The sequence below is a fragment of the Sciurus carolinensis genome, chromosome 12 (assembly GCF_902686445.1).
Source record: "Sciurus carolinensis chromosome 12, mSciCar1.2, whole genome shotgun sequence".
NCBI lineage: Eukaryota > Metazoa > Chordata > Mammalia > Rodentia > Sciuridae > Sciurus > Sciurus carolinensis.
In genome coordinates, this window is record NC_062224.1 from 61,611,021 (window position 1) to 61,736,287 (window position 125,267).

Genomic DNA, 125,267 nt, shown 5'->3' on the forward strand with positions numbered 1-125,267 from the left:
ACCAAGTCTGATTTTCTGGCATTGTTGGTGATTTTAGGAGTTCTCCAATATCTTTATATTAATTTATCCTGTGCTTCTAGAAGCAAGACTCAATTTCTGTTGCTGCCATCAAGAACCCTGACTACTACAGGGTTCTGCTCTTGACCCTCCACAGCAACAAACTTAGCATCCACAGCAGGCCAGCCAAGAAGTAAGAAGCAGCTGCTGAGATAGGAGAGGCCACTGAACGAGCCTCAGATGGGCCTTCCTCACCTCTCACACTCTGCCTCACCTCGATGTGAGCACTCACTGAGTCTCACCATTTGAAGTCATTCATCTTTGTGCTTTTCACAGTATCTTTGGAAAAGATGTCTAATCTTGAAGTGGCAAATGGGCATTCAGATTTCCTTCATGTGGATTTCCATCCTAAGTGTGATCTGAACATCTCAGATAGCAGTGTCACCAGAGGGAGACAGAATGTGGATGAGCCTAGCATAGTGCCTGACAGTGCTACTCTATTAAAGGAAGACCCTAGAGATGGAGACCCATAAGGACAACCCACCACTGTGCTCTCGTTGGTACTTTAAAAGCTATAATATCATATATCACACTGAATGGTAATTATTTTAAAACTTAACTCTCCTTCTTGTCTGTGAGTTCTCTGAAAACAAGTGCAACCCCTCTTCATCTCCTTCCCTCCTCCACCCTTCTGCCTGGAAACCCCAGCAATGGTTTGATGAGTAAATGAAGAACATTAAAACAAAGGACCCATGAAATAAACAACAGCTGAATAGACTGCATTCGTGGATGTGCAGGATAAACCTTAGACACCTGAAATGTCAACTGAGGGTAGTTTACAAGCAATAGAGATATGATCTCTTGTTGCTCTTCCTTCATTGTGAAGGAAAGGAGAAATGGGAGGCATGAGAAACTTCCCCTTTCTGCTGGAGATAGCTGTCTATTTTGTTAGAATATAGCACAGTGACATTTTCTGAGCCTCTGTCTGTTAAGACCCAGGATGTAAACTTAACACTCCCTTCTGGAGTGTTAAGATGGAACTGATGAAACTGAAGGACTCAAGTCCCTCTCCTTCTCTCCTGGCCTTCCTGAGACACTTCAAATACAGAAGCCACTGTAAGAACCCCAAAAAAGAATGATACATGTAAATGTCATGTAATTTACATATCCTTGATGTTTGTTCTTACCACTTATTTTTGTCTTTGAGAGTCCAGGGATGTCACACAAATCCAGTTATCCAGAGAAGGGTGCTGAGGCTCCTTCTTACACCTTCACCATTTAAGACTTAAAACAAGTACGGGCTCGATGTGCAGTTCAGAGGTAGAACACTTGCCTAGTACGCACAAGTCCCTGGGTTCTTCAATCCCCAGCACTTTAAACCGACAGCGAATGATTTGGGTTCAATTAAAATGAAGTCTTGATGCCATATTTCAACATGCAGGTTTGAGTCAACTAAGTGCACATTCAGATATGAAAAGCAGGGTCACATCTTTGCAATCTATCTCTTATCAGCTCATGGTTATTTCCAGACAATGATATTTTTATAAAACCACTGGCTCAGATAATGACTGTCACCCAACTTTTGGGTCTCCATGCCCAAGTCAGATTTGCAATAAGTCAATCCAACTGTGCAATTCAGATAGTTGAAAAAGTCCTTCAGCATCCACGTGGTAAATGGATTATATCTTAAGTACCTTCTTCTTCACTTTAGGAATATTTGCATTTGGCCTGGTTTTTCCCTTTCCATCACCACCACAAAACACCCTCTTGACTAAGAGGTAGAAAATTCTGCTGTTATCCTTGCCTCAGTTGGAAACATTGATCATTCAACAAACATTCATCAGGTACTCTCTGTGTAGCAGACATTGAAATGCGAATGGAATGAGGAGACAAAAGGTAGCAGATTATTAAAGTGGTCATGAGGGGAGTGTTTAATAAATGTTGATGAATGAATGAAAGAAAAGCTGTCATAATACAGGGTGTGCTCAGGAAGTTATCTAACTGGGACAGGGACCGGGGTTGGGGAGAAGTCAAAATGAACTTTCTCTTCTTTATATCAATGTAGAATCATACATAACATTTGCTCCCCCAGATTCTGTCACCTGTTAGTAATGGCAGAGGGTAGCAAGACTGTGTGTGCACACACGTGGGTACATTTAAGCCTGTCTTTAAGAAAATGTGTTTTTTAAAGATTAAGAAACTGATCATGGATAAATATATATAAAGTAAGGTATTAGGTGATGCAGGCAGGGCGGGCTTATTTATTAGAAATGTCACAGCTGCTTTTTTCCCTTCAAGAATCTTATGGGGAGAGTGAGCAAGCTCACTAGCAGTGCAGATGGAAGGGAGGATACCTAATGGTGCTGATGTACCAGGAGCAGGAGGTCACTGAGGCTGGGCCATTCAAGAAGGGTTCTCATGAGGAACACATTGTGTAACCGAAGATGGTGGGTGGGAAAAGAAGTTCAAGAGAAGAGAGTGAGCAAAGACACAGAAATCAAGACATGTAAGGAAGGCAGAGTGGCTAGGGAGAAGGATCCCGAAGCTGGAGATTTAAGTTGGGTATACAAGGTTATACAGGCCCTTAAATGCCAACCCAAATATTCTATGGGAAAAGCGATGAGGGGTGGCCAAAGTTTCATAGAGAAGAAAAGTTAGAGAATAAGGAATTTGTCTGTTTTGTGTGTCTCTCATATCACACAGAGGAGAGGACTAGTCCCAAATCTCAAACCTGAATCCTGCCAGAGCGGGAAAAGGGTATTAATAAAATAACAGGGTAGCTTCCTGTGGAAACAAAAAATTGAGTTCCCAGTGCAGGTGACTGGACCATTCCAAATGGTTGAACTATTCTGTCTTCTCAGCCCCTCTGGGATTTCCCTGGCCTGAGGTGGTCTCTCAGAATCCAAGTTAATGGGGGAAACTGAGAAGCCAGACCCATACTAAGCCTGGGGCATGTATCTCTTCAGTCTGTATCTCTTCAGCAACTATGGCCTTCCTAGCCCAACATCCCAAAGTATAAAATTCACCCTTTTTGAAGTGTCTGGTTAGCTTCCCCCTGAAAGGTGAGCTCAAACCACATAATAAATCATCTGCTTCTCTGAATGGGGAAATTGCTAAGGGCCTAGACAGTCAGTCCTGAAGATGGATCTTCCTCATCGTGAAGGCACTTTGGGTTTCAGGAACAGAATTTTTCTTAGGTAGCATGAGTGGATGCAAGTTTGTTGTAGGGAAGCCCTGCAGAATCTCATGTAACCTGAGGACAGACACAAACCACTGCCAGGCCTCATGGGGATGGGATCTGGAAGCCACCAGCAAATGAGGTGACTCCCTGCCTTTCCCTGTGGCATGCGCCAGGCACAGTAGTTTCTTTTGTCTTGACAAATCTGTTCTGTGTCCCCCTCTACTCACCCAGACATCCTTCGCTTCTTCCTGGTTTCTCTCTTAGAACTCTTACACATGTCTCAGAGGACCCACATTTACCTCGAAAATTTTCTGCTCAGTTCTTTCTTATTGCAGGGGCAGTACCAGGGATTGAATTCAGGGGCACTCGATCACTGAGCCACATCCCCAGCCCTATTTTGTATTTTATTTAGAGACAGGGTCTCACTGAGTTGCTTAGTGCCTCACTTTTGCTGAGGTGGGATTTGAACTTGTGATCCACCAGTCTCAGCCTCCTGAGCTGCTGGGATTACAGTGTGCGCCACCATGCCCAGCTTCAGCTCAGTTCTTGTAACAAGGATTCCAAAGTCCCACTAGAGAAATCCAACTATTTCATAGTCATGCTAGAACACTAGCTAGACAGTGGATTAGTTGTCTTTGGGTCCCTTGCCCTTCCTGGTCTGGTTAGCTGTGGACTCAGAATGGTCTTTGGTACCTAGCATTTCCATTCAGGGACGAAGGCAGACAGATTCTCTTGGAAGGGCATTGTGGGCTGCCAACTGCATCTCTCATGTAGGTTTATGTGCCTGAATATGGGCATAGCTGTTCAGAGGTTATTAGAAGATAGAACAGAGAGAAATGACTTGGCAGGACTACAGACAGTACCCCACCCCAGGCCCCACCCAGTATTCCTGGTACTGTCTACCAGGAGATCAGGACAGCTGCAGCATAGGAAGCAGGGATCTCTGGATATTGAATAAGCTTTTTCTAGAAGCAGCTATGTATTGAGTGCTTTCTATGTGTAAGGCAGAATCTGTGCTAGCAGCACTACATCTTGGATCTTTTTTTTTTTTTTTTTTTGGTACGAGATGTTAGGGAGTTGAACACCTAACTTTTAAAAAGAGCATATTTGCAACTTAGTGAGACCCTTTCTCAAAATGAAAAAAAAAAAAAAAAAAAGAAAGAAAAAGAAAAAAAGGTGGAGGAGCTGGGGATGTGGCTCAGTGGTAAAAAGTACATATCTTTTGGAGTACTTAATGTGCTCATTGTTTCATAGGTGCTCATGAGAATGCTGTGGAAGTGTGCATCATAATGCCTGCCACTTTACAGATCTCAAAGCTGAGGTCCAGAGTTACTTGCCTAATGACACTGAGCTAAGGTAAGTGGAAGAGTCTAATCGTGAATCAGTCTAGGCCATACCTCCCTCTCATCCTCCCCAGAAGCAGCTGAGAGGCTGGCACAGTATATTCTGGATATAGTCGTGAGTCCCCCTAGACTGGAGGCAGGGATTGTGTCTCCATCACCTCACTGGCCTGACACAGTTCATACTCAACAGTGAATTTCCTAACACATGAATGAACGAATGCTTTATTACACTGTATGTCAAGGGAAAGGTCAAAAAAATGAGTGACAAAGGGCCTGGGGGCAGGGTTTAGATGAAGGTCAGTGCAAAGCTGCTTCCTTATTTGTGGCCTTGGCCTGGTGACCTCAATCATGCCTTTGGTCAATGGTATTTGGGGAACTTTAGAGCTAAGATTTCCAGAAAGGGGCACAGGGAAAAGGAGGACTGACGTTTACCCTGGTCAAACCTGGCAGTGAGAAGTATTTCCTCCTCTCTGGGAAGCAGGAGGCAGCAGTTCTCCCAATGTGCTGATTTCTTGGTTCTTTTGTATCATATTTGATGAACTGCTTGATTCATGTCTCCCTATAATTCAATAAACATGTATAGATCTCTTCATGTGGAACTTAGGCTAAGAAGATAACTAAATCAGGATCCTGGCCCTTGAAAAGCTCACTATCTAGTAAAGAACAAAGAAAGACAGGAAAATTAGAGATTACTATATAGTGCAGCAAATAATTTAAGAGCTATATATGAAGGGCAAAGGGGACATGGAGTTATTCCATGAAATACATGAGTGAATTAAATGAATGAATGATTCAACATTTTATTCAGAATGATATTGTATATCAGGCACTGTTTTTGTCATCAAGGACACAATAATATCCTCATCAAAGGCTGTAATTATCCACAGCTATGTTTTTAAAAAATATCTTTAGGACTGGTGGTATAACCCCATGGCAGAGCCCTTTTGCTGGGTTTGATCCTCAGCACCACAAAAAGAAAATAATTAAAAATGTCTTTATTAAGTTATTGTTGATATAGTAAATTGTACATATTTAACATTTTACAATTTGATAAGTTTTCACATATGTATACATGCATGAATTCATCCTTACAATCAAGATAGTGAACATATCCAGTACCTCCAATAGTATTCTTGTGCCTCTTTGTTTTCCCTATTTTCTGTCCCTCCCCAAGGCACCCCCTTAATCTGGCTAGCCACCAGATTGCTTTCTGTTACTGTGGATTAGTTTGTATTTTCTAGAATCACTTATTAATGAAATCATACAGAAGACAGTTTCTCTTTGGTGTGGTTTCTTTCAGCTTAATTTCTTTCACTCAGCTTAATTATTTTGCATTTCAGTCATGTTGTAGATATATCGTAGTAGTTTTCTTTTTATTTATGAGTAAATAGTGCCATAGTATAGATACTACCACAAATTGTTTATCCATTCACCTTTTGATGGGCAGTTTTTGACTAATAATTTTATCCCAGTCTGTGGCCTGTCTTTTCATTCTCTCTCTCTCTCTCTCTCTCTCTCTCTCTCTCTCTCTCTCTCTGTCTTCAGTGCAGGGAGCTGAACAGAACCTCATGCATGCTGTACAAATACCCTACCACTGAGCTATATACCCACAGCCCATTTTCATTCTTTTCAGTATCTTTTTTTAATTTGTAAGACAAGATTGATGTTAAATTTTTAAAAACTTTTTATTTGTTTTAATTAAAATGCACTTTGACACATCATATATAATGGAGTATAATTTCTCATTTTTCTGGCTATACATGATGAAGAATCCCACCAGTCTTATATATGTTCATAGGGTAATAATGTCTAATTCATTCTCCTATCCTCCCTGTCCCCATCCCCCCGCTTCACTCACCTCTACCTAATCTAAAGCAACTCTATCCTTCCCTAGCCACCTCCCCACTCCATTGTGAATTAGCATCCACATATCAGAGAAAACATTTGGCTTTTGGTTTTTTGGGATTGGCTTATTTCACTTAGCATGATATTCAGTATCTTTTAAGGAGCAAATTTAAAAATTTTTTATGTAGTACAATTCATTTTGATGTTCTAAGAAATATTTGTCTAACCCAAGTTTCCAGAGATTTTTCTCTCATTTTCTTATAAAAGTTTTATGGTTTTACATTTAGATTGATGAGCCATTTTGAGTTAGTTTTTATATGTGATACAAAATATGCAAAAGTTCTTTTATATTTTCTTTGGTTTTTTTTTCTTAGATATGAACATATAATTGCTCTACAGTACCATTTGTTAAAAGACTTCTTTCTCCATTTTCTGTACCTATGTAAAAAAAGCAATTTTCCATATGTATGTCTATTTCTGGACTCTCTATATTCTGTCCCATTGATCTACTTTATGCCAATATGACATTGTCTTGATTATTATAGCTTTATAATAAGTCTTAACATTAGGTAGTGTTAGTCCTTCCACTTTTTTCTTTTTCAAAGTTGTTTTAGTTACTCTAGATCCTTTGCATTTCCCTATGAAGGTCATAAAATAAAATCAAATAAAAAAACCTATTGAGATGTTGTGATTATGCTAAATCTGTATGTAGATTTCAAAGTTTTCATGTTATTGTAAATGTATTTTTATTTTTAAATATTGATTTTTAACTCTTCATGGTTGGTCAGAGAATTAATTTTGATATATTGCTCTTGTGTTCTGCAAACTTGTTGTTATGGGCTGTTGTTGTCCTAACGCTCAGCACCTCAGAATGTGACTGTATTTGGAAATATCTTCTTTAAAATAGCAATTAAGATTAAATGAGATCATCAGGGTAGACTCTAATCCAATATGACCAGATCCTAAAAGAAGAGATTATGACATAAATATGTACAGAGGCAAGGACATAAGAAGATACAGAGAGGAAATGGTCATTTAAAAGCCAAGGAGAGAGACTGCAAAATATATGCACCTTAGCAACACCTTAATCCTGTACTTTCTGTCTCTGGAACCGTGAGAAAATAAATCTTGTTGTTTAAGTCAACCGTGTGTGTTATTTTCTTAAGGCAGCCCTAGAAAAACAATTAATTTGCTAAACTTACTCATTCTAGTAGCTCTTCTTAAGATTTCATGGGATTTTCTATATAGGCAATCATATCATCAAAGGAAGACAGTTTTACTTCTTCCTTTCCAGTTTGAATTTCTTGTATTTCTTTCCCCTGTCTGATCACACTGGCCAGGACTTCAAGTACAATGTTGAATAAAAGAGGCAAGAGCAGATTTCTAACCTTGTTCCTGATCTTAGAGATCAGTGTTTAGTCCTTCATTTTTAAGTATTATGTTAGCTGTAGGTTTTTCATAGATGCTCTTTATCAAGTTAAGTATGCATTGTCAATTTCATAGCTTTGTTATATAAAATGCCAATCCAAAAAATGGGCACATGGAGAACCTAAAAAGTTAGCAAAAACTTTCCTACAGTTGGAGATAACTAGTATAGGGAGAAGTAGAGACAAGCAAGGATTCTGGACACAGACTGCACAGCTCAAGTCCTGGTTTTGCCACTTACCAAAGCTTCAGGATTTGGGAGGCAAATGACTCACCTCTTTATGCTTTTATTTATTCCTCTGTAAAATGAGGTTTGTAATAATATTTGCCTGATAGTTTTTAAGAGAATAAAAATGTGCAAATATTGATAATGTGCCTAGAACAGTGTCTGGCAAATAATGAGCAGTATATAAAAATGTTTATGTTCATTTTAAATTATGGAAGACAACTAGATTCTGTTGCAGGATGCAAGATCACCCTGCTGGTTTCCAAACATGGGTTTTGCTCTATCTTTCCCCCATCCCTTGCTGCTCTTGGAGGCACAATTAGAATCTTAGATTGGTAGAATTACCATCTAGCCCTACTCCCATTCAAGGCAGAAATCCTGTCACACCTGACAGCTGCTGGTTGTGTTCTGACCAAAAATTCTTCATGCTGAGTGTACATTCAGGAAGCCTGAGTTTTTCAAGTAGAAAAGTTTGATGATGTCTCACTGCAAGGTGACAATAATTGGGAAATTTAACTTTCCAGGGGTTGGGAAGCAAAGTTTCTGTGTTTCTTGTATGTGTTGCTAGGTCCTTCAGTTGCTTCCACCATGACCCCTGACATGGGTGTTAGCATCTCCTAGGATGACAGTCCCTAAGACTGAACTCCCATAAGTGGGTCTCCTGAAATCTGACACCTCCTCTTGGTTATGGTTAGGGAGCAAAATTAGGAACAAACAATAGGGTAGGCACTTCCCAGATCTTAAGTTAACACCCAAATTAACTCAGGGCTCTTTCTTTAGCCCCACTGAGGATGGGAGGGGATTTTTAAAAATTAGGAAGGATTCAACAGTCTGATTTCCCAAGAATTTTTGGCTGGAAGATTTCATGGTTTCAGCATTGCCGTGAATCTTTTCCTGATTGAGCGGCAGGTTGTTTTCTCACTTAAACAGCATTGTTACATAAACAAGTAGGAGATCTGTTTGCTACAAGCAAAGTCAAAATTTCCATCTGAATTTTAGTTAATCAGGATATAAGGACCAATTCAGGCTTTGGATTTTTAAATCTCCTTGCAGCTGTGTTTCCCTGTTTCTACTAAATGCTGTAGTTTAAGATTTAGGGAATTATGCAAAACACACTTGCAGTACCAGGGTCTAATGGGGTAGGATCCCCTGCCCAGTAATGTTGGCTGGCAGTTCCTTCCCCTCCTTTTGCTGACAGTGGGGGAGAAATCTCTTGAAAATAATTCAGTCCTATAAGAGACCCGACAAGGGCTTTCAGACATTGCTTAGGCCTTCTTAATTCCAGGACTATGCTTTTTCTTAAAATAACTTTGAGACTTAAGCTGCAAAAATATGTGAATATCCCATTTACTGTGTGCATCTATAGATAAATATGCAACATAAAGGCATGTTTACACAGCTAACAATTGTGCTGCAAAGCCTTCACAGTTCATAGCCCAACCAATCTTCCAAAATACTACTGTGGTGCACTCAAAATCTGCAACTTTGCAAGGAGGTGCCCACAAAGTACCTTCTTTGCATTTGCATATTTGTGTACAAGAACACAAACCGTTTCTACAAGATTTTAGCCCAATTTTAAATGCCAAGAAGTCCTCAGGAGCTGCTTTGTTTAGAATACACACCCAAAACTTTATTAAAAACATTTTTCAAAAGTAGTTTCATAAAGCTAGACATCAGCAAGCCTTGATAGAGGGGTGGAAAATGAATCGTATATCTTTAACTTGCAGAAGTTAAAAGACTCTTTTTTTTTTTTTTTTTTTTTTGGTTAGCTAACAATGGAAACTTTTTTTTTTTTTTTAAGTGTTTCCCTCCCTCGGTCTTGCCAAGCAATAGAAAAAAAAAAAAAAAGAAAGAAAAGAAAAACTTGTTCCGCTGAGTTCAACCCCAGACGGGCTCACAACTTCCTTCCTGCTTTCCTCCCCCTAGCCCCCGCCTTTCTGCCTCCTCCCCCCACCCCCGCCACCAACTTTTTTTTTTTTTTTTAATCTTACATTGAACAAACACTGAAGTAGCCCGGAGCAGACTCTGACAGGGGTAGTATCTCCACTGCGGAGAAGGGCGTGCAGGGCCGGCCTGGCGTCTCCACCGCCGGGATAGCCTGGCCCTTGCGTGGCGGACCTCCCCCGACCCCTCTTTCGCACTCTTCTCGCTCTCTTTTTGTCTTCCATAGATTGTCGAGGAAATCATTTTTGAGCATTTTTACTTTAAAGCGATCTCGACCCTACTTGATCTGAATCTCTGGGCATGTAGTCCACACAGGACCAAAGAATCTGAGAAATTGCAGGTAAGCTTGGCGGCTCTTAATGGCCCTGGCCTCTGAGCCCTCTTTCCCCTCACTCTGCTCTGGAGCGGGTCTGCCATTCCGGCTTCTGAAACTGCGAAAAAGGGTGCGTTAGGGAGACGGTAACAAGGTTTTGATTTCTGGAGGGTGGCGTTGGAGTGGGACCTGGGGCCGAGGAGGGAGAGGCGAATTTTCGGCGTTTCTTCAGCCCGCCTTCCGGGCTGCTGTCTCCGCGCCGCCTCCCCTGGCTCGCTGCAGGAGTACCGGGCTGGGGCCGCCGGGAGGCTCCGCTGGCGGCGGGCGAGGCTGCCCGGGATGAGGAGAGGCCCGGCCCTCGGGCGCGCGGCTCCCGGCCTCGATGAGGTTTGGAGATTCTCAGGGTTTGCGCACCTGGACGGTCACCCGGCTGCAGCCACGCTAACCCAGGAGTTCCTCGGAGGGGCGCGGGTCCTGAAGCTCACAGTCACAGCGTGCCCTAGGTAATAGGGTGTGCGGAGGGTTGAGTAGCTGTGCGCGCGCGCGCGCGCACACACACACACACACACACACACACACACACACACACACACAATACTCAGCACCGCGGGGGGCGGCAACAAGAGGGGCGGTGAGTATTGGTTCCGGTACACGATACTGCAGAGTCTCCGTCCCGGGCGTGCGCAGGCGCGCCCACACGCAAAAAACACTTGTTTAGGAGCAGGCGACAAGGCCAGTGCTGAAAATGCTTCGGCTGCAGCCCGGCCGCTCTCCCAGGCCTCAGTAGGCCGAGAGACACAGCCCCAAGTGCAGGGTCAGGAAGGTAAACGGCGGGTACGCAGGCGCCCTACTGATCCGGGCGCTGGCGGCGATTTAGGGGAGGCAGGTCTAGCTCAGGTTCCTCCTGACTCGGTCTCTAATGTTCTGGGAGGGTGGAGCAGGGCTGCGCCGTTACCCTTGAGAGCCAGTGGTTGCTCTGGCCGAGCGAGCCGGGCCAGCGGCGCTCCGCACAGAGCACCCTTAGGGACCAAGTAGTTGCATATCCTCCCTCGCCCATCCTCGTGGTTCCAAGACGAATCTTAGCATTTAGAATTTGAGAGGACTTCCAAGCCGATCCAAACCCGAGGGTAGGGGGCGGGTGGAGCACACTTGGGACACTCGTACCCATAACCGCGTTGACACTGAGGGAGCCGGGCATGGGTCCCCGCCGAGCCTCATAGTCCCTGTAGGTGAAATATCCTGTGGCACCCTGTCCTGGACAGACTGGGGTCCTAAGGTTTCCTCTCGGCTCTGCCGGCGGGCTCTCCCCACCTTCTCCTCCGCGCCCTCTGGGGTCCTGACTTTTCTCGTTGTGTCTCCACAGAGGCGCGGTGTTTATGGAGCTTTGGGCGGGGGCCGAGCCCGCAGTTGTTGCCCCCGCCCGCCACCGAGGCCATGCAGCCCCATCGGCGAGAGGAGCTGCTGCCGCCCGGCCTCCGGGGCTGAGCCAGGAGCCGCGGGAGGAGGAGGCGCCGGCGGCGGAGCTGGAACCGGAGTCGCGGAGGCAAGCAGCGCGGTGGACCCAGTACTATGGCTGTGTACTGCTATGCACTCAATAGCCTGGTGATCATGAATAGCGCCGACGAGATGAAGAGCGGCGGCGGCCCGGGACCCAACGGCAGCGAGACGCCCCTGCCCTCTGGGAGGGCCGTGCTTAGCCCGGGCAGTGTTTTCAGCCCCGGGAGAGGGGCCTCTTTCCTCTTCCCCCCCGCCGAGTCGCTGTCGCCTGAGGAGCCCCGGAGCCCCGGGGGCTGGCGGAGCGGCCGGCGCAGGCTGAATAGTAGCAGTGGCAGCGGCGGCGGCGGCAGCAGCAGCAGCAGCAGCAGCAGCGTGGGCAGCCCTAGTTGGGCGGGCCGCCTGCGAGGTGACGGGCAGCAGGTGGCGGCCGCCGGTACCCTTTCTCCTCCGGGACCGGAGGAGGCCCAAAGGAAGCTGCGAATTCTGCAGCGCGAATTGCAGAATGTGCAGGTGAACCAAAAAGTGGGCATTTTTGAGGCGCACATCCAGGCGCAGAGCTGTGCCATTCAGGCGCCCCGCAGCCCACGTTTGGGCAGGGCTCGCTCGCCCTCCCCGTGCCCCTTCCGCAGCAGTAGCCAGCCCCCTGGAAGGGTCCTGGCTCAGTGCGCCCCGAGTGAGGAACGAAGGACAAAATCATGGGGGGAGCAATGTTCAGAGGCTTCAGACACCCATTCTGTGAGGAGAAGAGGGCTCAGTCTATGCCCCTCAAAGGATAAGGAGGGAGTGGCACCTGGCCCGGCCGCCACAACGGGATCAGGGGAGAGTGCAAAGGATTCTGTGAGGATGGAGAAAAGAACCCCTGCCAGTACCCCTTGTGACTCATTCTTGGCTATGGAAACTAACAAGAGGGTCGCTCCTCCTTCGGGAACTCGGAGCTGCCAAACTCCCCCAGTGGAGCTGGCGGGGACAAGCTTAGTGATGGCCACAGCAGTGACTGTCACAGCCGCATCCACTGGACCACACCGTCCACACGATCCTGCCCTCTTTGAGCAGGCCTGTGAGCTTGGGGGCCCTCACCCCTGTGAGGCCCCAGTTGAGAGGCAGGGGCAGTTTCTGGGCAGTGAGACAAGCCCAGCCCCAGAGTGGGGCGGGTCCCGCCGTGGAGAGCCCCTTGGGAAGGTGGGGAAAGGAAATCTGCCCTGTGGCATGCCGGGCTCCCGGGCGCCTGAAGTCAATGAAAGGCCAGAGGATACGACTGTGAATGCGCAAAGCTCAGAGTCATCAGAGTCCCTGAGCTGGTCCAGGCCCCCTGAAGACCTGGGCTCTCTAGTTCCTGCCGAGACCCGAAGTGAGGTCTCAGTGATCCATGTACCCCGACAGCTCTCTGGCAGAGTGGGGAAAGGGTCTTCAACGTTGGGTTTGCTTGGTGTCAGCTGCTCAGCGCAGCCAGAGACTGGAGAAGTGGAGGCGGGAATTTCTTCTGGCAGAATGCTGGAGCCTTTGCCCTGTTGGGAAATGGCAAAAGATCTGAAGGAACCGCAGTGCCTTCCTGGGGATAGGGTCGGTGTACAGCCTGCGAGCTCCAGAGCTTGGCTGGGCCCCATGGAAGAAGCTGGTCTGGCCTGGACGTGTGGGACAGGGATACAACTGGAGGGGACTTGGGAAAGCCAGTCGCAGGACAGAGATGCTCACCCCAACAGGGAGTGGCTACCCCAGAATCAGAAGGACAAGCCTTCTTTGGGACAGACCTGCAGTGCCAGCAACATACCTGCTATACCTGCAGTCATCATTACAGATGTGGGTGCCCAGGAAGACAGGGGCCTGGAGGAGGTGCAGGGAAGCCCTAGGGGCAACCTGCCTCTGAGGAAACTGTCCTCTTCCTCTGCCTCCTCCACGGGCTTCTCTTCTTCCTATGAGGACTCAGAAGAGGACATCTCCAGTGACCCTGAGCGCACCTTGGACCCCAACTCAGCTTTCCTGCATACTCTGGACCAGCAGAAGCCCAAAGTGGTAAGTCTTGCCTTGAGATTTTTCTAGAACTCATGCTGCTCTCAGCAGACCTTTGAAACCCTATGTGTACCCAGTTTTCTTACTTTCTACTGACTAATGACTCTTACCAGGGCCCTGTGTCAGTGACAACTAATATTTCTCTTCAAGTGTGTTTGTTGGGGAATACAGAGGCAAGGACCACCAATGTGAGTCACTCCTGTTATTTCCATGGACATCTTAAGAAACAAGTTTTTGAGGTACTTCCCATAGATCACTACTCCTCTTGGGAACATAATAGTCATGTCATCCAAAACTTCCTGATTAATCCCAAAAGATGGGGAATAGAGCTGCTGAGTGTAGCTGTTGTCTGAACAAGAGACACACTTAATTCTGTGATTCATTCAAGGATGCATCAAAGTAACTCAGCCCCCAATACTAGGCCAGGAAATGAGTGATGTGATTCTATGACAGGGCTCTGAAACCTGTAGATGTGATTGTGGCCCTTTTATTGCATGAGCAACCTCTGAGCCTTAGTTAGGACAGGACATTGCAATATTAGTGTGGTCAGTGTAACTAAAGTGCAGTTTGATGTATGAATTAAGATGAAAACCATACTTCGAGCCAAGCAGTTTTTTTTTCTAATATTGTTTTAGTTGTCATTTAAATATTCTTTTAGTTGTTATGTGGTGCTGAGGATCAAATCTAGTGCATCACACATGCTAGGCAAGTGCTCTACCACTGAGCCACAACCCCAGCCCCAGACAGTTACTTTTGTAACAGAATTTTATGTTAGATTGAGTTGCCTGAGATAGGCACCTGGGTGGTATCTCCAAAGGTGTATAGGGTGGGACAGGTTCATTTCAGGTATGTCTTTGTGTGCATTTCTTTGGAGTCATCATACTGACATCTTGTTCTGGCTATGGCAGTAGACAGGAGTTTATTTCTAGTACATGGTTAATCTCAGCTGTAGGCTGTTTTTACTCTTCAGAGGATCAGAATATCTTTCAGAAGACATACGCATTGAAGCTGCACTTCTGAAAAGATCTGGCCTTTCTCTTAGCTTTTCCAGAGAGTATGGGAAATTTCCTAGCTCAGGGTGAGAGGGGTTGTAATGCTACCTTGGGGGAAAGGATGCATGATAGGTGTACTTCTGATTTCATCTTGAATGCCAAATGCTATTCATTGTACCTCAGTAACTTTAATCACCATAACTGGGTGTTTTATATTTCAACTCAGCATCCTTTACTGAGGGATTTTGAACTACAAAGCATGTTTTTCTCTGACTCCCACTTCAGAAATCGCAGTCTGAATTTTTGAAGACCAGAAATTTTTCTTCCTGAAACTCTGCTTTCTGCGGATGATCCAGAGGCAAATGTGTATGCAAACCTGATCCCAATCAGCCTGGAATTTGGTGGCCAGGACAGGGCCCCAGGCTTCTTGCACCTGCTGTCAGGTGTGGGCATACTGCCTTTCTAGGGGTGGGGGGAAAGGTCCATCTGGAGGGGATGATGCTAAACTGCAGGTGGAATGCTTCCCTTTGAGGGCGTGACCCAGATTGCTCTGCCCTCTTGCCCAGAAGTCAGGGGCCTAGGGAATAACAGATGGTTCTCTACCCACTCCTCCCTTTTGCTTTTGAAATCCTGAAGCATGGCCAGCACACCCAAAGTTGCTTTAACTTATTCTCCAAGTTTCCATTTGCCCTTACTAGTGGTGGATTAGCCGCTCTTGTTGGCTGGTTATCAAAACATTTTCTGTGTCCTGATGTGTGAAAAGAGGTCTTGTCTGGAAATAAGTTAAAGAGGAGACAAATAATGACAGGCGATAATTTTTTCCCCCTTTGCCAGAGGGATGCCAACTGAGAAACCAGAAGGATAAAGTGGTGCTTTCAAGTTAGCTAACAGGTCCAGGGGGAAATGAGGTGACCTGTTGTCCATGTTGCCTCCCACTTTTAGAAAGGTTTTCAGATATCCAGAGTAGAACCAGGGGAAAATTCCCTACCATCTCTGCTCTCTGAATCATTTGAGGTTAATGGGAACAAAGAGAGGGAGGGAGAGAGAGAATACAACGCTGCGCGCGCGTGCACATGTGTGTGTGTATGTGCGTGCACATGTGTGTGTGTATGTGTGTGTGTGTGTATTGGGGGAGAGGATGCATAACAAAGTGGAAGTTATGGGATCCTAGGGACTTTTGAACTTTGGCTGAGTTTTGTAGGATAAGCAAAATTTTCTTCTTGTTCAGATTGTGACACTGTAACCTTATCTTTGACACCAAAACATCTGCTCATTGGGTCAAAAAGTTACTTGATTACCTGAGATTGATATTTTGTCTATGGAAGTCCAGACATCTTGACTGACTAGGCCTGTTGGCTAGGCTCCTCAGTGTTGGGTAGATAACACCTGATCCTGCTCCTCTACTTTAATCCACATGAATTTTTTTTCTACACTTGGCTGTCTGTCTACACTGCTGTATACACGATAGCTGGACACACTCTCACGCTTGCTCAGGCAGGCTCACCTTTGCTCTAACACATGCCTAAATGTGTTTGCATTCATCCATACCCACACTCATATTCACACTCGCTCCTGTACACACTCACTTGTACATGCAAGTTTGAGATGACATGTTCAGTGTCTCAGTCACATACCCAATCCCTGGCCCTTACACCTACATTAGACCCTGATAATTTTTCATCTACCTACCTAAAAAGTTACTCCTCTCCTGCATGCCTCCTGCAGCACATTTTTGTTCCTGTTGAAGAATGGTCCTGTGCAAGGTGGTATGCAGGCTGGGTGTGACAGCATACCTGCTTCAAAAGGATCAGACACTTGAAATTTGCTTGAAAGTCATATTGCACACCTAGTCTGCAGTGGCTTAGATTTAGGCACAGTCACACTGTTTTGAGCAGAACCTGATTGCACTGAGCAAGGATGGTTTCTCTCCTTTTGAACAACTAAATCTAATCTTCAGTTCTTTATTTTCTTTTATCACTCCCTGTAAGAGTATCTGGGCCATTGAGACACAAGGTGAAAAGTACTATATTAAAATATGGATATTAATATGAAAAATAGGCTTTATTGATTTGTTCCAAAATTCTTCCATCAATGATATGTAAAAACAGCAACAACAAAAAAAGTGGAGATACGTATTAGGAAGTATACTACTACCAACCTTCTGACTTCTTGGAATGTCAAACTTTTTTTTTTTTTAATATTTTTGTTTTAGATGGACACAATACCTTTGTTTTATTTATTTATGGTGCTGAGGATGGAACCCAGCGCCTCACACGTGCTAGGCAAGTGCTCTACCACTGAGCTATAACCCCAGCCCACCAGGCACTTAACACTTTTTAAGGGTCATTGGGATTTTTTTTTTTTTAATTGGTTAGTTTTGCTTTTTTTATACTTAAAATTTTTAATTTAATACTTAAAAATTAACTCTTACACAGAGTAAAAATATCCAAGTAGTTTAAAATGGTTGTATGTGGTTTTGAAAAGTGTATACAAATTTTATTTTTGGTTAAACCAAACTAAACTTTAAGGAACACTTAAAAAGATGCATCTAGTGGTGAGTACTTTTAAGTGGAAAATTCTTTTCTGGATGAGAATGTTGAAGGCCCAGATTTGTGGGGTTATGAATTCAGGCAGCACAATGCTGTTTTCTGAAGGTGGGGTAGCTCTCTCTCTGGAAAGGATTCTTCTGGCAAAGCCTCAGCAGCTTCCAGATCTGGGAGGACCCAAGTCATTTATGTGAGTTTCCAGGTGTTACTGGTTAGGGATGAAGAAACCAAGACCCAGGAGGCAGCAGCACCCCAGGACACTCATGGACTCTTCCTCTTTGGCTGAATTTCCTCCTTTTATAATGTGCATATTGCAGGAGTAAGATCTCCTGGGGTCCATCTCGTTCTAGCTCTTTATTTAATTGTAGACATTCTATTTGAAACCTAATGTACATGAAGTATGCCTCAGGGCAATAAGAAGTGTGACAAGACTCATCTGGCCCTTGGCCCTTGTGACAAGGCAGAAACTGGGCACTTTATATTTTGTGCTTTTACTTGAGACCAATTTATTGATCTACTTGTCTTCTATTTCTTTACCAGAGAATGGTTCTTTGTAATTTCATATTTAAAAAAACATCATCAAAAGAAATCATCAGCATAATATCTAAGACTTTCAATAGTAATCATACAGATCTTAGAGACTGCTGGTAGGATGCCCAAACATTAACCTAAAATGTGCATTCAGTTTACAAAAAAAGGCGGGGGGGAATCTTTGACCCCCTCCAATGTTTAAGTTTGGAAACTGAAGCTTTGCTAACAGTCAAAATATCACCTCGAAGACCACAATTTATCAAAGATGAATGTATTTAGACGGCTTAAAATCTTTTCAAATAAATAAGGAGAAAAAGGAAAGTTGATTCTTAGCATTTTCATGCAAATTACAGCTCAAGACTTACCTAGACTTTAGGTTTTATAAGAAAACATAGTAAAGCTGCTGCTTTTAGAGAAATAGATTTCAGGTGTTGCATAAATCATCTTCAGAACTTTAGTTTATAAATGTTGAATTGCTGCTGAGTCATTTTTCTAATTTTGTTGGCACATTCCTATTATATGTATGATTAGATATATTAGTTCTATGTAGTTTATTTATATTCCTTGGAGTATCAATAACATAGTTTAGGCTTATTTTATTTTCTCAGGATTCAACTTATTTACCTAAAGTTAGAATTTTAAAGTATTTAATAGAAAGGATTTTATATCTTGGTAGGAAAAAAACCCTGTAGGCTTCAGATAGTTAGCAGGTGATTCAGAATCAACTCAGGAACTCTTCTAAATTATACTGTGGGCACACTATCCATGTGGCTGGGTCTGCAGATTTTGATAGGAGAGGAGACCTTGCCATGGGAGGTTATGTACATTGTGCTGTCAATTCCATGAGAAGTGTGCCTGGTAGTGATTTTTTTTTCCTGACTAGGTAAAATTGACATTGGGAATGACATATTTTTTTTTGTGAATCATTGTTCATTGCTTTAAAAAAATCACACCAAACCCAATTGTGACCTCTTTGGTCATATGCAAAGTCCTTTAAGTGCTAGCTGCCTGTTTGGGATTTTTCACAATCAGTTCTTATGAGTGTCCTGTGGCGGTATACTGTTAACTTACTGAACCAAGTAATGACGGTGATGCAGGTGGTTTCAATATACAGAACAGAAACACCCAGAATTTCCATCAGAACCACGGGGCCAGACTATGGAGGGCCACCTTGGAAGGCTGGAATAATCTGCCAACCTGGTCTCCTGACTCTACAGACAAACTTAACTTGCTGTTGTACTGCCATCAACCTCAAATCTCACCACAGTCCCTCCAGACCCCTTGTTATCTGATCACTAGTCCCCCTTCCTTCACCCCATCTTCCTAGTGGAGACAGCAGCCCTGATCCATTTTTCTAGGAGTGAACTCTTAAAGACAGTTCAAGTCTCTTCGACTGAAAGACATCATAAATATATGTGATCTCAATAGGAAGTAGACCTTTGTGCTTGCAAAGAAAAAAACAACAAAATCTTTTCTAGAGCTTCCATAATAAACATTATCTAGATCTGGATCTGGGAGAATCTTTAGAGCTCATTTTCTCCAATATTCACATTTTAGAGACAAAGAAAGCAAGGCCATAAAGCATTCAGTACAGTTACAGGACCCGTGTTTCCATTCTTTTCACTTAAGAAACTTCTTTAGTGGACAAGCTCCTTACTTACCTTTGAAGATCCACTTTGGCTTTAAACACAGTATGTGCTCTTGAAACATTTGTTAGAGGAATGAGTGAATGAATGAATGAATGAGAGACAGTATGTCACATTACCTACCCACTAAAGGAACACTGAACCATCTAAAAGATGAACAAAGAAAAGGAAAAGAAAAAGTCCAGTCAAGGCAAGTACATTGCTAATTCCTGTAACTTTGCTGCTACAGTAAGGATACTGGATTTGGGTTTAGGAGAACCAGATTGAAAACCTAGCCTACACCTGGCCTGTAAACCCTCTAAAAAGGTGGCGTGAGTGGGCATGACCTCATGGGGTGTTGAGAGTTCAGTGACCTAATGTTTATGAAAGTGCCTAGCATAGCATCTGGCTCATAGTAGAGGCTCAATAAATGTTAGTGGACATGGAGTTGGGAGACATGGTGAGTACTGGTGAGGCAATGTCTGGAAAATTCATTGGGCCCCTTGGAAGAAATGCTCTGTAGTAACATTAGGATTTTGTTTTAAGTTCCATTTTCATCCTAATACAATCCTGGAAAATGATTCTGCCTCAGCCAGAGAGACTGGAGGGAAATTTCATTTCTCAAAGACTGGTATTCACAAGCTGTTGCAGGATCATAGCTGTTTTCCTGAAATGCAATTTTACTGACTGAATAAGAATAAGGCTGGTCTTACCATAAAGTTTCTGTTTCCTCGTGTCGTTTCCTTTTGTTTAGTTGCAGGGTTGAGAATTACTTTAAGACTTGGACTCGAAGATATGGGGGTGAAGAGCTTGGTCAGCAGAAGTGCCCACTACTGTATACAGGCCTCAAGGTCAAGTTCAATCATGCTACATTTTTGCAGAGTGTTTGTGTAGGGCAGACCACCCTGCTAGTTCCTACTTAGAGACAGGGGGCTTCCAGGCTTTGGGCAAGGACAATTGATTTAGGATAATCATTTCACTGGAAAACCAACACTCCAGCTTATGACTAACTTGTCTGGGGTGTTTCTTGACAATGCCATGAAGAATTCACTGTTAGAGGCCTGGGATTGTAGATCAGTGGTAAAGCGCTTACCTAGCACGTGTGGAGGCACTGGGTTTGAGTCTCAGCACCGTGTATAAATAAAATAAAGGTCTATTTACAACTAAAAAATTTTTTTCGAAAAAGAATTCACTCTTAGAAATCTGATTTTCTCATTTTATTGAGCTTTACTTGGGCATTTTATTGACTTGTTATCATGTCATGGCAACCCATTCAACAAAAGTTGCCCTCTTTTGGGCCACTAGCCAAAACTGCGTTTAAAAAATGCCTTGCAATTTTTATTTCTCTTGTTTTCAACCAGCCATTAAATTTTATAAGTAACCAGGGCTAGGAGTGTTACTCAGTGGTAGAGCCTTGCCTAACATTCACGAACCTCTGGGTTCAGTCCCCAGCATGGCAAAAAAAAAAAAAAAAAAAAAAAATGTTACTAGTAACAAAAAAGTAGGCGCTATAGATGATAAGGAAACAGAATGAACCTCTGCAAGTCATACTTGTGTATGATTCTTTCAGGACGGGGGAGGATACATTTTTTATTTCCCCATCTCTGAAAAGTAGAAAAATGGCTTAGTCAGTTTGGGGTGGAGATGGTTAATTTTCAACTACAGAGGATCCTTCCTTGTGAAGCTCGGTTATCCTGTTAATCTAGCATTTAACTTTTGTGGTAAGATTCTGGGTGGAAAGGGAAAATGAAATGATGCATTGAGATTATTTCCATTGACCTGGTGGCTAAGATTAACCCAGAGATGATGATATGTGTTCATGTGAAGGCCAGACCTTAGCCAAGACCTCCCCGGAAAGGGTGATCTATTTGGTTACTTTATAAAGTTGTTCTCAGTGCATCCCAGGAGGGCATGAATGAGGTGTGTGCCCTTGGCTTTGGGGAATGGGCAAATTTTTCTTTCATTACCTCTCTTAAAAAATTTCTATGCTTTTGGTCCCCTCCCTCTCCCATCCATTTAATCAGAATGAATAAACTGATTGTACTGTTTTCCAAGAAGAAGTTGTAATAAATTTTACATTACCAGCACTTAATAGTTTTGTACACTGCAGGGAGTGTTCTGCCTACTGTGGGAGGGAGGAATTTGGTTCCCTGGTGACTGGCCATGCACCCAGCTCTGATCTGCAATCTCTCTTGGTATGCTGTGAGCTGGTGGGACCTGGGCAATTACAAGGGAGGTCACTGCACCCCCAGGCAGTTCCCAGCAAGTGTTTTTCCAATTTCACTGACATTCTTTCCAGGCTCAGCTCAATTTGTTTTCCTCTTCTCTATGGCAATTGGTGACTGGGTGGTAAAACGTATAATTCAGCAGAAGTTTCTCAGAGTGCTTCTTTTGCAGTTGGATAGGAGCTGGTGTCTGTCCGATCCCCTGCTTAGGCATGGATGTGTAATATTTTCTGCCTACAGGTTAGCTATCTAAATACTAGATTTTAAAAAAACAAGCCTCATAACTATATGGGGAAAGGATGCCAGCTGGTGTGGAGAGGAACTTGGGAGTATCACTTCTGTAATCCTTATCTAACCTGCGTCTATTAGCAGGAAACTGAAAAGGCCTGTGTATGACAATGAGATAAACAGTTTAATCTCTTAACAATGTCAAGTGGAAAATCCACCTGCCTGCCCATAACTTAAGAAATGGCTAGGAGATTTTGTTAGGGATGAATAATCCTGAGACTCCGATTGCTGAGCTAAAACAAGGGAAAATTGGTTGCTTCAGTTAAGACTGGGAGGTAAGGAGGACACTGTTAGGGTGTGGAGACTACTAAGAAATTCTTACAGATTCAAAATGTGCTAGTGTAGGGGATATTTTGCATGTGTTAGAATTGATTTTTCATTCTGTATGAGGCCACTGAAACCTTTTCCTCTTTTCTCCCCATTTTCTTAACCTTTCTCATTCATCACTGTAGTCATCACACCATTAAGCACTTACTAGAACAGTCTTGCTAATTCCAAGTAACTTGGGAGACTCAGGGCCTTCCTCTAAGAACTTTCTGGATGTACCCTAGGTGTGCATTGTGCTGGAAGGACTAGTGACTTACCACTGGACCTCTTTGGGCCTCTTTGGGCTTTGGTATCCTCATCTGTGAAATGGGTATATTGGTAGTCTTCTTACCTCATGTGGTCTTTGTGAGTCTGGAATGAATTAGTGTTCATAAAGACATTTTGGAAGAGTGCATTTTGCCTCCCTAAATTAGTTTCAATTATGAATACTGTGTTATTGCTTTTAAAATTTCCTGAAAAGAGGAAGGACCAGGGTGAGCACCACACTAGTATGAGGTAGTCTTACCTCTGTGTGCTGACAGGGAAATTACGAAGGACTATATCCAAAATGACCTTTCGACCAGCAGCAGAGCCAGTTTTGAAGGGTACGTAGGAGTCGGGTAGGGGAACAGGAAGAACAGACATTCTAAATAATACCCTGGTTCCTCTTCAGCTGAGATATAGTCTCCTCTTGCCTGAGTGGCCATTCCAGCCATTGCAGACCATGCATGCAGCCTTCTCTGGCTGTGGTTTGCTCACTGTCAGTGGGGAAGGGCATGAGGGAAGGCTGTAGCAGGTGAGGAGGGAGCCACAAAGTAGAGTTCCAATCTTCCGAGAACAGGGCTGTCAGCTCCTGAATAATTGAGGAGAGACTGCACTCTGCACTCTGAGTTTGTGGATACTTCATAGAGTGTTGATTTTTCTAGTACCTTGCTTATCTGTGTCCTGGAATGTGAAAGAGGGATTCAGCAAAGTCTTGAGTATTTTAAAGCAAATACTACATTCAGCAAATTCTATGCTGGCCTGACCCTGGGCTAGATCTAGAAACTTCTGTCTCTTTTCTCATGGAGTCTGGTCTTCCTTCTGGGGGCTGCTCATGTTGAGAAGCGCACATTGCACCCTAGCAGCTGCCCAAACAGTAGGCATCGATGTAACGTTCCTGTCTGCAGGTACCTGTGCTGAAGAGAATGTCTTAATTGATGCTGTCCTTGTCCTTGGGTATCTGCCCTCGAAGGCAAAGCTGATGCCAGCAGGCATACTTGAGATTTGCAAAACTCAAGAACAAGTTGTATCGCCATTGAACAAGCATATTCATTAAATATGAGTTAATAAATAATGAATCGGTGTGGGCATGTGAAATGCAGAAAGCTTTGGTGTGTGTTGTGGAACAAGGAGCAGAGGAATTGCATTTGGCAACAGTCGTTGAGGAAGAATTCTGGGGAAAAGGCCTTGGGGAATTTGCTACCTCTATTAGAAGTGGTCAAGCAAAGACATTATTTTGGATTCAGTGGTTCTGGGAAGTTGGCATGGAAGAATGGTCCATCCCCACCCAGGCCTCGATGCACAAATGGATGCTCAGCTGATGGTAGATGGAGTGTGTGGGCAGCTGCTCTGTTCCTTGTAAGGCTAAAATGGACCTGAGATTGCCCTTATCCCCATTGTGCTGATCAGAGGGACGTAGTCTGGAAAGCCTGGAGTGCAGGGGCATCTGCTCAGTGTTACTGAGTCTATGGAAGAGCACTGAGGGAAGAGGGAGTGGGAGCGGCATAATGCTGGGTAGAGAGTCTGGTCGTGGAACCAGGGCAGTCCTGGAGTTGAGTTTCGACTCTGTCACTTCCTGACTGTGTGACCCTAGAGAAGTGTCTTACCTTTCTGTCCTCAAGTTCATCATCTGTAAAATGGGACTGATAATACCAGACTTAAGGTTTTGTGGCTTAAATAAGATAATGCATGAGGTCATAGTACAGTACTTGATCATACTAAATGCTCAATAAACGGTAACTGTGTGAACCTTACAGGCAGCTTCCATGTCCTTCCTCAGCCTTCTATGCTGGCCTTGCCATCTCCACTATTCTTTCCATTTGAAAGTGAAGTAGGCTACTAAGGGAGTGTTCTGACTTATTTACTTCTTCTCCTCCAAGAAATAACAGGGTCTGAGAGCTCTGATGTTGTGGGTTTTAGGAGGTATGTGTTGAACTAGGTTTGCTCTGCCAAGCAGAGAAGCAAGATGATCTTGCAGGAGAGAGTGCAGCTGGAGCCAGACAGACCTGAATTCACACCCTGCTCTGTTTCAGACCTTGCAGAGACTTCTTGGAACATAAGGATAATGTTCTTCTCTCCTGGCCTATTGTGGAGATAATAATGAGATAATGTGACTCAAGTATCACCTGGGAATAGAGGGAGTCTGGTTCTTCTGTTCTTTTCTTTCAGCTGTGAAAAGTGCTTTCAAGTGGGTCCTTAACTTGCCTTCACCCAGTAGCCTGAGTCACTGCATGTCATCCCAAGTCCAGGATGATGACAAAATAGGCAACAGGAATTGTTTTTCCAAGGAGGTCCCTCAGTTGCAGGAGAGCCTCACTTTGTTACCAGGCTCCGAACTTGAAGTTTAAAAACAATCCACGGTATTCAGCTGCTGGCAAGGGGTTTCAGGTTACATACCCTGGGACCAGCCTCTTTTCTTTGTTTTGGAGGTGGAGACTGATCAGGTCATCACAGATTCAGTTATGGAAGGCTCCATCCCTACTTTCCCTCCCTTAGTTCCTCTGTTTTCCTCACGTCTTTTACAGTCACCATGGCTTGTATGAAAGCAAGTGACTGAGTTTGAAATGTGTGTGTGTGTTTTAAGTGGCTTCCTCTTCTCCCCGTGTCCAGTCTGGTGCCTGGGTGGGCACATGCCCTTATGAGGTTGGAGACTTTATTTTCTGCAGAGCAGCAAGGCCCCAACACAGGGACTCAGGACTCAGGACTCAGGCAGCTCTTGGGTCTTTGAAACTCACTTTACACAAGAGAGTCTGCCCAGCATTCCCCAAGTCCCAAGACCGAGCTTTGCCATTGTCCTCAGGGCCAGGTGGTAGAGTAGAGGCAAAACCCCAGGAAACTGGGGTGAGCCCACAAACCCTGAGCTCACCAGCTCACTTCGGAGTCCCAGCAAGGCCTATAGGAATGCATGTGGACACTACAGGAGTTGGCACTGTGTGGTGACAAGTTCCGTTGAAGCAGCACAAACTGACGTCACTGCAGTCCTGGGCACTCCTGCCTGCCAAACACAGGTGTCTTCTACGCATAGATGTGTGATGTGGAAATCCCTCTTCCATTTGGCCATAGTATGGGGCAAAAATCCTGGGGTGTTAACCCTTGGGGTTCTCCTCTTTCCTGCCCACAGGTGGTCCACTCAAGAGAGCCTGCTCCAAAGCCCTGTTGGGCAGAGCTTCCAGACACTCAACTCACTGGGGGCTGGAGTCTCTTCTGGAGAGAATGACTCAGGCCTGGTTACATGCATATCTCCTAACCCCAAGGCTCTTCTGCCCTTTGCAGGCTGGAGGAGTTGACTTCCAGGAGGAATAAAGACCGGGAAAAGAGCTGGTTAGCATATGGCAGTGTGATCTCAGAGGTGGTCTGATGACGAGTGCGCTGGACAGTAGTTCCCTTATTGCTTCAACCTGGAAATGTACACAAAATGGCAATTAGTTTCCATCTCAGGCAAAAGCCATATGGAACAGTGTGGTGAAGCTGTTTACCTTGCAGTATTACACTGTACATTAAAAATTTCTCCCCAGAGCTGCCTCCTGCCTCCTGCCTCCTGCAGACTATGGGTTAACACTGAGAAGCTACACCAAATCCTGTAGGTCTGGGGCTGAGAGTGTAGCTCAGTAGTAGAGGGCTTGTCTAGTATGTGTGAGGCCCTGGGTTCCCAGCATTGTAAGAAAAAAAAAAAAAAAAATGACCTGCATGTCCTGAGGTTTTTCCTGGCATCCTTTGTTTAGCACTCTGACCTTGCCGAGAGTTTTTGGTCTCTCATCTTTGGACTCAAATGTCACAATCCCCAGGGAAGGCAGGACAGTCTCCCAGAAATTGCAGTGGCAGGGAGTGCTAAGGACCCATGTGGATTAGCCTGAAGGGAGTGCCCTGAATGGTCCAGGTGGTGGATTGCTGGGTACCACTAGTCTGTAGGTCTCTGACTATAGTATGGCGGCATATGCTACTGACTTTGAAAAGATGATTTCGTGAACTTCAGAAAATAATTCAGTGTGACCTCATGACCAGGTATCTTCAAAGGAAATGTGAGTCCCAAATACAGATTTAAAAAAAAAAAAAAATTGCATGGAGGGACAGGATGGAGGAGACCTGGCTCATCAAATATTTCTTATGAAACTTACCTGAAATTATAATTTTATTGCAAGTTCAATGTGAAGTAATCACATCATGCAGCTGTTAAAAATGCTGACCAGCCTTAGAATGCACAATAAGAAGAATAATAGGAACTATGATTTTGGAAGCATTTATTATATGCCAAGCATGCCACACAAATTGCTTCATTTAATTTTTGCAAGGTATATATCATTTTCTCCTTTTACAGTAAGGAGGTTGAGGATCAGAAATTAAATTGTCAGTCCCAAATCCACAGCTGGGGTTTGAACTCACCAGTGTCTCCCAGCTGCCTGCCTGGTTCTCTCTGCCACACATGGATGGTCTCCTGGAGAACAGGTGAAAGCGGCAGGGCTCTGTGCAAAGTGGGCACTGAGTTTAGTTCTGGGTTTTGTGTTAGAGCTGGACTGGGGACTAACTGTATTGGGTATAGAGGGAGATGAGCAGAGTGCTGAAAGCTTGAACCTTTGTGCCTAGGAGATTGGAACTATTAGAGCTAAGGGGAAAAGTGTGCTCAAATGGATACTGTTTTTTTGTTTTTTTTTGGTTTTTTTTTTTTTTTTGGTACCCGTGATTGGAGGCACTCAGCCACATCCCCAGCCCTATTTTGTATTTTACGTAGAGACAGGGTCTCACTGAGTTGCTTAGTGCCTCGCTGTTGCTGAGGCTGGCTTTGAATTCATTATCCTCCTTTCTCATAGTCCTCCTGTTTTAGCCTCCGGAGCTGCTGGGATTACAGGCGTGCACCACCAAGCCTGGCTTGGAAAGTGTTTGAATCTGATTAAAGATCAATTTTCTGTTCTTAGAAGTGGGACTAAGAAAGGATTCTTTTCCTTCTAAATGAATGGGTCTTTGTTTAAAAGCATGGATTCCATAGATACATCTATAGCAAAAGCGAACTTCTGGAGCTACCTCTCAGCCTCAGTGCTGGTGGATAGGAAAAGAGAACTCCTAACCCTAGAGGTCCAGAAAAGGTTAAAAGTTCCTGGCTGCTGCAGAAAAAGCAGTAAGCTGACAACAGAGCACACTAAGGCACTCATTCTGCAGCTCTGGCCCCCAGGGATTCAGCCTACCTCCAAAGGGAGAGGAAGGACAGTTCTGTCTGCAGGATAGAGGGTCTCATCAAGTACAGAGCACAGATCTTTGCGTGTCCAATTGCCCTAGGCTGTGCCAGGAGAGCATCATGGGGCTCCTCGGGCACTGTCGTACTGTGTAGCACCCAGGCATCCTAGAGCAGAGTGGTCCAGCCACCTTTAAATGACATGGGTAAAAGCCTGCTGTGGGCTTATAACAGTAACACCTAAATTGGAATTGAATGCAGTCCAGGTGGTTTGCCTCCTTACAGATCTCACTTAAATTTTGAGACTTGGATGATTGAGAGAGAAAGTTTCATTCAAAGGGGTCAGTAGATTGGAGGCCCAGGCCTTTAATAGCTGATCACCTGGGGGTTCCTTACAAGAAGAGACAGCTGGGATTGAAGGGCCTGAACTTCAGGCATGCCATTGGCCCCTCCTTAGAAAGGAGCATTCTAATCCGTACCATGTGAAGTGGTGGCTTCCTTGTGAGCATTGTGAAGGTCATGTGGGGCAGCCACTAGGCATGGTCAGTTGGGGTGGAGGACATCAGGAATTTCTTAGTTTGAAGTTGATCCTTAGCTTCTGCCTTGTCCTCCTCTGAGGATTTGATTAAACTGTCATTTTTAGGAGGAGACATCTTGTTATTTCCAGCATTTGGCTATTTCAAGTGAAGCTGCTGTGTGAGTACTTGTGCACATGGTTTTGTGTAACCGTAGCTTTCATTGCTTTGTGATAAATGCCAGGAATGCAAATGCTGGGTCAGATGATAGTTGCATCTTTACTTAGTTTTTAAAAGAAACTGCCAGACTGTCTTCCAGAGTGGCTGTTCCATTTCACATTCCCCCGCTAGTATATGCTTGATCCAGTTTCGCCACATCCTCACCAGCATTTGGTGTTATTACTTTTTTTTTTAAATTGTAACCAGTTGACAGGTTGTATGGGTATCTCATGGTGGTATTTTTGTTTGTTTGCTTGCTGTGCTGGGAATTGAACCCAGGACCCATGTTAGGCAAGCACTTGCCACTGAGCTATAATCCCCAGCCTCTCATTGTGGTTTTAATTTGTTTTTCTCTAATGGCTTATGATAGTGTACACCTTTATATATGTTTATTGGCTAATCCCTTCCGTTAAATGATCTGGGTTTAAAAGAAACAAAAATGGGACTGGGATTGCAACTCAATGGTAGAGCACTTGCCTGGGCACTGGGTTTGATCCTCATCACCACATAAAAATAAAGTGAAAACAGAAAAGAGGGGATGCTTTATAAAAAACAGACAGACAAAAACAATTCCATGGAGTTGCCCTGATGACAGAATCAGGATGTCCAAAGTCTTGGGCCTCTCAGGGCTTCAGGTGAGGGTGCTTGTTCATCTCTGAGGCACCTTTTGCCCTCTGTGTCCTCAGACTCCAAAATAGAATAGTGCTCCTCAGTGGGCACCCTTGGCCGACTGTGGTGTGTAGGGAACCAGGGTGGCGGCCCCAGCCCAGCTCCCAGCACCTCCCAGCCTGTCTCCACAGGATCCCACCCAGGCTGACTCACAGGTACTGTATTTCAGGAAAGGTGTCTATGAATTGCCAGGCCTGGAAACAAAAAGAAAAACAAACACATGCAGAGTGTCTTCCTGCTTCCTTCCTCCTCCTGCCTCTGGTCTCTCTGGAAGAAAACCACAGTGGAGAGGAAGACAACACAGGGGCCATAGCAAACCCTTGCCATTCCGAGAAGTTGCCTTGTTTCTTCATTATTCCTTGCTTTGGTGCTTGTGGGGCCTTCTATTCCATGTACTCTTCCCCTTTCTCTGACAAGGCGAATTCCTTTGAAATGCAACTCAAAAGTGAAGGAGGAGGCCCTACTCTGGGTGGGGCTCCATTCCCAACGCTGGAGCTTCCCTGTGAGTCTCTACACTTGGGCCTGTGATTTGGGTTCAGTTTTGTCACACGGTTGTGTGCTAAAGTCCCCCAGAAATGCTTCTGCTCTCTTACTTTGATTAAATAGAAAAGAAAAAGTGTGTGTATAATTCAGAACTGCTAATAACAGCAGCCAGGGACTGAAATAATTCTTCCTTTTAAAACCAGCATTGAACTTCACAGTTTCACCATAGCCCCTAGGCAGTGGTGTCCATCTAGTCTCTCTCCTCCTGACGCAAAAGGGGGCTGTAGGAAGTGGTCTTGGGATGGCTGCTAATTTGAGAACCAGCCTGGAGGGTCTGTCCTCCATTGGGCAACAGAGGTGACATCTTTTAAGAATGAATTTGTTTTATTGCCTAATTGTGTATGAGGGGCTCTGTAGTATGTGAAATAAAGAAAGCATCCTTAGTCCCATTTCAGAGAGTCATAAGAAATGAAAACGTATGTTGTTTGTTCCTTGGTATAATGAAGTATAATATTTGAAAAACCCCCTTTGGTGAATTTGGATAAACAGTCTATCACAGAGAAAGTATTGTTTCCTATGTGGGCTTAAAGGATTTTTGGAAAATGAGCAGAGGATTTTCACATGTATCCCCTGAGCCTAGGGAGTGGAAACAGCCTTATGAAGACATGATCACAGACTTTCCACACAGTCCTCAGGGCCCTTTAGAATTGTCTGGCTCATTTTAGCAGTTAGTTGATTGGGCCCAAGATCAAAGGTATTACTGAATCAAATAATGGTTTGGGTTAGAATTTTTGATTCATTACTCTTTTTTTTTTTTCTTTTCTTTTCTTTTTTTTTTTTTTTTTTGGTACTGGGAATTGAACCCAGGGGCACTTAACCACTGAGCCACATCCCCACCCCTTTTTATTTTTTATTTTGAGAGACAGTGTTACCTAAGACCTGGCTAAATTGCTGAGGCTGGCCTCAAACTTTTGATCCACCTGTCTTAGCCTCCCAAGTTGCTGGAATTACAGGCATGTGTCACTGTGCCTGGCTCTGATTCATCACATTTTGAGGAGCTAGTTTGAGGTGCCAGTTTAATGTTGCTCAATAGATTTTTAAAAACCTCTCGTTACATTTCTGATTCAAATTAAAATATGCTGTTTGTGCTTGGTTTGAGTTTGAATCCATAAAATTGCATTGTGGCTATTGGCAAGTAGCTCATTTTGACTTGAATCATTCGAAATAGCATAATTGGTATAAAATTTATTTGCCATGAACTTGCTTTCTTCCAGGATGGTTGTGTATTTATCTTCTGGTTTCTTAAATATTCTTGCTGAGAATTTCTATCCTTGGATTTGTACTTTGCAATGAACTACAAGTAATAACTACTAAAACCAGCAGAGGTTTTGCTAAGACAGACTTTGTCTTTTTGGTACCTGGCAGAAGGTTTTACCTCCTCCTTGCAACTTGCTAATTTTCAGAAAGGGATGACCACTTCACATATATAGCCCATGAACATCCATTGTGTGCTGGCAGGTAGGAATACATATGTAAGTAAAGCTTAGTCCTTACCTCCTAGGAATTTGCATTTCAGTGGAGGAGGCAAATTATAATGCTTAACATCTATTACATATTTATTATGTGGCTGGCATTGCAAAAGTGACGTGCCTCAAATCACAGTAAAACAAGAGTCAGGATATGACCTCAGATATTCTCACTCTAGAACAGAAGTCAACCTTAGTACCACTGACATTTGGGGCCAGATGACTTTTTTTTGTTGTTGTGGGAGCCTGTTGTGTGTCCTGTAGGATATTTAGCAGCATTTCTGGCCAGTAGCACCTACCCTGACTGTGAAAACTAAAATACTCTCCATAGTCAGGTGCCATGGTGCTCACCTGGTCTAAGCAACTCAGGAGCCTGAGGCAAGAAGATGATTTCAGCTATGGAGTTCAAGAGCAGCCTGGGTAACATAGTGAGGCCCTGTCTTAAAAACTGTATGTGTGTGTGTGTGTGTGTGTGTGTGTGTGTGTGTGTATGTATGTATTTACAGGGATAAGTATAAATTCCTGCTGGGGGAAGAATTTTGGAATAGAAGGACTCAGATGCACAAAAACATGAAAGCATGAGAAAACGAAGCAGGTTCAGGAGATGGCAAGGAGTTTGCTCTGAATGCTGCTTTTCCCTCTTTATTGTCTCTTTCTTGTTTCCTGCTTTCAAGCAGCAAACCAAGTTCTCAGCAGGTATATAATTCTTACTTCAAATTCTGTATTAGTCAGGATGGGTTAGGTTATGTTTCAGTAACAACCAGCAAACCCCATAATCAGCCAACCAAGGTTTATTTCTTGATCACACTACATCCTGATCTGGGTCAACTTTGATTTTTCTACCTGTTATACTCCATGACCCAGGTTGATGGTGTTGATCATCAGGCAGAGGGAATGAATGTGGCAGATCACATACAGGCTGGTAAAGTTGCAGCCCAGAGAATTAACACATGTCACTTCTGCTTACATTTAGTTGACCAAGCAAGTCTCATGTTGTCACTTAATTTTAAGCAATCAGGGGAGTAAAGTCCTACCATAGTCCCAGGAGAAGAACTGAAAATATTTGGGGGATAGCATTAATGTCTACCAAGATGTCAAAGCCTATACCTGGAATGTGCAAGCATGTACAACTCATTGTCTTCTCACAGAGCTTTCTAGCTTGGCTTGCCAAACTTGGTGAGAAATTGCCAAACAAAAAAAAAGAAAATGAACTGTCAAGATCCAAAAAAAATTTAATTCTCTAAATAAGACAGAGAAGGTCCTTGTGGGTTAAGACCAGTTCACAGGCCTCATTTTTGGAGTTAGGACATTGGAGATAGGATTAGTAGAATTTAAAAAAAATAAATACAGACTGCATGCAGTAGATTGTTTTAATGAGCTAGGATAGTTGTTCAAGACACTGGTAGTTATCTGAACACCCTGGATAGTCTTTGGCTGGGAATGTGGTAGAAAGGACTGCTTTAAAGCCTGAGCCAAGTGTTAAGCAGCAGAATGCAGTCCTTTGTGAACTATAAATTTATGGGGCCGGGTCTTAGATAGAAGACATGCCAATAGCAGCGATCGGGATGGTTTTAGAAGCCTAAACAAATTCCTCATAAACCAACTCGTGTTCTCTTTGTTAGAAACTCCTTCGAAGGACAGCTCTGCCCCAGGCCCTGGCTGCAAAGATAGAGAGGAGCCTGGCTGTAGTGGATCTAAAATGGGACATGACCGGAAACCTGTGAGGAGGGCACAGTCCTTGTCACTCCTTACAGAGGGGGCATGGAGGTCTTAGAAAAACAGATAAAAATAGCAGTTGTTTCTACTTCCCTCCCCGATGAACTGTTCTCTCCAAACCTGGTTTCCACTTTATTTCTGAACTGTTTCTCACCATAATGTGAGGTGAACATGGAGTGGGGGTGTGGGACAGAGGGGACACTGGCACCCACTCAGAGGGAGACAGAAATAGGCATTTGGGAACTCAGGGGCAGGACTGGTTCAGAGATGAGAAGAACCTGAAAAAGTCAGCTGGATCCAGGGTCTCCTCACCTCTGGGGTCTTATCAGAGTCTGTATGTGTGTGTTTGTGTTTATGTGCATTTGGGTATGTACACGTATATGTGGCATATACATGTACATGTGTGCATGTGGTCATGTATGTGTGTGTATGTGTGTGGGGTGAGTATTGTGTATGCATTTGTGTTGAATTATGTTTTGTGTGTGCATGTGACTGTGTGCAGGTATGTGTAGGTGTGTGGCTACGTTTGTGCATGCACCCTTGAGAGGGTGTGAGGAAGCTGAGTGCAGTTGAGTGAGTGTTACCGAAGGTCCTGTGGTTTGCTGATCGCTGCCTGAACTGGGCTGCATGTGTTTCCTCCTTCTTCCACCAGACACTCCTGGGCATGTTGTGATGCACCGAGGCTCTCTGACGTTTTCACACCTTCAGCCTGTACTGTTCTTTTCTGAGGGCAGTGCCCTTTTGGCAGCTTAAGCAGGGTATTCAGGACCATATAATAAGACTGAGATGAGCTTGAGAGCTGGTGCCTGAAACAGATAGAAGGGCCTGTATAAGGTCACAGCTGGAGTGGGCAAGGCTTGGGAGACCACCAACTCTCCCTCCTCCAGGATAGTGCTCCCAGCACCATGTTCCTTCCCTTCAACACCTTTGTTTTCTGCTGGAAGATAGGCATGCTACATGCAGTGAGCAGGAAGTGTTTGTGAATGTCCAGGCTCTGGAAATTTGAGTATAAGAGGCCTGAGAGGGGTGACACATGCAGCCTCAGCTTCTTCTTCAGTTGCCCACCCAGTGGCAGTGCTGTAAACACTTGCTTACCTTTGACTTAGTTTCAGATTGAGACTGTGCCCTCAGTGACTGGGAAGACGGAGGAGCCAGACAGCTGGGGACCTCGCAGGGGCCTGACGTTCTCAGAAGTCCTTTCTGGGATGCTGGGCCTGGGCAGCAGCAGGACTCATAAAGGAGGTTGCCTTCCAAGTCAGCCTCCCCTTGGTGGGAGGGTGGTTAAAACTCTGCTTACCCCATGCTCTGAGGTCTCCGGAAAGCACAGGTGCTATATATAAAACCGCGACTGTTATCTCACCCTTGCTAAGTTTCCACCCTGGTGGCTTACTATACACCACTGGGGAGATTTCTTGAAGCTCTTGTCCCAGAGCTTGGGGACCAGGCTGAGGGATGCTTTCTGTGAGAAGATAACCTTTCCTCAGGGGGAAGCTGATGCTGAGCTGGGTTCAGAAGAGGGCAAATAAACATGTTCAGGAAAATAAACGCCCCCCTTTATTCAGCAAGCTTCCTTCCCTTGACTGAGCCAGGGACCAATGTGGTGCCAGCCTGTGGGGAACCCCTCAGAGGAGATGATGGGCAGTACTCCTGAGGAATTCTGCACTGCATTTGTCACCTTCATGACAAATGGTGGTAGGTTTCCATTTAAACTTCAGTTACTTGAAGTTTCCCTGGGGTAGTTTCATCAGATTGACTTAATTGGTATTTTGGGTGGGACAGATCTTCTTGTGGGGGACTGTCTAGTCACTGCAGGTTGCTTGGGGTCTTTGCTCTTGAGTAACCAACCATCCAGCCATTGTGCATCTGCATCTCCCCCAACCCCTTTTTCTCTCTCTTAACACCCTCTAGAGCTGGGGCCAGGAACTGCATCTGATTAGCAGCCACTGCAAGGAATTATTCTGGCAAAATCTCAAGAAAATATCCAACTGGAGTGCAAGGATTTTGGGGGTGGAAAGGAGGCAGAGGATAGGCACGGAAATGTCCTGTAAGCTTGGACAGGGTGTTAGGCCAATGTTTTTAAGTGATAAAGTTTTATTTTTCATCCAATTTATGAGCACAGGGCACCCTCAGTGAATTGGAGGAGAGCCTGGGTAAGGCTGCCGGGAGGGACACAATTGGTTCTATTGGTACAGGTAGGCCAGAGTGGCCATTCCCACCCCAGGCTGGCAGGGCCACAAAATGGGTAATTTGATGGGGCCAAACCTCCACTTCAGTCCAGATCCAGATCCCAAGCATGTCTCTATGTGAAGGTTGCAATCCCTTGGGTGCTGCCCATCTGCTGGTGGGTTAGTGGGGAGAGGAGACCCCTGTTCCTGGCCTGGCACCTCTTGGGAGGGAAGCACTATAGACACCCTGAGTGGCCAGAGTCAAGGAATCAGCTCCTGGGTCCAGTGAGGGTCTGTACTCACTCAGAGAGCATCCTGGTGCTCCAGGGAGGAAGGCATCAAAGAGCAAGTAAGAAATAGTATATCAGGCTGGGGATGGGGTGTGTGGATGTGGCAGAAAGGATTCAGTTTGATATTTTGGTTCCTTTCATTACACTTTTCCCTGATTATTGAATAAGAGATAATGCCTTTTCTCTTTTCATTAGGCTCTGCAAATTATATAGCCAGTCTTGCTTCCTTCCTTCTTCCCTGCAGTTTGTTTGGTTTTCCTCTCCCATTTCTAGAAAGAAAAAAGACAGTTGATTAAAAGGATTGCTATGAACACAGGCACTTCCATTTGTTTTCTTGCTTCCATTCTTTTGAAGGTCATGGTCTTCAGTCATCCAGCCCCAAACTACTTTTCCAGTGCTACCTTTTAGCACAGCAACTTCCAGAAGAAGTGAACTGGGGAAGGAGACAGAGGCAGTGAAAACAAATTTGTCTGTCACTGGCTTAATTTTGGGACCTGTTGGTTGTGAAGGTTTCTGTGAAGGAGATATTTCTTCACAGGTACCTACACCATGTCCCCAGTTCTGGGATACTGCTGGTCCCGGGCAGGATGCTGTGGGGATATAAAATTGGAACCATAAAGCAGAGTTCCAGGAAATGAAGCTCCATTCTCATTCCCAAGCTTTATTAAGGGAGTGTTTGCGAGCGGGGAGCCAGTGTCACACCAAGCAAGTTAAACATTGTCCTTGGCCCCAGGGGGTCATGCTGTAAGACAAGGCCTGATGCAGAAAGACTATAAGGACATGACCATAGATAAGGCCAGTTTATAGACAGTGGCCAAGCAAGCACCAGGGTGTTCCCACTGCCACTTCTCATCCTTGGTCCAAAGCCATGGATATCAGAGGATGCTCATCTCTTTTGCTTCATCTGAGAAATTCATATGGAAGAGGGGTGGATGTCAGGAGCCACTGTATCCCTCCCTGTTGCTCCCATACCTGTCCTATAGCCTGCAGCATGGTTTCCAAACCTCTCAGGACCACAGTGACATCTGCCCCACCCTCACATTCCAAGAGTCAGCTACTTCTTATCTGTTGCTATAAAATGCACTGCAGACATTCCCAGACACACTGGAGACCTCAAGAGGCCAGAGACCAGCCATTTTCCTACTGGCAGGCCACATGCCCAGGGTAGCTCTGGTGATGGGGCGGAGGCCATCTCTGTTTCTGGTGTGTGGACTCAGGCCTTTGTCCCTAGCCTGATGCTTGGAGAAAGCATCACACATGGGACATGCCTGCACTCGGAGCATATTCATTGTTTAAGTTCAAGTGTAACTGGGCATCCTGCATTTTTCTGACTGCCCTACCTTAGAGGACAGTTTTAGTTGCAACTTTTGTAAATGGGTAAATCCAGAAATGAGAGTGTTAGTGGCTAAGAGGCCTTTGGAGATCCCCTGATGAGGGGCCAGACATCTGGGGCTCTCTGCCTAGTGTCTGCTTGCTGTACCATCTGGTATTGTCCTCAGGCTTGGGCATAGCTCTTTTGTACACTAGGGGTGGACATACCAGTGCCTTTTCTTCTACCTCTTAGGTTCTCTCCTGGATGGGATACAGTGAAGGATCCTGGCAGAATCCTGGTCCCCTCCTGGGTTGGACTGACCTGCCGGGCCTCCATCAGGCTGCTTGGATCCCTGCCTCATTAGCTAAGATGTCTTCAGCTGTAGAGAAGAGAAAACAGCAGCTCTACTGACTCAACAATAAAGCAAACGTATTCTTTCACCTTAATTAATAAGTCCCAGCATAGGGAGCTCCAACATTGGCTAATTCTTTGGCACAGAATTAGTTAAAAGTTACTCAAAGATCTGCGTCCTTTGCATCCCTCTGCCTCGTCCCCATAGCATGTTGACTCATCTCTTCTCGTGGTCACAGAATGGCTGCCGCAGGTCCTGGTGTCCTGTGGGGACATGATAACATACCGTGGAGGAAAAGAGGGGATGGCTCTTCCTGATGTCCAAGGCTAGGGCATCTTTCTCAGAAGGCTCCCAGCAGGCATCCCCTGTATGTCATTGACTAGAAGGTATCATAGTTTTGTGCCACAGTCAGCTTATGGTGTAGGAATGACTTATAATAATCAGTATTTACTCTTGGAGTAGTTCCATGGAGCACACATTTTTGCTGAGTGCCTTGGGGAGAAATGTAGACACCCTAACAAAATCAGGTCCCTTGCATTGTTCCCTGTCTCATTCTTCAAAGTCTTTGAGGTCTTTTTTCTTTATTGTTTTTAGTTTAACATAAAAATTTAGACATTGCAGGGGCTGGGGATATAGCTCAGTGATAGAGCATTTGCCTTGCACATGTGAGGTCCTCTATTCTATCCCTGGTGCTCAAAAACAAAACAAAACAATACAAAACAAAAAAACCAAAAAACCAAATAAATTGCACAGAAAGAAGCTGGTGAGAACCATGACTAAACGAATAAACTCATTTGAAGTTCACTTTGGTCTTTGATAAACTAATTTTGTTTTACATAATTGCAATCAGATTGTACTAGTTTTATGTGTTGATGTTATCAGTTTAATGTCATTTCACATTTTCATTTTCACATATTGACATAGGTCGTCTGTTTGCATTGTTTTTGCAGTACTGGGAAATCTGCTTGCATTTTTAAATGAACATATAATAACTGCAGCTGACCTTGGTCAAGGACTTCTTATGTGCCAGGCTTCCTTCTAGATGCCTTTCATGGGTTATCTCATTAAATCCTAGTAGCAACCCATTTTCAGGACAGGAACTGGATATTCCTCATGTAGTAGTGAAGAGCAGAGTATCCAGTAATGAACTGAGTTTGAGTTTGATCTCTACATCATTTACACTGTTCTTTTACTGTGTAGGTGCCTACCATTTTTGGTGGCAGTTGTTGATATAAGCAGCAAAAAGCATATTCATAAAAACTACCCCTTTTTCTCTCCATTTGGCTCCTTCCTTGGGAAATGTTCCCTTGGGGTCGTACTGAATCAAAGCCCAGGATTACAGAGCTCTGTTTGTTGCATCTTCCATGCTGCTGTCTGGAAAGGCTGAACCAATTCATTATAGTGGCATCTGCAAAGTTCAGGTGCTGCTCTTTCTCTGCCACCACTGGATCATCTTTGTAGTTTGCAATTGTCTAATTGTCCCTTAAAGTTTTAATTTGTAATTCTTCCATTTTCAAGAAGGACTCTACATGTTTCCTTGTGCCAGTAGCCTTTAATTACTCACATGTTCACTGCCTGTTTATTGCAACCACTGACTGCACATTGACAGCATTTTTGTATAGTAATTTATCAGTTACATTATTTACAATTTTTCCCATTCTATGATAATCTCTGAAAATTGTGCTTCATTTTGCAACAAAATTTTTATTCTGGATTACTCTAATAGGTCCCTTTTTTTCCCTTGTGAAATTGTTCCTAATTGGTCTGGCCTGACCTGGAAATAGAGACCATATGGTACTAGAGGGCAATGGTTTTTACTGAGTTTTTTCATCTTTATGCAACTGACCTTTGTGAAGTGTCCTTGGAGCACTGAATTGTGCCTCACCCTGTGAAGACTAAGCTTTTTGGAACCCTCCTGATGAGCCCTTGGAAACCCTTGGAAACAATTTGGCTAAGAGCTGGTGCCTGGGTGCTAGCTGATTGGCTTCTGGCTATATCCAACCACCCCAGTCCCCTGGCCATCTGTACACTTCGGCAACAGCATGGCAACTGACACGCCCAGGCCCAGAAGGCCAGACAGAGTGGCGGCTGGAGACTTCACAGAATCTTGTAATTAGAAATGGAAAAGGCCTGTTGGCTCATGTGGCATCCTCCTCCTCCTCCCACAGAGCCCCAGCCAGCTTCAGAAGGTGACATATAATTTGCTTTGTCACCTGGAGCACTCAATTGAGTTTTTTGGGTCCTATCTATGAAATCCAAGAGCTGAACCAGATTAGTGGTTCCAACTCCTTTTGGGTCTGGTGCCATCTTGGAAAATGCTTGAAAGCCAGACACTCTCTTCCTGGAGAAATAAGCACTTCACAGGTCATTCTGCCCTTTTAGGACATTTATAATTAGAATCCTGTTTCCATCCCAGACCACAGTCTGCGGGTTTAGAACCCAAAGACTGACTGATTTCTGACGTCCCTCTCAGTTCCAAAAATCCATGTTCTAGAAGGTTTCCCATCAAGGAACCTAGGAATGGAAGTGGAAAAAAGAGAGTCTTTTGTTCTTAACTTGGAGAAAACCACTGTCCAGGTCAAAGGGTTTCACTATCAGATATTTTTATGTATTGCTTTATCATTTGTTGTTTCTCAGTGTTGAGTTAAACTTTTTGATACTATGCTCTTTCCCTTCAATTTATTCTTTTTAAATTTTGTACTGCCTCTGACTGAAGCTATTGATATTTTCCAGGGTTTTTTTTTTTTTTTTTTTTTGGGTGGGGATGGGCTTAATGTGCCCTTTCACCTTCACTTAACAGAAAGGGGGAACATCTGCTCAGGTGCTCCTGACAACTATGCCTTCTGTCTATTCCTTAGCTTCCCTTTAGCAGCGTGGAGCAAGAGAGACAGACTGGTCGGGTTGATGTTTATATGAGCAGATGAGTGCTTAGGAATTGGATGGGAGAAAAATTCCTTCCGATTGCTCCATGACTGCTTTCCTAGCACTCTGGGCTTGCTTGTTTAAGAGGCTTCGCTTCAGTTCCCAGAGACTTAGGAGTTGTGAACTCCTCAAATGACCTGACAGGGATCCTAAGGAATGACTTCAGTCCCAAAGATATGTTCTCAGAGGTCAGGAGGAAATTCTCAGTTTAAGTTGATATTGTTGGAGGGAAAGATGCTTGCAGCCTCCTGCTGTGGAGGCCAGCCTAGCCTCCTGGAATGAGTGGAGGCAGCCATAGATATGAAATCTTTCTGGTGGGAGATTAAGGTATGTGTGCCTGTGTGTGCAAATAGGCATTTTGCATGTTTGGGTATAAGCCAGAAGTTGGTAGGGTGTGGGATGCGACGGACAGAATCAGAACCTTCAATTGCAGTTTTATTTTTCTGGCATTTCTTCCCTCCCTCCTGCCACTAGACTATTTCTGGAAAACATGTAATGAGTAATAAAGGAATTAGCTTTTAATGTTTTATTAAATTTTTGGATGATTTTGCTATGTGAGAGAGTGGCCTCAAATTGGGTCATTTGGGTCATTGACCTTAAACTTTTCTTAGACCCTTCTGGTTCTACCATGGTTGCTCATGCTGTTCTTATTTGCTACCTATTCTGGAATTCATCTCTGAACATTTAACACTTTTGGCCAAGCAAGAGCAATGCTGCGATTCTTTTAGCCAGTAATTCTCCTTTCAAACTCTGCGTTTTATGAGGAGTTTGTTCCGCAGTGCAAGAGTCTATGACTTTAAAAAAGTTAATTCCAGCTCAAGATTTAAAGGAATGTGAAGTTGGGTGAAGTTATCCGTTTTCTCCTATGGGCTGTGAAGGGGAAAGTTTATTACTCCTAGACAGGGAACAGCATTGTTGAACTTCCATCACTTACTGTTTAAGTAGCCAATGAGCTCTGAATAAAGCTTGGCTGTCAGGTTGCCAGAATGATGCACTGCTTTGTTTCAAGCTGCTGCAAAACCTTTCTTCTGTCATTTTTACCTCCAGTGCTGTTGTCACATGGCTTTACTTGTTTCCCTGGAGAGAAAATATTACACTCTCCAGAAAAGGCAATTTTCATTGTCATCTGCTACATTCAACTTTTCATAATAACCCAGGAAAGGAACTAGTAGGGTTCTTCTCCAGCCTCATACATCTTCAGCAGCACACACACATTTCATACAGGATATTGTCACACAACATTGACCAGTTATGTTGGCTGTTGGGGTGTGGCTGGCCTAAGTTATATAGTTTTTAAAAGATAAGTCGTGTTATTACTTTCTTAGTCATGTATAATTACACTGGGGATCTAATATTTAATAAGGGTTAGTAATTTGTAGTTGGTACTTTGTGGCATGCCCAACATTCTGAAGTGCTTGTGTTACTAATGTTTGTACTCATTAGTGTAGCAGCTCCTTTCATTTTTAACAATGCAAAGGTAAGTTTAATTCAGTTTAATATCAGAAGTTTTCCACATTCTAACAAATACTATTTAGAAACCGACCCTCATAAATCGGGAAATAGAAACTTTGGGCTGAGTTTTTGGTGGAATTGGACCTTGTGGTGTCCCAAGAGATGAAACAGATTTTTTAAAAAAGAAAATCAATCCTTGCACAAAATTATCAAATAGTGGGACCAAAAGCTGTTGCTTCTGGGGTGAAGGGGCGTAGAGGAGACTTAAGAGAGCCCGCTGACCAAGTGTCCCTTTCGGTTCTCACAAAACCATTATACCCATTTTACAAATGGAGAAAGCCAGACTTAAGCTAATTTATTCTCCCAAGACCAGGGAGCTTGCACTAGGCGCCCTGGGATGGTTTATCTAAGGTGCAGCGCAGCGCTGGACTCATCTCACCAGGAAGGCTCCAAGAGACCATGTCAGGCCCCCCCTGTTGCCTAGGTTACCCGGCCGGCCACCTCCCGGTCATGTGACCGCTGCAGCCGCCTAGCATGCCGGGAGGCGGTGCCTCCTCTCTGGCTGCGGGCTTCCGCGCGTGGGCGGTGCGCGGCGGGCTGGGCCAGCGCAGAAGCAAGTAGGGGCCGGGTGAGCGGAGCCGGGCCGAGGTGGGGGGAAGAGCCGCGGAAGGCAGAGCCTGGGCGGTGCGAATCAGACCTGAGTTGAGGGCGGAAGGCCCACCGGTCTGTTAGTTGTAAATAAGAGAACTGAGAGATGAAGCCCAGGCCTGTCCCGGCTCTCCTGGTGCAGGATGCCCTTCCTTTCAGAGGGGCGCAGCACTTCTCCCGAGGGTGCAGGCACGCTGTCTTTCGCATGCTTAGAGAGGCCAGGCGAATGAGTGCGGTCAGATTTCCTAGCAGTATCTGCACATTTTTTCCCCCTTCACCCACTCAGACATTCACCGTTTTCCCTCATAATCACTTTCTCTCACTTAAACATACACACTTAGCCCTTGGCAAGCAAAGTGGAATCTCGGGTCCTTGTTAGACCTCAGTGTTTAAGCTGCTGAAACACGGGGCATATTTGGTTTAGATATTTTACTGTTATGAAAATAAACCACCTCTTGCAGTTACATCAGCTCAGATTTTTCCTCGATAGGTTAGTGTAGATTATCTACTGGGGGTGGGCGGGAGTGCTTATGTAGAAAGGAATAAAATTCTAACTCCTAGTTCTTGAGGTTGGGGGAAGCTGGGACAACAAATAGAGACAAATACAAACAAAACAAAACCTGGGCCAGATGCGCTACTACTTCAGTATCTGCTGGGGAACCTGGATGGCCTTCTTTAAGCTTACTTTTTTTTTGATCTCGGCATATCTCCTCCTGCTAGACTTGGAGGGTTCTAGACTGACAAAATGGTTAAAGCACCCTGTTAATGTGTCTTCCTTACCACCTGCTCAGTAAAAAGACTGCCAGGAGATGTGTTTCCTGGGTTTCTTGGAGTCAGATGATTAAATTAAGTCACTTAATTGGTTGAATTAAATGTAGACCCTTTGAATGACAAGTTTAGCCAACTCCAGTCATCTCTCTGTAGGCATAATGCCAGTTGTTTTGTAACAAACATAATGACTCCCTAAAAAGAGTATAGGCAGCCCAGGAAAAAGGAATCTTTTTCACCACAGTGAAATAGGGGGAGCCATCAAGTTGATCTTTCTCTTGGGAAATAGTAACCCTGCTCAACATAGACCTGATTCAGTTTTTTTTTTTTTTTTTTTTTTCTTTTCTGTTTTCTGTTCTTTGGCATTTTCTCCACTCTTAGGTAAACATTTTCCGTACTTTTTGGTCCTCTCCTTGTGTGTACTTAGGTGTTAGGGGAAGAAGGAGGAGGAAGGGTCTTAATAAAGAGCCATTGGTGAACAGGAAATGGCTATTTGGCGCCAATTGTTCTGCAGAAATTAGGAGTGCCAATGCTGGTGAGGAATCAGAAACTGATCTTGAGGTGGAGCTCTCTGATCGCAACTGGGTGATTAGTGAGTGCTCCTTAGTCATACTTTTTTCAGGCTTTATTAGTAGCAGACTTAGGAATAGATCTTCTCTCGCCTCCCTTCTGGCTGACAATTTACTGAGCTGATCTCTTTTGGATCTTTGAAGGATTAGAGTTAAGGTCCTTGGAGAAAATGAGAAAAGTCAAGTTTTCAGAGTGGAGCCATTGTTAGCAAAATGGTAGAGCACAGGGAGCCTTAGAGGAATGCTCCTGTTGGGATTTTATTTGTTGTTCTGTAGAAATGACACTCCTTCTAGAAACAGGAATTCTGGGCTTTTCCAGCAGGGAGTCTCAGTGCAACTCACACAGACCCATGTGTGACTGGTTTCTTATCAGTGTCAAAAGTATTGTAGCTCTTAGGAGTGTGTTAACATGAACAATGTCATTGGGCAACTGGGACATGGGGAGAAGTCTTATTCAAGCCCATGTTCATAAAAACAGTTTCATACTTGCTGGATTCTCATTGCAGGGCTGCCTTTTGTTCCCTGCGTAACCTAAAATCAGAGTTAAAGGAAAGGTGCAAATGATGATAAGGCCACGGGATTTGACAAGGTAGTGAATGTCTTCAGAAGACCCCCGAGTCTTTTGCAATCTCCTCTCTTGCTTGAATTCTGTTGGGGATTTTGCTTCCATCTTGCTCCCATGTTGCTCTTTTCAGGGTATTGGGACTCAGAAGGTGGGGTTCAGTAGTCAAGCAGTGCAGCTGTGGGAAGAAACAGGCTTTGGGGTTACAGGCCAAGTTCCAATCCCAGCCTGGCCAATCACCAACTTCATTTTAGCTAATACTTACCTTTTATAAAAATGCTTCCCACATTGGGTTTTTGTGGGTACTAAATGATGTAAGTAAAGGGCGTTGCATATGTAATGAACGGTGCTTATTTTATTCTTATCATTATTTTGATTAATGAGGCTGTGCTACCCTGGGTGCTTTGGAGAATATCCCAGAAAGGACTACTGTCAAAAGTTGTCCATGACCGGGTGCAGTGACACTTGCCTGTAATCCCATCAAGTTGGCAGTCTAAGGCAAAAGAATGGCAAGCTTGAGGCCAGCCTAGGCATCTTAGTGAGACCCTATCTTGAAATACAATTAAAAAGGGCTGGAGATATATCTCAGTGGTAGAGTACTTGCTTAGCATGTAGAGGCCCTGGGTTGGGTCCCCAGTGCCGTCAAAAACCAACAAACAAAAAAGTAAAGCTCCCAGTAAATATGATACTGCTTAATGTTTCTTGAATACTTAATATATGTCAGGCACTATTCTAAGCTTAATTGTAAACTTTCAGTATTTTGGCTTATTTAATCCTTGAACTGGCCCTGTAAGGTAAGTGCTAGTCATATGTGTATTTTGCAGATGAGGAAACTGTATTTTTAGATGAGGAAACTGAGATAGGTTAAGTAATTTCTCAAGTGCGAGAGAAAATTCTAATATGTGAACACAGACTGTCGGCTGCAGAGTCTGGGTTCTTAATGACTGTCCTCTGCATTGCCTCTAGGATAAGTGATTGGGTTATGGAAACTGTTTTCAGCAGCCTGTGGGATGCCTGGTAGTGTTGAGGGCCTCAGACATTATCCTCCAGGTCCACAGCCTGAGCGTTCTCCATCCATCCTTTTTGTCTCAGTGCTGCTTGACGAGGAGGCTGCTGCCTTTGGCCATCCTACCAGTGGCTGCTTTACTTTCCTTTTGGCTGAGACCTTTCCCTCCCTCTTGGCCCGATATGCCCTTATTATCAGCATGTTAGAAAGCCAGGACTGTTTCCTCATGGGAGGTGGTGGGGGCGAGAAGAGGCCAGAGGGCCATGGAGAGTTCAAGGAACCCAGGGAAAACTTAAAGCTTTGTTCCTTACCCAGCAGCTCTTCCCTGTCCTTCCCAGCAGCTGTTAGTGTCCAGATGAGACCGGTTTGATACTGGTTTTCTAGCTTTTTCTTGAGCTGCAGTAGCTCAGCCCTCTTAATTTTAAGCAACTAGGTACAACAGGTTGGAGTGGGTACCAGCTTGAGAGATGAGCACAATAGCAGAGGTGGCCCTGCCCAGGGCTCTTCCTGGAGACCCAGTGGATCTGTGAGTATGCAATTAGCAGGCAGGGTGCTGGGCAGGCAAGCAGCCAGTGGGAGGGGGTTTCCCCATGGGGGACGCCGCTTTCTACCACCCCCTGCACACCTTGCCTGTCCTTTTCCTACTCCGACTTCATTCAGCAGATACCTAATTTGGGGGTTGCCCCTTGGCTCTCTAAAAGCCTTCCATTCTTCTCCAGCCTCTGGTGATTTAGTAATGACCCACTTATATGTAAGTGAATAATACCTGTGGCTTGGGGCTCTGTCTCTTCTGAGGATGGTTTAGTTCAGCCTGCTCTGAGGCTGAGGAGAGTCAAAATGAAATATTGAGGCCTGCACTTCCCAGTCTTGTGATTCTGAGCAGTGGATCCTCCACTAACTGGCCCAGAGCACCAGTACTATACGGGAGGTTTCTCAACACCTGTGCTGTTGGCTCCCTAGCCCTACCCTTCTGGCCTCTGAGGTCAGCCCTGTTCAGTCCAGAAATGAACTGCTGCTTTAGGGATCTTTTTTTTTTTTTTTCTTCTGCTTTAGTGATCTTAAGGAGCCAGTGACCTTTCTCATCTTTCACATCAACAGAAATATCCTGAACATCTGCGCTATGCCAGGCACCATGCTAGGTGCTGTGGAAACAAAGATAAATCAAACAGAACTTCTGCCCTTAAGGAACTGTCCAATTTGGGTGATTCTCTTTGGCCCCTTGACAGTTATACCCATGACACTTAGAGGACAGAAAACAAGACTTAAACTGGTCAGGCAGACACTGCCTTTCAGCCCACAGTGCTGTTTTGTGCCTGGGGTGGGTGGTTGTCACTTTGTCGTCTGGACAGTACTGTGCATGAGACCCTATCTTTGGGTTTGGTGACTCCCAACCTGCAGGCAGCCAGTTGTAGCTGTGACCAAGACTTCCCCAGGAGCATTTGGCTTCTCTTGGGGACCCTTTAACACATCTGTCAGGCAAGGCCAGAGAGCTATGGCATTCTTGAGGCAGCTCTTATGGACAGTTCTGGATTGTCTGCCTCGGAAACCAGAGAATTCTCTTGTACTAATGCCACTTACAGCATGTTGCCAGTGTCTTCACCTGGGATCACCTTCCCTCTAGCTTCTGTAGTCACAGGGAGGGAAATTCACTTAAATGCCCATCAAAGTGTTTGGAACTGCCTAAAGTCCAGTGTTCGCATGAGAGATGTGTTCAGTTTCTGCTTATCCTTCAGCAGAAATGTGCAGCCATTGTTTGCAGAGTTGGGAGAAACAGGCACAGATTCCCCCACTTGACTTCCAGGTACTCATTCTATCATTCTTGGAGGGAGGAGAACAGGAACTAGGTCCCTTCATGGCTGGTGTGGAGCTCTGCCAAAAGGGGGAAATGTTATTTCTCATGTTTTTTGCAGTATGTATTTTGATCTTTTCAGATTTGCTTAACATTTCTGGAATACTTGCCAAACACTGTACCATACTCTTAAATGCATCATGACTTAATTTTTCCTTACAACAACTATTATTAACTTCACCTTTCAGACAAGGAAATGGTTTCAGGAAGATTAACCAAGTGGCAACAGGCACTGTAGTCTGATTCAGGTGATTTATTTCTGGACCTACCAACTTTATTTGATGCTTGTCCATCCAGGATTCTGGTTTGGTGGACAATACTATGTTGCTCTCGGATCATAACACCTCCAGAGTAGAGTGAACCAGTTTGTTTGGTGGTTGCTTTGATTTATTCCCAAGAATCCTGGAGTAATGAACTTCCTGGATGAGCCCTGTTTTTAACTACCTACTCTATGTGTAGGAAGCAGATATCTCGATTGATCCTGTCCCTGTGTGATTTTTCTCTTTCCCCCTAGTATAGTAAAGCTGGGAAGACTCAGGCTTCAGGTCAGGCCTCAGGGCAAGGCTCTAGCCAAATCACCTCTGCAGTATCTCAGTTCTGAGAGGCTGGGATTTTAGCAAAAGTGATGATGCTTAGAAAATATCCAGAGCCCAAATTAGATATAAAGGTATTGTGTTGTTAATGTTTTTTCCATTACTAATGCCAGTTGTGAATTCTTTGGGGGAAGTCAGCCATCTTAGCTTTGTCTCCAAACCACCCTTAAGCAAAAGTAGTAGCTGATATTGCTGCAAGCTAGTAATGCTCCAACTAGGAAATGGTGCCCTCAGGAAACTGTCCTCAGGGGCCAGGCCTGTGCTGTTTCCTCTCTAAGACTGGGCCTTATCAGAGATGGAAACTTGTGTTTCAGATAGTAAAATATATGGTAACTACCTACCTGCCAATACTGCATGTTATAACTAATACAAGCTACCAGAGAGTACTTTTTGTGTGCCAGGCACTCTATGTGTATGAGCATACACACATGGAGCTTAACAATTGTATATGTGTAATTTAATTCTCTTTTAATCCCATGCCCAATCCTTGAGGAAGATACTATCCTGGCCTCATAGATGTGGAAACTAAGACTAGAGAGATTAAATAATTGACCAATATTTACACAGCTAGTAATTAGTGGAGCCAGGATTTTTACTGAGTTTACTGAATTCCAGAGATTCCCAGGTTAGGGGCTTAATGGCAGGCTCTAGGCTAAGCTGGGTGCCCTGGATGAGAGACAAGAAGGAACCGGATAGGAGAAGAATAAAAGTGGGAATGGATATTGGAGGGCTGAGAGGCATCAGTCTTTTCCCTCTGCTCTTTCACTCCTTTTCCTTCTCCTGGTCTATGTCCCTTTCCTCCCTCCCTCCCCTCTTCTTTCTCTTCACTTTCATCCTACCGTGCATTAGGGGTTCACCCTGGTGTTGTGGGCTCTGCTGTAGTTACTGCATTTCCCTCCTCTTCTCCTCCCCCATTTCTCTCATCTTCCTTCTTTTCCTTCCCTTCCTTCTTGCCTTCTGTCTTCTAATTCTACCATAGGCCATGCGTTGCTGCCACTAGAAGGGCCAGGTGAGGATGGGCAACACCCCATTCTGTAGGGGTGGTGGGAGGCTTCATGGGAGGTATCAGGGTCTGCTGCTATGGGTGAGAAGGGAAAAGCGGTGGTAGGGAATGCTTGGTGACTGGCCAGGGTTGGAGCATGGGAGATGCCAGGATGCTTCCTCCATCAGGGCAGTCCAAGATCATGTTGATGTCTGCAGTCATGGGGGCTGCTGCTCATGGAGCTGAGGTTCAGTGGGCTCCCCACGCCAGTGCCAGCCTCCCTTTGCTCAATTGATTTTCTAAAACTAGAATATGAACCTTTGTACTCTTCAGTTGCTGATTTTGGCCTAGCATTTTGATTAAGACAATTTTGACTCTTGCTTCTGTGATTTACTGTATTCACTGTCCCTCCCAGCTTTTTGCAAGGGAAGGAAACATAAGGAGGCCTATAGTCAAATACTGCCCTGGCAACTTTTTAATACTGGACCTTGATCAAGTCAGATTAAAGCTTTCACTTGATTAAACCACTTGATTAATCCAATGGTTTTCAGCTGGGATGATGTGGGCCCCCAGAGCATGTCAAACATGCTCTGGAGACATTTTTGGTTTTCACAACTATAAGGGTAGTGCTACTGGCCATTTACTGGTGGAGGCCTGGAATACTGCTACCCATCCTACAATGCACAGGACAGCAGAGAATTTTCCAGAATGTCAATATTGCTGAAGCTGAGAAATGCTGATGGCTGAGCCAGGATGTCTTTAGTTGTAATATGAGTATGATGATCCCTGGCTCTGTGACTTAATAGGCCCACATAAGGTAAGATGTAGAAATACTTGTTGCAATGGTACAGTGTCCTCTGGGTGCCCAGGTGTCATCCAATCATCACTTTTTCTTGAGAGTATTCTATACCAGTTAGTACTGTTGTTCTTCACAAATTAAAGTCATTGATAAACAGGTTGACTAGGATTGGACTCAGGAAGGAACCCTTTAGATCCTATTATAAAATATCTTCAAGGTTCTTAAGGCCTTGGGAGTATAGTTGTTCAGTTTCAAAACTACTCAACTACACTTTGATGCAGATTTTATTTTTTTAGTCTTTTTTTGCATCTTGATGAAATCTGAAGACATCCTGTAGCCTGCATTAGAAGAAATGAAATGGGTTTGCTGAGACTTTCTCAGTGAAACTATGTAGACTGTTAGTGATTTCTACCTTTCCCTGTAAGTGCTCACAAATCACTTGTTGTATAATCATGCCCTACGTTTGCCAATCTACCAGAATCCAGTTTGACAGAACATTAGGCAAATATTTACCCATCTTTAACATTCTGACCCTTCTCATATTCTCTGTGGTGTCTTAAAATTTATTAGCAACAGCAGGGCCCAGTGGCACATGCTTGTAATCCCAACATCTCAGGAGGATAGGCAGAAGGATTGCATATTCAAGACCAGCCTGGGGCAACCTAGTGAGTGTTAAAAAGGGCTAAATTCAGTGGCAGAGCACCGCTGGATTCAATCTCTTGTACTGTGAAAAAAAAAAAAGGAAAAAAGTTTGTTAGCAATGGTTCAGTGAACACAGTCAAATTCTTTTAGGGCTGCCCTTGGTGAGACCCCATTGTGGCTAGGCCCATTGAATAATTTGAATTCTCTTAAAAGCATTGGTGGGGGACTTTTTGGGTAAACTTGAGTTATCCAGGACAGGAGAAGATACAAATCAACCTTCTGTCTGGCCCATGATGTCAGCACAGACCTTTAACTCAAAAAGGTCTCCGCTCCCTCCCTTCCCTTCCTTTTGGCTCTCCTCAGACAGTAAATTTGGGGCATTAGTGATTCTACATTTGAAGACTAAGTCCTTTGAACAGCATGCTGCCTCCAGCTATCACTCTTGGGAGTAAGCAGGGTGGTAGTTTGCTGTGACTTTTCCTTAGAGAAATAGCTATTACATTTATCAGCCAGACCACAAGGCTGTGCAGGTAGGTCATAAGCACTGGGGTCCAAATGCAGCATTTGTTGTTTTGTGGCAGTGCAGAGTGAGAACCGGAAGTGTGTTATGGTGAGGAACCCAGGGCTATAGATGGAGAGGGCTTGCTTTAGAAGCTTACTCCTTTATAGATCATTTCCACTTTACTATCTGTTAAGGAGGCTTTGGGACTCGTGTTTTTAGAATATCTTCCCACCATTTCATGTGACTTGAGATACAGCAGCTGGGATGATGCTCTTTTTATCCAGATGGAAAATTGGGCTGGGGCCTATGGAAAACTTGGAGAAGTTGAGAAGCCAGGCAAACAGGATTAAAAAAAAAAATCATTCTGAGAAGTAGTGTGGTGTAATGGAAAGAGTCAGAAGACTTAAAGTTGAATCTTAGCTCTGCTTCTTGGGGACACTGCTGAATTCTTCCATTTTCTCATTTATAGTACTCAAACATAGGATTTTGAAGGTTCAATGAAAATAAAGATACAGTATCATGCATATAGTAGACCCTCAGTAAATACTGATTGCCTTGTTTCCCCAGGACTATTATTTTTCATCCTGGCCTATAGGTCACTTATTTGGGGTTCAGCAGGTACCTGGGAATGTTGCAGACTCCCAGGGGCTACTGGGCATGATCCTGGTGACCCTGTGTCTTCCTGATTAGCGCCATGCAACACAGCGCTGCTTTCTGTGCTTTTACCGGTTTGTTTTTGGTCTGGGGTATTTTAAAATTGAGCCCGTTAAGCACGATTATGGGGTGGGGAGGGGTGAATGGCAATATAACATTCTCTGGAGGCAAAGTCCAGTTGTTGAAATGTCATGACCAATTGTTTGACATTATAACATTGTGTTTTTATTAGGAAAAGTTGAAGTTGGTCAGGGAACCAAGTTCTCCTAAAAAACACCAACCTTAAGACTAGGAGTCTCTTTTCATTGTTTCTTCAATTTTTTTTTTTTTTTTTTTTTTTGCTATGCTCTACATTGAGCCAACTGCCCTATCTAGTCTACTGTTTTGCAAATTTTGGGGTGGAGGGGATGTTTGCTAATTTTAGGTCTTCTCTTTCCTGCTACTGATTCAGGCTCAGGCTAAGGTGTCCATATATATTTGGGGGATTTTCTGGGGTTGATTTTAGAAAACCTGCTTACTGTGCATGCAGAGCTCACCCTGGGCCCACCTCTGCCCAGCCTGATTCTTGTCTGTTTGTTTCATCTAACGTCTCAGGTTGGGAAATAGACGAAACTGATTGTTTGAATGTGTCTAAGGTTCTTTTGAAGAAAAGAAACAATTTTTTAAGCTGTGGTAAAATAAACATAAAATTCACTATTTTAAGTGTATAGTTAAGTAGCATTAAATCCATTCATATTGTCATGTAACCATCAACACTATCATGTTCAGAACTCATTTATGAAACAAACTCTAGGGCCTGAGGGCATATCTTAGTGATAGAGTATTTCCTAGCATGCATAAGGCCCTGGGTTTAATCCCCAGCATTGCAAACAAACAAAAAAACTGTACCCTTAGTAATAACTCCCATTCACCCTCTCTCCAGCCCCTAGCAGTCACAATTCTATTTTCTGTCCCATGAATTTGACTACTCTAGGTACTTGCACAAGTGGAATCATGCAGTATTTGTCCTTTTTTTGTCTGGTTTATTTCACTTAGCATGTCCTTAAGGTTCATCCATGTTATAGCATGTGTCAGAATTTTGTTCCTTTGAGAAGGCAGAATCATATTCCCTTGTACGTATGTACACTCTGTTTATCCATTCATCCGTCAGTGGACACTTGGGTTGCTTCCACCTTTGGGCTGTTGTAAGAAACTACTTTTGACATGTCGAGACGAAGGCCTGATGTTCCCGCCTTCTTGTATGGTGGACAAGCTGAATAGACAGACTGTCCTCTGTGTGAGTGAGGTGTGTGTGTAAACGTGTCTGTGTATGTGTGTCCGGCTGTCTTTCTCAGCTGACGTAAATAGTAGGAGTATAAAAAGCTCTGTTTTTTATCTGAAGAAACTCTCCTTGCCTCCTAGGCTTGTCAAAGACTCTTGATGAAAGGTAAACAGGAGGCGAGTGCTTGACGCAGGACAAGACACGTGGCAAGCAACCCAGATCAGGTTGCTCTGCTCTGAAGTCTCTCCTGAGTCAGCCTCCTGCCTGGAAGATCTGTTTATTGCTGGGTGCTGCCTTGGTGTGGTGACAGCAGCACCAGCATTCCCATGACAGCCGGGCCCAGGACCAGTCCCATAATTTTCTGGTTGTGTAACTTTGGCTAAGTCACTTTAACCTCTCGAGATCTTAGTCTTCGCTTTTAATGTTTGGGGATGCATATTAAATGTAACTTATCAAAATATTTTGCCCATTACCTGGCTTATGGTGTATGTTGCAAAAGTCCTTGTTCTCTTTTTCCTCCCTGCACTATTAGACTGCGAGCACCTTGTGGGAGAAACCTTTTTTCATTCCCCTGTGGGAGCCCTCCACCTCAGGCCTACCACAGTGCCTGGCATGCAGAAGTGCTTGCCAGTTGAATGCTTGTTAACTTTATCCTACACTATGCTGTGGGAAACAAAGATTGTTCCATAATAGGACTTTCCAAAAACATTCCAAGCAAACACAGCCCCGGGGGAATAAATACAGAGTCTCATAAGGGGAGACCACTTTGAAGAAAACCTTATTTTTTGGATATAAATTCTGGCTTGTTTGAAAAACAAAAACCTAATACTGGCCCCATTACTTTTTTGGTCATTCATTGCCTCTTTGTGTGTAGAGTGCTTTTAAGAGATCATTGGTTAGGACTTTAAAAATAGGCCAGTTGTCAGATGTTTTGGCAAGAGAACATATCCCAGTGGCTTTAGGAATTTTCATAAAACTAAACATCTCTCCTTGGAGAGAACCGTTTTGATCACTAGTTGTTGATACCCTGAGGAGGTCACAGAACAAACTCAGTCCCAAGTGAAGGATGTAGACTCTAGATATCAGTAAAGTGGGGGAAACTTTGTATGTTGGGGGGAAATTGAATGGTCATGAATGGAAGCAAGGAAGATGCTCAAACCATTTTTATTGGCTCCCTGGCCCCCATCCCTATACCCATGCATCTGTCTGTGGTTTGGCCAATGAGAGTCATACCAGCCTCCACAGGTAGTTTGTGGCTCAGGCAGAGAGAAAGAAATGAAGACTGTTGACATGGCTCCAAATAGCAGGTGAAAGGCCAAGGAGAAAGCTCTAGCATCAAAGCTGTGCCTTGGACTGGGCATGTTGCTCCAGCACATCTGAATGTCACAGCAACCCTGCAGTCTGGGCTGCCCCTGAGCAGCCTACTAATTTTGATGGGTATCATTAGCATTGGGCAGCCTCTGCCTGCTTGCAGTTGCCTTGGTGATGGAGACCTCCTTTCCTCTTTTCTCCCCTTGGCTCACATTATTGTGCAGTGCCAAACAGCAGAGCTAGGGTAACTCTTCTCTTGGCTTACATGGGACCCTAAACAAATGAACAGTCTTGGCTGACCTGGGGATTTACATTCTGGGTCTCTAGAAACAGCTCTGTAAAGCAGCTCCCCAAGGGATGTTGTCTAATTTCGTCTTTGCGTTACCAGTGCCAGCATGTCACCTATCACATATTGGGAAATGCATTTTAAGAACGTTCTCTACTATTCTGAAACTATCAAGGGCTGTAGAGATCTTTTATTACAATACCACCATCAGCCTGGTTTGTCATTTCAGAGGGACTCAGAACCTTCTTGGGGGTGTTAATCCTATCCTATCAGAAATATTATGTTCATTTCTTTTTCTTTACTTTGGCTTGGGCCTGAGACTTGGTATTGGCTTTCACTGTTTTTCCTAAGGAAAACTTAGGGCCACTGGAGACTTTCTCCACTTTCTTGTTTAAAATAGGGGAAATTTATAGATAACAATAATAAACTAATAGTTAACAATAACATTTCAAAAAACTGGAGGAAGCAATTTTGAAAGTTTTTACCCTGAGAAAATAATACATGTTTGAGGAGACACGTGTTTAACCTGATCTAAACATCACACAGTGCATATATGTATTGAAATACCACATGGTAACACATTAAAATGTGCAATTTTTATGTACCACTTAAAAATAAATTTGATTAAAAAACGCAGAGACCCATTCTCTGTGAATGCCATTTGTATGACATTCACATAAAACATACAGTAAACGTGTAATATGTACAAAAAAAGTGTGCCTTGGCTAGACTTGGCAAAAAGCCCTGAGGTCGGATGAGCAGCCCTTTGCTCCTCCCAAATGTCTGTGGGACTTGTGATCTTGGTGGGTGTCCTTTACCTCCATCTCTGTTGGTTTGGGAAGGGAAGAGGGCCATGTGTAGGCAGCACCTTGAAAATGAGGAGCAATTGTGGTGTTGCCCAGGCTGGAGGATCTGCCCCTTCCCCACCATTTGCATCTGTGTGGCCCTCTGTGTGCTAGGTAGGTCCAGGAGAGGGGAGGAGGATGCCATGTCTCTAGGTAAGTGCTTAACATGGTGCTAGAGCTGCTGGGTCTGGGATTTCAAGGAACTTCTCAATCTTCTGGCTCCAAGTTGGCAAATTCAGAGGCAGATTCTATTGTAACGCTTGCTTGTGTTTCTTTCCAGTGGGTCCCTTGTGCTCAGAGCTGTTCTGGGGATAGAAGGCTGAGTGTGACTCCCAGGCTGGTATCTGAACTGGGAGACCAGAAACAAGGGATTTGTGTGACATGGAATCAGGGTACTACAGGCCCTTGTACCCCCTTCCTAGGCTCACTTTTGGTACCTCCATGTGGATAGTGGGTAAGAGTTTTGTTTTCATCCAAGATTTGAAGCTGTAGATCCTGACTCTGAAAGTGCTCTGTTCATGAGTAATTTATGGTTCTGGATCTCATGGTCTAAATATTTGGCAGCATTCTGCACTCATTATTTCTGCCTTCTCTTCTTGACCAGAGTTTATTTTGCTCCACGCTGAACTTATTTCAGCTCAAGTGTAAATGACGCTATAGAAAGATTCCTTTTTTAGGTATTCCTTTTTGCTCACTGTCTACAAATATACTAGAAGCCCATGGAAACAAATGACTTGTGCCACATCAGTGAAGCAGGGAATTGGTCCAAGGTTATATCACTTTCTGGAGGTTTCAAACTGAGGCTAGTTGCTTCAGGGGGCTTGATTGTCAATCTTCCTGAGCAATAACACTTTCCCTGCAAACCTTTGGGCATGTTGAGCTCTGTCTGCTTCTTCCCTTCTCATCACCATATAAGCCAGCCACATGTAATCCCCAGGGCACTATGGCAAACACTCACTTACCACCCCAGGACAACTCTTAGGAAGAATGGACACACACCCAAACCCTTTGGGATATCCTTTTTCAACACTGTGCATAGCTGCATATTGTTTCACGAAAGAATCCCAGTTAGACAGGAGGCACATGGCCAGAAGGTATCCTTTTACCTCTGAGTAGGTATGGAGGTTTCTGACTGTTGTCTTTAGTAAGGCTGATGTTGTATTATGTCTGTGCTGGGGTAGAGGAGGGTCAGGGCCCCAGAGGCTAGAGAGAGGTAGTGTAAGATATTTGGGGTTTTCCTATTGAGCTTAAGGGAGCTTGAGTAGTTTGTTTGATCCTTTTGAATTTTTCCCATTTTCCCAAAGGCCAAGGTGGATCCCTGGCTTGGAACTTGTCATCACTGCACAATTTTCGAGAGGACCTGAATCTAGTAATGGTAACTTTGTGAACCCTAAGGAATGTTTCCACTTTCTTTTGAAACTAATCATTACCTTCTTTCCAATCAATACCAGACATGCCCAGAGGTGAAATTAGGCCCACTAGGTAGCTAAGGAATTGGGAGACATTTTTTGGTCAGGAGATCCTCGCTGTTAATTCAAGGGCAGATGCTTCTGTGACCTTCCCCCTACCCACCCACCTCCAGCACTTCATTAGAGCAGACAAAACTGGTTTGGAAGCCTGCTGGCCCACATGGCTTTCCCTTGGGTTCTCCTTAAGTTCCCTGGTAAGTGCTGTGTATGTACATGTGTGTGTGTGTGTGTGTGTGTGTGTGTGTGTGTTGGAGTGGGGGTGGGATTGTTTATCTTCCATACTGGATGGGCCATACTCTTTCCTGTAGTAACTTGCCTTGTTAATCTGGGGTTGGCTTCAGCAATAATGTCTCCCATTGGTATCTTTATTGTGCCCCTATTAATTCTCCCCTTCTTCCTCATGCTCCACCATCATCAGCTCCTTGTATTGCTCCACCTCTCTCTACCCAGAGAAAAACCTTCTTACTGCTGTCCTATAGCTCCCTGAAGCTCTCAGCAGCAAGCTGCTTCACATCTCCAGTTCCAGACCTTGATGACCAACAAAGAGGAATTTTAAAATTTTTAATGTACAAGCTGAGCATCCCTAAACCAAAAGGTCAAAATCCAAAATGTTTTGAGCACTGACATGAGGTCACAAGTGGAAAATTCCACACCTGTGATGGGTGGCAGTCAAAACAGGTATACTAAAAATATTGTATAAAATTACCTTCAGGCTGTGCACATAAGGTGCATATGTAACAAATGCGTATTATGTTTAGACTTGGGTTCCATTTCTAAGATATCTCATTATGTATATGCAAATATTCCATAAAAGACAAAAAAAATCCCAAATCCAAAACACTTCTGATCCCAGGTATTTTGGATAAGGGATCCTCAACTGTATAGTGTCGTCAGGCTTTTAATTAGTTAACTTTGTGTTCATTTTATAAACATTGAACTAAACACCTGTTACATGCTAAACATTCCATGCTGAATGAGTCCTAGTACCTGCCCTTGGGGAGCTGGAGGTGTTGTTGGCCATAGACTACTGAGTGTAGAGGATGCAAGGAGGCCCAGGAGGGCAGGGCCAGGGTGGAGTGGGCACAGGCAGGGAGTGGTGGCTTCTGCCCCAGGGTTTGCTGGGAGGCAAAGCTCATCTGTGAAGGCTCTGTGGAAGAAGGGACAGGTGTGTGCTGCCGAGTTAGACTTCAGTGGCTGGACACGGAGGGTAAATACAATTCCAAACTGAAAGATCTGTGTGAGCAATGGCCAAGAGACCTGAGAGAATGCGACAGGACCGGGAAATGGTGAGTGGGCCAGCGCTGCCAGGACCTAGGGGCAGGGGTGGGGCTGAGCGGGCATGCGTTGTGTGAAGCCGGGTACTGAACATTAAACTCGGCATGAACTGAATTTTGAAGTGCCACATTCTAAAGCAGTTAAAATATCATTTGGATGACAAGAGGACATGTCAAGTTTTGAAAGGCACATTAACAGGTAACTCTGGTGACAATGACTTCTAGATGAATCCCACATTGTGTTGTCCCTGTTGAAGGGCTTTTTCCCTCAGAGCACAGGGAAGAAAGTTACCTCCTTCCTTCTCCACCTTCTCCAACTTTCAATGTCCTTGCAGGCTTAAAAGGGAAAAAGAATTCTGGTGTAGTGACACCCACCTGTAGCCCCAGCTACTCAGGAGGTTGAGGTGTGAGGATCACTTGAGCCTAGGAGTTGGAGACCAGCCTGGGCAACATAGCAGGACCCTGTGTTTTAATAAAAATAGTTTTTAAAAGGAAGAGGGGGGAAAGAAACAAGGAGCTTCTTCTTACCTGTGGGGACCTTCAAATTAGCTGATTCTGGGTTCAGTATTCTGCTGCCTTGGGGGATGCTGGTCCATGGGTATGAATGGTGGAGATCTGGAGGCTGGGTGCCATGATCAGTGGGGAAGCCCAGTGACACTGGCAGAGCTGGACTCTGGTTCCACCTATGTACCTTCAGGCGAGTCGCTGGAACCCTCAGTGCTCAGGCTTACAAATGAAATCCTAGATGAGAATATCATTTTCAAAGCATCAGGCCTGAGATCCTTGCATGCATTCATCTGCATCATGTGGCTGATTTCCCCAAGGAGTTGTTTACCATTGTCCTTTGTTGTGGAAACTATTCTGCCTGAGAAGAGGGGCTCTTCAAGATCCAGTGTCTGGGACAAGTATGAGGTCAGGTTTGTATATACTTCAACTGTGGGTGCCCCTCTCTGATTATAGAAATAAAATAGTGCTGATTCTGTCCTTCCTCCATGTGCTCACTGAAGAAAGGGTGCTCTGTGAACCCAAATGTAGGGATTCCATAAAGGCCCTAGAGAGAGACTAGTGGGACCTGCAGGCTGACTGCTCTGCTCGCAGGTTGGTGTTTCTCTCCTTCTGGAAGATCGTGCCAGGCAGGGTAGTTGGAGAGGGCCTGGTAGCAGACAAACAAGTGCTTCCCCTGCTCTGAGTTCTCTGGGGTCATTCTGCCTTGCTCCCATGATCCTTTCTGGTCATATTTGTGCTGCTTCCATTGCCTTCTTCTTGGTTTTGTTCATAGTGAGTCCAGTTATCAGTACGTCATCCCAAGGGTGGGAAGAGAATCCCAGTTAGTGAGAACTGGGGGCCATTTTTCTCCTTTTTCAAGTTCATTTTCTCTTTGGATTACAAATTTCCCTACTACTCAGAAAACCAGATGATTTATCATTACGAGTTGTGCTGTGGGGAATTAGCAGCATATCTGTACCTTCTTTGAAGGGAATTTAACATTGCATGCTTTGGACCACCAGTGAATAAGCTATCTTTGTGAAATGTTTTATGGTACCTTAATTTCTTTACTTTTTTAAAAAGAAGTTTGATAAGACGAAAGCTATGTTCTGGGGCACAGGTGTTGTAAGATGCTTAGTGATTGAGTTTTGGTCCTTCTTTACCCTCCTTGGGAGGTGGCTTTGCCATTTTCTCAGATGAGGAAAGGAGAGAGGCACAGAAAAGGGGGAGTTATGTGTTACCCAGAATCAGTTTCAGAACTGAAAAGTCACCAGGGGAAATTTGAGCTTGGCTAGAACTTAGACCAGTTCCAAATCCATGCTCCCTCTCCCTATTTCACAGATGGCTTATACTATACAGTTTCAGTAAGGTCTTTGAAATGGGTAGAGGGCTAGGGGGCAAAGCATGATAGAAAGAAATTCTAATTCCATTCTAAGACATGGATTCAAGTCCCGGTTCTGCCTGTGATGAGTTCTGTGACCTTGATTAAGTAAAGGAATCTGCCTCAGTTTCTGTTTCCTTACTGGTGAACCAGGGTAATCTTAATCTTTGCCATCCCCTGCCTCACAAGGCTATTTTGAGCATCAAAAGAAATAATATATGCAAAAGGGCTCTGTCAGCTCTGTAGATGTAAAAGAAGAAGGGTAAGAGGAAAAGGAGAAACAAATCATGTTGGCAGTCAAGTTCTTTTGTACAGAGCTATTCAGAACATGAATGGGAAGCCATTTTTGCAGGTTTGGAATTCCTTCCCTCATCCTCTCTACCTTGGGACACCTATCCCAGATTCCCAAAGTCTCTTTCAGCCAGGTTCACACAAATTTATGAAGAATAGGTAATAGGTTGTGGTGCTGGCTGCCCCTTCTGAGCCTGTCTTCCCTCAGTGCATCATGGTAAAGGAGGAGGAAGGTAGGCATGAATACTTGGGCAGACAGACCTGTCTTGGGCAGAACTGCATAAGATGGCACAATCCAGTGTGATTGCCACCCACTTTGGGAGGTAGAACTGTTGGACTCTCCCTTTAAATATACACCTCCTCCTAAAGCTGAATTCACAAGTGGCCTGGAGGTGGGGAACAAAGGCTGGAGGTGTCCTGGATGTTTGAGCAGCTGCTTCACCTCCTCCCACACCACTTTTGGTTTCTTTTAGCTTCTATAGCTCCTTGCAAGGAAGAAGGAATCTCACTTACTGAAGGGATTCCCTCTAAAGGGTACTGTCAGCCCATAGAATCTCCTTCTATGTCAAACACAAGTTAATCCCAGGGGCAATTTGTTTATTCATATTTCATAGGCATCATTTACTCAGGACCTAGTATGGTATCAGGCAATGTCCTAGTATAGCTAATTTTTACCACAGTCCTGCCAGGTTAAGTATTATTATTATGCCTATTTTATGGATGAGGACGATTAAGTGGCTTGTGCTAGATCACAGGGTGGGCAAAGTGCTGGAATTAGGATTCAAATTTCTGCCTGCTTGGCTCCCAAGGCTTTGCTTACCTTGCCACTTTACCTTTCACTGCCAACACACACAAGTCCCTTTGGGTGTTGCCTGTTCTCAAGAACCAGAATGGCTTGCTGAATGTTATTTATGTTTTTCTAGCTCTCTTAGGGCACCTCTGACCAAACACCAACCCTGTGGTTCTCACCTAGGCTACGCTGGAAACGTGCAGGAGCTTTATCAAATTCCTGTGCCAACCTGCACTCCATGCTGATTAAGTCAGAATCTCTGGAACTGGGGTACAGGCAACAATGGTTGTAAAGCTCCTAGATGATGACGATGTGCAACCAAGGTTAAGGACCACTGCACTGCCCACCTGGCCTTCAGCTGATGATGCTCCTGTGGCTAATGGACTTCTTTAGAGGGTTGATACATTTTTTTTTTTAGCCAGCCCTTTAGATGGCCTACTTACATTGCTGGTACACCATTTCCAGATAGTTTGTGACTGTTCATTTAATAGCATTGTTGGTCTTATAAGTTACAAGCAGCGTTGACCTCTCAGCTTATACTTCTGAGACAGATACTGGAAGATAGGCATTTGTTTTGAAGGGAGAGAAGGAGGTATTGCCTGGAAAGTTGGCTATTGTGTTCTGCAGGTTGACAAAAAGATGGCCAGTTAGTAGGCCTATACTTGCTCTTTGGTTTTCAGTGCCCCATTTAAATATTGTTGCAGGTGGGAAAGGATAAAGCCCAACTCCAAATCTGTACAATGCAAAAATATGTAAATTGGGTTTTTAAAATAAAAGATGACATTTAATTTTGGTCAAATCTGTCACCTTGATGTACTTGTTTTTCTCTATGCCCCAGGTAACTGCAGGAAAGCAGCCTGACATCCTTCAGGCCTCTTTTGGATCTGGGCTCTGGATTTATCAAATGTTCTACACTTTCTGACTCTGTCCTCTAGTCAGGGTATCTTGCATAATGCCAGGCACAGGACATGTACCCAACACATACTAATTTCTTTCCCTTCGTCCTGTGTACCAATTTAAAGATAGAGATGTCAGCAATAGTCTAACCTAAAGACAACAAAATACAATTTGTTAAGAGCCAAAGGGCTGGTGTTAGATGGGGGTGTTATTTCCAGGTCGGGAAGAAAGCTTCTCCCTGGGAACCAGCAGCAAGGACTGTGGGCTGAGAAGTACACTGTTAGGTCTTCTCTGCAGGCCACTGGGTTTGATGTGGTGAGGGGAGGGGGATGATGAACTTTCTGGGCAAGGCACTCAGCTTGAAAGACCACCATCAGCAGCATGAATAATTTTTCCTAAGTGGAGTTTTTGGAGGAAAGTGCATCTGAAGGCCCTGGCAGTTGTAGATCAACTCGGAGACTGACCGCTTAGCATCTGGGGCCTTTTTCTTGGCAAAATGAGATAACACAGCCACTTAGATTATTCACAAGGTGTGTGCATGTTGAGGGTGGGAGAGGTCTTGGCATTAACCAAGATGTGATTGAACTTTTCCTCTCCTTTACCTCAGGGACAGGCTAGCTCTTCTGTGCCCAGAGGGCAGATTGAATATTCCAGATGAACAAAGGCACCTAAAATGTCTCTGGGACAGCAGTGCCTTTTTTTTAGTTATCTCAGTTTGACTTTTCTGAGATGTTCCAATCACAGATGTCCTATTTTTGTACCTGTCCTTGCTGAAAAACCTGTACACTCCCTTTTCCTTCCTCTCCCTACTGTGGGATTGTTGCTTTCCTTTTTCATAAGAATCGTGGATAACTTCATACAACTAATCCTGGTAAAGTTGCTTCCAGTGACTCGTTCCCCTGCTGTTGCGGGGTGGGGGGAGCCCTAAAACATTTAGCATTTCCTCTCCTAGGGGAAGAGGTGACATTCGTGTTCCTCACGTTCTCGGGTGCGTACCTCCCACTTTTAAATGGATTTAAAGACTCTATACTGTCTTTCAGATCTCAAGGAAGGCGAATTAAATTTCAGGAAGCGCGGCGTATTTTCAGTCTCGCTGATTTGGGCCTTTCTGTCCACCCCACTTCGCGTGCTCCGCCCCACCCTCCCCGCGCCCGGCCGGCTCCCACCTGCTCCTCTCCGTGCTCCTCAGCGTGCTCCTCCCCGCTCCCGTACTCCGCCCCGCCCTCCACGCGCTGCGTCATGGAAAGGCGGGGCGGGGCGGTGCCCTTGTGGTCGCTGGCGCTAGGAGGCCTGCAGAGTGGTCTCCCGCAGTGTGGAAGCGCCTTCCTGAATCCTGTCCGGGTCCGCGGGAGGGTTGACCCCAAGCTGTCAGTGATCTGTGTTAGAGTCGGAGGTGGTGGGTCTTCGTGAGCACATTAGAGATGCAGATACTTGACTGAAGTGTCAGCATCAATAGGAAAACAACGGAATCTTGGGCTTTACCCCCCTACCCTGCATGGCCATCGTCGCTTTAACCTTTCTCAGGTTTTCTCCCTTGCTGGGGTTTTTCAGAAGTCGCACGCTTTCTTAGCCCTGTCCCCGGCAAAACAGAATTTCAAATGAATAACCTTTATTTTAAAAATGTTACATGTTCATTGTGGTAACTGGATAAATCCAGAAGACTATAAAGTGAAAATCACCTATACTTACCCTCTTAGATTTTCCCCTAGGCAATTAAAAAAAAAACCCTGCTTTTATATTGTCAGAATTCAATTTTAAATACAGTTTTTTGAGTTACTCTGATAATGAAGAACATGTCCGTTTTCATATCTTTAACCTTCAAACACCAGTTGAAAAGGGAAATAGAATATTGACTTAGGTTAGTTCTCGCAATTTAATTTTTTTTGGAAACCATCTCAAGACCACAGCATTTCAGAACCCAATAATATTTTGAGTTTATGTGGCCAATCCTTCCATTTTCTGGACCTCTATTCAAGTGAATTGGTTGCTTGGGGTTGCCGAATTAGCTGCGGAAGAACCCATATTTCTGCCTCCAAAGTTAGACTCCTCCCAAAACCCCAGGAACCCAGATCATCACAGTTCACTTTTTAGGTCATATGTAAAATAAGATCAAAGGCAGAGGGGAGACAAGACAGTCACATTAGAAAAGGGACAGCTTTTCTTGGAATTTTGGTACATTTTCAATTCCTTTTTACAAATGAAGCAGAATGATGTTTTCTAAAATACTGAACAGAGAGATGCTGTCACCACTGGAAGCAAACACCAGCAAGGAGATATGTTAAGAGGCAAAGAACTCTTCCTTAGAGAGGGACCCAGATCTTTGGGACAGATTCGCCAGTCCCTGAAGATGTCAGCTCTGTGATTGGGGCCAAGTACTGATACCTGTATGCCTTCCCTTAGAAGCCTGCCCTCCGCACAGCCAATTTTCTCTCCTGTGTCAGTAGCACCCAGCAGGGGCTTGCCCCCTGGGTTGGATTCAATTCCTGGCGTCTACTCTATTCTTTGCCTGCCCCATCTCTCTTGCTAGGAGTATATTGATTGACACCTCTGTCTTCTTCTGGGGAGGCCTCACTGTTCACACAGGAAACCTCCTTCCTGAGAGCAGAGCATGACCTAGAATAAGTCTGCTGTGAATGTACTTGTTGAAACCATGTAAAAACCTCATCAAAACCTTTGCCCAGTGCTGACTCTTTTAGGAATAGATAATTCATCCTTTCTTTCACCCTAACAGGGACTGATCTTGATGATAATAATGAACACTTAGTGTTCAATACTAGACACTACCTATTCATCCTCATGGTGTCCCAGACTCATTTTACAGATGTAGAAAGTGATGGGAGCAGGGACAAGTTCACCTGAAGTCACACAGTTAGGAAATGACAGAGGCAGAATACATTGGGCTCCAGAGACCTTGTTTCTAACCTTTAGACTAGATTAGATTAGTTGACTTCCTGCCAGGGCCCCAGGTCCTTTGTGTCAGCATACTCTTAAGAGACTTGCAACCATCTGCAAGAGATTTTATTTTCTTCCCTTTTGAGTAAGAGTCTGGGGTCTCCCCTAAATGTATACAACTGCTAGTTTTTTCTGTCATTTTATTTGATTTTCCATAGGCTATTTGTCCTGTTTAATAACTGCCATTTAGTTAGCCATCTTTTGTAAAAAATTTTTTTCATATGAATAAAATTCTAAAACTAGTAGTCTCTGTTAGCTTCCATACCCTGGTTTGACATTTGGACAAATGTGACCAGAAAGTATATTCTGGAGTTGGACAAAACTATCTAAATCTAAACTCTGCTATTGACTAGCAACATGCCTTTTCTTCTTTTTCATTCCTTCATTTCGCTTTTTTAAAAGTGTTCAAGTATTGCCTGCGTAGATTTGTTATAGTAAGCAAAATAGTACAAGTGAAATACCTGAACAAATGAAATAACACTTTATAAAAGAGTATAAAGGTGTTGCTGCACATCTCCTCCTCAGTCCTGACCCTCTTAATTAGTTTTAACTGCATTCTCTCTTGGGAAATTTACTTAATCTCTCCAAGATTGTTTCTTGTGTGCAACAGGACGATGGCGCCTACTTCTGCACAAGACTGAAGGTGATGTATGTACAGGTATATGTTAATGGTTGTGATCAGGTAGAAGGAGCATAAGTGCATTACAGCTGCAGTAAGTTGCATCTTTGGCATAAAAGAGGGGTTCTCCAACTTTCCCCTTACTTTGTTTCTCTAGGTTTCTCTAGCTTGCAACCTCTGGTGCAGCCCAAAGCCTGAGGGTGTTGTCAGGGATGTACTGCTTAACTCTGAACTGGACCCAGAAGGGGCAGGTGGTACATCTAGGGTGGGTCTGAGTTCCAGGGCTTCTGATCCTGGTGCTAGCCATGTCCAAGATTCAGATGGGGAGATGGGGTCAGGAGCTGAAGAGAAAGGAGAGGTTGCTTGAAACCCCTATACTCTCACTTGGTTACTCTTGTTCTCTGGAGGAAACCTCACAGTTCACCTGCTTTTCTTCAGCACTTCTTTTTTTTAAACATTTTTTTTTTTAGATGTTGACAGAACTTTATTATATTCATTTATTTATATGTGGTGCTGAGAATCAAACCCAGTGCCTCACACATGCTAGGCAAGTGCTCTACCACTAAGCCACAAACCCAGCCCCTCTTCAGCACTTCTTTCTGCCTCCTCCTCCCTTGACACAAAGGGCTGTCCCCAGCCCTGGTGGCATCTTGCCTGGGTTGCTAATAATAGAGAAGGGTACATATGCCAGGCAATGAAGCAGAAGGCCATCCCAGCTCTGCTCTTTTGCACTGATCCTGGCAGACTTTTGTGGGCTGGGTTGGTAAATATCCTTGTGAGCAGAATAAGTCTTTGTGTGTCCTGGAACTGGAAGGGCTGATGGGGATGCCTTTGGCTTCAAGATTTTAGCTGAACAGCATTTCAAATACCTCTAGGCTTCCAAACCATCCCCAGAGCAGGGTAGAGAGAGTTTGCAGGTTTGGAGAGAAAGCTGCTCTGGTGAGAACTGGGAGGGTTCTATTAGGTATGTTTAATTCACACCTGAAAGGGAACATGGTGCAGTTATGTTACTTCTTTTTCAGGCCTCAAAAGCCAAAGGAAGAGTGAAAGAAGAAAAGTAAAGTTCTGCAATTTTCCTATCATCCCCCCAGCCCACTACCGAATTCACTGGGTTGCTTATACAACTTGGGGAAACTTTTGTAGAAATTATTGAAGAATACTGAAGCAGCTACCTAAGTTCTTTTCAAATCAAGGTGTGATTTAAGTCTTCTAATAAATTAGAATAAAATACTTCCAGATTTCTGGGCCATTCTCAAGGCAATTTTGCTAGATAACAATTACTTGCACTTCGGCCCTGTTTTGTGGTTGCAAGGCACTTTCACATCTGTTTTCTCACTTAGTTGTCATAATTACCTTGGGATACAGGCAGGGCATGTCTTGTTATTATCCCTATTTTGCAGATGAGGAAGCCAAGGTTTTTAGAAGGTGGAGCCACATGGGAGTTGGGGTGGTGTAGAGAGGGCCATCCAGCTGTATTCCCTAAATCATCTTGCTCCCCACTGAGATGAAGTAGCAGGGAGGCTCTGGGAGCTGTGATCCCAGAGAATTCAGGGGTTCTTAGTGAGTTTGTGTGCACACACTGGGAGTGACTTTTCTGAACTGCCATTCTCTGCTTCCTTAGAATTGGCATGTTAATAGTGAAACCAAGACTTACCCTTTTGTTTTTGCAAAGTGCCCAAGTGGTACAAAGTAGGCTGGGGGTGTACCTGATTATTCTTTCTGCATTGCTTTGCAGGTAACTGAATTAGAAGACTGTACTCAAAAGGCATCACACAGCAGCCAGATGTTCATTTTACTAAATGGAAAATATGACTCAGAACTGAGGCCAGTCTGACCCTTCAAGCAGGCAAATTAGGATGAAGTCTTTGCCTTTGGATTGTAAAGAATGTAGGAGTAGGAAGCCCAGGTTATGGTGGTTTAGTTGAGTTCTTCCCACTTCTGTTATTTGGACTTGCTTGTGCTCCTCTGACCAGACACTAGAGGATATTCTACCGAAAGTGCAGAATTTCAGACAGGGCTCAGAAGGGTAACTGGGAGAGTTCTGGAGTGGAACTGTAGCTGAGGGGATGATTTTGAGGAGCAAGGTCAGGACTCAAGAAAGCTATGTACATTCTTTACTCTTAGTGATTGGATGAACCAAGCATTTGTATAGCACATGAGAGCTTTGTTTGTTCTCATTCCATGTGATCCTCACAGCAGCTCAAGGATGTGAGCAGAGCAGCAAATACCATCCTATCGTACAGAGGAAGTAGACCTCAAGAAGCAGGAAGGTTGAGTAATTTGCCCAAAGTTCCACAGCTAGTAAGGCAGAGCTGGCACCAAAGCCCAGGTCTGCTGACCCTTGCTGTTCTTTCCAGGATGCCATCCAGCCTTCTTCCCCTTCCTTCCTCCTCCCCACAGTTCCCTAGAGGCTCCTAGCCATCCAGCCGGCTAGTGGTAAGGGAAGTGATAAAGAGAACTTTTCCAGTGTGGAGATGTTTCTGGAAACAAGTGAACCCATATCTATGTCCCAATCTGTGCTTAGGATTTGGGGGTGATCAGATTGAACCTTGATACTTAGCTCAGGACCCCCTGAGAGTGCTTGTGTAAGAGTTTCCAAGTGTGGCCAGCTTCTTGAAGGCTGCTAATGGAAAGTAGTAAGAGTTCCATTTTCCTGTTGCAGGCAAGTATTTCCTCCTTGGGTTATAGCAACCACTTCCTCCTCAGCACCCAGTGGGACGTGGTAAACACCCATTACGGCAGAGTATTCCCTTCTGAGAACCTCACAGGGTTCCTTTTTTTCTTTTTTAAAAAGTCTTTAAACACACGGTGGGTTCTGCAGCACAAGTCTCCTTCCCCTCTGGTTTAGAGTTTTCATAGTCCTCTGTTGTGGCCTTGGAAACAGAAAACCCACACGAAGGTCAAATGCAGTTCCCCGGTTGTTTTGTCATCCTGCTGTGTTTGGGAGGGAACTGGACCAGAGTCACCGTGGTAGGAATGTGGAGTCATTAACCATTGGGGGAATACTGGATCAGCCAAAGGCTTGTGGGTAAACAGGAAGGTCACAGATTTGGCGGTCATTAAGAATGGTCAGAACGACTAGAATAGTGGTTCTGAAAGTGGAGACAGGGAACAGAGCAGGCTTGGTGGGCAGGTACTGAGAAAAGGAAAGGAATAGGGATTGTGAAGAAATTGAAAGGGCATGGGGGATATTGGGAGAAGGTGATTTGAAGAGCATTGTTAATTTTAGATATTTAAAAATATATTCATGCTTTGAAAAAATACTTGTCATTGTGCTGGGAGGGGGGACACAAAAAACTCTTCTAAATCCACTCCAGTTTTTTCTTAAAGTCTTGGAATCCATGGAATGCTATCACCAGAAAATAATTGTGGTGTGGAACTGGTTACCTCTGAATTTGTAGGGTGGCAATTGAGATCAAGTTGGGGAATGGAGGAGTTTGGAGCATATATGAGCTATACAAACCTTCCACCTCCTGTCTCTCAGCCAAAAAAGGGGGAATAAGTCAAGCCACCCTTTGTGTGTTTGTGCTTAACCTTTATGCATTATTTCACAGAACAATTAAAGAGTGGGCCACTGAGCCTATCTGGCAGAGATCTCTCATCAGCATAAGCAGGAGCTTCCTGCAGCTCTGACGGATTTACAAGACTGTCCAGATATAGAAACTTACATTGCAAACAGGCTTGTAATGTTTTTTACTTTGTGAAGACAGATGATAAAGCTGAAAGACCAAGAAATGTCAACATATAACATGTATCTAATGTATATGTATGTGTTGATCTTTATCTATACAGTATCTATGTCTACAGTATGTATTTATACTATGCCAACCTTACCTCCTGTGTCTGTTTTATATCTAGAAGTTTCAAACAGACCTATCAAAGATGTCTAGGGAATTTCAGAGGATACCTTTATAAGTGAGAGTTTTATAGGTGAAGGCATAGATCTGGACAGAGATCTGACCCACTTTTTTCCAGAAATATTTCAGGACTGGAAAAGTTTTCATTATCACTTTGACTACAGGTTGGGACTTGGCTACACTAGTTTCTGGCACCACCACCTGATTGCTTTGATTATCTTTAGACCAATCAGTGGCCTTGCATTAGCTTTCCTTAAATCCTCTCCACCTCTAAGGAAGATAGAGCCTATGTTTGCATGATTTGTCCAATTCATCTGTTTTAAATGGGACTATCCAGAATGTCCTTGCCATACACTTGGTCCAATTTAATGCATGCTTATCACTTGTCACAAATAGGATTCTAGTTAGGAAGGGCCATCATTCTGGGTGTGGCAGGTTTTTTGATTTTTAATTACTGGAATTGTGGCACAGAAGCCAAGGGCAAGCTCTCTACCTGGGGCCTGTTTGCCAGCCCGGGTTCACACCTTTCTTAGGAGCTTCAGTGAAGACAGTGAGGTGGCTGCCCCACCTAAACAAATCTGAGATTCATTCAGTGATACTGTCTCCCACTGAGGAAGGACACATACTTTTCATGGCATACCTGGTACCATGCTCCCCACCCCTGCCTATGGACCAGTTCTTTATCTCTGGCACACAAATGCTCTTCTCGCTTCCTTATTGTCCAGATACCTTGGCCTTTGAAGGCACTTTCTTTCATCAGATCACACCTCCAGGTTGGATGATTACTAAAACAGAACATACTCCTCACGAAAGAGCCCTGGTCTAAAGTAAAGGGTTAAAAAAAATCTGTCTTGTCTCATCTGGACAGTTACAGTGGCCTCCCATCTGATCTTTGTTATTCTTACCCCTTCCCATCTTCTTTCTATTCCCTAGGTTCTCTCTAGGCAGAGTGATCCTTGTAGAATGTAAGCCGGATTATGACACACCTCACTCAAAACACTCCCGTGGCTTTCTACCTCACACAAAACCCCAAATCCTACCAACAGCCTGGAAAACTGTGCAGGTGCTGACCTCTTTTTATCCCACACCCCCCATCCCTGAACACTCCATTCCAACTATTTGCTGTTCCTGCCAGCCTTTGAACTTACCAGCACACCCGGTCTCAAGGCCCAAACCCTTAGCTGTTCCTCTACTGCCTTTCCTTTCTCCAGTGCATGGCCCAGCCCCACACTTCCTGCAGAAAAGGCCCACCTAAGATATCATACCTCTCTCTTCTCTCCTCCAGCTGCTCCCTCCCCTTCTACCTGACTTTATTTGTCTTCAAAATATTTATTGCCACCTGATACAATATATTGCTTATTTATCATCTCCTCCCTCCACTTATAGTGGAAGCTTCTTCAAGGTAGGTAGGGACTGTTGTGCTCACTGCTACATCCTCCACACCTAGAACAGTGGCATATCTGCAAATATTTGTCTAACAATGAATGAATGAATGAATGAATGAACAAATCCATGAGCAACAATATTTATTAAGTCCCTTTATTGGGTACTGAGTTTCTAGCAAAGGATACAAAGATATGATCCCTGCTCCCAAACTGCTCACTGCTTTGAACTGTTTTTTTTGTGGAAGGTTTTTCTAATAAGTATCTTCCCCACTCCTGCTCTTGCCGTGCTTTTGAATGTTGGAAAGTCTACTTCACCATATGGTTCTAGATGTCTGTCATTAAAATGGCCCTTCACTAGTGTTCATGGATGTCTAGAGCAATCAGCCATTCAGGGAAGTTTTCAGTCTTGACCTTATGGAACCTACATAGAGGAGAAGGAAGCTCTATTGCTTCCTCAGATGAAGGGAGCTTTTGGAAGTGGCTGTGTTGTCAAAACAGATACAGGAAGAGGCACCAAAGAAGTTGGGTAAGATAGGGCCATGGTTTCTTCATGTCACCTGTTTATTTGGTGATCTGTATAATTTTGGGGTGCGTACTGGGGATTGAACCCATGGGCACTTGACCACTGTGCCACATCCCCAGATCTATATTGTATTTTATTTAGAGGCAGGGTCTCACTGAGTAGCTTAGGACCTCGCTTTTGCTAAGGCTGGCTTTGAACTCGTGATCCTCCTGTCTCAGCCTCCTGAGCTGCTGGGATTACAGGTATGTGCCACTGAGCCTGGCTGTAAAATTTTTAAATTATAAAAGAAAGCTGACCACAGTACAGAAAATTTGAAAATAAAGATAAAGAACATCTTTTAGCATAAACCTATCATCATAACTAAGCATGTTGATTCTGTTGATTATTAATTTAATTGGTCACTTCAAAAAGGATTTGAGGATGCTTACAAATTTACTTGCATTCAGTACAATGGAATATAAATCAATAGAAATCAAAGGGTCCAATGGCTTATTGAAGTCAGTATAAAATTAATGTGGAGAAATATGTACTATTCAAGCTTCAAAGTGTGTACTTTTGGGGGCTGATGGTGGAACTCATGGAAGAGCACTGGCCTAGTGTGTGTGAAACTCTGGGTTTGATTCCCAGCACTGCAAAAACTGAAATATAAAGTATGTCCATTTTTCATAGGCCATCCCTCTCTTCCCCCATTAAAGCAAAAATTCCCATGTTTCTTTCTAATCTTTATCATTTAGGACCGAATGATCAATCCCAAGGATGTACCCATAATTTATTTAATCATTCCTCCATTGTTGGATGTTGGGCTATTTTCAATACTATTGTTACTAGAAACAATGGCTTAATTAACGTTTTTGTGCTTGTAACTTTTTCCATATTTTGAAGTGTTTCCTTAAGTAGATTTCCAGAGGTAGAATAAGTAAATGAAAGGTTGAGACATTATTATGGGCCTCGAAACATATTCCTGGGCTGTTTTCCCAAAAGATCATGTGCAAATTGGGATGTGTCCCAGAAGTCTATTGGTGTACATCCTGCTGTAGTCTCCTCACCACCAATAGTTTTTATTACTTTTCTATTTTGCTAATTTAATAGGCAGTTTATTATTTTCATATATGTATGTTGAATCACATGGATGTTGTCGGGTTACCTATTGGCATCTTACAATTTTTCTTATGCATTTGTTTGAGTTCTTTATATTCAAAATCTCTTAACCCTTCAACCATAACATATTTTATAAGAATTTTCCTCCAGTTTATTTGAATTTTGCATTGGTTTGCAGACTTTTTGTATGTGTGTGTGTGTGTGTGTGTGTGTGTGTGTGTGCGCGTGCTTTTGAGTCTTAAAAGGTTTACATTTTGGATAGTCAGAGGGTTCTTGGTAATTTTTTTTTTTTTTTTTTTTTGGTCATTTATCAAGAGACTGTATAGTTCCAAATTTATTAGCTCCATAGTCAAGGCCTTTGGTGATCTTCACTTAGTTATTCCAGAGACTTCCCTTCTGTTCTTCTATGGACAACTTCTCATCTGAAATTTGAGCCAGTGGAGTATCTAACATATTTGGCATCAGAGGTAGATGATTTTAATGTTCCCTTCTTCTCTAATGACAAAATTATTTTCAGAAATTAATTGAGAAATAAAACAAAAATAATAATGTTAGAAAAGAACTGCAGACAGTGAAATTTTTCTTTTACTGAATTTTGTGTATATGATAATGCTAGTAAAAAAAGGGGGAAGAGTTAGTAATGGATTTGATACTTGATAATTACATTATGCTTATTTTGGAAAAGGGAGAAAATCACACTTACATATATTGGTCCATAGTGGTAATGAGTATGACCCCTACAGTTTTTGTTTCTGAATCTTCTATGAACTTGTCAGACTTCATGAAAGTCTGTTGTTTTAGTCAGCTTTTTGGCTGCTGTGACTGAAAGGAGGCAACCAGGACAACTGTAAAAGAGGAAAGGTTTTTTTAGGGGTTCACAGTTTCAGAAGTCTTAGTCCATAGAAGACCAACTCCATTATCTGGACTGGAGGTGAGGCAGAACATCATAGTGGACGAGTGTAGAAGAGCAAAGCAGCTCACATCAGGAAGCAGAGAGAGACTCTACTCTCCAGATACAAATATATATATACCCCATAGCCACACCCAAATTTACACCTCCTCCAGCTACACTCTACCACTTCAGTTACCACTCAGTTAATCCCTATCAGGGGATTATTTCACTGTTTGGGTTAAGACTTTCCCAACCCAATCATTTCTCTTCTGAACCTTCTTGCATTTTCTCACACGTGAGCTCACGCCTCACATCCAAACCATAACATCTGTCTTTGTGTTTTCATCACATTCATTAGACAGAACCAGATTTGTCAATCTCCTCCCGTAGATGGTTGTAAAACACTTTTTATTCATGTTCATTTTGAAAAGTTTTTCTTTCAAAAGTAGCAGATACACAAATAGACTTAAAATATCTTAAACATAAAGGATCTGGCAAAAATTCACAAAAAATGCCATGTCACAATAAAATCCAGATGTTACAGTACTGTCCCTGCCTTTAGTTCATTAGGATTTTAACCATCTCTGCTGTTGAAAAGTTTAAAACACAAATTGAAACTCCCAGCTGTTCTCCTCAGGTGACAGGATGGGTGGATACTGCTTGGGCTCAATGTTTTGTCCTTACAATGCCTGTGCCTCCACCTTTATCTCTGATCTGGGCTTCAAGCACAGGATCTGGGTGACAAGTCACCCTGGAGTGAGCTCCATTGATATTGAATCCTGTGAACTTCTCTTGAACATGGAGAACTAAGTCCGTATATGTCAGCGGCTGAATATAACTGGGAGTTCTCTGAAAGAACTTTGGTATAGAATGAATATAACATTTGTTCCAAGACAGGTAATAAGTCCATGTGAATTCAAAGCTTACATATATTATTAAAAGTCTATGGCTGGGGCTGGGGTTGTGGCTCCATGGTAGAGTGCTTGCCTAGCATGTGTGAAGCACCAGGTTCGATCTTAGCACCACATAAAAAAATAAAGAAATAAAGTTATTATAAAAACAAGTCTATGACTGCAATATGGCTCGGCGATAGAGTGCTTGCTTAGCACAGGTGAGGCACTAAAAAGAGAAAAATGAAAAGTTGAAAGTAGTGTAATTGTTGAGGATTAGTCAAAATGTTGGGGTGAACTGGAATGTTAAATCAGAATTGCCTGCTAGTCATGTTGATAAAAATATCAGTTTTATTATTGTTTTAAATTCCCTGCGGGCAATGTACCCTCTTATCCCCTGCCTCTGGAGCCACCTGCTCCCTTGGCCCTCCCTGCTGAGCTGAGCTGTGCTGCTTGCTGTTCTGTGTGTGCCTTTCTGTTTCTCTGCTTTGGCTCTTGCTTTTCCCAGACTTGAAAACCTACCCTCAATCTCCACACTTACACACACACACTATCCATCTTCTCAGTTTTCAAGATTCAGTTTAAATACATTTTCCATGAAACTTCTTTAATTTATTCTCCCTTTCTCCTGAAGTGTTATTCCTCTCTTCTGACTTCCTGTAGCCCAATATCTGTACTTTATAAAAATAATTTCTTATTTTCTACCCTCCATTTCAGTTCTTGAGGCCCATGTTCATCCCTTTAGCACACGGCGGGCGTCCCTGGACTTAGGCCTAAACCTAGAGCACAGTATTTATGGTTGAATTTGAATGGATAAATTATGCAAGGTGGCAGTGTGCAAAAGGAGGGGGCAGTGGGCAGCAAGGGCCACTGGAGTTCCTAGACAAGAGGGATGAGTGAAGGCTGTCACAGTCAGAAAGAGGCTGGGAGCCTGGGGAGAGCCTAGCGGGATGGGTTTACTCTCCCCTGGTGTAGACCTTTTTGGAGGAAAAGGGTAGGGAAGAGCAGGTGGTCTGCTCAGTGCAGGCAGCACTGAGGTTCTTCCCCAGCTCCTTCTCTGCTGAGCTGTGGGCCTGGGTAAGTCCCTTCCACTCCCTGGGCATTCTCTAACATCATGAGCTTGGACAATGGGGTGATCTTTCCTCTAGCTCTTCTTGCCCTAATGTTCAGAGTACCACACACAATGCCTTGGGCACCCTGCCTTCCTTGTGTGCTCTAGGCCCTGGCCAGTCCTATTCCAGATCTGTGGGGGAAAGCAGCTCCAACCATGTTGTCTGCAGCCAAGCACAGCACTGATGTCACAAAGTGCAAATGAGCTAATGGGGGAAGGAGACCTGCCTGGTAACCCCTGAGGTTCTCCTTGTCCACTTCTGTCACTGAGGGGGTGGCCCCAGTGATGGGGCCTCACACAGAGCCTTGAAGGTTATTGTCCCTGGTTTTTGCTTATGGGTGCATAAAGTTTCCTTTCTGGTCCAGAATTCCCAGCCTGAAGCCAGACCCCACTGTTAAGGCTGAGGATTTTGAACAAGTTTCATCTTCTTTCTTCTCAGCCAGACTCTGGGTCTTGGCAGGCATAGGGGGTTGTCTCCCAGCTGTTTAGTTCAACTTGCTTTCATTGATTCCTGACTCTGGAAAAACAGTGTCTAGAAATGAGTTAGCCACTTCCTGCCCTCAAGGAATGCTCACTCTAATGGGGCAGCACTCATGGTATAACCAGATCATCTGAATGAGCTCTAAGCAGAGCAGTGAAGGGATGTGTGAGGTATGGTGGAACGGTACTGCAGGAGGGGGAAAGGATTTGGTCTTTTAGTGCCTTCCTGGTGACAGCAAACAGGACCTGGGGAAGGTACAGAGAGGAGCTGATAATTAGGCATGGTTTAAAGACTGAATCCGAGTTCTCTGGGCAGGTAAGGGGATGAGTCTTCTGGCCAGAGGTGACTGCCCAAAAAGCTCAGGAGAATGAAGCAGCGTAGTATGTCACAATAGATGCAGACAGGTCAGTGTTGAAGCAGGGTAGTTAGTGAAGGGCCTCCTTCAAGATGCAGGAGCCCTGAAGGAGGTCTGTATCTTCAAGTGTTTAGAAAAGCCTATTGGAGGCTTTAAACAGGAGGGACCTGATGGAATTGGCATGATTACATTTGCATTTTAGAAAGATCTCCAGGACCGAGGAATAGAGAGCACACTGCAGGGGGGCGCATGGTTGGCAGGGCAGTTGGTAGTGATCCCAGAGATAGTAGGAGCAAGGGGTGGCATGGTGATAGGGACAGAGAGAGTTGTTAGGGTGGTAGAATCAGGGGACTTTGGAGACCTACTCCTGTATGCTTTGGAAGCCTGTTGCCAGGGTCTCCTTAACTATCTCCCAGAGCAGGGATCTTAGGGTCTCTCAAAAAATTTATGATCCTAATTTATTCAGCTTAGCCCCCACTACCCATCAGACCTGCTGGGTAAGGGCACAGGTCTGGGTGCAGGGCAGGACTCTGCACATGTTTTATCTACCCAGAGCCCCTTCAGCCCCTGGCCACCAGGGAATCCAATCTGTTGTGTGTGATGCTTTGCTAAGGAACTGGTAAGAAGCAAGATGACATATTGCTCCTGAGAGCAGTGAGCCCTTAAAATTTCCCCTTCTGGGCTCTTTTAGCTCTGTGGGATGTGGCAGGGTGGTGAGCTGATTGGGTGGCCCGTCATCTCTGCCTTCCCAACCCCTGGGCCACAGATGCTAGATCCCACCAGTATTATGTGTTCCCATCTCTTGTATCGATTCCAGCTGCTCATTCTCCATACATTGATGTATAGAGGACTTTGAAGTAGATATGGAACTGCTTTCTGTCATTTAACTCTCTCCTTATCTCTCTATTGAGAAACCCATTGGTAGGTGGCCCTCTGTCGTCATTTCTGTCATTTCATTCTCTTTTGGCAGGCTGGTGTGGAAGAGAGAAGATGGTCAGGCCTTTGGGTCAACACTCAAAATACAGTTGGCTGCTGCACAGTGAAATACCAAGACTTTCCCCTGGCATTTTGAGTGTTGAGTTTCATGGCCAACATGTTCAGCTTCCTCCTGGGCCTGCCTTAAAGGTTCCCCTGAGAATCTCCTTGCCCATGCTGGACCATAGCTGGCAATCTCAAATGCCAGATGCCCCAGTTATAAATTTCCACATTGGAGGCAGGTCAGAGTCTTGCATTGCACAGCTGCTTTGTGATGATGTTTCCCTTCCCCTACTGAGCAGGCCATGGAGCAGGCAGGACCAGGTCAGATGGTTCTGGTGGTCTGAGTGCTTTATCCTGTAGACTCAAATGGTCACATCTAACTTTGCATGTGATGTATCATTCAGTTTCCCAAGCACTTCCTTGCCTTCCTGCCCAATCCTCCCTACAGTTTAACAGATGTGACATTGCTGTGCATTTTCATCTCTGCCGCCCAGCAAAGTAGGTGACTTGACCACATTTATATGGCCTGTGAGAAGACCACAGTGGAAGTCCTGTGGCTTTCCTCAGCACTTTCCTTTGTCTCTAAATCCAGTGGCTACTCCAGATGCTGTCAGGGACCAGCTGACAGGGGAAGAGCATCCCAAGGTGCTGCTGCTCAGCCCCAGCCCATGGATGCTGCCAAGATTGTAGGCCCAGCATTTCAAAGAGACATTGGAAATCTGAATTTTTTAAAATGTTGGTAATGAATTTAGAAAAAAAAAAGTTAAAACTGAACAGAGAAAGTCTGCTGGTCATTGACCTGAGCCTCTTCCCTCTTATCATCTGGTCACTTGTTTGTTTGTTGGCTAGATTTCCTGTTAAGGGAAAGGAAAGAAGTAAATTTGGGGAAAGGGAAGAGGAAACAGTGAGTGGTTTCTGGTCCCTTTGCATCCTGTTGGCCAAGTGGTGTGTACATAGCTCAGCTGCCTGCATTCCCAGGGCACATACTTTCCATTTTCCTCTTTGGTCACCCTGAATTCTGGAGTTCTTTGGCAGTTTATTGACTTGCTTCCTTTTCCGAAAATTGAAATGACGACTGCTTAAAACTATTTTTCTCCATTTGGGTTTTTCCTTGGTGACTTCACTCAGAGACAGATGTGCCCTAATAATAGCATCAAAAGTTAAGGGGAAGAAATCAACCAGCTGGTTCTTTTCCCTAGAAATGATGTTAGAGTTCTTAAATTGTGGCTGTCCCCAGAGACCTCAGAGGGGCTGAGCCTGCAAGAGGGCTGTGGTCACTGTGAAGGTCTGGAGTCCCTGTCTCTAGGATGGAGTCCCTGAGTGAAGTGCATTGCTCGCTCAGTGCAGCTCTCTCACCCCAGCCAGATTCTCAGCTCAGATGCTGCTCTGTGACTTACACTGGGATCTGTACAGTGCTTAGCAGATGGCAGGTAGACTTGCCAGGGATGTCCGTTGGCTTCATAGATTGTCAAAGGCACATATTCAAATCCTGCCTCCTGAACCTGGAGCCTGGAGCCAGAGGGGTTGAAACACTGTCTGTGGATAGCAGATCATTCTTCCAATGACTCCATGGTGACTTTGGCTCAGGATTCCTGGCTGTGAGGACTCTCAGGGACCACTGGGCCCTTTCTTCAGCCTCTGCCATTCTAGAATGCATTCTTCAGAGGACACGTGTATGTCCCTTATTAATGTTTCATTTCCCCTACTGAGTAGGAAGGACATGGAATAGTCTAAGAGAACCAGGAGGCTTCTTTTTTTTTATATAATTATTTTGTATCAGTGCATTATAATTATACATAATAGTGGGATTCTTTGTGACATGCAAAGAATTCTATGTGGCATACATGCACATAACATAATTGGTCAGTTTTACTCCCTCTCTCTCCCCTTTCTTCTCCTCCTCCTTCCCGAGGGTCCCCTTCCTCTACTCAAGTGCTTTCCCTTCTAATTTCATGGGATCTCCTCCCTCCCTGCACCCTGCCTCTGCTTTTTCTTGATAGCTTCTACATATAAGAGAAAACACATAACCCTTGACTTTCCAAGTCTGGCTTATTTTGTTTAATGTAATGTTCTCAAGTTCCTTCCATTTTAAGAACAGCCTTCTGTAAGCCATGTAGGCAAGAGATCCAAGCTTGAAGATCCTTTGGATAGAAAATATAAATGGCATATAAGAATGTTGCTGTACATTTGCTGGTTTTGCCTCTCTATCAGTCTGAGGGGAGGACAGGGAGGGCCTGAGATGGAACCCTTTGCCCCTGTCTTTTACACCAGAGAGCCCAACCTCTGTCTTGTGAAAATATATCCTGTTTATAATGAACCCAAGAGGTGCTATATAATATTGCAATATAAAATACAGCCTAATGCAAAAAGTGAGGGAACCTGTGATGAGTTGTCCCTGTTCCTGCTGGGTGAGAGAACCAGCAGCAGCAGTTGGGCATGGGGGCTTCCAGGGTTAGGAGTTTGGGTAGGGCCCCAAGGTCTGCCCCAGATGGGAACACTAGCTTGGGAGATCTCTCTACCCCTGTCTGCTTCTCTGAGAAAGGGAGGCCAGGGTGCTTCCTGCCTCTTGCAGGGGCCCTGGGATCTTCATGCTTCAGGGGACAGTGCTAAGTAAGCACCCTGCTGCCACTACCAGGCCCCAGTTGGCAGATGCATGGGGAAGGGTGATGAGTCAATCTGTTTATGAAAATCACACATCCCTACACAGACGTCACCATGACCTGGGGGACAGCCACAATCCCAGGGCTGATGGCGCTTGTTCATACTTAGGGGGTTCACTGGTGTGCCTTTTTGGCAACCCATTTCCTGTGCCTTCAGCCGTCTACACGTGAACAGATGCATGGCTGCTGAACTGAGACGGGACTCCAGCCTGCACAGCTCCAGCCAGCCGGGAGAGGGAAGCCAGGTGACTCATAGCACAATTCAAAGCTGTGCATCGGCCTCAAGGCCTGGCTGCACAACCTTCTTGGGAAAATAGCTTGGGGTTTCTGGTTCTCTGTAAATTTGTACTGCCATATGCTGAGTGCCAGTTAGCCACAGGCAAATCAGTGTTATCTCTCTGAAATATGAATTGCGCCAATGTATCTTGCTTGGAAATAATTTTCTAAATATAGCTAACTATTTGATACCACTTGCAAGCTCTCAAGTCCTTCCTGAAGAGTTTCCTTGTTAGAAATTCCTTAGGTGGGAGTTTCCAAAATTCCAGCTTTGGAGTTACTCCAGGGTAACCCTTTTAACCAAATCTCCTACAAGCACTTTCTGCATTCCCAGAAGCAACTTTAAAGGTAGTACTTTGTCCATGGATGTTCGTAGCCTGGAAAGGTGAACTTTTAGCAAACTGGACCTTGAGGAACTTTGGTGCCTTTGTTATGCCCAGTTGTATCCTTAGACTTTAAAATTTGTAACTTGGAAGTTTTTTCCCCTCTCAGGAGATCCCTGAGAAGGTACAAGGGAGTTTTTTTGATTTTTTTTTTTTTTTTTTAATACTGGGGATTAAACCCAGGGGTGCTTAATCCCTGATGCATATCCCCAGTCCTTTTCATTTTTTATTTTGAGACAAGTTCTTGCTAAATTGCTTAGGGACTTGCTAAATTGCTGAAGCTGGCCTTGAACTTGTGATCCTCCTGCCTTAGCCTCCAGAGCCACTGGGATTACAGGCATGTGCCACCATGCCTGGCAAAGAGTTGCTATCTCAGAAACTGGTTTCCGTCAGCAGGGCTGTGCTTATGAGAGCCAGAGGAGCAAAGGTGGCATTTCAGATCCTTTAGCATTCTTCCTAACACTCCCTTTCAGATTCCTGGATTTTAAAATGTCCTCTTCAGCAAGCAATAAAGTAGTGTTTCTACATGTGACCACCCCACAGAGCTTGTGTCCAGTTGCTAGGCCAAGTATCTTTGGGGAATTAGCCTAGTTACTGCAGGCCACGCAGGTCCCTGGGGAGAACTGGGTGGGGAGCGGGGTCTGCAGGACTCAGTACTGCTGGTGGTGACCTTTGGGCCAGACTAACCTCATGGTCTGCACACTCCCTCATACCTGGCTTAAAAGTGGCTCCTGAGCTGGGTGTGGTGGCGCACACCTGTGATCCCAGTGACTCCAGAGACTGAGGCAGGAGGATTGCAGGTTCAAAGCTGGGCTCAGCAGCTTACCAAGGCTGTAAACAACCTAGCAAGACCCTGTCTCAAAATAAAAAAAATTTTTAAAAGGGTGGGGATGTGGCTCAGTGGTAAGTGCCCTTGGGTTCAATCCCTGGTATCAAGCAAACAAACAAACAAAACAAAATAGTGGCTCCTGGGTGTTTTGAAGTTTCAGAAAAACCTTGTTTAAGGCAAGCATCTGCTTTTGTCAGGGAATAGACTGTTAGCTTGGGCCCATTTCCTATCAGCTGCGGCCTTCTGTACTTTCCTCCTAGAAAGGTGGGATTCAAAGGCTGGGGCTGAGACAGAGGAGGAGGTGGTCTGGCCCCACTGCTAATGTCTACTGAGTCAGTCTAGACATAACTGCATCCCCTAGGTCTCATCCCACCTGTGCTGTTGCCCTCGAGAGCTCAGAGACCAGACTATACACGTGAGAGGTGGAACACTCCCATAGCAGGCGTTGCACTTGGATCCATGTAATCCTGAAAGCATTTCTGCAGGATAGGTGGTATTTCCACTTTACAGATGAGGAGGAACTGAGGCTCAGAGGGGTTTGGTAACCTGCCTAATACCATTGGTCAGGCATAACAGGATCTAAACTTAGGTTTAATCTGGCTCTAAGTTACTTATTACAAATGACAAGAAATGAGGTAGTCTAGCAGGGTGACAGAGCTTGGACCCTGAAACCAGCCTGCCTGGGTTCAGATCCCAATTTAGACTTACTGTCTGTAGAACCTTGGGCAAATTTGCTAATCTCTTTGTGCTGCAGTGTCCCCATCTGTAAAATGGGGTAATGAGAACAGTTCTGTGGTAGGTTGAGGTACTTTTATTATTATACATATACAATGCATATCAAATGCTCAGGACTGTGTCTGGCTGTAGTTGGCATAGAATGCCTATCAGCCGTCCCACTCTTACCAGAACAGCCCATGTGTTCTGGCTCTACTTCACTCCTGCCGGGCTTACATCTCTGTGGGCTGAGAAGGAAGGATTGAGCAGCTCCAGCCCCCCAGGCCAGCAAAGCCATCCCAAGGTGTGTTGGGGGGTGGGCTTGAGGTTTCATATCCTGGCTGGTCCTTTTGAGGGATTAGCCCAGAAGAAACTCTGGGGTGCTTAGCATCCCATAACTTCAGCCTTGGTCAAGGGATGGAGATTGAAAGAGTCTCTAGTAGAGCCTTTTTTGCTGGTGTTGCCTGTGTCCTGAAAACCCTCAGTAGATTTCCACCCTGTGTAACTCAGACTTGTTTTTTGCATTTACCAAAATAAAAATAAAATCTCTGGGGAGGAGTGAAGAGGTGAAGGGCGACGGCAGGGCAGGGGGCGGGGGAGCTCGTGCATGTTGCAGGGGTGGCCCTCAGCAGCTGGGCAGAGCCCCGGGCGCCCTTTCCCAGAGGAAAGGCTGAGGCTCTCTGTCCTCTGGGCTTTATCCATTAGGAGGAAGTCTGCTGTGAGAGTCTGCCCACCCTCGGGCTCTCTTCCCGGCCCCCTCCTCTGCTGCTCCCCATTTCCGCCTATTGTTGGTTCCCACCCAGATGGCCTCCTGGTGGGGAAGCCATGCTGGGCTCTGTGTGGACCGAGGCATTTCCTAGGGCTCCGCATCTTCCTTACTGTCCCCTCTCTCCTCTCGCCCTCCATTATTTTTAGTTCTTAAGAGGATGGGCTCCAGGAGGGAGGAGAGACTCCAGGAGGGAAGAGGAGGGAAGAGCCAAGCCAGTGACCTTCTAACCAGAGATGGAGCATTTGCTGGGTTCTGCCTAATGGGGAGGGTTAGGAACATTTCCATGTTGGGTGAAGGATACCTCCATTCTTGGGTAACCAGAAAAAAACTGGTTTGGCAAGACTGCGGGCCCCTTTGATGCCAGTTCCTGAAAAATGAGGACAAGGGATGGAGGGTGAAAGAGTCTCTAGTGGAAGAGCCTTTTTTGCTGGTGTCACCTGTGTCCTGGCTGTGCATGTTACCCACCAGCAAGGACATCTCAGAGCCAGCAGGAGAGCGAGGTGAACTAACCTGAGTGAAAGATGGTCCTCTAAATCCTCTTGTGTCGTGGGGCCCAGGGCCAGCTGGGTTGCCAAACTATGGGGCACTTGGAGATAACCCCAGGTAGACAGAACGGGAAGCTTGCATATGTATGTCCTTCCTGATACCTGGAAGTGTCTCTGGAAAAATTCAGGTGTGAACAGGTGAGAGTACAGCATTGTGAGCATTGGTTTAGGTGTGTTTTATCTTCTAGGCCTGAGCCTTACTGTCAGTTGGGCCCTGAAGAATTTTCTTAGGAGTAGTGCACTCACTGAGAGTCCAGCTTGGGGGCGTATGGAAGGGTTAGGGCAGATTCCCAGTCCTCCAGGAGGCTTCCCACCAGGAGGCATGCCTCCGGGAGGCATGAGATGGTACACAAGGATCACTTGCACTCAAGGATAGAGCTGTGGGGAGGATCCTGGGAATGCTGTGGGGCTGGAACACCCTGAGAAAGGCAGGGCCAGCTTGCAAATTCCAGAGGGATCTGTGGAGGGAGAGGGAGGATGTGGATGCACAGAAAGGAGGAGGGAGAGTGGGCAGGCAGGGCAGAGCACACTGCAGAGCAGGGACCTGGAGGTGGGCAGATGTGGGACAAAAGGACGGCCTGCCCTGCTGGATCGTAGGGAGCACCTGAGAGAGCGAGGGTGCCTAGTGAGTGTAGGGAAGTATCTGAGGTTGGCCCTGTGGCCCTGGTGGAACCCAGCTCCCTCCTGTATGTGGTCAGGGAACACTGATGAGGCTGCGGGGCAGCCCTGTCCTTGCCACCTGGATCTCAGACAGCCTCCCTGGGATTTTGGTGGAGGAGGGAGAGTGACCAGGTAGGAGGACCCTTGGTTGCCAGTTTGGGTGCTGCCCATGGCCTAGAAACTGATCTGTAAGGAACAACAGGAAGAAGGCAACTAATCAGGAGGGGACAGCTGGTCAGCCACTTAGGGTTTTCCTGGATGGGACCAGAATATGCTGCTAGGAGTGAACTGAGCTGGGAGGTGTCCCTCAGTGGGGGTTAGCAGGGGCTTGAACACATCAGGAGCTCCCACCTCCCGCCTGACTAGCTGCACACACCCCACACCCTGAGTATGGCGGCCCTGATGGCCTTCCAGGAGTGGAGAAGGCAGAGCACTCACCTCATAAGACACAAAGCCAGCTCATGTCTCTCATGACTGTTGTAACCAGGGTGTCCTGATCTGCAGGGGTTGGTTCAGGACCCACCATCCTTGTTTTCCTGCCCCAGACTAGCACTGATTTTTAAAGGAGGTATAGGTTGAGTATCTCTAATCCAAAAATCTCAAATCCGAAATGCTCCAAAACGTGAAACTTTTTAAACACCTACGTGATATCACAAATGGAAAACTCCACACCTGACTTCACATGGCGATCACAGTCAAAACACAGGTGCACTGAAAATTTGTATAAAATTACCTTCAGGCTGTATGTATAAGTGTATGTGAAACATAAGTGAATTTCATGTTTAGACTTGGGTCCCATCGCCAAGATATCTCATTATGTATTTGCATATTTTCCAAAATCTGAAACACTCCGGTCCCAAGCTTTTGGAAAACTATACTCACCCTGTTTAGGCCCAGCCTGCAGCTTGCAGCATAATTCCCCCCTATACTGATGGGACTGGAAAGCACAGTGAGAAGAGGCTCTGACTGGGTGGGCAGCTCTGAAATAAGTTCTGGGTCACCTGGTTGTGGGAACATGGCAAGAGGGCCAGGTCAGGGTGGGAATGAAATCAAACATAGACTCAGGTGTTTTTGCAGTTGTTTTTCAGGGGGATTGTCTTGTTTGCTAAATGGAGAAGGCAGTTAGTCTTAAATCCAGACTTTTATTTTTAGCCGGAGCTACCTGCCCTGCCAAGTCCCTGGTCTTTATTTTTCCAACCCTCAGTGTCTTGGTTTTGAAAGGCCTGGCCTTCCTCTTCCCAGCCCAGGGCTCCTTTTTGGCAGGGCAGGTTTCGCTTTGGGCTGTGTCCAGGTTTCTACCCAGGGCCCAGGAGGGAGCTATTGAGCCAGCCGGGGCCCTACCTGCCTGGGCTCGTACCCCGCGTCACTGTGGGCTCTGCCAGGGGAGAGGACAAAGAACAAAGTTGGCTGCTGCAGCCTGGGAGACACAGCAGGCCTTTCCCTGATGAAGGCCGCACTGATCACTAGGGAAACCCTAGCCACTTTTTTAGAAAGACCAAAAGAAGAAGGAGGAAGAAAAAAGCATTTTTTCCAAACATGGAAAACACAATGACTTTCACTTAGACTTTTTCAAGAGCAGAACAGGAGCTTTGACACGGAATGGACCCTCCCTCCTCTGCTTTTAGCACTTTGTCAGATGTGCCTTCCCTAAAGCATGTGTCTGCCAGAACTTTCTGGGACAGACTTGGAAGGAGGGGAGGGCAGGTCTTTATTCAGGCCTCCCCCATCTGAAAGGTCACTCTTGTGACGAAGTGCTTGCTGTTTATGTGAGGCTTTATTTTATTTATTTATTTGTTTTTGGTGGTACTGGAGATTGAACCAAGGGGTGTTTGCCCCCTGAGCTACATCTCCAGCCCTTTTTATTTTCATTTTGAGGCACAGTCTCAGTATTGGAGGCTTGAACTTTGAATCTTCCTGCCTCAACCTCCCAAGTCCCTGGGATTACAGGTGTGCTATGTGATGCTATTTTATATATGTCCTAAGAACCAGGAGAAATGCAGGGGCCCAGTCATCTGTTGACTGAAACAAAAATCCTCAGAATTAAATGGTATAAAACTTGGAAGCTGTGTGACCTCAGGGAAGTTACTTAATGTCTCCAAATGTGATTCATCATTGACAAAATGGTCAGTGCTATGAGGTGTCCATGAGGTGTTACCACAATACCCAGCAATGCATTAGGCATTTAAATGTGACTTCTCTGCACATGCAGACTCAGATCCTCATGCATACACACACAGCAAAGATTTACTTTAACAGTATTATTTTTGTAGTCACAGGATACAAAGATTATTTCCCTTTTCTGATATTTGAGAGCTTTCCTCATCATCTCTTTTACTCTAAGTAAATGGAAATTCTTTCTTTATAATTATCTAAAAATAGAAGTTAGCCAAGTCATCAACCTATTTAAATAAAAAGGGAAGTGCAGGAGGAAAAAGTAGCAAATTAGAGGAACAAGTCAGTTGGGACAGGGGCTAAAAAGGGCACATTATTCCCCCTTATAAAATGAAATTTGTTGAGCATTCTGACTGTTGACCCTAGAACACTGCTCTTTAATGGGGCTTAGCAGTGTTCCGTATACTGAAATGGGTAGTTTGGGAATCCGTTCTTTCTCCTTTTTGCAACTTCTTTGACCTTCTGAACCAGAAACTGATAGCGACACTGCTGGGCTCTGGCCAACTCTGACTCCCCTAGAGTTGTGGATCTGGAGGGCTGAAGCCACCCTGTGAGTTCTGGAGCTGCCTATCATTGGAGGGGAAGCTTTTAATCAATTAATCACATAGTTAGCTTATCTGATTCCCACCTGGCAATCTGGTCTTCTGGAAGGGCTCCACTGGACTCTTGCCAGTACACTGTGCCTTGGAGGAAAAAAAATATTGCATTTAAAAAAAGACATAGAAGTCAAAAACAAAGTGAACACCTAAGGTCTGTCCAACCACCACCACAGGCGGAGCACCTGTGTATGGTTATTGCCTCATCAGGTTCTCTCTGTATCGATGTCCAGTTTACAGATGAGGATGCTCAGGTCTGGGCCCAGCCACAGAGGGAACTGGTAGAGCAGAGGTTCATTCTAACCCCCAAACTGAAATTGTGCTCTGCTTCATCATGCTGCCTTCTAAAAACAAGTTCCAATGCTATGGGCTGCCTTTCCAGCTCAGAGGCAGAGGATCTTGGACAGAATCTGCTGGAGCCTGCCTCCTGGTAGACTTGGGACTGTAAGTCACTGTCTTCAGGAGGTCTTCTGTGAATGTCAGGGATTCTGGTAAGAAATAGAGCAAAGCCCACACCTGCCTGGAAATGTAATGCTCTTCAGGTGCCTCTGATCAGGTTCCCAGTGACTGGGTTTGGCCTCCCTTCTCCTAGCTGGTTAAGGTTTGGTTCAACCTCCCAGTCTGGCTGGGTTTTGGCATCACTCAGAAATCCAGAACTGGGTGGGGTGTAATGGTGCACTCCTGTAATCCCAGGAGCTCAGGAGGCTGAGAGGAGCTCGGGAGGACTACAAGTTCAAGGCCAGCAGCAGCAACTTAGTGAGGCCCTAAGCAACTTTGCGAAACCCTGTAAAAAAACATTAAAAGTGGCTGGAATGTGACTGAATGGTTGAACGCCCCTGGGCTCAATCCCTGGTACAAAAAAGAAAAAACAAAACCCAGAACTGGGATAGAGCTGTATGGAGGGTGAGTTGGAAACACCCAGGATGTAAAGTTAAATCAGAGGGAAAGTTTTCTGAGCTGCGTTTTCAAATATGCACAGAGAGGTCTGGGGATATAGGTAAGAGAACACTTGGTATCATGTGCAAGGCCCTAGATTCAATTCCCCAGTAACGTACTCTCTTCTCTCTCTCTCTCTCTCTCTCTCTCTCTCTCTCTCTCTCTCTCTCTCTCTCTCTCACACACACACACACACACACACACACACACTAACCCTTATGTACTCATAAGGGTTAGCAAAATCCTGTGCATCTGCAGCCATTCTTGTAAAAATCCTTAATAGAAGAAACCAATACCTTTGGGGTTCTGAGGCAAGGGTAGAGAGGGGTATACGGAACCAGAAGTTAGTTGCCTGCAAAACCTCACAGGCCTGAAAGAGTTCAAGTTTAGTGAACTGCAGATAGTTCCAAGTATGGATAGGGAATGGGGCCAGTCAGGGCTGCTGCTGATCCTTCAGTCCTCACAGCAGAGAAGTGAGTACCACTAACCTCTCCCACCCCATTGCATTGGGAATCACCATTGTTTGCGAGGGGCAGGAGGTAGCTAGGAGACAGAAGCAGACTCCAGGGCATGTGGGTCGAACTGAGGATAAGAGTGCTGGCCCTGGGTGGTTGGTCCTCCTGGGGGGCACTGGAGGGGTGTCTACTGAGTGGCTCAGACATACCCCATCAGCCCAGGAACATGAACATGCAGAGGACGAATGAGTCAGGAAGGCTGAGAATGTGCTACACTTCTTGAGTCTCCTGCTAGGTTTTTTCAGGGGGCTTTTCTGTGCCCCACAGGAGACGGAAGGTAACTAGCCTTAAGCTCTCCCGCTTCCCCCAGCATTGAGGAACTTCTGATCATTGGCAAAGTACACAGGTCAGGACATAGAGGCATAAAGACCCAGGGTCACCTGCCACCACTAAACAGTGGGACCATTTTCCGGGAGGCAGGGCAGCATCCTGGGCATGTTTGAGAGCCATGCAGTGCAGAAGGCCTGGCAAAGGGCCCCGCACGTGGTTAACACCCTGCCCTCCCATCTGGACACTCTTGTTACATTTTGGACAAAGGGCCCTTCATGCTCATTTTGGGCTGGACCTGGATGTGGCTGATCCTGACAATAGCTAAAGCACACAGAAATGGATGGCCTGAGGCCCTTTTGTCCCCACAGCTCATGACTTTTGTTCCTTGCTTCTCCTCCCCCTCTAACTGCTCCCCACCATTTCTCTTCTGCCTGCCTCATGGAAGACAAAGACCAGACGCGGAGGTTACGCCAGGTGGCCTTCTTATTTGTTTAAGGCAGTGTTTCTCTGTAGCACAACTGGGGATGCCTGACTGGGAGAACCAGCTAGAGGATGGCATGTCCCCAGGAACCGTGAACCTCACCAGGAGGCTTGGAATCTGGTCTACATAACCACATGAAATTGGAGACCCTGTCTAGGCTTCCTCCCTTGAGCTCAGCCTGGGCTGGGGCAGTCCCACTGGAGATTAGATCATTTCTGCCTGGGTTCTCAAGGGCTCTGCGCAATTTTGAGCCCAGAGCCAGAGGTAAAATGGAGAAAATGCTCCTCTATCAATCAGGTTGTTGTGAAGGTCAGAACAAAGTCACGTGCCCCTGGCCCAGTGCCTGTCACATAGCCAGAGCTTAGTAAATAACAGTAGTTGCAGGTGCACACACCAGGCCCTGTGCTGGCTGTGGGGTTGGAGGATATGTATACGGGTCTATGGAAATGAGCCCTTTCATCTCCCAGTGAGATGACAGAGCTATGCCAGCCAGCAGTAAGTCCCCCTGCACTATAATGCTCAGCAGACTTAGGAATACCACTCATTTACCCATTGGATAGGCAGGTCCCAGACCTGCATGCCAGCCAGCAATGTGACCCAGCAGATCTGATCAGTCAGCTACCCAACGGCCTCAGATTCACATAGGAGGACCCTGAAGCCCAAGATGCCAGTGGGGACTGGGCATGCATATAGCGCTTTGGGGGCACTCTGGGAAGGGTCCACAGAGGATGCCCCTGAAGACTGGGAGTGATGGAGGAGCCAAGCCAGTGAAATCAGTAGGTGCCCAGGTGCCCTTCTCCACACCATGTTGGAGGCATTTGAAAAGCACTTTGGTGTTGCCGGTTGCTCAGCTTGAGAAGCTAGAAGCCTGAGTCTATAATCTGGTTTCAGACTACAAAGCCACAGAGGCTGCTGTTGAGAATCTCCCCCGGAAGAGGGCAAGGATTGACAGCAGTACGTTCCCCTCCGGGTTCCGCAGTTCCTCCAGGTTGTCCAGCTGCCCTCCTTGCTGTGACACCTGTCTTAGCCAGGGGAGGAGGCCCAGAATCAATTTCTGAAGACTCTGGCTTCCTTCAGCAGCACAGGGCTTGCAGGCAACTGCCTGCCTAACCCGCTCTCACCCCCTGCTTGGAAAGCAGCTTCTACCAGAAGCAGGTCTGACTTCTGACCTGGATGCTGTGGTCTCCGGACCATGGGAAAGGAATGATCCTGTCATGCCCTCTCATCCTTTTATTTTTCTCTGCCCCTCAGTGCTAGGGCAGGAGGGTGTGTTTCACCCTGCCGCCCTCCTCTCCGTCGCCTGGCCCTGGATCGGGAAAGAACTTTTTCTGCTTAATGCTTGGCAGCGAACTGGATGCTGCCTGGGTGCTGCTATTTAAACCCCCCTAGAAAAACCCTGCATGCTGCTGCCGGGGGAGAGCAGGAGTCTCCAGGGCAGAGGCATGGCATTCTTCCCAAGTGGAATATTCCACAGCCCTTGTCCAGGCAGGGCAGGGCAGCCTTGGGATGGCCAGACTTTTGTGGCTATGGCCCCACATGCCCATTCTCATGGTGAAGAAGTACTTCCAAACAGAGGAGGTGTGGGAAAGGCTGTCCTACCACCTCAGAGCTCAGGAGTTTTGGGAGGCCTTGGACACATTGAACTGGTCAGGGGATCCCCACCCTGGAGCACCCCTCTGTTCTGAACCACTGGTCCAGAAGAAACATTGGGGAAGGAGAGGCTTCACAGCTTCAGATGCTTCTGTTGAGCTCATGTCCTACTCCCTTGTCCAGCATTGGTTCCTTTGGCCTTCTGGGATCACAGACCCACTGTGCCCAGTGTCCTTAGGGGACCGCAGGAAGCTTCTTCCCAACAGTGTGGGTCTGAACCAGTCTGAGGCTCTGTGGTCTTTATTCTCCAGTTCCATGACAATACCTCTGTTTAGCCCAGAATGATTGTTTCCAGGGTATCTTCAGAGACCCCTGTGTCCCCTCCATGAACACAGAGACCTAAAGGCTCCTCCACAAACACCGCTGAGCCCACACAATCTTCTAATAGCTCCATCTCCTGGAAGAAAGGTGTCTATGCATTATTCCCATTTAATAGACAGGAGGAGGGCCAGGGACTTGTTCAAGGGCCGTCAGTGAGGAGGGCCAGGGACCCAGCTACAGGGTCCTGACTGCCTTCCCATACCCATGCCCCGCTATCTGGAATCCCAGTTTCTGCATGGGGCATCTACCACCTCCTCACCTGCTTAACTCACCTCCCACGGCTTCCCAGCCTCTGTCTGCAGACCTGGCTCCAGCTGCTTCAAGTCTGTCCTGCTGGAGTCTTCTCCTTCTCTCTCTTGAGTCTTTCCCCAAACTGCCTGTGATCCTCTGAGAACCCCACACACAAGGTCCTCCTTTCTGGAAGTTATCTTTTGCTTAGTTTCAAGTCAGGGACTTGCCTTGTTGCCCAGACTGGCCTTCAACTCCAGGCATCCTCCCACCTCAACCACCTGAGCAGCTGGGACCACAGGTGGGCGCCACCGCACTCCGCTCCCAGCAGTCATCTTGGAATGGCCCCTCCAAGGTCGTGGGATCCTTCCTGCATGATTGCTTGTTTATCACCACATCTACAAATAAAATGTGCAGTGCACTGTTGCAACTGGGTGACAATGGCCTGCTCTAATCTTCCTCAGATGGGACCGTTGCACTTGGCAAGAGGGAGGACATTTTCCAGGGTCCTTAGCGTGTTCATCTGTCCTAGGAGCCTGGTGGGCCAGCTTTCTAGACAGATGAGGAAATGGAAGCCCTGAGAAGGGTCATGGAGGAGGGTAGTGTGGGTTTAGCTATTCCTTACCAGGGAAGGGTCAGGAATGGGGAGCACCAGAGTGGGAGCACATTGTCCTCTTCCTTCTCCCAGCCCACAGTCTGTCAGACCCTTGTCCCCTCTGAGTTCTGCTGCAGGGATGTGCCCTGCAGGTGGTGAGGGTTTGTGCATTTTTCCTTTGGCTCTACCTTAATGGCCTCTGGGAGAGCTGAACAAGCCCCTGCTTGGCTCTCCTGGTAATTCTGTTCCTCCATTGTTGCCCTCACACATTGTCTGCCCCTCACACATTGTTTGAGCCTTCTGAGAGCTCAGATAAGAAGGGCTACAGCCTCTCCGAGCCTCCTTTGGTCATCTCCATCAGCACCATCTAGGAAAAACATCCTTGTCAGCAGAGGCTGACCCTTTGTCACATGGCCTTGCACTGTGCTGCCCTCACTTAAGAACCCAGTCAGTCTTGGGGGCAGGGTGAGGGTTCTGGGAAGGGGACAGAAGTTGCCAGGTTCAGTGGGGAAGACTTCCTCTCCTTCAACAGATTTTTACTTGAAAACTTGATCACAGAGCAGCTGATGACCGAGCAGCCTCGCCAAGCAGAGAAACACAAAGAAGGCTGATTTCACCTTGAGATTCTGCAGCCTCCACTCTCTCCACTGGGCTCCGCTGGGTGCTTTTGGAGACCAGGAAAAGAGAGTAACCCACCCTCCCTGCATCGTCTCCTTGTTCTTCCCAGCTCAGAGTCTTGTTTGTGGCTTTTGCTCTCTGGTTTGACTGGTCAGGTACCCACTTTCTCAGGACCTTGAAAGACTTATTACAGGGTCTCTCCCTCCCTTTTGAGCTGGAGAGTTTTGGGGGAAATTTGATCCACCACTATAGTCCCATCCTTATTAAAGTTATCATAAGAATGTTTCCCTCCTGTGGACATGTTTCCTTCTGGGAGGGGAAAAGTATTTTTTTTAAGTCAATTGATGAGATTAATTAATTGTTTTATTTTTTATTTGTTCTTTTTAGATATGCATGACAGTAGAGTGTATTTTGACATATTATACATGGAGTATAACTTATTTTAATTAGGATCCCATTCTTGTGGTTGTACACGATGTGGAGTTTCACTGGTCTTGTATTCATATATGAGCATAGTATTATTCATTCCATTGTCTGTCCTATTCCCATCACTTTTCCCTTCCCTTCAATCCCCTTTGCCTAATCCACAGAACTTCTATCCCCACCCCTTGTTGTGAGTCAGCATCTGCATATTAGAGAGAACATTCCACCTTTGGATTTGGGAGATTGGCTTCTGTCACTTAGTATGATAGTCTTCAGATCCGTCCATTGACCGGCTAAAGTTATAAAGTCATTCTTTTTTTATGGATGAGTAATATTCTATTGTGTATATATGCCACATTTTCTTTATCCATTTATCTGTTGAAGGGCACCTAGTTTGGGTCCAAGATGAGGTTAATTTAAATCCCAGTTTTCTCTCTCTCTTATGACTTGGAGGCTCAGGAGCAAATGGAAATAGTAATGACTGCCTGTATGCTTGTGGTCAAAACAAAATAAGATGCTCAATAAACTTTAGTTCTCCTTTTTGCCCAAAGGACCCCTCCCCCACTGATATGTCTGACCATTTGACTCAAGAAATGTCCTGAGAAGAAAGTATAGTGAAGAGGAGAGAGCTGTGGGCTTGCTCACCTCCGTGGACACTGAGGCCATGGGTGGGAGGTGCAGTCCCTTTAAAGTTCTTTTAAAGTCTTTCTTCAAACCACTTGCAGGCAAGAGCTACCTCTGTTGCTACCACATCTGCAAATAAAATGTGCAGTGCAGCATCACAGCTGGGTGACAGTGGATGGCTCTAATTGTTCTCAAAAGGGAGGTTTGCACTTGGCATGAGGGAGGGCGTTTTCCACAGTTCTGCTGTCTATTCATCCCAGAAGCCAGGTGGACCAGCTGTCTGTCTCTTGCTAGATGAGGAAACTGAGGGGGACCGTGAAGAAGGGGATGAACTGGGAAAGGGTCCAGAAAGGGGAGCACTGGATTTGGAACACTTTGCTTTCCTCCTTCCCCTGTCCCTGACCCTTGTCCCGGAGGTCCCCTGAGCATCTTGCTCAGCCTCTTTGTAAAATGGGACAATGCCACATGTGACTGCACCGCATAGATGACAGCAGGAAGGTGCTTGGAGCCCGCCAGGGGAATCTGTGGAAGTGGCACTCCTGGCCTTGTGGCCACAGGCAGTGAGTGACATGCTAACGGGAAGTCGTGACTGTCTTTCTAATGTAGAACTTTTTTGTTTGCTTGTTTCTAGAGCAAATCATGGAGAAAAATAAAAAATATGGTGCACTGGTCTCCCTTTGTCATGTCCTTCAAGAAGAAGTATCCCTGGATCCAGCTGGCGGGACACGCAGGTAGACACGGCTCTCCTGGACTTGTTCTGTGTGTGGGAAGCCACCTTGCAGATGTGGGAGGGGAGGGCCTGACCCTGAGGCTCCTGGGGATGAAAGTATCAGAACAGCTTCACTCCAGAAGACTTTCTAGTTTGCAGTTACAGCCACCGCTGTGAAAGATGTGGCTTTGACACTGCCTTGCAAATGAACGTGGACCACTGACCTCTAGAATCCATGCCACCCTGCTCCTCGCACCCTCCCCTCCTCTGTCCCTCTCTCTGTCTCTAACATCTTCCAAATCTCTTTCTTTCTCTCTCAATCTCTCTTCCATTTTTACTCAATAAAACAGATGAAGTCACCAATCTTTATAGCTGGTGCACCAATGGTTACCCTGGACAAAGAGGCAGCTAACCAATTCATTGAGCACCTATTGTTTGCTTGCACCCATGTGGATCAGGGTTTACCTCATTCATGGACGTATAGTCTCTGCCCCAAAAGAGTTGGAAGCTGGTAGAAGATGTGGACAGGGCACCTCACAACTACAGCTTGCCAGCACCTGGTGGAAGTGGCCAGGGAGTTTGACTGGAGTCCAAATGACCAGGTTCAAGTTCATACCCATCAGTGACAGGAGAAGGGGACATCTGGAACTAAAGTCTCCAGAATCATCTAGCCTTCTGGGGACCCCTCAGCATGCACTGGGTATTTTACTGACTGCCTGAGGATTTAGGGTTTATGGTCCTGCAGATTTTTTTTCAGGCTAGCACAGGGACTGACTTTTTTTTTTTTTTTTTTTTATGTCTCCCAACCACATTGGCCCAACAAAAGTCAGGCACAAGGATGGACACTTTTTTGTAAATACTTACCCAGAGGTGTGGCTTGGCAGGAACCCTGCCCAAGTTCCCCAGACCGTGGACCCCTGCTTTTCAGCTCACTCTGCCTCCCTTGTCCTGGCACTGGATCCTGTCTTCTCAGGGCTTTTCCTCTCCTGAGACTGGGAGACGCCTTCATGCTGGAGAAGCAGGTTGACCATGAGGGTGGGGACGCTAGTAATGATATCAGGAAATGAAGAGATCTCTCCTGCTAACCCTCCAGTGGTGAGCACTGGTAGCCTCTATCTTCAGATGAGGAGCTTGGGGTCAGGGGAGCTGGAGAGCCAGCCCAGGGTTGCATTTGGTGAGTGGGGGAACTGGACTTGACCCACTCCCCTTAAAGTGCTTGTCATGGAGACATGGGCATGTCTTCAGCCCCAGGCTTAACCAGCACTGCAGCATCCCAGGGAGACCCAGGTCCTGTGATGGAGGAGCTGTCCTGTGGGAGGAGGGTGCCTCTGTGGGCTACAGATGTGGGCCTCCTCTCATTTGCTCTGCAGGGAGTTTCAAGGAGGCTGCCAATGGCCGGATCCTAAAGAAGCACTGTGAGTCAGAGCAACGCTGCCTGGATCGACTGATGGCCGATGTGCTGAGGCCCTTTGTGCCTGCCTACCACGGGGACGTGGTGAAGGATGGGGAGCGCTACAACCAGATGGACGACCTGCTGGCTGACTTCGACTCTCCTTGTGTGATGGACTGCAAGATGGGCGTCAGGTGAGCCAGACTCCTTGCTATAGGAGTGTTTGCCCCAGTCACCACACCTGGCCATGCAGCAGATACCAGACAGCTTTTAGGCAGGCTAAAGGGGGGCGCTCGATCAACTGTAACCTACCCCACCCCAAAGTCAGCTCCCCTTACGTGTAGAAGGCACAGGGACCCTGGTTCTGTTGTGACAGCTCCTTCCCCACTCTGGCAAGCTGATCTGAAGCAGGTGCCAACAGCTGTAGGTGACAGGATGAGGCCCTGACTGGGTGCCAGATCCCCAGGGAGTGGCAGAAAAAGCTGCCCCTTGACAGGTGGGATGGCTCCTGGGTGGCGGGTGAGGGAGTACCAAGTAGGGAGGAGATGGTGACCTCCTGTTATTGCAAGCTGCAGGGGGTACAGGAATAGGAGGAAAGAGAACTGGGTGGCAAACATGTTGGTTTGCCAAAAAACAAAAACAAACTTTCGTCTACTGTGAGTGTGACTGGGGAGGGAGCCCAGGAGCTTTAGAAGTCTCCATTGTGGATCAGCCTACAAATGGCCCCAACCCTGAGTAGGGTGCTACAGGGGTCTGACCCTCCCACAGACTGGGAGGGGCATTGGACCTGTGGGCAGAATTGGCACCCCCTGCCCTCCAGGTTCCCGATGGCATGGCCCAGGCTCAGCCTGCCTTCTGTCCAGGGAGATAAACTGGGAGAGAACCCAGGCAGGAAGAGGAGACAGGAAAGGGGGCAGGAGGAGGCAGGGCAGAGAACAGAGCCGGAGGCCTGAGACCCAGGCAGCCCTGAGCCCCTAGTTTGGCAGCAGGGTTTCTTACTTCCTCTCAAACTTTGGCCATTCTATCCCAAGAGCCCCCACCCCCATGCAGCTCCTTTTTCCCTGGGACTGGTGCCACCTCCCTGAAGCTATCAGCCCACGAGGTGTCCAGCACCCTGTGCTCACCCTGGAGGGCCTGGCCCCTGGCTGCAGATGCCCATGCTGGGTGGCAGACACGGGCTCCTCCGTGCCCCTCCCAGGCACTGAGAAACAGAGTTCAGAGCTGAAGCCTGTGTCTGCTTTGAATAGTTTACTTCTTCTGTGAGGAGATTGAGAAAGAGGGGTGTGTGTGTGAGAGAGACGGAGGCCAGGAGAGAAGTAGGCCAAGCCAGCCAGGTTTCCTGTTCTTCCTCCTCACTTCTCTTGGGAGTTGTGTCCTAAAATCAGACCCTGCCAGCTGGCTGCCTGGTGCTCCCTTGCCTTTGCCTCCCCAGGGCAGGGACAGGGACATGGAGAAGTACAGGCCTCTTGGTTTGTTTCTACACTGTGCCCGGTCACCTCCTACCGCTATCCAAGGCCTTCATTATCTCGGCCCACTGGGAGCTGGGTGTGGGGAGCAGGCAAAATGTCCCTCCAGCTACCACGTGGCTGCTCTTCTTTCCCAGAATCTTATTTTGTCCCTGGAAGACCCCTCCCTGGCACACCAGGATGTGCTTTCTCAAGGGGAGGTGCAGCCTTTCCTTCCAACCCAAATAGCGGAGGGCTCAGCCTACCTGCAGGGAAGGGGCTTCAAGTTGCTTCATGAACACATGGAAAATATTCTGTTTAGTGTTCACTCAGATGCCCAAACAAGTGCACCCTGTGTCATAAACTTGGGGCTAGCTATTCCTGGAAGTCAGAGTCCTGGAGCTTCCTGCTGCAGCCAGACCCAGGACCAGGCTGTCCCATGGGCCTGTTTGCTCCCTGAAAGCCTGCGGGGCACAGGAGCTCCATCTCCCAGCCCAGGCTGCCCCCACCCCTGGACTCGTCAGTGTCGCTCCCATTGCACCCCAGGACTCTCGGGAGGGATGCATGAACCTAGAGAGACTAGGAAGCCCAGACTCATTAAATACCAGCCAGGCAAAGACCTGGGGTGGGTAAGAAAGGAGGAGGTGTGAGGGGAGAAGAGAGTCCTCCCCAGAACCAAGTCCACCCCAACTTCATCTACCCTGCACACAAATCCTAAAAGAGCCCTTTTGCATGCCCCGCCCTGTCCTCTGTCACATATCTCATTGTATCCCACAGCCTACCTGGAAGATGGGCCATGCTGTAGTTTAAGCAGGAGATTTCTGACACCCAGCCCTGGGTATCACCAGGGCCATCCTGTCGTGCCATGGCAGAATGCAGATGTGCCCCAGGGTGATCCAACTGCATCTTAAGACCGTGTCTGGAGCCTGGCACCTGCCATGTACCCAGCTTCCATAGGGTATCCTTAGTGCACTGGTCCAGTGGCCTGTGGCCTCCCAAACACTTTGGTCCAAAAATCTTGGCCTCAGAGTCTCTCCTAAGACCAGCACCCCTTGGTCACCCCTAGATTATGTCTCATCCTTCCCAGAGTAAGACTGGGGCCTGGGGCCACCTTAAACACTGGGCCTCGGAATATAAGGGACATATTACTGAAGTGGTGGGAAGGCCCATCAGCAAGCCCAGCTGTACCATGATGGGGTGGGGGGTGGCAGTGGGTGGGTGGTGCTAAGGAAGAGGCTATGCAGATGCTGGAAGTGTCTTAAATTAGGGGCTTTTTGGGCCCCCAGTTTCATGTGGATTTATGTTCAAACTGCTCTGGGGGCTGTTCTTGAACTTGTGGCTTCCCATGGAGAGTTGGCATAATCTTCCTGTCATCTGCACCAGGGGACAGAGGGGAAACTGGAACTGGGTTTCTAGCACTCTGCCCTTGAGAAGTTGTAGGTGGCTTTGGTCTGCCACCTGTCGGCTCCCCATAGGAGCTGCCTTCCTTCATTTAACTAGTCTTGGGTCACTTCCTCTCCCAGAGTCCAGTCATTGTGTGAGCAGGTCTCCGCTCCTCTGTATGAGATGGAGCTCTGATCTTCCCTCTGAGGTGGAGGCGAGTGTTGTGGTAGGGAGGCTAACCTTGCAGCATCTGAACCCATAGACCCACAGACCCTTCCAATTGACTGCCCTTGGGGATAGCTCCCCTCAGGCCCCTTCCTCTTCTGGGGGTAAGCAATTTGTACAGATGGAGCTGCAGGGACCCTTTTTGGAGAAAGGTCCATGTGAACAGGGATTTAACACTGAAGGCTACTTCCTGTTTAAAGAACTACTGAGAACCCTTTGCAGAAGTGTAGCCACCCACTTACTCTGCAGGTCTGTGCAGGGCCCTTAGGAGCATGGAGCCTTTGACCCAGCCTGGCTGCCCCTGTTCCAGCCACATAGTACCTACAGATCCACAGACAGCCTATTGTCATTGACCTGGCTCTACATGCAGTGTCGTGTGTGTGCATGTGTACAAGGATGTGTATATGTATGTGCATTCTTGCACATGCATACAAGTGCCCAACTCAAAGTTAATGACCTCCCCCATACAGTTTTCATCATCTCCTGGAAGGTTCTGAATGACCAGATCCAAGTTCATACCCAAAGATTTGGAGATTTTGTTTCCTTTATTTTCAGTGCAAGTAATAGTTGGTAAAGTGGTTTTGGAAACCTAGCATCTGTAGGATGTGGATTTTTGTTCATTCTGTTATGGGTTCCAAACCAGGAGTCTGGAGAACGTGTGGTGAGAAGTATTGGAACAAGGCTTGGGGGACAGACAGGAAGAGTGGGGGACTGGGAAGGAGGGGGCAGCCTCTAACGGCAGCTCCCACCCACGCAGGGCAAAGGGGAGACCACTTCCCCATCCTGCAACAGACACTGCTGATTTCAGCTTCCTTAGGGGCCTTGGGCAGCACTGAACCTGTTATGGAGGGACAAGAGAACTTTAAAAGGAGAGATTGGGAGGAATGAGTGAGTGACCCCCACTCTAGTTTGGAGTGGTGATGGAAGTTTGAGGATATGTTCTGGAGCAGGGAGTACATCCCCACAGCCCAAGATCAGTAATTCGGTCTTGGGCTACTCAAGGTCTGTGCTATCCCTGCCCTTGTTACCTCCATCAGTGGCCCTTGCCAGTTGATCCAGCATGCCCACCTGCTTGTATAGAGGGCAGGGCATGAAGCAATTTAGTGGGATGCATTTTCTCAGGCTTTCTGGGGTCAGGGATGCAGAGGGGGTCACCAGGCAGGTCTCTGGGACAAAGCAGAGTCTCAGAAGTTCTGATCTTTCCTCTGGAGTATGGGCTTCTCCAATCAGTACTCTGGCCCCTTCACAGGGCACTTCTGGCCTGTCCTGTGTGCTTAGAAGAGCCAGAGACATTTAAGGGCAGACTCAGCCTTCAGGCTGTCTTGGAATGGGGGAGTGGGGAGGACTGAATGAGTTCTCCAACCAACACAAGTTCTGACTTCTGAAGCCCTCACTTTATAGGAGTGTCCCAGGCAGCCAGGGGGCACACCAGGGGTCCTGAGTGGACCCTGCCATCAGTCACCACTCCCACCCGCACCCTTGCTGGAGGAGCAGGACAAGCCACCCAGCTGCTCTGCCTTCTTCCTCCTTTTTCTGCTGGGCCCTGTGGGGGTCTCCCTCAGAGCTCCTTGAACTTGCCAGGTCTTCAGGGTGGTCTGCATGGAGGTGCTCTGATCCAGCAAGCCTGCCTCTTTCTCCTCGGGTCAGCCCCAGTGGTACTTGGCTCATCCTGAATGATGAACATGCCTCATCTCAGGGGCTGCCAGACTGACCCTGGACAAGGCACAGGCTGCTCAGAGTCTTCACCCAGGCAGCTAGAGGGGTGGCAGGTGAGCTGTGGGCCAGGTCCCAGTCCTCATGTTACCTCACTTCCCACCAGGACGTACCTGGAAGAGGAGCTCACTAAAGCCCGGAAGAAGCCCAGCCTGCGCAAAGACATGTACCAGAAAATGATCGAGGTGGACCCCGAAGCCCCGACTGAGGAGGAGAAAGCCCAGCGGGCTGTGACCAAGCCGCGGTACATGCAGTGGAGGGAGACCATCAGCTCCACGGCCACCCTTGGCTTCAGGATCGAGGGCATCAAGGTGAGACCAGCAAGGTGTGGCCCAAGGCTGCCTGGGATGCTCAGTTCACAGTGGGATGATGGGGGACCCTCCAGCATCTGACTCAGGGCTCCTGACTGTCCTCAGGACCCTTCAGAGTCTGTGAGCTTAGACCAGGTCAGGCCCAAGATGCTGGCTTCAGCCCCAGGGACAGACATTTGTAGCTGTTGACCTACTCCTCAACCTGAGGTACAGGTGAGGTGGCCATGTAGGGAGTTCAGGCTTTGGAGCTGGGGTGGCTTTTAGCCCTCTCCAGCAGTCAGTCCTGTGAGGACTGTCCACTTAACCCAGTCCTGCCCAGCACTGAGAAGCCCCAAAAGGAGCCAGCTAGTGAGGTAGTAGTTCTGGAAGCTGGCTTGTTCACAGGAGGCAAGGAAGGGGCCCTTGGAAACCTCATTCTCCCTTCTTTCCTCTTCAGTATCCTGAGAAGTGTCTAGGAAGGCTCCCCCTGTCTCCAGCTCCTGCCCAGGTCCCTTGCTGTTAAATTTGCTAGAAAGACTCAGAGGGCACCTCCCCGCAGGAAACAGGGCTGAGAGGCACCCTCTCAGGGGTCTCAGGCAGCCCTCCAAAGCAGTCCCTACAGGGGCCTTGGCTCTCCCCTTCTCTGTCCAGTCTCAGTTCACTTGTCTCCAGAGTCCAACCACAGAGTAGGGTTGGGTGTCTTTGAGTCCCCACTCCCCCACTGAAGGGAGGGAAGCCTCCTGTCTGCCTCTTCAGATGACATTTACTTGTGAGTTTCTGCAGTCGCCAGTGTCTCACTTGCTGCCCACGGTGGCCTGTGGGAACCATTTTCACCTTCCCCCGGGACAGCTGCTTGGAGCTGGGACCTGAGAAATCTCCTTGCCCCTTCTTCGTCTCCTGAAACCAGCCTTCCCTCATGTGTGCAGCCTCCAACCCTCAGAGTGGAAGCAAATTACATTCTCTTTGTCCCCCTCCTCTTCTTCCTCCTCTTCACCTGGCTTCTCCCTCCACTTTATCTGTTGGAACAGTGCACCCCGCCACCGCCCAGCAGAATGTGCTCCTGGTCCCTGCATTGTCCATCTATAGGTTCATGCAAAGCCCATCTGCTGCTCTGGCTCAGAGCGGCTGACTGCACACTCTCACCTGCCTCCCTGGCCAGCAGAGGGCCCCATGGGGAAGACGCCTGCTGAGGTGCCTCCACCCAGGATTCCCTCCCCTGCACCTTGGGGACTCCCTGGGCCCCAGCCCCCTGTTCTTTTGGAGGTTGCCACTGTGAAGTTATAGCTATCTCCAGCCAGGGAGGGACAGTGTCAGGGCTCCTGTCAGAGCCCTCCTTTCTTGGGGTGGACCAGGGAGCAGAGGCAGGGAGATAAAATTAGATCTTGGCTTTCAGGAAACCTATATAGTAGTTCTCCCAGGCAGGCATTCCAAGACCCAAAGCGAATACCTGAAAGTGCATACTATACCAGACCCCATATGTACTATGTACATACACATCTGTGATAAAGTTTAGTTTACAAATTTTGCAGTGTGAGTTGCAACCGTAGAACTGGTACAAATTTCTTTTTCCTTCTTCACAACTTCAAGGGTAGATTTGTTTTTATCATATATTTTTTGAGAAATGTTAAATATTCTTTAATATTATACATAAACCACACTAAAATGTCTTTCCATAAGGAAAAGACAGCATTTTGGATATAGGGACTTCTAATTAAATTGACTTGGTCAATAAAAATATTTCTGGCTTTTGCTTTCTTATCAACCATTACCTTTAATAAGCTAATGAACACGAATTGAAACACATGTGAAGCATGCTTGGTTTTGAGAGAGTGATAGGATTTCCCCTATATTTAAACATATTCACATAATCAGTTATATAAACCTAAATATAAAACCAGTTTTGAGATGTCATTCACCATTTTTGTGAAATACTGAACATTACTAATTAAGTCCAACCATAACTTTAAAAAGGGGAAACAGTGATGGAATTTACTGAAATGGGAGTATAACCAGAATATTAAGGTAAATACAAGTCAGTTTTACTTCAGTTGGGACTGTCCAACAAAAATAATTTTGTCAGTCATTCCTGATCTGAATTCTGGTGTATCACATCAGTTAAATTATGGTGCACATAAAAAGCCATGAGACATTCCTGTTTGGTAATAAATAAGGCAGTGGCTATCACTCATTAGTAGCTTTTTTGGGGTAAGCTATTAAGTCTGCCCTTCCTCCCTTCTTCTTAATGCCAGCAAAGATCATTTTTGTTCCAGGGATGAACTTTTTGGGATTCTCCAAATACTCCCTCAGTGCATCCTCTCCCCAGGTGATGTCTTGTTCTCATTGGCATCCGTGTGAGAGAATCCCATAGCCTGACCTGTCTTCCTCCCAAACAGTCCACAGAGATTTGGCCCAGGCTGTGCTTGCCTCCCTTTTCCACAGTGTGGCACTGGGCACACTTTTGAACAAAAATCTTCTTGCCTTTCTGAACATCACCCATTTTTTGGTCCATTCTTTTGTCGCTAGCACAAAGAAGGTTCCTTCTCAGAAGCCGGACGTCCCACTCTCTTGGTGGATTGGTTCTTATTGGAGATCTTTGCAATCTCAGCAAAGAGGTCAATTTATTTCTGTTCTTATATCAAGAACTTTCACCTTTCACTTGTTGGAAGCACTTACAGATTCTCCTTGGCAAATCCAAATTTATGGCATCACTACTTTTGTGCTTTGGGACCAACATTAAGTAAAAGAAGGGTAACTCGAACACAAGCACTGTGATACAGCAATAGTCACTCTGATACCCAGATACCTGCCAAGTAACTAATGGGAGGGTAGCATATATAGTGGGGACCTTTGAGGGACAAGTCCAGGCCCCTGAGTAGAAAACAGTGCTGTTCCCCTCCCTCAATCCCTGCTGCTTGCACTCAGGACGGGTGTTCCAGGGGCACACGCTTCCATTCTTGACCCAGATGCCCCAGGCATTTCCAGCTATTTCCTAATGAGGTGTACTCTGCCTAGGATGCCAGTACCACATCTGTGTGCTCCTCAACTATGGCCCAGGTCAGGCTCCCCTTGGCCACGCTGTGTGATGATCACCCTGCTCCTGGTCACACCTGCCTTCTTATACCATACCTGCCTATTGGGCTGCCTCCCCTGGCCCTAGAGCATCTTGAGGGTCATAATTGGTCTTGCCTGCTCTATTGTTGTTGAGTGAATGTCCATCCATCTGTGGGCCCTCTGATGACTGCCTCCTGGTGGGGTGTCATTCTCCTTCTCAGAAAGAAGATGGCTCTGTGAACAGGGACTTTAAGAAGACCAAAACGAGGGAGCAGGTTACTGAGGCCTTCAGAGAATTCACTAAAGGAAATCATAACATCCTGGTGAGTCTGGGTTTCGGGATAACCATGACTGCTCTGGACATCCTTGTCCAGGCCTTGCCTGAGCCAGGCCATGACCACAGTGCCCATGCAGAAAACCCAGGCCCCAACTTCTGCTTGGAAGGTGAGGAGGAAGTGATGTAGCTATTCCCAACATTCATGGATGCACAGGGAAGCTCTGTGAACAGTCACTCATGTTGCCTTAGCCATCCACCTCACAGCTCTGGAGAATGTTTTCCATCCTCTTTAGAGAGCAACCATTGCTGAATTTCTTGCACATTTGCCATCCAGGTATTATACTAAGTGTTCATTAAATCCTCTTGGTAACCCTCTGGTGCAGGTGGACATTCTTGTCCCCATTTCACAGATAGGAAATTTGAGAGGTCAAAGACACAGAGCTAGGAAAGCACAAAGCTGGAATTCATACCCAAGTCTGCCTGACTCAGAAGCTAGGAAGGCACTGGGTCCCCTGCCCAGCACAGCCAGCAACCTGCTGGTCCCCGCACTGCCAATGCCTCTGGGCCTAGCCAGGCTTCTACTGCCTGTGAGGCTGAATGAGATTGGTAAGCTTAAAGATCACACTGCCCTCCCCAGCTGTCAGCTGGGGATGTGGATATACAAGCTTATGACAAAGTTATTCCTTTTATGATGGCTGCTGTGGCATTGAGCAGGCTGAGACAGATGCTTTGCCCACCAGGACGTGCTGACCCTCCAACTAAGTTGGGGTGTGTTGGGCCACTACCAAGCATAAGTGTCCTGTGACAGAGATCCAGGCAGGCTGGGGTGTGAGCCTGGAGCCCCTATGAGATGCACCTTCTGACAGGACCCAGGAGTTACAAAGGGAGGGGCTCCAGATAGCCTTTTCTCCAAGAAGATAGTATCAGCTGGGGCTGGGAAGTCTCCTTCCCTCCTTTTCCAGCTGGGGAGGCTCTCCTTGACCCCTTGAAAGCTCCCCGGCTGCAGGCATGGGGAATGCATTGGATTCCAGGCCCACTGGTTCCTGGGCCACGTGCTGGGGAGGATCTCAGCCCCTTAGCAATGCTGCCACCATGTACTTCCTAGCAGGGGACTCTAGTGAGCTGTGGCCAGCCCTGCCAGGCTATATCACTGCTGCCCCTATGGGCATGGAGCTTGTGCTACAAGCTTCCCTGGTGGCCCTGCAGCCCTGGTGGTGAGACCCACAGAGCTGGCACTTGGGAAGAACAGGGCACCCTGAAGCCAACACAGCACAACTGGAGTTTGTAGGGCTCTGGAGAGAGGCCACTGGCAGAGATGTTTGTGGCTCTCCCATGTACCCTGTCTTTAAAAATCAGGGCACTGCAGTTTGTGTTCAGGAAGACATCTTAGCCTCTGGTTCTTAGACTCCACCTCCACACTGCTGGTGTTTCAGGATCAGCTGGCCCCTCATGCAGGAGCCCCTCAAGGGTTCTCTGGGACCATCTCTCTTCTGTACCTACTGTTCATGTGACAGTGTGGGGTGGAAAAAGGTGGCACCCAGAGCCCACTTGGGTCTCCTTCTTGGCTCAGTTTCCTTGTTGATAGGTAAAGAGGTTGGAGTAAGTGATCAGGGTTCAGATCACTCCCACTTCTAATTCAGGAACTCTGAATGGGGCTAAAGGGATCTGAAAATCCATCCCCTTGCCTTCAGTGTGTAAAATTCTGGCCATCTTTCTGTTCCCAGATCGCCTACCGGGACCGATTGAAGGCCATTCGAGCCACCCTTGAAGTTTCTCCCTTCTTCAAGTGCCATGAGGTAGACGTTTGACTTTGTGCTCTTGGGCAGAGAGCTTGCATGCTAACAGACCCTCTAGTTCCAGAAGCCTGAGGGACATTCAGGATAGCTATAGCCAGAAGCAGGCCATTGAGGGTCAGCCCCCTCACTGCAGGAAGGAAGCACATCTCAGTGTGGCTGTGCTGGGCTCCCTGGTGACTGCAGAGGTTGTCCTGCCAAAGATTAGTTGCCATTGCTCCTTTCTTCTTTCTGTCCCTGCTCTGGAATCTGTTCCATTCTGGGCAGCTGCAGCAGGATGCCTGTTCCGCCACCCCAGGAGTCTCAGAGCAGAAGCATTCTGAGGTGCTTTCCTCAGATCTTCAGAGAAGACCCCAACAAGAGCAGGCAGGTCTTCAGGTGCCACTCAGAGCTGGTCTGGAGCTTTCCACCTGCTCCCACCTGTACAGATGTTGCTCTGCAGGGACAGCAGATAGCAGGCTGGGAACTGAGTCACCTGGGAGAGGCTCTGCAAGTCATTGGAGGTTCCCTGAAGGGGTCAATCCTGACATGGGAGTCCAGGACTCCCAACCCCATGCATGTGCTTACACGACACAGTACACACACACACATAGAGCTACAGCCCTCAGCTCAGCACTTCCTGAAGCGGTTAATGTGGTAGCTGGGTGGGTTCAAAGCAGGACCCCAAGGCTCCCTGAAGGCTTGTAGCTCTTTCAGGAACACAGTCCCTTGAGAAGTCTTGTATGGAGGGATCCTTAGCCTGAGCCCTACCCATAGAAAAGGCTGGCGATCCACAGAGGGAAATTGGAGACAGGGGGTCCTGGGGCATCTGGCAGGAGGACCATCCCCAAAGGGCAGAGAACCTTCCTGCACCTTCATGCAAACCCTATCACTGGCCCTTCCCAGGCAGAGACCACAGGCCTTGCCCTTGGATTGCATTTCCCACTCACCTCTCCACTGGGTACACCTATCCCCCTATGTTGATGGCCTTGACAGGGTGCCTAGACAAGGGATGGGGTACTGAGGGGGTCCCCAGAGGGTAAAGCCTAGAAGGACTTCAGGCACAGAGACACCTTGACCTCCCTACCCTGGGTGGAAGGATCTCAGTATTCCCACACAAATGCTCTAACCTTGCCCAGAAGGTCTCTGTTGTCCCTGAAGAGACTCCATGGTTGGGCCAGGCTGAGGAGGCCTTGGTGGGCCAGACTCTGCAGGGGGCTGTGCTGCTGGGGTAGGTGGGTATACATGAGCAAATGTCCTTCCTTGGTCCCTATGGGTAGAGTGTGGAATCTCCTTGGCACCTTCCCTTTCACGAGAATAGTCACCCATCCTTCATCACATGGGGGTGTCAAGATTGGGGGTGCAGAGCATGGCCCCCAGGTCTAGTTATGGCCTAGAAATAGTGGGAAGAGTGTAGGCCAAAGTTGGCAGTGGAGAAGGGTTGTCTGCCATCCCAGACTTCCCCGTGCCACTGCCCATGTGGAAGGCTCGTCACCATTCCCAGAATCTGATGTCTCCTGCCCCCAGCATAGCCACTCTTAGGCCAGCCCCTCTGCCCTGCTGAGAAAAAGGGAAAGAATTTCTGGCCCATACCCCTCTTAGCTCCATGCAGGCCACAGGCCTTTCCTAGGCCCCTCAGACTCCAGGGTATGCAACCCGGTCCCCATCCTCACTGTCTGTTCTCCTCCAGGTCATTGGCAGCTCTCTTCTCTTCATCCATGACAAGAAAGAACAGGCCAAGGTGTGGATGATTGACTTTGGGAAAACCACGCCCCTGCCCGAGGGCCAGACCCTGAAGCATGACATCCCCTGGCAGGAAGGGAACCGGGAGGATGGCTACCTCTCGGGTCTGAACAACCTCATTGACATCCTGACAGAAATGTCCCAGGGCTCCCCGCTCGCCTGAGGCTCCCACCTCATCCCTGCCACCTCTGCCTCCTCTCCTCCCCTTCGCTTCCCTTCTCCTTCTTAATTGTTCCTCCAGTTCTTCCTGGGGTCAAGCCCCAGAACTGTCCCTCCTGAACTGCACTACAAGACACTTTGTAGAAGAGGAGATAAGATGAGAGTTTCCAGTTCTTTCCCTAACTTAAGGGCTTGGAGGTGGTGTTTCCACTTCTCTTTGTAAATAGAATCACCTTCTAGAAGGAAATCACCCAAACCTAGGCTCAGCTTTCTGTACAAATCAGTTGGGTTTAGAGCTTGGGTGGCCCCGGGATCCCTGGCTGCCAAGGGGACCCTAGGAGATGAGCCTGCCTGTGTGGGTGGCCTCCAAAAGCGCCGGAGGGCTACCTATGGGAGCCTTCTGCCCCCTGGTGGCCACTGTCAGCGCTGCTGCCAAGCACATCTATCTCTGCCTCCCACCCAGAGCCCAGCAGCCCAGCCAGGTTCCTGGCTTCCTGGTAGTTGGGACACAATAACCTCTGGGGAACTTCGTATTGTTTGTGAGCACAGTTCCTTCCTACGAGCAGCTCCAGAGGCTTCCAGAGTTGCCGTGGTGGCCTTTCTAGGGCTACCAAATCCCAACCCCCATCCTGCTGATACTGAAACCCTCCAGCTTTGGGCCAGACACTGCTGGGAACCAGAAGGAGGCTGTGTTCTCTGTCCTAAGCCTTCCCAGAAGGGGGCAGGCAGGAGCTGCATTCTTCTATCTGAAATTGCCACCCATGAATTCAGAGGGCACATTCTGCCAAGTTGAGTTTCTAGGGATGCCACTCTGATCACCCCAGAGCCACTGCTCAGTGGCCTCACTGCCCAGCTATGACAAGGTCTAGGTGGCTCGGTGGGAGAAGTCAAGGTATAGACAGCCCCTTGAAGTCGGGCATGAACCCTTGAGGGTCTCTGGGACCCTGGCCCCATTCAGGGGAGGAAGCTTGTCTCTTGTTCCCTCATGTCCCTGGTGTTAGTTGGTCAACCCTGTTGGCATACACAGGCCCCTTTCATGGGGAGGGAGTCCCTAACAGTTACAAGGGCTGGGAGATTCAGGGCAGCACCAAGCCAGAAGGAAAGAGGATTGGCTTACTGCCATCATTTCTAAATTTCCCCTGCAATAAGACTCATAGCCTGAAGGGCTTAGACCTCTTTCCCCATGTAGTGTGGATGCTTCCAGGAACATGATGGGTACCTGGGGGTGTCCCAGGCCCCTCTTCCTGAAGTGCCTGTGCTCTGTGAAGACTCATGGAGAACCATTCTAAAGCCTCATTTTAACTGTAAAAGCAGGGAAGTCTGTTTTACTGAGGAGAATGTACAGTTTATATGACTTTTTAAGGACAAAACTCTTGGCTCTGTTACCATGTGGAGCTGTGCCTCGGGGTCCCTGGGACTTGCCATCCCCTACTTTGCAGAGTGCAGAGTCAGAGGAGCCCTACTGGGTACCAGACCACTTGGGGGACACTGAGGGAAATAGTGTGGACCAAGGAGTGCTCCAGGGGTGGGCTGCCTGGGCTGCCCAGCCTGCCACCTCAGGGTCTCTGGGGGGACTGCTGACCTGGCCACGGGACATGTATGTTTCCCCTTCCATGCTGGGTGGGTGAGTGAGTGACAGTTGGCAGGGGGTGGAGGGCGGGACACATGAGAAGGTATAAGTACAGATTTTAAAAAAGGAAATCACTTAAACTTCCTGGCTCTTGTTCAAAACGGTGGTGAGCTCCTACGTGGGCTGACTTGCTAAAGGTCACACCCCCGCCCCGGCTGAGCCTAAACCCTGTGACAGCACGTGATCTGGAAGGCAGGCGGCATGGGGGTGGCTTTGAGTGCCACATTAAGCTCTGGAATACCCAAGCTGCAGTCACTTACAGGTTAGAAGGGACCCTGGTGGTACTGGCTTCAGATCCGTAGGGAATGGGACCTTGTTAATTCAAACACAAAGATTCCATAGCTGTGGACTGCCCCAAGCTTACCTTCATTCTATCTATGAAAAACATTTGCTAAAGCAAATTAATGATATGAACAAAAATTATAGGGACCAGTTTAATCTATGTAAGTGAACAAAACTTCCCAAGCACTTTAAAAAGGCACCAACTGTTTGCAAACAACATGATAATAGGCAAACGACATTCATTCACCCGTGGAACCTCTATGGCAATATTTTGCTTTGGGTTATATGTGTGTGTGTGTGTGTGTGTGTGTGTGTGTGTGCGCGCGCGCGTGAAAGTGGTATAAGAAGGCATCTTTCTAGGGTCTTTCTATTACCTAGGTTGTTTTGTCTTTTTTGGGTTTTGTACTTACCATTCTAGCTCCCACACCTGCAGTCTCTCAAGCCATTCTCCCACTCCCTTGCTATCTGGTCTTTCCCCCTCTTCTGGGTGGAATAGATAGATCCTGGAATAGAATTTCCCAGAACTTATTTCCTGGAGGTCCAAAAGACCCAGCCCTAGTCCTGGCAGGGACTCCTTAGGTCCTGGTCACGCAGGTGCCAGGAGGTGTCGCATGGGTGAGAGGGTGCTAAGCCCTCCTACTCCGTCCTTGTGAGCACCAGGGGTTCTTGGCAGTGAGCACTGCTCGGCACACTTGGAAGGTCTCCTCAACTGTTCTCCCCAGACTCACCTCTAGTGTCCTGTAAGAAGTTTTTAAGTTATATTTATTTTGTTGGTTTTATTTTTAAAATTGCACAGAACACTAAGACTGAAAGGCTGAACTCTGTTTTACCCTTAAAGCTTTGCCTTCTTTCTGAACTTCCTTTCCCACTTGGTGGGAAGAGCCCAGAAGCAGCTCTGCCCCTGCCCCGCCCCCCAAGATGGACAATTCCCGCCTTTAGCTGTATTTAGCTTTGAGTTGCATCTGGTCAACCTGTATGTATGGAGCCGGGCCCCTTGCTCTAGAGTGTTCATCCCGCCAGTGCCTTTCTTCTGGAGGAGAGGACTCCTCTGCCCTGTCCAGACAGGTGCCCCTCCTCTGTACCCTGTCCCCGTAGATCTTGGGGAAAATGGAACTGTTACAAGCCCCTGCACAGTGCCTGTCAAACAGACTGCAGACGCTCTCTACCTTCCTGAATAAAGACTTTGGAGACCAGTGCCGCCTGGGTGTCATCCTTCCTTGCATTCCAGATGCCCTTGTGTCACCATGACTGAGGATGGGCTTGGGGGTCTTTGGAACCTGGAGGAACCACATGGGGGCTATGATGATCCCCAGAAAGAGGCATTAGATTGGGTAATATTTTAATCTGCAAAGAATTTAAAGCGCTTTCCTACCTTGACCATAACACCTTTAAGTAGTAGCCTAGGTATGTCAATCAGCAATGAAGAAGTGTCCCCCTCCCCCACAGCTGGAGGGTCTCCCACATGGCTGAGGCTTGTGGAGCTTTACTCTGTGCTGGGCACAGGCTGGATGATCACATTTGCGTTTCCATTTTATGTAGCTCATCTCTGTGAACAAGTCTCCATTGTACAGAGGGAGACCTTGAGGCTCAGGTGAATCAATTTCACCTGGGTAACCTACAGTGTGCCTGGATTCAAAACCATTTTGCTGTCCTCCTTGCTCAGGGAGTGTCCAAAGGGCAGAGGCCTTGATTTCCCTGTGTCCAGAGTCCCAGGCACCAAGCACCTGACAGCACTTCATAGCAGCCTGGTGGTAAACTAATGGCTGTGTCGGTTGGGGAGGACCCTCAAGAGCAAAAGCCTGTGGCACACATCAGGGATTAGTGTCATCTACCACTCACCTCCCTTCAGGCTTCTCTGCAGCACTGGATTGTTGGGGCTTTTGCAGAACTCAGAATTCTTTGTCCGGGGCCTGGGGTATATCCTTTCTTCATTGCCATGAGAAGTTTAAGATGGAATTACAGAAAGTGAAAGTCTCAGAACCTTGGCTCGTTCTGCACTTGGCCTGGGGCATGATGCCCGGGGTTAGCTTGTGGAAACTATGCTCACTTCATATGCACGTGGCTTCCCGAGGACTGTACTCCTCCATCCACAGCAGTGAGCTGTGTGGTTCCCAACCCATCTTCACACAGGTGCAACTTGACAGTACCTCAAATCCTTCCCACCCTGCACCTGCATTGCTTCCTGCCCTAAGGTTTCCCTGTGGTGTGGTCAGACCTGAGCCTACATAACCTTAAAATTTAGAGGGGCTTGTCCTCCCTGGTACAAACCTTTCACCAATGAGAGACAAGAATAGGAGAAAGATTTTTTTTTCCTCTTTCACCTCAAACCCAACTGATGCCTGCATTCTGATTGCTTCTCAGACAACAGTTCCATGGATCAAGCAACCAGCTTGGCCCCTCCCTCGATCATTATCCCTACACTGGGGCACCTCTGTCCCAGTCCCTGTCCCTGGGTCACTCTAGGAAAGACTCCATCTCAGGTGTGACTTACTGGTGAATCAGAGGTAGGATCTTTCAAGTGTAGACTCCAAGCTGGCTTCTTGAGAAGATCTCTGAGCCCCTGGGCTAGCCTATCCCCAGCCACAGCAGGACCACCCCAGCCCTCTCCACGCTGTCCTGCCTTCCATGTCACTCAGGACTGGTCTGTCCCCTCCATGTCATGCTGCCTGAGGACACAGACTGGAGCTGTTAGCTCTGTTTCTTCAGTGTCTGCCAGTAAATGTTGGTTGACTAAAGTGCCTCTGACTGTCCTGGTGGCCACAGCAGTTGGGTCACCAGAGAAGAAGAACAGCTCACAGTGGGAGTGGACACTCCTTGACCTCTCACTTCCCCTCCCCAGGGAGCTCTTCCAGCACCCTCTTGGCCATCTGCTGTTAGTGTCCCACTCTAGACCTTGTCATCACCAAAAATCTATCTATGGATTGACATTCAGCAAATACTTTCTGGTATGCATGAATGTCACTTTCCTACTCATGGACCCTGTCCCATGGGGCACCCCGGGGTTTTATGATCAGCCCGAACCCACGTGCAGCCCCTGAAGTCAATCAATATGATCCACCTGTATCTGCCCAGGGCTCCCTGCTTAGCCTCCTAGTGCCCAGGCTGTGGGTGACAGGGACTCTGCTCTAACCCTCATTCCCCCAGAGTCTCGGCCCACTCCACCTTTTCTTCCTAGAATGTCAGCTGCCCACTACATGGAGTCCCTGCTGGTGCTATAATTAGGGGTCCAAGGAATATCCAGAACATCTCACTCTCCACATCCCCTCAACCTGTAACCTGAGCATCTGGACCCACGTGTGCCCTAGAGGTTCTGACCATGAATAAGGACCAGCCCCCATCATGGGGGAGAGTCCTAGATGGCCCAGCTATGCACGAGGTACATGCCCCAGCATGGAGCTGTTGTCCTCCTGGCTCAGAGAAGGGAATATCAGGCCTTTCTGGTTGTGAGTCAATGACCAAAGCAGTCCACTGAAAAGTTCCACCTGCTCCTGGCCAAGGGGAGTCGCCATGAGACCCAAATGGTGCTCAGGAGCCCACCACCCACAGGCACCCTCCACATCCCAGGGTGGATCCAGGTGGAGCATGTGACAAAGAGTCTGACCTTGGCCCCCTTGCTAGAGGGGAGCTGCCTCTCTCCTTTGTCCATCCTCACTTGTGTCTTCGGGAGAGTCGAAGTGTGCACAGCAGGTCTTCACTCCTTAGGCCAGGAGGGATGGGTGTGTTCTGCTGGCTGCAGGTAGACGCAACGCAAAGACACAGCTGGGAACAGAGGAGCCACAGATGGCTCTGGGCACCCACTGGACTCCCCACAAGATGAAGTGCAGCCGAAACTCTTGTACCCCATGCTACCAAGCAGCTTCCTCCTGCTCCATCTCCCCCTGGTAAGTCTGCCCATAGGTTGGAGTCTGGGGTGGCCACACTGCCTCTCCAGTAGCCACGGGACCGTTGGCACAGGGGCGGGTTAATGGTCAGGAAGGAGAAGGCAGCAGCACTGACGATGTGGCTGAGACTGTGGGGCAGCACGCCCACAGCTGAGTTGCCTCAGCTCGCCATGTCTTGTAAACTGAGTTTGGTCAGGACCCTTCCCAGCCCAGTCCCTGGTCACTGCTCCACTCTGCCCCTTGATGTCCCTTGACTGAGGGCCTCACCCCCTTGCCCCATTGGACAGGAAGCTGGGATCACATGGGACTGCCCCACAATTCTGCAGGTCTAAAAAGAGGGAGAGAAGCTGAAAATAAGGACAATCTGGGGGCTGCACCGTGGATGAACTGGAGAGTGCTCTGCAGCCTTGGTGTCAGGACACTGTCTCCAACCAGGGGCCACAGAAAACACTCCTTGAACCACTTGGAGTGTCAGCAATTAAGGAAAGGCCCCAGGAGACCAGGGTACTTCTAAGTAGCTGTGGGCCCCGTCAGTCCTGTGACCTCTTCTCCCCACCTCCGTAACGACCCCACCATCATTGAGGGTCTTCACTGAAGTCTAAGTAGTTGCTTGACTTATCCCAATGTTTCTTCACCTCTTAGGGTCAAGACCCCTTAAATAATTTAGAGGAAGCTGTGAGCCTTCTCCCCAGAAAAACTCCCATATGCATATACACAAACAATATCATATACAAACTGATGCCCCTAAAGCCCACTGGCAATTCCCCAGATGGTGTATGGGCCCCAGCTTAAGAATCCTTGGCCTGTAGCGTTTTCCAAGAATATATATGGACAAGGCCTGCTCCCTGCACTGCATGGGCATTTCTACGCATCACAGACCTACCTGGCCCTTGCCCCCTTCTTTCCACTCCCTCAACCATCCAGCCTTCTGAACAGGTCTTGCCTGGAAATATGGCCCACCTGATCTTATAAATAAAGTTTTATTGGAAACAACCATGCCACTACTTTCTGCATTGTCTATGACCATTTTTACACCATAACCAGAGTCAAGCTGAGCAGTTGCCACAGAGACTGCATGGAGGAAAAGCCTAAGATATTTAGTGTCTGGCTCTTTAAAGAAAATGTTTGCCAACTGCTGCCTGAGAATAATGGTAACCAGCTATTAAGAATCACTATGTGTCAGGCAACATAACAGCCAATTTAAGGCAGAGTAGTTTAATGCTCTTAAAAACTCTGAGATGAACAGTCCAGGGAGTCTCCTGAGCAGCAGGGTTTGTCCTGGCATCTGGCTTTCATGGGATTGCTGGGACAACCCACTGGTTAGCCGTGTATCCTGTTTTGGGGGACGAAACACACAACCAGTCCTTGGAGTGGGAGGCTGAGCTGCGGGGCCCAAAATTTGGCCCTAGCCCCTGAAGGTTGATAGGTGGGGCCTGTTCTCCAGCAGGCCTGGGGGAGTGGGGTGGGGACTCTGGATCTCTCTAATGAAGCACCGTTTGTTCTGGGCTCTGAGCGACCCTTCAGGGAAGCACAGACTTGGTCCTATGACACCCAACCCTCTGTTCCCCCAACACACTGATTATGCAGAACAAAGTTTACTTGCCAGTTCACAGGCTGGCTCACATGCCCTCCCACAGAAAGAGAGAAGACACATCCTAGTTCCTGCGAGTGCCAAGAAACAGTGTGTGTCATTTTTCTAAATTTTTTTTTTCACGGTGACAGCTGTGGCCCTGCTTCTGGCATTTAGTGCACCATGCACAGGCCTGAGGTGGCACATTCAACAGAGAAGTGAGAAAGGGAATGGGAAAACAAGGAGAGAAAAGATCCATTTCATGCTTCAGCAAGATCTGAGGGTTTGCAGTTAGTTTTTTAAAACAAGAAAACAGGGCTGGGGGAGTAGCCCAGTGGTAGAGCACTTGCCTAGCATGCAGGGAGCCTAGATTACATCTCCGGCACCTCGTGCGCGCACGCGCGCGCGCACACACACACACAAAATAACTAGTTTATATGATAATGACAAAATAATATAAAAGAGAACCAAAGCACCTTCCCTGAGTAGGCGCCTGTCTCAGTCTGCTTGGGCCTTAACAAAATACCACATGCTTTGTGGCTTAACTGAAATTTGTTTTCTCCCAGTTCTGAAGGCTGGCAGGTCCAACGTGAAGGTCCAGCTGGGTCCAGTTGTGGCCAGGACACTCTTCCGCCTACAGCAAGCCAGCCAGCTTTTCACCGTCCTCACATAGCAGACAGGGCTCTGACATCTCTTCCTCTACTTAAAAGGGGCCAGCCTTCTGGGAATAAGGCCCTGGCCTCATGATCTCCCATATGGTGGTGTGGGGTGGGGTAGGGGGTGGGAGGTAAGGGCTTCATTATGAATTTGGAGAGACCACAAACATTAATTGGGTAACAGCGCGGTGTTGTTAAGTAACATGTGTTTCCACCTTCCTTTCTGTACCTTTCCAAACTTGTGAATGAGTAAGGGCAGTTTGGGAGTGGGGGCAGGGAAGAAGACATGCCCTGTTAATTTCTGTGGTTTTTCAATGTGGCAACACGTGTTTGGCTTAGTTTAAAAATAGTTTCTGCAAATTATGGACAGACAGTATCTTGCTGCCACCGCGTACTGTCGGCAGCAGCCCTGCTTTATTTCAATGGGGAAAAAAATGCCCAATTTTAGTCACGCTTTCAGAGAACGACGTGCTGGAGTGACTTCAAGACCGCCACCTATGGAGACTACGGCACCAGCGGAGCTCCGCCTGGCGAGGCTGCCCTCTTGTGGACGACCGGGCACATTACAAGGTACCCAGGGCAGAGAGAGGTGGGCTGGGGAGTGCATTGAAGTCACAAAAGGTCTGGAAGTCACTTTGTTCACTGAGTCTCCTCTTCTGGGCCCCAGGAGAGCAAGATAGATTCCAGTATTTCATGGCTTTTCCCAACCTGTCTACATCTATGGCCTGACACAGATGCAGTGATCTTGGCAAAAAAGAATCGCCACCAATGGGCAGGGTGGGAAGCACTGCACATACATTTCTAATTTCATCCTTAAAACAACCAGTTGAGGGAGGGACTATTAGTGTTGTTATAATATAATTATAAATTATTTTTGTGTTGTTAAAAATTAAGAAACTGACGACCAAGGTCACACAGTTAGTAAATACCAGAGCCAGGATGAACCCAGGCTTGAGGCTTGGCACAGAAGTGGCCAGGTAAGCAGGCTGTGCAAGGTATGTGAAGGGTGTCATGGTGGGAAAAGCCTGAGGCTCCATGGGGCACAGAGGACCCAGGACAGGGACAAGAAGGTCACTAGGAGAACCTTTGTAGATTAGGTGCCATCAAGATTGGATTAGTGGCTAGGTGTGAATCATCCAGAGAATTGAAGGGTGGAGGGAGCATAATATGAAAAACCACAGTGACACATGGGAGGACACTACATTTGGAGTTGCTCCCCGGGGTTGGAGCAGAGGGTCTCTGTGGTGCTGACACAGTGGTCAGGGCCAGGTCACAGGCCTAGGGAACCAGGGTGAAGCATGTGGTTTCCTGAGCCTGGGTCACCTAGGAACCATGCTGAGGGCCTGTGCTGGAGACTGACCAGATAATCACACAGGGTGTGATAAAAGGGTGACCTGAGTCCCCAGGGAAGTGAGAACATTATTTAGGAAACTGACTGAAGGGTCAAGAAGCAGAGGAGTGCAAGAGGCAGCGGGTGGGGGACCAGCTGTGGCCCGAGAACTGGATAGGTTGTTACTTAAAGGTGAAGGGCCAGGTTCATGGGTGGGAACTTTGTTGGACCCCATAAAACAGAAATAGAGGTTTTCCTCACCTATAAGTGTCCTATAAGTATCCAGGAAATTTTTCCCAGGTCCTCCAAGCTGCTGAGACTGGGGGAGGGGGGCGTCTCTGCCTCCCTGGCTGCAAGAGACGGATATTCTGATTCACAGGCCTGGCTCCCACGGGCTTGGCCCACCAAATACCAGCATCCCTGAGGAACAGCCCTTGTGATTTCAGGATCTGTTCAGACTCTTGCTTCCAAGGCCTGCATGTCTGCAGGAGGCTGGGACTCAGGGCTGGGTCAGCCTGGATGGCAGTAGAGGGTGACACTCAGCCTCACTCTTGGGGTCTGACAGAAGCTTAGAGGACTAGTGGAAATGAAGCACACTGTTGCTGATGCTCAAGGGCTAAGGGCAGGGGACTGTGTTCCCGTGTCTCCTCCCTCATTGCTGAGAATGGTTCTCCATGCCTCCTGGGAGCCTTGTAAGTGACCCTACATGACCTCTCCTTGCGCTCTTTGTGTCCACATCTGCTCCTACCCCAGATAAACAGCCCAGGAGCTGGGGGAGGGGCAGGTAACCTGAAGAGCATGCATGTTGCCTATCTTCGCACCCTACCTGCTGGAGCTGGGGGCAGGGGTGGGATGAGAAAAATGAGTACCCCAACCTGAGAGACGTGGGATCCCAGAGAATGGAGGAACACCTTGGCTATTGCCAGCTGGAATGCTGCTTACCAGAGGCCTCACAGATGTCCTTTGTACCTCTGGGAGAAAGCAATAGAACAGGCCTGGTGGTGAGGGCTCTCGGGGCCACCTGGAGAGCAGTCAGCCCTGCCCAATTCTATAAGAAACCCCCAGACGGAGAAGAAAAGAACAAGCGTAAAGGAGAGAGTGAACAGGAGAGTCCCGAATGAGGATGCTGGGGGACTATCTGACCAGACATCAGACTAAAATCAGGAGCATCTCAGAGGCATGCCAGCTCAGAGGGTGAGGAGCCCAAGGACTACAGAGACCAGTTACTTCTCACATGAGGTCAGTGGGACCCATGGAGTCTGAGAAAGGGACCCTACCTCCCACCCAAAAGGACACCCTGCCCTTAGTCTCAACTGAGGGGGGTGGAGGTAAAGGAAAAACAATTCTGCACGTGACAAGGTTTTCAACCTGAAGTGACAATTAAAAGGGAAAAAAAAGACTCTGATTTTAATTGAGTTTATTTGGAAATTACTGAATTAGCTTTTCTATATTAGACATAGTGGGGATCATGGATAGAAAATAAATCCCTTCTTGGGACAATAGTTAAATTAGCTTTCTTTTTTCACATGTGACTTTGGGATTTAAAATCCATACCCCACACATCATTCTATTGGTTCCATGGTGCTTCCTGCTTGGTCCTAGGGAATCTTGGATTTTTTGAGTGAACTTGCAGTAGGGGTCAAGGGGTGTCCCAGGTGTGTAGAGGTGTGGAGGGAGGAAGAGAAGAGGTGGTAACTGGGTCATTCATGCCACCCACTAAGTGTAGACCCTGACAAATGTCCTGGACATCCCAGCTCCTGACCTCCACCATCCTCCTCATACCCACATACTACTCCAACTCAGTGAACTTCTAAGTTCAGCTGAAGCCTTTCGGGAGGGGATTGACATTTACTTCTTACTTCAACAAAAGACTGGAGCCTGCCTAAAGTCAGTAACAGTGGGCTCTAAGTAGATTTACCTCCTGCTTGAAGGTGTCTGCAGACTGTAAGATAGTGGGGAGTCAAGCTACCATTGCTACCATTGCCAGCTGGGATGGGCCAGGCTGGAAAGGGGCCACAGAGGTCCCAAGCTCCCTGCTGCAGTACCCAGGTCCCCAGCCATTTGAACAAATATCACCAATATAAAAGGACTTTGGATCCTATGTGGTTGGATTTCAAGCTGTGCCCATAACACATCATCATTATTTTTAACTGCTAATATATATTATTATAACTATAATTTTCATTAAAAACTGGTATACCCACCAATTAAAAGAGAGAAGGGTAGCTTTGAAGAAGCAAATCCCAAACAAATTTCTGGAAGAAACCAACTTTAAAGTTAAAGATACCCTATTGTATATTACCTAAAGTATACATTTTTCAACAAAATATTATTAGATGTAGAAAGAAAAAGTCAATTTATATATAGAAAGTGCTGAACAGAGTTGAAGAAATCATGCTACATGATTTCATGACTAACTATAAAGTGACAGTAATTGAAACTGTGTGGCACTGATACAAGGATAGACACATAAATCAGATAGAAACATAAAAGAGGGAAAGAATTTTAAAAAGAGGTCTGGTGCATACATATAATTAAATTGGTTTGCAACAGAGATACAAGAGTAATAGTGGAGAAAGGAACTTCTTTTCAACAAATGGTCCTAGAACAACAGATTTCCATATATAAAATAAAATAGAACTTACCTCAAACTTTGTATCATATATAGAAATTAACTCATGTTAATTTGTGTAAAACTTATGCCAATTTGTGTAAAACTTATGACATTGTATCATGTCTCTTGGTCTCACAGCCAAGAGAGAGCAAAACCTGTTAAGTTAGAGGCTTTTACTGAAATTGCAAGACACTTTGGAAATCCTTGTCAAGCTACCAAAATGTCACCACCCTTTCCTAAGTCTTGGCTTTTCATCTTTTTGCAAATGTTTGCTCTCTTTCTGTCTAACTTCTTTCAGGGTCAAATGAAATTCTTGGAGCCCCTAGATTGTACTTATTTGCATGGCTAAATAACCAACACTTAGAATGGGCAGGAAGCCAAGGAAAACAAATCCTACTTTAACATTAGGTGCAGAGAATTCTTTGCATAAAGCATTTTCCATTTTAGGTAGAAGGTGGGAGGTGGGGGAAGGGGGCAATATACAGGTGTGCTTCATATTAATTAGCAGTTTGCTACTTTTAATTCCATCTTTTCCATGCAATTAAGTTACCTGGCATGGGGCCATGGATGGCATAAGGAAAATAAAAACATCACAGAAACTGGGGATATTTGGAGGAGTTTCATGTCTGAGAAATTTGACCCTATCTGTAAAGCCACTTGGGCCATAGCCCCTGCTTTGTGGAGAATTTAGCAGGAATGACTGGCAGGACACTCTCAGAGAATTCCCAGAGACTTTTGAACTCTAATCCCTGGGCTCAGCTTTCAGGAGGGCTCAGACAGGAAAAGCTTAGACCTAGGTACTAAGACTCCATACTTAGTTTCTAATTCTTCACTGGCTCCTCATTAACCAGCTGGTGATTCCCAGTATACTGCTAAGAGGGTGCCACTTTGGGGGCACAACTGTACCCACAACAGGGGACATGTCTACATCCCTGGGTGATGGGAAAGGAATCTGTGCATGTATGTTAATCTTTAATGGAACTTTTTATATTAAATAGTTTAATTAGAATTTTGTGCATAAATACCTCTGTATTTTTTTCTTCTAAATTATGTTCTCCACTATTGTCATTTGAGGCAGGAGTGAACAGGTAAAGTGGGATGGTGGGGGAGGTGCTGGAGAAGATGAAAACTGGTTAACATAAAAATGCCCTATTCATCACTTGCCAAGTGTAGAAAACAAATGTACGTGTGTGTGTGTGTATGTGTGTGTGTGTGTGTGTGTGTGTGTGTGTGTGCGCATGTGTGTGTGTTGTAAAGACTTGGTGCTATCATTTGAATCTGGAATGACTCCAAAGGCCCATGTGTTGAAGGTTTGGTCCCCAGTCCATCTGGTGATGGAACAAATTGGTGGTAAAACTGTTAGGAGGTGGGTCCTAATTAGAGGAAGTTAGGTCATTGGGGGCATGACCTTAAAGGAGACTGGGACCCCAGGCCCTTTCTCTTCCTCTTTCATTCCTGCCATGAAGTAAGTAGCTTCCTCTGCCACAGTCTCCAACCATGATGTGCTGACTTTCCATAAACCCAAAAGCAATGAGGCCGACTGACCATAGACTGAAACCTTGGAAACTGTGAGTTAAAATAAAGCTTTTATCTTTTTAAGTTGATTTATCTCAAGTATTTGCTATAGTAACAGAAAACTGACTAATACACTTGGTTTGGGTGTGGCCCATTATAGAAGCTCAATAGATAGGGGATATGGTCCTTAGGTGGGAAGAGGAATAGCGAAGACAGTCAGAGGAGGCTTTGGGTTGGGGAGCAAGTACTTAGCTAGAATGTTTTCTTATTGTTATTAGTGAAAGAAACAATTTGAACTGGTTTGTGGAAAGAAAGAAAGAGAGAGAGAAAGAGGGAGGGAGGGAGGGAGGGAGGGAGGGAGGGAGGGAGGAATGAAGGAAGGAAGGAAGGAAGGAAGGAAGGAAGGAAGGAAGGAAGGAAGGAAGGAAGGGTGGGTTCCTGCAGTGCTAGCTCCTGCGGTTGGGCAGAGCTAGCACTGGCCTTGGGGAAAACAGAATGAGACATTCTCCCTCCATCTTTTCTTTCTGTTCTTCTCTACATGTTGGTATATTGCTCTGTGAGGTGAGAACCTTGATCATAAGTAGCTTCAGATTGACCAACTACATTCTCAGGTCCAAGGAGTCTTTCCCATAACCCCAGTTAAGGAGACCTCAGGGAAGACCCTGATCATTCCAGGCTAGCTGAGCAAGCAGGTCATACTACTGACCTGGCTGGAATCACAGACCCATTCTTGCTTGGGTGTGAGTTGGGAAGGAACTAGCCTCTGCGAAATGAGAGTAGAGAGCAGAGTGAACAAGGCAAACCTTGTGTCACCCTGGTAGATGTGTTCCTGAACTGCACCTGAGGAGCAGGGTGGGACTTGGATGTGAGGTGAGGAGGGCTGTATCCAAGCAGAAGATAGCAGATGCAGATTTCAGGGGCACTATCCTGTTGGAGGACAGCATGCTCAAAGCACCAACACTGATTTCTTTGTAATACAACCCATACATCACCACCTCGGCTTCTCCCAAGGATTCTGGATATGTTTCAAGCAATCCCAGAAGCAACATGTTATGGTTCGTTTGTGAAGGTGTCCCCCAAAGCTCATATGAGAAACAATGCGAGAGGGTTCAGAGGGAAAACTTAAGTTGTGAAAGTCTTAAGCTAATCAGTGAATTAACCCCCTGATGGGATTAACTGAGTGTTACCTGGAGGCAGGCAGGGTGTGGCTGGAGGAGGTGGGCCATTGGGGGTATAGCTGTGGGGTACATATTTGTATCTGGTAAGTGAAGATCTCTCTCTCTCTCTCTCTCTCTCTCTCTCTCTCTCTCTCTCTCTCTCTCTGCTTTCTGATCATCATGTGAGTCTCTTCCCTCTGCCACACTCTTCCGCCATGATGTTTTGCCTCACCTGGAGCCCCAGAAAATGGAGCCAGCTGTCTATGGGCTGAGACCTCTGAAACTGTGAGCCGCCAAATAAACCTTTCCTCCTCTACAATTGTTCTGGTCAGGTCTTTTAGTCACAGTAGCGAAAAAGCTGACTAAAACCCAACAGCAGAGATGAATTCTCTGTCCCTTGACATCTGGGCTTTCCTCCCCGCCTGGAACCTCAGAGGATGGGGATAGCTCCTAGAGGAAGCTTATTTCCTCTACTGATGATATTCCTAGTTTTAGAAGTTTCTTTGCCTTATAGAGTTTTTGTTTTTTGCATTGCTATTTTTGATGAAAATATAAATACCCACCCCTCTGACTGGGAGGCAGCTGCAGGTTCCTGCTCTGAGCACAGCCTCCTCCTCTGACAACTCTCCTCAGATTAAGCATCTCTTTTGTGCCTAGTGAGTAGAAGAGGCACTAACACAATGAGCTATTCACAAGGTGACCACACCCTGGAGAGAAAGGATGCCTCTCCCGGCCACTCAAGTCTCCAGGTTTGTCCCAAGGACACTGTAGCCCCAGGATCAGCTGCACAGCTGTGCCTCACACCCACAGGGAGGTGGGTGGGCACCAGAAGTACCAGAGGCATCCCAGATCCCAGGGTTTGTCCCTGAGACATGAAAGTGCTGACCCACTCAGGTGGGTCTGCCATTGCTCCCTCTCCTCTTTGGTGGTCCCCCTTTCTCCTCCTGCTTCTGGCCAAATGACCACCTCAGTAATTCCTGATTTGTGTCACCTTCTCATTCTCTCCTCATGAAATCTTCCCTCTCTGTGTATCTGTGTCTTATTCTTCTTGTCTCATAAGAACACCAGTCATACTGAAGTAGGGCCATGCTAATGATCTCCTAGCCTCTTTGGAGATCATGTCTTCAGATACAGTCGTATTCAGAGGTACTGAGGGTTAAAACTTCAACATATGGATTTCAGAAGGGGGGCATTATTCAGCTTATATTAGTCACTGTGTATGAGAGTCTTTGTGACCCAGCTGATGGCCATCTTCCTCTCGGGCAGTTTTTCATTCTAATACCTCATGGGCCATTAGCTGGCTGGAGATCTGGGAGCAGATTCCCACCTATGGGCTAGGGGAGGGGAGCCATATACAGGAGACATGCCCAGTCCTGCTGCTTCTGGGTAAAGACCTGTGCGTTGCCCTGGTTTGGTGGCCCTGATGTGTGCATGCAGATATCTTGTCTCCATTTTCTGCTTCCAATCTCTACAGTGGGGCGATGCAGCAGTGAGCAGGTGTGTGAGAGCTAGGACTGGTGCAGAGGCACTTCTGTCTTACCTCCCCAGCTGTGTACAGGCAAAGTGGAGAGTCACACCTTCTTCCTCCCTCCTGTCCCTGATCAAGAGCTGGGGGAATATCCTGTCTATAGTTTTTGCTTCTGTCCCCACCCTGTAATCCCAGGCAGATTTGCCCAGAGCAGGTGTTTAGGGAGAAGATGATGTTCAGGTGAAAGGACCACCTAATGGTATCCTCCCAGAGGGCCAAAGACCTCCACCACTGTTTCCAGAAAGGTCTCCCACTCAGGGTTCTGAAAAGGTGTCTTTTGAGAAGGCAGGGGAGGAAGACACCTGGCTGAAGTGCCCCTTGGAACATAAGAAGTCCAAGGGCAAGATCAGCTGGTTCTACACTAATCATCTGTGAGTCTTTGGACACATTACTTAACTTCTCTGAGTCTGTATCTTGAGACAGTAATGAGACAGTAATCTCAACCGTCTTTAGATTTGTGCAGATAAAACAGCACTTGTGAACATTCCTGGCACTTGGTATATACCCAGTAAATGCCGGTTTGGTTGAAATCTCTTCTTGAATGAGGGAAGAACTTTGTAAACAAAATAGGATTACACAAATGATAACAGTTGTTATATAAAAAACAATATAAAACAATTAATAACACTAATTTATAACCATTTAATAAATAACATAAATTATTATAACCATTTGCAATAATGGCTGTTATTATAAACTTGTTCCTGACATATTGTATGTAAACTGAATCTTGGGTCATATGGTCATTCCCTAAAGGCTTTATTCAGGGGTCAAGTTGATATTTAGGGGCCCAGAAATGTCTGTCTTGGTCCTCTGGGTTCTGCGCCCAACACAGCTTGCACAGGCCTGTCTCTTTGGGTTCACCATCTGGATCCCCTCTGGCCTGAATGTGGGCTCCACTTCTTCAAGGCCAAGGGCTAAGGAAAGGATTGAGAACCCAGTCCACAAAAACACCCATCTCCACCTACCTCTTGTCCCCAGGGCATCCTCCTATATTCCTTCCTGTGACTAGCCACAGATAAGCACAAACCTCTCCAGAGCCTGGGATCAGGGGGTGCAGAGAACTCTGGGGAGCAGATACCTTTGTGTTTGTCATGGTGTCTCCTCTCTAGGTCTGAGAAGAGCTCACATTGTAGGACCTTTATTAACGCCCCAGGAGAGAGGCACCAGCTGGCTCAACCATATCACCTTCCTGAGGATGTGAGGACTGGGGCCGGGAGAGGAGAAGGGAACCTGGTGACTTGAGGAGTTTGGGCTGGAGGGTGGTGCTCACTTCATCTCCCATCATGCCTCTGATCAGCACCTCTGAAGCTGCATGACTGCAAAGACTTCTCTGGCCAGGAGCATCCCTGGCTTGTCTGAACACGTGCAGCATGTGGAAGATGTGCATAGTCAAGAAGTGCTCCCCAGAGTGTCTTGGTACCTCAAGAGTGCCTGGGCTCATTATGCCTCCTTGGATTAGGGGTCCTGGTCTTCACAGTGATTAAAGCCAACCTGAGTCCTGGAGGCCATTTCTAGAGCCTTTGAAGGGACCATTACTATTGACCTTGAAGTCTCACCAAAGATTTTGTTTTGAAACTGATTCCTTTTTTTCTTTCTTTCTTTCTTTTTTTTTTGGCAGCAGCAGCATGTGGCATCTTCCTGGGAAAATGGATCAGGACAGCAGGTCCCCAAGGATCCTGAGCTGATTGGAGGAATTCTGAGGAGTTGATGAGGGCCAGGGCCTTTCCCCTGGGATCTGAGAAGCAGGGATGACAGTGGCCCACTCGCTGTTGGAGTACTCACCTCCGCCACGGCCCCCGTGCTGCATGCAACAGCACAGATGTGGTCTCATTCTGGGCCCTAGCCTGCTGCTCCTCACGCATCTAAAACCAGATGATCTGTTTTGTCAGCCCCATCACGATGCTGATGAACACAGAGCTGCCTGTCTGCTACTCCCTAGGTATGAAGGCAGGCGCAGAGTTTTGCTGATTTCAAGCAGAACTCTTTCATTCAACGTGCTTAGATTTCATCTTGTTAGATTGCCTCTGCCTGTCAAGAGCTTTTAGGACTCTGATTTGTTCATCTTGGATATTTATTTCCCCTCATTCACAAATTTAATAAGTTCTCTAGGTCTTCATTGAATTATTAATGAAAGTATTGGCCAGACTGTCCGTGAACAGCATCCTGCAGTTCCCTCCACGGTTCTACCAGGCCTTCCTTATTGTTGAAAAGCTGGTTATAAGTTCTCCTAACCACTCTTACCCCATCCCTATTTGCAGAAAAGACATCATCACGTATGTAGATCAACACATTTCCCTCTTCGGCCAGTCCAACCAGCATAAAAGGAAATGGACGTC

General features: G+C 46.4%; 1 protein-coding gene, 1 long non-coding RNA gene and 1 pseudogene across 4 annotated transcripts; 1 reads left to right on the plus strand and 2 right to left on the minus strand.

Moving 5' to 3' along the window:
- Positions 1-9,997: 9,997 nt before the first annotated feature.
- On the plus strand, positions 9,998-109,867 carry Itpkb (inositol-trisphosphate 3-kinase B). Of its 3 annotated transcripts, none has more exons than XM_047520285.1 (8): positions 9,998-10,301; positions 11,638-13,781; positions 93,240-93,339; positions 94,688-94,901; positions 99,580-99,784; positions 103,036-103,137; positions 104,816-104,887; positions 106,554-109,867. In XM_047520285.1, exons 2-8 carry the CDS (start codon positions 11,844-11,846, stop codon positions 106,767-106,769), a joined length of 2,847 nt encoding a protein of 948 aa, XP_047376241.1. In that variant the 5' UTR covers positions 9,998-10,301; positions 11,638-11,843; the 3' UTR covers positions 106,770-109,867. The 3 variants fall into 3 exon arrangements, with proteins under 3 accessions (XP_047376241.1, XP_047376244.1, XP_047376242.1); XM_047520288.1 differs by lacking the exon at positions 9,998-10,301 and adding an exon at positions 10,620-10,777; XM_047520286.1 differs by lacking the exon at positions 9,998-10,301 and adding an exon at positions 10,986-11,097.
- Positions 49,521-62,502, minus strand: LOC124961561 (uncharacterized). Its single transcript, XR_007104284.1, has 3 exons — positions 62,369-62,502; positions 57,886-58,098; positions 49,521-49,837 (listed from the first exon to the last, which is right to left on the minus strand). It is a non-coding gene; the product is annotated as an uncharacterized LOC124961561 (long non-coding RNA).
- LOC124961560 (cytochrome c, somatic-like) lies at positions 101,945-102,260 on the minus strand (annotated as a pseudogene).
- Positions 109,868-125,267: the final 15,400 nt, after the last annotated feature.

What these genes read in the sequence shown, in the direction of transcription:
- Itpkb (XM_047520285.1), top strand. Translation starts at nt 11,844, where the DNA reads ATGGCTGTGTACTGCTATGCACTCAATAGCCTGGTGATCATGAATAGC. An exon ending in TCAGGATCGAGGGCATCAAG is followed by an intron (nt 99,785 to 103,035) that starts GTGAGACCAGCA and finishes TCTCCTTCTCAG; the next exon opens with AAAGAAGATGGCTCTGTGAA. An exon ending in CCTTCTTCAAGTGCCATGAG is followed by an intron (nt 104,888 to 106,553) that starts GTAGACGTTTGA and finishes GTTCTCCTCCAG; the next exon opens with GTCATTGGCAGCTCTCTTCT.